The 144,179-nt window shown below is 42.7% G+C and overlaps 1 protein-coding gene across 1 annotated transcript; it reads right to left on the bottom strand.

The window, feature by feature from the left end:
• Positions 1-31,507: 31,507 nt before the first annotated feature.
• MEOX1 (mesenchyme homeobox 1) lies at positions 31,508-122,984 on the bottom strand. The gene is made up of 3 exons (XM_069751860.1): positions 122,312-122,984; positions 40,973-41,145; positions 31,508-32,209 (listed from the first exon to the last, which is right to left on the bottom strand). Exons 1-3 carry the CDS (start codon positions 122,757-122,759, stop codon positions 32,087-32,089), a joined length of 744 nt encoding a protein of 247 aa, XP_069607961.1. The 5' UTR covers positions 122,760-122,984; the 3' UTR covers positions 31,508-32,086.
• Between the last annotated feature and the right edge of the window lie 21,195 nt (positions 122,985-144,179).

The raw sequence follows: 144,179 nt of genomic DNA, 5'->3' as shown, positions 1-144,179 counted from the left end.
CAAAGTGTAGGCCGAAGCCTGCACTGGTGGCAGCTTTTGGTCGGTTGTGCCAGCGTGGCTTGTGCTGGACACGTTGCCGACTACACAGCAGGGGAACAGCTGGCGGTGCTGAACCCCACTAACACATTGGCTGGTGTTTTTCTCTGTGCAGCTAGCATTTCCGGGCAAAAACTAGCGGTGTTTGAGCCCAGGGTCAGCAGGAGGAGGAGAGGAGCAGAGTGTAGGCCGAAGCCTAGTTGAACCAATTTCAAAGGTTACCTTTAACCCCCCCCTCAGGTGTTGCAAGGTACAAGAGCCACACCTTGTGCAGCATTAATGCTGCACAAGTAAAAGGTTGCTCTATTTGTTTTGCTCCTTGCACACGCTGACTAAAACACGTACACTATTTAGCCCATTATACTGTCAAACAGTTGTGGAGGCGTGACTTGTCTTTTTAACGAGACGCAGCACAGGTGTCAAAATTTGCACCTAGGTACTGGGCGCAGATTCCTGAGCGTTGTTATTTGCTGTACAGGAGTCTGCGCTATTGTGATCCCTTGGCCATGCGCTGTGAGCGCTTCCTGTCTTCTGACCTCATTTCATGTCGGCCGTTGCGGTTAGCGATGGACATGAATCCCAGACCCACAGTGTGTTTTCAAAAAATCACACTGCGTGGCTGGGATTCGTGGCCTTGTGCAGTAAATAGGTTTGCCGCTTACACATGTCCTTACACCTGCTCCAGACTGGGCGGCCTCAGCTGATCCCTTATCGCCTACCACGGCCAGGAGGCCGCACAGTCTGAAGAAGGCGGAAGGAGATGAGTTAAGACAGGCGAACATATGCACTGCTCGTGCCCATAAACCACACCCTCGCTGACAAAATAAATATGACAACGAGGGGCGTTGTTTCTAGCAGGGCGGATGCACAGGCGCAGCCAGCTAACCATGATGACAAAAGACGGGAAACGCTACCAAGGGGGGTGCTGCGTATCATTACAAAGGAAAGTCACACCTCAGGGACAGTGGAATGGTCTCAATGAGACACATTTTGTACGTGTTGAGTTCCACGTGGGCAAGGAGAAAAAGTCAGCCACCTTGTACAAATGCAGCAGTACTGCTGTACTAGGTGGCTGTTATACATAGAAACACCTGGGGGGGTGGGGCCAGGTTCCCTTTTAATTTCAGTTCCTGTGCCTGCATGGCGTTTGCAGGTCACGTTGCCGGCTACACAGCAGGGGAACAGCTGGCGTTGCTGAACCCCACTAACACATTGGCTGGTGTTTTTCTCTGTGCAGCTAGCACTTCCGGGCAAAAACTAGCGGTGTTTGAGCCCAGGGTCAGCAGGAGGAGGAGAGGAGCAGAGTGTAGGCCGAAGCCTGCACTGGTGGCAGCTTTTGTTCTGTTGTGCCAGCGTGGCTTGTGCTGGACACGTTGCCGACTACACAGCAGGGGAACAGCTGGCGGTGCTGAACCCCACTGACACATCACCTAGTGTTTTTTTCTGTGTAGACAACACTTCCAGGTGGCAACTGACAGTGTTGAAACCCAGGGAATCAAAGAGGAGCAGAGTGTAGGCCGAAGCCTGCAGTGGAGCAAGTTGAAAGGGAACCTTTAACCCCCCCCCCCAGGCATTTGTTGCTGAAAGAGCCATCTTGTACAGCAGTAATACTGCACATGGAAAATGGTGGCTCCGAAAATTATGCTCCTTGCAAACGCTGAAGTACACACTCATATAATGTGTCCCCTCACACCGTCAAACCATCCCGGAAGTGGGACTTTCCTTTGTAATGTGACACAGCACAGCCGTCATTCCAACCCCCTTGGTGCCGGGCACCACCTCCTCAACGTTGTTTGGTTCTGTCACGGAGCCCGCACTGTAATGTTATCCCTTGGCCATGCACAGTTAGCGGTGCCCGTCTTCTGACATCATGTAGGTGTCAGGCTGGCAGTGCCTGTGCGTCCAAGCTGCCCGAGATCCAACCTTGCAGTGTCATCTAATGTAGTCCCACTGCGGGCCAGGGATCCATGGGCATGCGCAGTGCATATCATCGCCTCTCACTCACCTCCTTCCTGCTTCTTCAGACTGTGCGGCGTCACGGCCGTGGCATGCTATTAGGGATCAGCTGACGCCGCCTAGTCTGAAGAAGCGTGAAGAAGGGGAGTGAGAGGCTAGTATATGCACTGCGCATGGCCATGGATACCAGGCCCACTGTGGGATCACATTAGACGACACTGCGAGGTGTGATTTCGGGCAGCGTGGACGCACAGGCGCAGCCAGGACGACAACAAATGATGTCAGAGGACGGGCAGCGCAAACTGTGCATGGCCAAGGGATAACATAACAGCGCAGGGTCCATGACGGAATCAAACAACGCTAAGGAGGCAGCGCACGGTGCCAAGGGGGTAGCAATGACGGCTGTGCTGCGTCACATTACAAAGGAAAGTCCCACCTCCAGGACGGTTGGACGGTGTGAGGGGACACATTACATGAGTGTGTAGTTCAGCGTTTGCAAGGAGCATAATTTCAAGAGCGACCTTTCCCTTGTGCAGTATTAGTGCTGCACATGGTGGCTCTTTCAGTAACAAACGCCTAGGGGGGGGGGGGGACAGGTCCCCTTACATTTTAGTTGTGCCAGCGTGGCGGTCGCATGACACGTTGCCGGATACACAGCTGGGGATCAGCTGACGTTACTGAACCCCAATAACAGAGGAGCGACTGTTGACTGTGCACACAGCACTTCCAGGCACCAACTGGCGGTGTTAGAGCCCAGGGACAGCAGGAGGAGCAGATTGGAGGTATTGCCGCACACACAGCTGGGGATCAGCTGACGTTACTGAACCCCAATAACAGAGGAGCGACTGTTGACTGTGCACACAGCACTTCCAGGCACCAACTGGCGGTGTTAGAGCCCAGGGACAGCAGGAGGAGCAGAGGAACAGAGTGTAGGCCGAAGCCTGATTGGAGCAAGTTGAAAGGAAACCTTTAACCCCCCCCCCCAAGACGTTTGTAGCTGAAAGAGCCATGTTGTGCAGCACTAAGGATGCAAAAGGAAAAGGTTGCTCTTTTAATTATGCTCCTTGCAAACACCGAAGTAAACACTAAAAATGTGTCCCTTTATACCGTTAAACCGTTCCGGAGGTGCGAATTTCCTTCGTAATGGGACACAGCACAGCTGTCATTCCTATCCCCTTGATGCCGTGCGCTGCCTCCTCAGCGTTGTTTTAAGCTGCCACGGAGCCTGCGCTGTTCTGTTAGCCCTTGGCCATGCCCAATTAGCGCTGCCTGTCTTCTGACATAATTTGGTGTCAGGCTGTCAGTGCCTGTGCGTCCACGCTGCTCCAGATCCCACCTCGCAGTCTCATCTAACGTAATCCCACTGCGGGCCTTGGAACCATGGGCATGCACAGTGCATAACCTCGACTCTCACTCCCCTCCTTCCCTCTTCTTCAGACTGTGCGGTGTCACGGCCGTGGCATGCTAGGGATCAGCTGACGGCGCACAGTCTAAAGAAGGCGGAGGGAAATGAGCGAGAGCCCGAGGGGAAGATATGCACTGCGCATGCCCATGGATCCCAGGCCCGCAGTGTGACTCAATCAGAAGACACTGCGAGGCGGGATCTCGGGCACCGCGGCCGCACAGGCGCAGCCAGCCTGACACCAAATTATGTCAGAAGACAGGCAGCGCAAATAGGGCATGCCCAAGGGATAACAGAACAGCGCAGGCTCCGTGACAGCTTAAAACAACGCTGAGGAGGCAGCGCATGGCACCAAGGGGGTAGGAATGACGGCTGTGCTGCGTCACATTACGAAGGAAAGTCCCAGCTCCGGGACGGTATAACGGTATCAGTGAACACATTTTATAAGTGTTAAGTTCTGCGTGTGCAAAGAGCTAAAAAAAAAGAGCTACCTTTTCCTTGTGCAGCATTACTGCTGCACAAGATGGCTCTTTCAGTAACAAACGACGGGGGGGGGGGGGGACAGGTTCCCTTACATTTAGGTTGTTGTGCCAGCGTGGCGGTCGCAGGACACATTGCCGGCTACACAGCTGGGGATCAGCTGACGTTACTGAAACCCAATAACACTGGGTCGTATGTTTTTACTGTGCAGCCTGCACTTCTGAGCCGCAACTGGCGGTGTTGGAGCCCAGGAATAGCAGTTCAGGTGGTAGAAAGATGAACACAGCAGGAGACCTGGATGACACCCAATTACTTAATCAGGCAGAGGAGTGGCAAATTCCTGCGAGATCCAGGCCTGGTTCATTTTCAGGAAAGTAAGCCGGTCAACGTTATCGGAGGATAGTCGCATGCGACGGTCTGTTAGTACACCACCTGCGGCACTAAAGACACGTTCCGATAAGACACTAGCCGCAGGGCAAGCCAGCACCTCCAATGCATACTGGCTTAGCTCTGGCCATGTATCCAGCTTAGAGACCCAAAACTTGAACGGGGAAGAGCCGTCTGGGAGTACAGTAAGAGGGCAAGCCATGTAGTCTGTCACCATCTGACGGAACCGTTGCCTCCTGCTGACTGGAGCCGCCGGTGATGGTGTAGACATTTGGGGCGGGCACACAAAAGTGTGCCAGAGTTGTGCCATACTGGGCTTGCCTTGGGCAGAGGCACTGCTTCTGCTCCCTCTTTGGGCAGAGCCTCCCCCACTGCCTCGACGCACTGAGCTGCTTTGTAAAGCACTAGCAGCACTCCTCTCAGTTGGACAGGAGAAGATGATGGAATTCACCAGTGTGTCGTGGTACTCCCGCAATTTACGCTCCCGGGTCAACGCAGGGATGAGGTTTTGGACGTTGTCCCGGTAGCGAGGATCGAGGAGGGTGAACACCCAATAATCAGGCATGTTGAGAATGTGGTCGATGCGGCGGTCGTTTCTCAGGCACTGCAGCATGAAATCCACCATGTGCTGCAGAGTGCCAACCGGCCCAGAAACGCTGTCCCCTGCTTGAGACATGATCTCTGCCCGCTCGTCATCACCCCACCCTCGCTGTACACACTGACCACTGGACAATTGTGTCGCTCCCTCCTCTGGACGGAGCTCTTCCTCCTCCATTGACTCCTCCTCATCCTCCTCACAAATTGGCCCCTGCGTACCCCTTTGTGAGGAACCACGTGGCGCTGACTCTCCAGAAGCTGATGGAAAAGGTGACTCCTCATCCTCCACCTCTTCCACCACATCATCCCTTAACCCTTGCAAAGTTTGCTGAAGCAGGCAGATAAGGGGGACAGTCATGCTGACTAGTGCATCATCTGCACTTGCCATCCGCGTGGAATAATCAAAAGGACGCAAAACCTGGCAGACGTCCTTCATAGTGGCCCACTCTGTGGTTGTGAAGTCTGATCGGCGCTGACTGCGACTTCTTTGCGCCTGATGCAGCTGGTACTCCATAACTGCTTGCTGCTGCTCACACAACCGCTCCAACATATGTAACGTGGAATTCCACCGGGTAGGTAGGTCACATATGATGCGGTGTTCCGGAAGGCGGAATCGGCGCTGCAGAGCAGCAATGCGGGATCTGGCCAAGCTGGAACGCCGCAAGTGAGCACACTCTAGGCGGACCTTGTGCAGCAGGGCATCAAGATCCGGATAGTCCCTCAGAAAACTCTGCACAACCAAATTGAGCACATGTGCCAGACATGGGATGTGAGTGAGGTTGCCAAGGGCCAAAGCTGCCACCAGATTTCGGCCATTGTCACACACTACCATGCCTGGCTGGAGATTCGCTGGCAGTAACCACACATCGCTCTCCTGCTTTATAGCATTCCAGAGCTCCTGCGCTGTGTGGCTTCGATGCCCCAATGAAACTAGTTTCAAGACGGCCTGCTGACGTTTGGCCACGGCTGTGCTCATGTCGGTCATAGGTAAACGTTCACGGGTCCATGTGGGGGTGGACTGTGACGGATCCTGCAGAGAGGAATCAGAGGAACTGGTGTAAGAGGAGGAGTCGATGCGTACAGACTGGATTCCTGCAATCCTTGGAGTGGGCAGGACACGTCCTGCGCCACTCGCACGATCTGTACCTGGCTCAACAACATTAACCCAATGGGCAGTGAGGGAAACATATCGCCCCTGTCCATGCTGACTGGTCCACGCATCGGTGGTGAGGTGGACCTTGCTACTGACGGCGTTCAGTAGCGCATGTTTTATGTTTGCCTCAACATGCCTGTGCAGGGCAGGGACAGCCTGCCTGCTGAAGTAAAAGCGGCTGGGCACCTTGTACTGTGGGACTGCCAATGCCATCAAGTCACGGAAGCTGTCAGTCTCCACCAGCCTGAACGAGAGCATTTCCAGGGACAACAGTTTGGCAATGCCTGCATTCAGAGCCTGTGCTCGGGGGTGGTTGGCCGAGAATGCCCGCCTTTTCTCCCATGCCTGTACTACCGATGGCTGTAGAGTAGACTGGGAGTGTGAGGATGACTGGGAAGGTGGTGCTGTGGGTGGAATTACACAAGGTCTCTGGGAGGAAGCCAAACCAGCTGTGCGTGAGCTGGAGGAAGAGGCAACACGAGCTGAAGAGGTGGTAGCTGCCGCTGTTGGTTGGCCTACATCTTCAGTGTGTTTCTGTAACTCCACCGCGTGCCTGGTCCGCACATGTTTCCACATATTTGTGGTATTGAGGTTGCTGACATTTTTCCCTCTTTTTACTTTATGATGACACAGCTTGCATTTGACAAAACAAATGTCATCTGCAACTGTGTCAAAAAAGGACCAGGCACTGCAAGTCTTGGGAGCGCCCTTTTTGGCTTTGGAAAGAGACAGGCTCCTAACGGGTGCCAAAGTGGAGGCTACAGGCTCCGCAGTCTTCCCCCTCCCTCTCCCTCTTTGGCCCGTAAGAGGAAGCTCTTCCTCTGAGCTGCTCCCACCACCTTCCTGTTCCTCACGCCACGATGGGTCAAGGACCTCATCATCTCCACTACCCTCTGCCACCAACTGCTCCTCCTGGGTAGTCTCAGCAGCACAGTACGCACGAGAAAGCGGCACCTGAGTTTCATCATCAGATGCGTACTGCGCTGTGGTCACCGGAGGCACTGGCCCACCTGCCTCTTCAGAGTCAGAGAGAAAAAGGTGTTGGGCATCACTGCACACTGCCTCTTCTTCCATTTCTCCAATGCTGCTTGGCTGGCCTCCTGTTTCCAAGCCAAGAGATTCAGAGAACAGAAGTAGAGACGGCTCCTGTCCTGGGCTCTCTGACTGCCTGGCCAATTTGGCAGGTGGTGAAGAGACAGATGGCTGCTCTCCAGTGCTCTGTGCCTGAGAGGATGTGGCACTAACTGAAGTCGATGCCGAGGCGTTAGCTGCCATCCACCCGACAACGGCTTCAATTTGGTCTTCACGCAGCAGCGGTGCACGGCGCTCTCCGACAAAGCTGCGCATGAAGGACTGTTCCCTGCTGAAACTGAGTGACGACGAGTCACCGGCGCCCGCAGCAGGCACAGAATCACCACGTCCTCTCCCTGCTCCTCTCCCTGCTCCGCGCCCACGCCCACGTGCCTTACTCCCTGCCCTCTTCATCTTGGTTGACAGATAAAGATAAGCAGAAAAGTACTAAGGCCTTAGTGTGCTTATTCCTGTAATGCTCCTCCTAACAGGTGTAAGAAACACTAATGTTGTAAATTGTGGACTAAACTTTATTATTTTGCAAATGTGGCCTACACAAGTGTAAGTTGTGTTTGGTGAACTTAACCTTTTTTTTGGTGCAGATCGGGCTACAGAGCTAGTTTAAATCACACGGAGACCGTGCAGACAGCCGTAAACGGCGCTGCAAGGCCAAGAAACCCTCCTCTCGGTTATCCTATATAGTGTTTTTCCACTATTTAGCTGGATACGAGTGGAAAGACACTAATAGGAATTTTTTTTTTCAAATTTTAAACTGGCTGCACTATTTGAAAAAAAGGAAATTGTTTTTCAAGGTATGAGGCAGTAACGCACCCTGAGCTGAATCCAACCGGCTATGGCTGCACACAGACTACAGGGCGAGCTGCGCTCACACAGAGACCGTGCAGACAGCCGTAAACGGCGCTGCAAGGCCAAAAAACCCTCCTCTAGGTTATCCTATATAGTGTTTTTCCACTATTTAGCTGGATACGAGTGGAAAGACACTAATAGGAATTTTTTTTTTCAAATTTTAAACAGGCTGCACTATTTGAAAAAAAGGAAAATTTTTCTCAAGGTATGAGCCAGTAACGAACCCTGAGCTGAATCCAACCGGCTATGGCTGCACACAGACTACAGGGCGAGCTGGGCTCACACGGAGACCGTGCAGACAGCCGTAAACGGCGCTGCAAGGCCAAAAAACCCTCCTCTCGGTTATCCTATATAGTGTTTTTCCACTATTTAGCTGGATACGAGTGGAAAGACACTAATAGGAATTTTTTTTTTCAGATTTTAAACAGGCTGCACTATTTGAAAAAAAGGGAAATTTTTCTCAAGGTATGAGCCAGTAACGAACCCTGAGCTGAATCCAACCGGCTATGGCTGCACACAGACTACAGGGCGAGCTGGGCTCACACGGAGACCGTGCAGACAGCCGTAAACGGCGCTGCAAGGCCAAAAAACCCTCCTCTAGGTTATCCTATATAGTGTTTTTCCACTATTTAGCTGGATACGAGTGGAAAGACACTAATAGGAATTTTTTTTTTCAAATTTTAAACAGGCTGCACTATTTGAAAAAAAGGAAAATTTTTCTCAAGGTATGAGCCAGTAACGAACCCTGAGCTGAATCCAACCGGCTATGGCTGCACACAGACTACAGGGCGAGCTGGGCTCACACGGAGACCGTGCAGACAGCCGTAAACGGCGCTGCAAGGCCCAAAAACCCCCCTCTAGGTTATCCTATGTAGTGTTTTTCCACAATAGAGCTGGAGACTGGTGGAAAAACACTAATAGGAAATTTGAGAAAAAATGTGCAGCAGGCTGCACTAAGAGCAAAAAAGAACAACTGTGTGAGGCAGTGTGAACCCCCCCTGAGCTGAATACAACCGGGTATATGGCTGCACACAGACTACAGAGTGAGCTGCACACACACACACACAGAGACCTTGCAGAACGCTGTTAAAACAGCGCTGCAAGGCAAGAGCAAGGTGAACAGTGAAGAACACACAGCGTTTTGCTAAATTAGCCTTTGGAAAGGAAAATAAAGCAATTAGCTAGCTCGACTGGCCCTCAGTTAGAACACAGCGTCCTGTCCCTAACTGAAATCACAGCAGAGTGAGCGCAAAATGGCGGCAGCGCTTTTTTATAGTGCAGAGTGACATCATTTCAGCAGCCAATCCCAGCCTTGCCAGTACTTACATGCCCACCATGCTAAACAGGATGTGCCCACACTTTCATTCATTCCTCATTGGCTGCTGCGTTCAATTTGAATTCTGGGAACTTCCGATTCCGGTATCCGATACGCGGGAAGTATCGGAATTCAGTATCGGAATTCCGATACCGCAAATATCGGCCGATACCCGATACTTGCGGTATCGGAATGCTCAACACTAGTCCTGACCGATCATAAGAATCTGATTTACCTCGAGTCTGCCAAACGGCTGAATCCTAGACAGGCTCGATGGTCCCTGTTTTTCTCCCGTTTTGATTTTGTGGTCTCGTACATTCCTGGTACTAAGAATGTTAAGGCGGATGCCCTCTCTAGGAGTTTTTTTCCTGATTCCCCTGGGGTTCTTAAGCCGGTCGGCATTTTGAAAGAAGGGGTGATTCTTTCTGCCATCTCCCCTGATTTGCGATGGGTTCTTCAGGAATTTCAGGCTGATAAGCCTGACCGCTGTCCTGTTCCTGATAGATGGACTAGTAAAGTGATTTCTGAGGTTCATTGTTCTGTGTTGGCTGGCCATCCTGGGATTTTTGGTACCAGAGATTTGGTTAGTAGGTCCTTTTGGTGGCCTTCTTTGTCACGGGATGTGCGTTCTTTTGTGCAGTCCTGTGGGATTTGTGCGCGGGCTAAGCCTTGCTGTTCCTGCGCTAGTGGGTTGCTTTTGCCATTGCCGGTCCCTGAGAGACCTTGGACGCATATATCTATGGATTTTATTTCCGATCTTCCTGTTTCCCAAAGAATGTCGGTTATCTGGGTTGTCTGTGACCGATTTTATAAGATGGTTCATTTGGTGCATTTGCCTAAATTGCCTTCTTCTTCTGATTTGGTTCCGTTGTTTTTTCAGCATGTGGTACGTTTGCATGGTATTCCGGAGAATATTGTGTCCGACAGAGGTTCCCAGTTTGTTTCTAGGTTTTGGCGGGCCTTTTGTGCCAAGCTGGGCATTGATTTGTCTTTTTCCTCTGCATTTCATCCTCAGACAAATGGCCAGACTGAGCGAACTAATCAGACCTTGGAGACCTATTTGAGATGCTTTGTGTCTGCAGAACAGGATGATTGGGTGGCTTTTTTGCCATTGGCCGAGTTTGCCCTTAATAATCGGGCTAGTTCGGCTGCTTTGGTTTCGCCTTTTTTTTGTAATTTTGGTTTTCATCCTCGTTTTTCTTCTGGGCAGGTGGAGCCTTCTGACCTTCCTGGTGTGGATTCTGTGGTCGACAGGTTGCAGCAGATTTGGGCTTATGTGGTGGACAATTTGGTGCTGTCTCAGGAGGAGGCTCAGCGTTTTGCTAACCGTAGTCGGTGTGTTGGTTCCCGGCTTCGGGTTGATGATCTGGTTTGGTTATCCTCCCGTCATGTTCCTATGAAGGTTTCTTCCCCTAAGTTTAAGCCTCGATTTATTGGTCCTTATAGGATTTCTGAGATTATTAATCCGGTGTCCTTTCGCCTGACGCTTCGGGCCTCTTTTGCTATTCATAATGTCTTCCATAGATCTTTGTTGCGGAAATATGTGGAGCCTGTTGTTCCCTCTGTTGATTCTCCGGCCCCTGTGTTGGTCGATGGGGAGTTGGAATATGTTGTTGAGAAGATTTTGGATTCCCGTTTTTCGAGGCGGAAGCTTCAGTACCTTGTCAAGTGGAAGGGTTATGGCCAGGAGGATAATTCTTGGGTTTCTGCCTCTGATGTCCATGCCGTTGATTTGGTTCGTGCCTTTCATCGGGCTCATCCTGATCGGCCTGGGGGCTCTGGTGAGGGTTCGGTGACCCCTCCTCAAGGGGGGGGGTACTGTTGTGAATTCAGCTTTTGGCCTCCCTCCGGTGGTAGTCAAGGGTAATGCAGTTGTGCCTGGACTGCAGGAGTGGACAGGTGTATCTACTAATTGCAAAACTGACTGGGGTATATAGCTTTGCAGGATCCTTTAGTCAGTGCCAGTTGTCCATTGTTCTTGAAGGATTCACTTCCCTGCTGGTCTCTCCAGTTTGCTGTGTTTTTCTACAAAGATAAGTCCTGGCTTCGTTTTTGCTGTCCACCTGCAGTGGACCTTATAGTTCTGTGCATTTTCATGTTTTTGTCTTGTCCACCTTAGTCTGTGAAGGATTTTTTGCAGCCTAGCTATTTCTCTGGAGATGCAGATATACCCCCCATGTCTTTAGTCAGATGTGGTGATTCGTATTTTCTGCGGTGGATATTTTCTAGTGTTTTTATACTGACCGCATAGTACTCTGTTCTATTCTTTCTTTTTAGCTAGTATGGCCTCCTATGCTAAAATCTGATTTCATATCTGCGTATGTTATTTCCCTCTCCTCTCACAGTCAATATTTGTGGGGGGCTATCTATCCTTTGGGGATTTTCTCTGAGGCAAGATAGGTTTCCTGTTTCTGTCTTTAGGGGTAGTTAGATCTTAGGCTGTGCCGAGGGGTCTAGGGAGTGTTAGGTACCCCCCACGGCTACTTCTAGTTGTGCTGCTAGGTTCAGGGTTTGCGGTCAGTACAGGGACCACCTTCTCCAGAGTCCGTCTCATGCTGCTCCTAGGCCACCAGATCATAACAGACAGCATGGGATACGGCAGGTACCACATTTTACAGCAGGAATTTTTTTTCTTTAACCTCTTTCTGACATATGACGTACTATCCCGTCGAGATGTTGTGGGCCCATATGACCACCGACGGGATAGTACGTCATCACTGATCAGCCGCGCTCATGGGGGGAGTGCGGCCGATTGGGGCCGGGTGTCAGCTATCACTGCTGACATCCAGCCCTATGTGTCAGGAGTGGTTACGGACCGCTCCTGGCACATTAACCCCCGGAACACTGCGATCAAACATGATTGCAGTGTTCCGGCGGCATAGGGAAGCATCATGCAGGGAGGGGACTCCCTGTGTGCTTCCCTGAGACCGCATGGAGCCACGCAATGTGATCGCGTTGCTCCGAGTGTCTCCTCCATCCCCCTCCCTGCAGGCCCCAGATTTAACATGGCCACGGGCTCCTTCCGGGTCTTGCAGGGAGGTGGCTTGCAAGCTCCTGTTCAGAGCAGGTGCCAGCAAGCCTCCTGCAGTTCATGGCAGATCGCTGATCTGACACAGTGCACTGCAAATTGTCAGATCAGCGATCTGACACTATATAGTTATGTCCCTTCTGGGACAAAGTAAACAAGTTAAAAAAATTTTTTACATGTGTAAAAAAAAAGTCATAAATAAAGAAAAAAAAGATATATTGTTCCAATAAATACATTTCTTTATCTAAATAAAAAAAAAACAATAAAAGTTCACGTATCAAAGTGACTTCAAATGTGATGTGGTCCCTTAAAAAGAATGGTGTTGTAAAAAATGAGAAATTGCTGGTCAACTTTTAACCCTTATAACTCCCTAACAAAAAAAAATGTGGGTTCCAAAATTGTGCTGATGTAAAGTAGATGTTAGGAGTCGAGTTCCCGCCGTTGCATAGGGGGAATCTCGAACCATGTCTGCTGCAGTCTCCCATTCTGCATCAGCTGTGGTAGAGCCTGCTCAACGGAGATGTCGGTCCCAGCGTCTTGCTCATTCTGATATTACTGCTCCCTTTCCAGGGTCTCCTATTGTACCCTTTACTGGTTTGCGGCAAGCAGGCTTTTCTGGGACTAAATCCTGCTTTGCACACACTGAGCATGCCCATGGGAGGACCTCTCAATGGAGGTCGAGGGTCACACGCTCAGGCCCTGTAGCAGCTCTCATTGGTCCTCCAGGAAGGTCCTGTAGAGCTGCAACAATAAAACATCCGCAAGTCCTCATGGCCATGCGCTAGTGTCAATTTATGTGTGAGCTCAGCACCAGTGTGGTCGTGTTTGTATGCAGTCAAAGACCCAGCTGAAATAAGCCCCTAGAATGCTGGCACCTCCAAAGAGGTGTTTCATGTGTGTGTATTCAGCGACCCGGCTGAAATAAGCCCCTAGAATGCTGGCACCTCCGGCGAGGAGTTTCATGTGAGTGGATTCAGGGCTGGCGTATAGCCATTAGAATTCTGGCTCCACCGGAGAGGAGCTGCGTGTTTGCATTTGACTGCACGACCACTATCTGCTCTACTAAGTAGCTGTGTTCCTCTGTGAGCTAAACAGGGCACAGCGATCTCTTTGCTAACAGACTCTGTGAAGTAACAGAGTCTGTTTATACTACTATACTGTACCGCCATATCTAGCAGCAGGTTCTTTCCTGCACGATGGATCCCGGGTTGCGAACGCACCTACTACTTGTTAGGACTGGCGGAACGCACCAAGACAGATGGTATAGATGCGTTCGCAGTCCGGGGTCCACCGTGCAGGTGAAAACCTGCTGCTAGCAATTAGCAGACTATATGGCGGTACACTAGAGTATACACGCGTGGGTTAACCTCACCCAGCGTGAAAGAAGCAATCCTGTTAAGGCACAGGACCGCGGTACCGCACCTAAAGCGCGAGCAAGTAGTCAGCGAATTCAACCCCAACTGGGATTGAAGTTCGATTAGACCCTTGCTGGCGCAACACCGCAACTGGGTGTGAAATGAAACAGAAGAGCATGCAGTGCCGCACTGACGAACGCCACTAACCACCCAGGCTTGGGTAAGGAAAGCACAGAGGAAGTGCACGGCGCCGTACTGGCGGTCACAGCAACTGGACGCTATAATGTGTGACTAGTGCTGTAGGATAAGTCGGGCGCTAGGTAGCAGCCATACACCTTCCACGAACAGTCATACTATAGGGTAGGGGTATCCAAGGACGACTTGCACTCACAACATACACACATTAGCAATTGTTTGACAATACTAGCGCATGGCCGTGCGGTCATGCGCAGTTTATATAGCAGCAGCACAGGAAGTGGCCACAGCACTTTTGCCCTTCTAGGACCTGCCAAGAGGACCAATGGAATGTGCTGCAGAGCCTGAGCACATGACCCTCGATCTCCAACGGGAGACCTTACGCTGGGCATGCTCAGTACGTGCAGACAAGGACTTAGTCCCAGAGAAGTCCGCTCGCTGCTGACCAGCACAGACTTTAATAGCAGAGACTGGAGAAGCAGCAGTAACTCTCAGAACAGAGTGAGAATGAGCAAGATGCTGGGACCGACGTCCTTGCTGAGCAGACTCCACTGCGGCTGGACAAGAATGGGAGACCGCAGCGGAGGTGGCTCGAGATTCCCCCTGTGCAGAAGCGGGAACTCGACCCCTAACACTACTTCTAATAAATATATATTTGGTGAGTTCCTCCAACCCTAACAATAGACATGTGGAAAATGTTACTTATTAAGTATTTTGTGTGATTTATCTCTGTGATTTAAGGGCAATAAAATTAAAAGTTGGAAAATTGCAACATTTTTGCCAAATTTCCATTTTTTTCACAAATAAATGCAGGTAATAGCAAATAAATTTTACCACTATCATGAAGTACAATATGTCACGAGAAAACAATGTCAGAATCATCAGGATCCGTTGAAGCATTCCAGAGTTATAACCTCATAAACGGACAGTGGTCAGAATTGTGAAAATTGGCCAGGTCATTAACGTGCAAACCACCCTTGGGGGTAAAGGGGTTAAATGTGCGTTATGTCTCCTGACAAGTTCATATCACTGCCACAAAATGACAAGGAGGTATACAGCAGGCTGTTTCACATTTAGTTATTGAAAACATATTATTAAGAATGCAATACACGTTCATGGAGCAAAATAGAAGCAGTATACAACACGCTTGTAGGACATGTGCCTTGCTGGCTTTGTCTGTGGGCCTCAGTAATGGGCAAAAAATGCTGGAAGGTAAATTTAACAGCCACCCTGGCACTAGCTAGCTACACTGACTGATATACAACCGCCTAGCTAACTAGCTAATATCTTGCTGCTAACTGTGCCAGCGCCAGGAACAGCCTCTCTGAGCTGTTACAATGTCAAAATGGCACTAAAAGAAGATGTCCGCTCTTTATAAGGAGAGGCACATGTGATTTCTGCAGCCAGTTACACAAGCCTAGGTGTCAGCAAATTGTGGAAATTTTCTGCACCCCCATTGGCTACCCATAATGTGCACACATAAAGTTAGGGGGGAAAAAAGTTTACAAGAATGCCATGCCTCTGAGCTCTGCAAACCCCCTCCCCTCATCAAACACATTCAAAATACTCTTGATATACCACCATTTTAATTGAAAAAGTGCTGAAAATACTTTTGTGGCAATGCAAATATTTTCCTGCACTTTTTACCTGATGTTACCGATTTTATAAAATTGTACTCGTTTTTCCGATTACGAATCCGAATGTGCCATATTCCTGCCGAATTTATGTTTGACGATCATTTTTCCTCACTAATCACGAGTTGGAGTCCGGTGAAGGGAATTTTTAGTTGAATGATGTTGTGAGTGTGAGGTAGGGCCAGCCAGGGCCATAGTCATGAGGGAGGACAACCGGGCATTTGTGCCCAGGCCTCCCATCACATGAAAATTATGTCCATTACTCTGCATACCTGTGGATCCACTTTCTACGCCGTCAGGGTCCCCTCTGCTCTGCTGCAGGCTCCCTATAGATGGTTCAACATAAATAGAGACACAGTCCCTTTCAATCTGTAATGAAGAATTTTACTTGGGTTCAATTGTAGCACATCCACATCAGTTACAATATCACTTAGTTTCAAATGCAACACATCTATATCAGTTACAGTATCAACACAGAGAACAGAATTCCTCACTTCTGTTACTTTCCCTGTTTCTTCACTAATTCCTTCCAGGGGTTCTCCGGGTCGCACCGAACCATTCGGTACGGCAGCATCCTCCCTGTTTAGCATAACTGCTCTTAGAGATTTCCTCGTCTGTTTTGCCCAGACAGCTTCAGCCCAGGAAAAGCCGAACAAGAGAATATAGTACAAAATATATATCTTTATTTAATAGCAACAGTTATACTTAAAATGAATCGTGTGCACATATCAGGACATTTTATACCAACATTGTATATAAAAAATATTAAAAACAAGTATAATAAATAGTGGATCCGTAGAGTAGGAATAGGGAATATTTAAACTATTGCTTTTTATTAAGTGTTTATTGTTTTTTTCACCTTAATTGTGGAGATCTTGAATATCTTTATTAGGAGGCCACCTATTCCCACTCTACGGGTCCACTATTTATTATACTTGTTTTTAATATTTTTTATATACAATGTTGGTATAAAATGTCCTGATATGTGCACACGATTCATTTTAATTATAACTGTTGCTATTAAATAAAGATATATATTTTGTACCATATTCTCTTGTTCGGATTTTCATGGCTTATCCTGAGTTCAGGTGGTTGGTTTTTCTCTGCAAACAAGTGGTTTCTACTCCTTTGGTCTAACACTGGGGATTGGATTGGTTATTTATTCATTTATTTAATTAATTGATTTTATTATAGAATTTAATTGATTTTTTATTATCTGTTACATCAATTCCTGAGGTGTTATCATACAGCTTCAGCCCATGCATCTTTATCCTGTTTTAATTCCTTAGCTGTACTTGCTGACCCACCAACATTGCACAGCTGGTTCCTTTCCTTTAAGCGTTGCGGTGCTGCTGCACTATCCTGGGCACTTAAGCCCTTCAGGATGCCTGGGGCTCCCTGGCCCCTCTTAGCTGTACAAGCTCCTGGTCTTCTCTCCTCTAAATTCAGGAAATGCTTCTGCTTTACCAACCTCTAGCTCCTCCCATAGTTAAATATAAACACTGTCTTAAGAGACCCCCATCTAGTGCCCAAACTCCAATACTACACAGTCCCTATCATACATAACAAACCACAGTGGATAGACATAGCAATATACCAGAACGCCACAGCAATTACAATCAAGTAACCTACATTGTGCATTCAGCAAATAAAGTGTCATCAAAATAGCAGCATACAGGGGCATAACAGCAAATGTAAAACATCAACATGTTTCTCTGAGAACCGGGTTCTTAAAAGGGTGGGGTGAACACTAATCCTTAAACCCCCTTACATAAACTTGAACACAATAGGGATTGATTTGTGGGCACTAGCTCTTCAAGAAAGAATTGAAAGTGTTTTGATGTTGTTGGGGTACTCAGGAGCCTGAGGTGTCAGGGCTGTTTTTGGTGGCGGGGAATGGGGTCCTTGGAGTTGAAGTATTGTGTTTCAGTGTTTTATTTGGTGGGAGTATATTATGTGTGGCTGGGGGAGGAAATTCAGTTGAGGTGAGATCTGAATCAGCCATACCCGGTCGTGATTTCTTAAAGATCCGTACAATGCCTAACCAGTCAAAACTACTGATTTATCACCATTTAACACACAGTATATTAAAATGTAATGATGTACAGAAAAGAAGGAAAACAGAGGAGGATGAGATAAGTGTCTGATAAGTACACATCACAGATTCAGTGAGGTCCCTAAGACATCGCAAGTGGATGACATAATTTCGGAATTGTTCAATCTATTTGTAAAAAATACTGTAAAATGCTGTAACTGCTGTCTAAATGTGAAAGAGCAGAACTTCTGCCCATTTTCTACCGTAGATGTAATAGTATACCTTTTTAAGGCCTCTGGTCCGCTTGTCTTGTGTTTGCCATCTGGATTTTTTGCATCTTTTAATCAGCATTTCAGCCAGTTTATCAGTCTCTAAACTGACACCACTTCACAAGTGATAACCATATGTATCTAGAGCTTATCTTTTATCTCCATTTAATGGGTTTTTCAAGTTGGGCAAAAATTAGGCTAAAGATAAATCCCCTGATGCCCCAATACCTCTTGTCAAGGGCCTTCTGATAATTTTTGTTTATGTGTTATCGCTTTGTTGTCTTCCAGATCTAAGGCTGTAGCATGCACATGGGTAGACAGCATGTGACTGCTGTAGGGAGGCAAACATATCAATGAGAAGCACAGGCAGCGCTGGAGAATGATGGCGCAAAATTCAACAGGTAAGTCATGGTTGTTTTGTTATTTTTTACTGTTTCCGACTTTTAGGAAGTGTGCACTATAGAGACACACTATGCATTTACTATCGGACCTAATGCATAGAAAGGGCCTTGGTGCAGAACTACAACTCCAAAGGTGTACTGCAAAAACCAGACAACTGACCAGCACCTCTAGGGTAAAGCAAGTGTGAACAGGTGCAAGCTGTCGTGACTGCATAATATACAAACAAAAGAATACAGCAGCCTCTGTAAGTGGTAAGATGTATGCAAACATTGAATATATGAAACTTGAACTGCATTAGTGCTATATAAAGTCTACTAATAAAAATAAAAGTACTTAGCACATATATTGGCCAATTCATGAGAACCCACCAGCCATGACAAGGTAACCTTTCTTTGAATGCCTCCTTTTCTGACTGACCACTCCTCCCATCAGCCTAAGGCTTTTTTCAGTGGTGTAACTTGAAGCGGGTGGACCTCAATGCAAAAGCTTTAACATGTACCCCAATTATCACAGGTATGTAGTAATAATAATAAGCATTTCACATGGGCAAAAGGGACTGTTTGAGCCACTTTAGGCTGCAGGGCCCAGATGCGATTGCAACCACTGAACCAGTTAATTCCCTGGCTGTTTTTAATTAGTGCTGGGTCCTACCTGCCCTTTAAATTTGTAGGCTTATATCTCGGAAAAAGCATGTTTGATAAATATTAGGTTTAGGGTCCCATCACTGAAAGGTCACTTGTAGTGGCCTATGGGCTCTCATTGGCCAATTTATGCAATAAGTACATTCATTTTTATACTTATAGCAGTAATGCAGGTCAAATTTCATATATTCATTGTTTGCATGCATCTTAGTGCTTACAAAGGCTGCTGTATTCTTTTGTTTGTACACCTCTAAGGATCTGCATAGTTAGCACGTGAAGGGTATTAAATTAGCCCAAGGGTCCTTAAAGGGGTGTGGAAGCATATACAAACAGCAGTCCCTTCTGTCCTTGATGGCAAAACCCAACACTTCTGTATTATGTAGACCCATGTTAGTTTTTACAATAGGATTACCTCTCTTCTGAGTTGTGAAAAGAAAAAAAAGTAAAATTGTGTGCTGGTGGCTCTGAATCTGCTCTGGTTTTGATTAGCAAACATTTCTTTTCTCCAGTTTACAGCTCTTACTACTCAATATAAATTGATATAATACGTCATTAAACGTGGATCATGTTCTAACATTCAAGGTTAAAAGATTATATGCAGAAAACACTTAATTTTCAGATTTATTTAGCCGCAAAGATTAAGCAAGATATTATATTGCAGACATAGTTTGTTTCTTAATTGCTGGAAGACCCTATATTATCATTTGTGTACCGATATGATTGTGTTATTGCAATGAACACGAAATCCCCTTTATACTATAAAAATTATTAATCAAAGGCAGAAGTAACATCATACCAGACAACGATTGTACCCAGGGGGACCACTATCTCCCAGCATCTGGTTTTGTCCTTAGCAGAAAATCCACTGACTAGATAATAAAATATAAATGTTTTGAACTTTGAAGTAGGATTTATCAGAACACAATAATGCAGCAGGTGGGTTAGGTTTCAGAAGACGCATTAGAACTAAACCCAAGACTGTCCAAACTTCCCATTACTCTGCCAAGGTCAATGACATATGGAGTAACTGAAATGTTCATAGACGTAACCTGGTTATTGTTGGGAGTACGCAAGGTAATGGAGTGTCAGTTTATTTAAAGGGCTGTACGTGATTAGAAAAACATGGCTACTTTCTTCCAAAAACAGTGCCATATATGTTCACAGGTTGCCTGATGTATTGCAGCTTAGCACTTTCGTAGAGCTCAGCTGAAATACCAGTTACAATGTGTAGCATTGTTTTTGGAAGAGAGTAGCTCTAATTCTGGACAATCCCTTTAATGTGGCTGAGAGAATTCTTAGCTTAGTCTAATTTATTCAGTATGAAAACAGGTGCATCATGGAAAGTAGATCTGTGATAGGATGGTATCATATTCACACATTGTTTTGTTTTTTTTAATTGACCTATATTCACCGTTGTTCTGGATCCATTTTTCCACTTTTTTTTGTACTTGTGCCCTTTTTTACCGTTTCCGTCATCTATTTTTCTCCAAAGAAGAAAAAACTGATGAAAATATTCCAAACTACTAGTAACCAATCAGTGAAAAGTGGACAGTACATGGATTCTCTATGGATGATATTCGCACGCTGTTCTTTTCTTAAATGAGCACATATTGTCTTCAAATTGGACTAAACTTGGACATGTCTCGTTACATGACACACTGCAGGGTGGGTTCTGGGGCCTCCGCTACACGCAGGCACCTGATGTAAGTTCACGGGCAGCGCGCACGGCGCATGCCTGAGAAATAATTGCAGAGCACAGGCGCCAGTGATGTCAGGAGAGGCGGCGCACGGAGGACAGAGCTGGATAATGGACGGCTGTGAGGAGGTTGAGTCAGGGGGAGAAAATATACCTCCCTGACTCAATAGAGGTATGGCGAGAAATTTATAAAAGTCATTATTTTAGCATTCCTAGGGATACTAAACATAAGAGCCACCTTCACCAAATGCAACCATAGTGCTGCTGAATGGGGCTATTTTACTTTCATAGGCCCTGGGGGGTTTGACAGGTTCCCTTTAAAGTGGTTAGATACAAAATGCAAAAAAAATTGATTAACTCCATGCCTATCATGTGTGTAATGGAATATATTATTATTTATTTATATAGCACCATTGATTCCATGGTGCTGTACATGAGAAGTGGTTACATACAAATTACAGATATCACTTACATTAAGCAAACTAACAATGACAGACTGATACAGAGAGCGAGGACCCTGCCCTTGCGGTCTTACATTCTACAGGATGGTGCGGAAGGAGACAATAGGTTGAAGATTGCAGGAGCTCCTGTCTTGGTGAGGCGGTAGCTTAGGGAGTGGTGAGGAGGCAAGAGGGTCAGTGCAGGCTGTAGGCTTTCCTGAAGAAGTGGGTTTTCAGGTTCCGTCTGAAGGATCCAAATGTGGTTGCTAGTCGGACGTGTTGGGACAAAGAATTCCAGGAGATGGGGGATATTTGGGAGAAGTCATGGAGGTGGTTGGGTGAGGAGAAAATAAGTGTGGAGGAGAGATGGAGGTCTTGGGAGGACCGGAGATTACGTGAGGGAAGATATCTGGAGATCAGTTCAGAGATATATGGAGGAGACAGGTTATGGATGGCTTTGTAGGTTAGTATAAGTAATTTGAACTGTATACGCTGAGGGAATGGGAGCCAGTGAAGAGACTTGCAGAGGGGGAAATGGAGGAGTAGCGAGGAGAGAGATGAACTAGTAGGGCAGCAGAGTTAAGGATGGACTGGAGAGGTGCAAGGGTGTTAGCAGGGAGGCCACAGGAAAGGATGTTGCAGTAGTCAAGGCGGGAGATGATGAAGGCATGCACAAGCATTTAATAGATTGATAGTTGAGGAAAGGATGGATTCTGGAGATATTTTTGAGCTGGAGGCGACAGGAGGTGGAAAAAGCTTGGATGTGCGGTTTGAAGGACAAGGCAGAGTCAAAGGGTTACTCTCAGGCAGCGGACTTCCGGTACGGGAGAAAGCGTGAGGCCGTTAATTGTGATAGATAGGTCAGAGAAGGAAGATCTATGGGATGGAGGAAAGATGATGAGTTCAGATTTTTCCACATTGAGTTTGAGGAGGCGAGAGGAGAAGAAGGAGGAAATGGCTGATAGACACTCCGGGATTCTGGACAGCAGAGAGGTGACGTCTGGGCCAGAAAAGTAGATCTGAGTGTCATCAGCATAAAGGTGGTTCTGGCATCCATGGGACTATATGAGTTGTCCCAGGCCAAGTGAATAGATTGAGAAGAGTAAGTGTCCTAGAACAGAGCCTTGGGGGACTCCAGCAGAGAGAGGGTGGGATGAGGAGGTAGAGTGTGAGTGGGAGATGCTGAATTTGCGGTTGGAAAGGTATGAGGAGATCCAGGATAGGGCAAGGTCTTTGATGCCAAAGTAGAAGAGGATCTGTAGTAGGAGACAGTGGTCAACTGTGTCGAAAGCAGAGGACAGGTCTAGAAGGAAGAGTGCAGAGTACTGTCTGTTAGCTTTGGCTGTAAGTAGGTCATTAACAATTTTGGCCAGGGCTGTCTCAGTTGAGTGATGGGGCGGAAACCAGATTGTAGATTGTCAAAGAGCAAAGTAGATGAGAGGTGGGAGGAAAGTTCAGCGTGGACGTGCTGCTCCAGGAGTTTGGAAGCGAATGGGAGCAGCGAGATTAGGCAATAGCTGAACATAGCAGTTGGATCGAGAGTTGGCTTTTTAAGGATAGGCATGATGGTGGCATGTTTGGAAGCAGAAGGGAAGGTGCCAGAAGTTAGTGATAGGTTGAAGAGGTGGGTTAGGGATGAGATAAGAGTGGTGGTAAGGTTGGGGAGGAGGTGGGATGGGGTCAAGCGCGCAGGTGGTGCGGTGCAATTTGGAGAGGCGACAGTTAAGCCCCCCTTCAGTGATGTTGGATAGGGAGGTTATGGGGTTTGGGCATTGGTCTGGTATACAAAGGGGTTGTGGAGGTTGATCAATGAAGACTTGTTTTGTCAATCTTATTTTTAAAGTGTGTTGCAAAGCCCTCAGCAGAGATGAGGGAGGTTGGAGGGGGCAGTGGGGGGTGGAGGAGGGAGTTAAAGGTTTTGAGTAACTGTTTGGGTTTGTAGGATAGGGAAGATACGAGGGTTGTGAAGTAGGCGTGCTTAGCAGAGGTGAGACCTGATTTAAAAGCGAGTGTTGCCTGTTTGAATGCAGTGAAGTCGTCTTGCGAATGTATTTTCTTCCAATGCCGCTCTGGAACCCTGGGCACTTGCTGGAGTTTTTCAGTGGTGTTATAGTGCCAGAGTTGTCTATTGATACGTCGCACTCTGCCATGAACGAGAGGGAAAACCGTGTCAATAGCTCATGCGAGAGTGGCATTGTAGAAAGCAGTGGCACTGTATGTGTCGTGGAGTGAGGATATGGATGCCAGTGGTAGGATAGAGTCAGAGTGCGTGTGGGTCTGCACAAAAAAGAAAAGAAGCCACTCAAACGAATGCACACCACAGAACCAATAAATGACAATATACAAAATATAACGACAGGAATTTTATTGACAAACAGCAACTTCAAACAACCACCTTTAGGGTGGACTATTGTAACTCTCTACTAATCGGCCTCCCTCTTACCAAACTCTCCCCGCTCCAATCTGTCCTGAATGCTGCTGCCAGGATCATATTCCTCACCAACCGTTACACCGATGCCTCTACCTTGTGCCAGTCATTACACTGGTTACCCATCCACTCAAGAATCCAGTACAAAACTACTACCCTCATCCACAAAGCACTCCATGGCTCAGCACCACCCTACATCTCCTCTCTGGTCTCAGTCTACCACCCTACCCGTGCCCTCCGCTCCGCTGATGACCTCAGGTTAGCATCCTCAATAATCAGAACCTCCCACTCCCGTCTCCAAGACTTTACACGTGCTGCGCCGATTCTTTGGAATGCACTACCTAGGATAATACGATTAATCCCCAATCCCCACAGTTTTAAGCGTGCCCTAAAAACTCATTTGTTCAGACTGGCCTACCGCCTCAATGCATTAACCTAACGATCCCTGTGTGGCCTATATTAAAAAAAAAAAAAAAAAATTAATTAACTGGTTCATGCAGCTTTACATGAACACCCAAGCCTTACACTATGGCTGGTCCGAATAACTATAGCAATTGTTACCATCCACCTCTCGTGTCTCCCCTTTTCCTCATAGTTTGTAAGCTTACGAGCAGGGCCCTCACTCCTCTTGGTATCTGTTTTGAACTGTATTTCTGTTATGCTGTAATGTCTATTGTATGTACAAGTCCCCTCTATAATTTGTAAAGCGCTGCGGAATATGTTGGCGCTATATAAATAAAAATTATTATTATTATTATTATTATTATTATTTATATTATATATGTGTATTGTACAGTTTATATGTGTATGTGGACCATGTTTTTCATGTACTATTGTTTTTAAGTATGTTTTATGGTTGTTTGAATTTGCTGTTTGTCAATAAAATTCCTGTCGTTATATTTTGTATATTGTCATTTATTGGTTCTGTGGTGTGCATTCGTTTGAGTGGCTTCTTTTCTTTTTTGTGCAGATTTACGACATTAGCCGCTTGTTTGCACCCCGTTTGGTGTTTTGCACCATTCAATATTGGTAGTGCGCTCCTTTTATCCTATTGTTCAGAGTGCGTGTGGGTGTCTAGGTGTGCAAGGTTTCTGCGGGGGTGCGCATGTTGCTGGACATGGGTGACTGGTGAGGAGGAAAGGGATGAGAAAGTGAGCAGATGGTGGTCATATAGAGGTAGAGGGGAGGTGGTGAAGTTAGATAGAGAGCAGAGCCGGGTGAAGACCAGGTCTAGTGTATATCAGTCTGTTTTGGTGGCTGTGGAGGACCACTGAGCAAGTCCAAAAGATGCAGTAAGGGACAGAAGTTTGGAGGCTGTTGACTGAAGGGTATCAGTGGGGATGTTGAAGTCACCCATGATGATGGTGGGAGTGTCAGCAGAGAGAAAGTGAAGAAGCCAGGTGGAGAATTGGTCAATAAAGGCAGTGGCCGGGCCCGGAGGTTGGTATATGATGGCCACTTGGAGGTTGGAGGGGGAGTAGATGCGGACAGAGTGGACTTCAAAAGAGGGGAGGATAAGGGAGGGTAGAGGTGGGATTGGGTTAAAGGAGAAGTTTTAAGAAAGGAGAAGACCCACTCCTCCACCATGTTTGTTGCTGGGGCGAGGGGTGTGGGTGAAGTGGAGGCCGCTGTAACACAGCGCAGCAGTGGAGGCCGTGTCAGAGGGTGTTAGCCACGTTTCTGTGAGGTCGAGGAAGGCAAGATTGCAAGAGAGAAAAAGGTCATGAATCACATGAAGCTTATTGCAGATTGAGCGGGCATTTCAGAGTGCTCCAGAGGGAGCAAGGGGGGTGGGCGTCAGGGGCACGGGTTTTATGTTGGAAAGATTGCGGTAGTTCATTTAGATAGGGAGCGGTAGGAAAGGGTAGTAATGGGAGGTATGAGCTGTGGGGGTCCAGGGTTGGGAGGTATGTCTCCAGCAGTGAGGAAAAGCAGCGAAAGGGAGAGCATGTGGGAGAAGGAGAGTGGCCGGCTTGTTTTGTGTTTTATTAGGACAGATTTGAGGTTGATGAGCAGGTCAGCAGAGGAGGACAAGTGGGTAGGTAAGAAGGAAGGGAAAATTATTATTTTGTTAGAGAGTGCTGGGGTTTGTGGATATCGAAGGAGAGAGAGGATTAGTGGAGCAAACACTTTAAGGGCATATGTAAACATGGGGAAGGAGTAAGATGGGTTAATAGAAAAGCTAGATCCAAGTAATAGGAAGTGCTTATTCAGCAGACACACCCAAAAGAGACAGATACATAGAATTTGTTTTACCTAACAGTCTATAGACTGATCAGTGTGCTATCTGATCTTATTAGGGATATGACACGTTCATACAATAAACACTCGTTTGCACACACTCTGATAGATATTAATCATTTACATTTCATTGCTTATATGTATCGCTTTTTAAATAAAGAATATTATTTTACATGAGACGCAAACTGAATACTAGCCCAATTTTCAGATTTCCATTGGGCTACTCTATCCCTTGTAAGAACTTTGCGTACAAAGAATGTGACAAACACGAGGTCCTGATGCAAGTGCATCTGCACATTCACTGCAGTGTTTTATTTACTGTACTCCTTAAAGGTACCATCACATTAAGCGACGCTGCAGCGATCTAGACAACGATGCCGATCGCTGCAGCGTCGCTGTTTGGTCGCTGGAGAGCTGTCACACAGACAGCTCTCCAGCGACCAACGATCCCGAAGTCCCCGGGTAACCAGGGTAAACATCGGGTTACTAAGCGCAGGGCCGCGCTTAGAAACCCGATGTTTACCCTAGTTACCATTGTAAAAGTAAAAAAAAACCTCTACATACTTACATTCCTGTCGCGTCCCCCAGCGTCAGCTTCCCTGCACTGTGTAAGCTCGCTGGCCGGAAAGCAGAGCGGTGACGTCACCGCTGTGCTTTGCTTTACGGCTGGCCGGCGCTGACACTGGGGGACGTAGGGAAGCTGACGCTGAGGAACGTGACAAAAATGTAAGTATGTAGTGTTTTTTTTTTTTACTTTTACAATGTTAACCTGGGTAAACATCGGGTTACTAAGCGCGGCCCTGCGCTTAGTAACCCGATGTTTACCCTGGTTACCAGAGAAGACATCGCTGAATCGGCGTCACACACGCTGTTTCAGCGATGTCAGCGGGTGATCCAGCCATGAAATAAAGTCCTGGACTTTCCCCAGCGACCAACGATCTCCCAGCAGGGGCCTGATCGTTGGTCGCTGTCACGCATAACGATTTTGTTAACGATATCGTTGCTACGTCACAAAAATCAACAATATCGTTAATGATATCGTTATGTGTGACGGTACCTTAAGGGTATGTGCACACGATCAGGAATTAGCAGCGCTATGGATGCAGCACATGGCCGCTGCATTCAAAGCTCTGCTGGCTATTGAACGCAGGTGATTCCGCATGTGTTCATTGAACTGTGCTGAATCACCGCATCCAATACATTGTATGGGTGAAATTTATATTGTGGAGACTGAGCATCTCCGCAAGATAAATAGACATGCTGCGGTCTGGAGAGGCACGCCACATGTCCGTCTCCCCAGGTGAGCCGCAGTCATCTCTAGACGCATGGTGGGCATGGAATTTCTAGAGATCCCATCCACTTTGCTGTAACATCTGGACACTGGGGGTTTGACGCTGCACAAGTACAGAGCATCCAACCCACCGTGTTTACTGATCATGTGCACTTACCCTTAGTGTTGGCCCTGCCTCCATCTATTGCCAGCATTTTCAGTGTTCTATCACTAAGAAGCTTTGCGTAGTCCTCGATGTCACCTCTACACATACAAGAAGAGAAATTTCAGGAAAATAAAATCACTGTTAATGATGTCCTTCAGTAGACAGTTGATTGAGTAGTGTATGAGATTGTGCAGAATTGAGGCTAAGGGGTGTATACTGCTAGAAGAACAATGGGATTTGTGTGTTTGGCAAGTTCTACATCACCCAGTTATAAATCTGCGACACCCTACAATGTGGGAGAAGGAGGAACAGAGAGTGGAGTATTATAAAGGTGATCATACTGTGAGGAATGTGAAGATTGTTCCAGCTCCTTTTTTGATTAAAAGTCCTTTATTGATCCATATCCTTAAAAATCATCCCTGCACAAAAGGGAATGTGAACAGCAACATAAACCTGCTAATAGCAACGTGTTTCGATCTAAAAGATCTTCATCATGAAAAATTGGGAAAACTTTGAAAGTGTTCCCAAGTGCAGTGGCAAAACCCATCAAGCGCTACAAAGAAACTGGCTCACATGAGGACTGCCCCAGGAAAGGAAGACCAAGAGTCCCCTCTGCTTCTGAGGATAAGTTTATCCGAGTCACCAGCCTCAGAAATCGCAGGTTAACAGCAGCTCAGATTAGAGACCAGGTCAATGCCACACAAAGTTCTAGCAACAGACACATCTCTACAACAATTGTTAAGAGGAGACCTTGTGCAGCAGGCCTTCATGGTAAAATAGCTGCTAGGAAACCACTGCAAAGGACAGGCAACAAGCAGAAGAGACTTGTTTTGGCTAAAGAACACAAGGAATGGACATTAGACCAGTGGAAATCTGTGCTTTGGTCTGATGAGTCCAAATTTGAGATCTTTGGTTCCGACCACCGTGTCTTTGTGCAATGCAGAAAAAGTGAATGGATGGACTCTACATGCCTGGTTCCCACCGTGAAGCATGGAGGAGGAGGTGTGATGGTGAGGGGGTGCTTTGCTGGTGACACTGTTGGGGATTTATTCAAAATTGAAGGCATACTGAACCAGCATGGCTATCACATCATCTTGCAGCGGCATGCTACTCCATCTGGTTTGCATTTAGTTGGACCATTATTTATTTTTCAACAGGACAGTGACTCTATTATATATATAATGGGCAGATGCATTTGGTATCTTGGAAATTTATGTGCTCAGACAACTTTGACCAAGGTTTCAGACTTTAATTAGCAATTTCCCAGCTTTATAGAAACCCAGCCTCTTCTAACCTTGTGTCAAAAAACAGCATCCATGGATCCTTCTAAGCAACTGCCCAACACTCTGAAAATTAAAATGGTGGAGCCCTACAATGCAGGAGAAGGCTATAAGAAGATAGCAAAGCATTTCAAGTTGCCCTTTCTTCAGTTCGAAATGCAATTAACAAATGGCAGTTAACAGGAACAGTAAAGGTTAAGATAAGGCCTTGAAGACTTTGCAACTTATCAGTGAAAGCTACTCCTAGGATTGCAAGAGAGGCAAATCGGAATTCACTCTCAACTGCAAAAGACCTTCAGAAAGATTTAGCAGACTCTGGAGTTGTGGTACATTGTCCTACTTTTCAGAGACACTTGCACAAATATGGCCTTCATAGAAGAGTCATCAAAAGAAAACCTCTCCTGCATCCTCACCATAAACTTCAGTGTCAGAAGTAAAAGAACATCTAAACTAAAACAAGCCTGATACATTTTGGAAACAAGCTCAGTGGTCCAATGAAGTAAAAATAGAACTCTTTGGCCACAATGATCAAAGGTGCGTATGAATAAAAAAGGGCACAGAATTTCAGGAAAATAACATCTCGCCAACCATTAATCATGGGAGCGGATCAATCATTCTTTGGAGTTGTGTTCAACCAATGGTACAGGAAACATTTTATGGGTAGAGGGAAGAATAGATTCAATGAAATTTCAGGAAATTATTAATGCAAACATAACACAATCTGTAAAAAAGCTGAAGATGAAAAGAGGATGGCTTCTACAAATGGATAATGATCTTAAACACATGTCAAAATTTACAATAGACTACCTCAAAAGGTGCAAGCTGAAAGTTTTACAATGGCCCTCACACTCCCCTGATCTGAACATCATTGAAAATCTGTGGCTAGACCTCAGAATAGTCGTGCATGCTAGATGACCCTGGAATCTCACAGAACTGTAAGAATTTTCTGAAGAAGAATGGATGAAAATCCCTCAAGCAAAAAATCTTGTCCGGCTACAAAAAGCGTTTACAAGCAGTGATACTTTCAAAAGGGGTGCAACTAGGTACTAACCATATAAAACCTACAAGAAACAAAATATACAAAAAACCCTGCTGTACCTAAATAAGTAAAAAGCAAAAGTGCATCCAAATAACTCAGCGTTCTTAATAATGCTTTTTTTTTTTAATCAAAAATAGTATAAAAGCCATCCCACCATCGTCAATTTTGTGTTTTTTTTCTAGATACTAACCATGCAGGGTACCCAAAAATTTTCAAAAGATGAAAAAATATATATATTTTTTACCTAAAATGCATATATATCCTTACAGTTAGGGCCAGAAATATTTGGACAGTGACACAATTTTCGCGAGTTGGGCTCTGCATGCCACCACATTGGATTTGAAATGAAACCTCTACAACAGAATTCAAGTGCAGATTGTAATGTTTAATTTGTAGGGTTGAACAAAAATATCTGATAGAAAATGTAGGAATTGTACACATTTCTTTACAAACACTCCACATTTTAGGAGGTCAAAAGTAATTGGACAAATAAACATAACCCAAACAAAATATTTTTATTTTCAATATTTTGTTGCAAATCCTTTGGAGGCAATCACTGCCTTAAGTCTGGAACCCATGGACATCACCAAACGCTGGGTTTCCTCCTTCTTAATGCTTTGCCAGGCCTTTACAGCCGCAGCTTTCAGGTCTTGCTTGTTTGTGGGTCTTTCCGTCTTAAGTCTGGATTTGAACAAGTGAAATGCATGCTCAATTGGGTTTAGATCTGGAGATTGACTTGGCCATTGCAGAATGTTCCACTTTTTGGCACTCATGAACTCCTGGGTAGCTTTGGCTGTATGCTTGGGGTCATTGTCCATCTGTACTATGAAGCGCCGTCCAATCAACTTTGCAGCATTTCGCTGAATCTGGGCTGAAAGTATATCCCGGTACACTTCAGAATTCTTCCGGCTACTCTTGTCTGCTCTTATGTCATCAATAAACACAAGTGACCCAGTGCCATTGAAAGCCATGCATGCCCATGCCATCACGTTGCCTCCACCATGTTTTACAGAGGATGTGGTGTGCCTTGGATCATGTGCCGTTCCCTTTCTTCTCCAAACTTTTTTCTTCCCATCATTCTGGTACAGGTTGATCTTTGTCTCATCTGTCCATAGAATACTTTTCCAGAACTGAGCTGGCTTCTTGAGGTGTTTTTCTGCAAATTTAACTCTGGCCTGTCTATTTTTGGTATTGATGAATGGTTTGCATCTAGATGTGAACCCTTTGTATTTACTGTCATGGAGTTTTCTCTTTACTGTTGACTTAGAGACAGATACACCTACTTCACTGAGAGTGTTCTGGACTTCAGTTGATGTTGTGAACGGGTTCTTCTTCACCAAATTAAGTATGCGGCGATCATCCACCACTGTTGTCATCCGTGGACACCCAGGCCTTTTTGAGTTCCCAAGCTCACCAGTCAATTCCTTTTTTCTCAGAATGTACCCAACTGTTGATTTTGCTACTCCAAGCATGTCTGCTATCTCTCTGATGGATTTTTTCTTTTTTTTCAGCCTCAGGATGTTCTGCTTCACCTCAATTGAGAGTTCCTTTGACCGCATGTTGTCTGCTCACAGCAACAGCTTCCAAATGCAAAACCACACACCTGGAATCCACCCCTGACCTTTTAACTACTTCATTGATTACAGGTTAACGAGGGAGACGCCTTCAGAGTTAATTGCAGCCCTTAGAGTCCATTGTCCAATTACTTTTGGTCCCTTGAAAAAGAGGACGCTATGCATTACAGAGCTATGATTCCTAAACCCTTTCTCCGATTTGGATGTGGAAACTATCATATTGCAGCTGGGAGTGTGCACTTTCAGCCCATATTACATATATAATTTTATTTCTGAACATGTTTTTGTAAACAGCTAAAATAACAAAACTTGTGTCACTGTCCAAATATTTCTGGCCCTAACTGTATTTACCAACTTTTTGGGTATCATGTATCACACTTACCGTGTTGTGTGAATTAGAAATAGGGGATAGGATATTGTGTAAAGCAATGAATACAAGAAGCTGTTTTTGAGATAGCCCAGCAGAGAACAGAGACCTTTCAGTGGAAAGGTCAGCAATAGATTTTTTTGTTACAATATTTACGGTATATAAAAAAATTCTTACTACTACTTTGCAAACAGCACATTTTATTAATAAAAAAAACTTGTAATAAAAGCTTGGCACAGTATTTTTGCAATTTAATACAGTTAAAAAACAATGTAAAAAACACAAACATTCAAATTTTGTAAAACAAAAAAGGAATTATTTTGGCATCTTATTCAGTTGAATACTTATAAAATCTGAGATGAATACTTTATACATGAAAAATATGATATGGGTTTTCGTGCACCTTCATCCTCAGGATAAAGGAACCTTGTGGAAAACTAGTAAACAAAATATTATTACAATACGAATTACAATATACCTTTTCCGTATAACAAAGATGTTCAAGATACCTTAATATCTTACAACTACAACGTGGGAAAATTATGAAAATTTGATAGTCAAAGAACTGATTAGTCTGATGCTGCATTATATGAGGTCCAATATCCTACCCATTATGTCCTTGAATGAGAAACATATAATAAATGTGTCTACAAAGGAAAAAATATACTAGCTAGTAACCAGTATGATCAATGTTGGAAGACTTGGAGTATTTTCTTGTAAAAATGTGAGATAGTAAAGTTCATGGAATATGTTGGAACCATGCTATTCAGAGCTGGGAGATGCTGTAGAGTCTAAATCATCTGCATCTTGATCATTAGGAGACACTGGTTGTCCACCTTTGACACGTTTCCACTTCATTCTTCGGTTTTGGAACCAAACTTTAACCTGCAAAAGCAAAATAAATATGTCAACATAGACACAATATTAGGCTATTTAAGACCATCTCCAACATTCAGGTGTCCTTGGGTGACAGGTAGTCATAGGCAGTGTCGTAGCATGGGTTTTCAGCACTGGTGGCAAGGCAAATGTTATGTGCCCTCTAACTCATGGACCAAAAGCACTAGAATATTTTCTACAAATAAGTATTGAAACGCTTATCGCTCAAGCACATGTATTGAATTTATGAAATACTGATGCTTTTTTTGCATACAATTTAAAAAATGTACATATTGTTAGAAAAAATTGATTAAACTTTCATTTTTCATTTCACTTCTTATGTGAGTATTTTATTACACTATCCCTAGCCCTGTCAATAACAAAAAACCTAACCTCAACACTAGCTATAACCGTAGCCCTAAACCTTACCCAAACCCTAGCCCTAAACCAAAATGTATTTATTTATTGTTTGTAGTACGCTATCATATACATTCAGTCTGTATGTATCTATATATATAATTGTCTAAGGGGTACTTCCGTCTGTCTGTCTGTCTGTAACGGAAATCCCGCGTTGCCGATCGCTGGGAATGAAAGCTGGTGGCTTCAGCGCGCACATCGGAACAGCTTCACTGGACGCCGGCGGGTGAGTATATAGCTATTTTTTATTATTTATTTTTTTTTAAAAGGGTATGGTGCCCACACTGCTATATACTACGTGGGCTGTGTCATATACTGCGTGGCTGCTATATACTACGTGGCAAGTGTTATATACAGCATGGGCTGTGTTATATACTGCATGGGCTGTGTCATATACTATGTGGGCTGTGTTATATACTGCTTGGGCTGTGCTATATATTACGTGGGCTGTGTTATATACTGCGTGGCTGCTATATACTACGTGGCAAGTGTTATGTTGTGGATTCTGTTTTTGGGCTCCCTCTGGTGGTTACAGATGGTACTGGGTGACTTGTGTTCTCTGCGGTCTCTGGTGTCCACCTGTTCTATCAGGATATTGGAGTTCCCTATTTAACCTGGCTTTCTTGTCATTTCCTCGCCGGCTATCAATGTAATCAGTGTGTCTTGTTACCTCTGCTTCCCGCTTCTGTATTCTTCAGAACAAGCTAAGTTTTTGATTTTCCTGTTCCACGTTTTGCTTAATTTTTGTCTTAGTCCAGCTTGCAGATATGTGATTCCTTTTTGCTGGTTGCTCTAGTGGGCTGATATTACTCCTCATGTTCCATGAGTTGGAACATGAGTTCAAGTAATTTCAGGATGGTTTTTTGTAGGGTTTTTCGCTGACCGCGCAGTTCACTTTTGTATCCTCTGCTATCTAGCTTTAGCGGGCCTCATTTTGCTGAATCTGTTTTCATAACTACGTATGTGCTTTCCTCTCATTTCACCGTCATTACATGTGGGGGGCTGCTATTTCTGTGGGGTGTTTCTCTGGAGGCAAGAGAGGTCTGTGTTTCTTCTAATAGGGAAAGTTAGTTCTTCGGCTGGCGCGAGACGTCTAGAATCATCGTAGGCACGTTCCCCGGCTACAGCTAGTTGTGTGTTGAGGTTCAGGATCGCGGTCAGCTCAGTTTCCATCACTCTAGAGCTTGTTTTGTTTTTTGTGCTTGTCCTTTTGTGATCCCCTGCCATTGGGATCATGACAGTATAGCCGGCCAAAAAGTGGTAATCGTATTGGCTGAAGTAGGAGGAAAAGTAGTCTGAGGAAGTTTTTTTTTTTTTTTTTTTTCCCTCAGAGTTTGCTGCATAGCCTTAATTGCAGCCTGGCTGCGTCTTACCTCCTCTTAATCCTTGAATGGCTCTGACCTCAGCTGTTTATCATGGACGTCCAGAGTTTGGCTTCCAGCCTGAATAATCTTGCTGCTAAGGTTCAAAATATACAAGATTTTGTTGTACATGCTCCTATGTCTGAACCTAGAATTCCTATCCCAGAGTTTTTTTCTGGAGATAGATCTAGTTTTCTGAATTTTAGGAACAATTGCAAGTTGTTTCTTTCTTTGAAATCTCGCTCTTCTGGAGAACCTGCTCAGCAAGTCAAGATTGTTATATCTTTCCTGCAGGGTGACCCTCAGAATTGGGCATTTGCATTGGCACCAGGGGATCCTGCGTTGCTCAATGTGGATGCGTTTTTTCTGGCATTGGGTTTGCTCTATGAGGAACCTAACCTAGAGATTCAGGCTGAAAAAGCTTTATTGGCTCTCTCTCAGGGGCAAGATGAAGCAGAAATATATTGTCAGAAATTTCGGAAATGGTCGGTGCTTACTCAGTGGAATGAGTGCGCCCTGGCTGCAAGATTCAGAGATGGCCTTTCTGAGGCCATTAAAGATGTCATGGTGGGGTTCCCTGCGCCTACAGGTCTGAATGAGTCTATGACTATGGCTATTCAGATTGATCGGCGTTTACGGGAGCGCAAACCTGTGCACCATTTGGCGGTGTCTTCTGAACAGGCACCTGAGACAATGCAATGTGATAGAATTCAGTCCAGAAGTGAACGGCAAAACTATAGGCGGAAAAATGGGTTGTGTTTTTATTGTGGTGATTCAGCTCATGTTATATCAGCATGCTCTAAACGCACAAAAAAGGTTGATAAGTCTGTTGCCATTAGTACTTTACAGTCTAAGTTCATTCTGTCTGTGACTCTGATTTGTTCATTATCAGCCATTTCCGTCGATGCCTATGTGGATTCAGGCGCTGCCCTGAGTCTTATGGATTGGTCATTTGCCAACCGCTGTGGGTTTAGTCTGGAGCCTCTGGAAGTCCCTATTCCTTTGAAAGGAATTGACTCTACACCTTTGGCTATGAATAAACCTCAGTACTGGACACAAGTGACCATGCGTATGACTCCCGTTCATCAGGAGGTGATTCGCTTCCTGGTACTGTATAATTTACATGATGTCTTAGTGCTTGGTCTGCCATGGTTACAAACTCATAACCCAGTCTTGGACTGGAAAACGATGTCTGTGTTAAGCTCGGGATGTCAGGGGGTTCATGATGATGCACCTCCGATTTCTATCGCTTCGTCTACTCCTTCTGAGGTTCCGGTATTTTTGTCTGATTATCGGGATGTTTTTGAGGAGCCTAAGCTCAATTCGCTTCCTCCTCACAGGGATTGCGATTGTGCTATAGATTTGATTCCTGGCAGTAAATTTCCTAAAGGTCGTTTGTTCAATCTGTCAGTGCCAGAGCATACTGCTATGCGGGATTATGTTAAGGAGTCCTTGGAAAAGGGACATATCCGTCCATCTTCGTCCCCTTTGGGAGCAGGTTTTTTTTTTGTGGCCAAAAAAGATGGTTCCTTGAGGCCTTGTATAGATTACCGTCTTTTGAATAAGATTACAGTTAAATATCAGTATCCTTTGCCATTGTTGACTGATTTGTTCGCTCGCATTAAGGGAGCTAAATGGTTCACTAAGATTGATCTTCGGGGTGCGTATAATCTTGTGCGGATAAAGCAGGGTGATGAGTGGAAAACCGCATTTAATATGCCTGAGGGCCATTTTGAGTATTTGGTGATGCCTTTTGGACTTTCTAATGCTCCTTCTGTCTTCCAGTCCTTTATGCACGATATTTTCCGTGAATATCTGGATAAATTTATGATTGTGTATTTGGATGATGTTTTGGTTTTTTCGGATGACTGGGAGTCCCATGTTCAGCAGGTCAGGAAGGTGTTTCAGCTCCTGCGGGCCAATTCTTTGTTTGTAAAAGGTTCAAAGTGTCTCTTTGGAGTCCAGAAGATTTCTTTTTTGGGGTATATTTTTTCCCCTTCTACTATTGAGATGGATCCCGTCAAGGTTCAGGCTATTTGTGACTGGACGCAGCCTACATCTCTTAAGAGTCTACAGAAGTTCTTGGGCTTTGCTAATTTTTATCGTCGTTTCATAACTAATTTTTCTAGTGTTGTTAAGCCTTTGACGGATTTGACTAAGAAGGGTGCTGATGTTGCTGATTGGTCTCCTGCGGCTGTGGAGGCCTTTCAGGAACTTAAGCGCCGGTTTTCTTCTGCTCCTGTGTTGCGTCAGCCAGATGTTTCGCTTCCTTTTCAGGTTGAGGTTGATGCTTCCGAGATTGGAGCGGGGGCGGTTTTGTCACAGAGAAGCTCCGATTGCTCAGTGATGAAGCCATGTGCGTTCTTTTCTAGAAAGTTTTCGCCCACTGAGCGGAATTATGATGTTGGTAATCGGGAGCTTTTGGCCATGAAGTGGGCATTTGAGGAGTGGCGTCATTGGCTTGAGGGTGCTAGACATCGTGTGGTGGTCTTGACTGATCACAAAAATCTGATTTACCTTGAGTCTGCCAAGCGTCTGAATCCTAGACAGGCTCATTGGTCACTGTTTTTCTCCCGTTTCGATTTTGTGGTTTCATGCCTGCCAGGTTCAAAGAATGTGAAGGCGGATGCTCTTTCTAGGAGTTTTGTGCCTGACTCCCCTGGAAATTCTGAGCCTACTGGTATCCTTAGGGATGGGGTGATTTTGTCGGCTGTCTCCCCAGACTTGCGACGTGCTTTGCAGGAGTTTCAGGCGGATAAACCTGATCGTTTTCCGCCTGAAAGACTGTTTGTTCCGGATAATTGGACCAGTAGAGTCATCTCCGAGGTCCATTCTTCTGCGTTGGCAGGTCATCCTGGAATATTTGGTACTAGAGACTTGGTGGCCAGGTCTTTTTGGTGGCCTTCCTTGTCGAGGGATGTGCGTTCTTTTGTGCAGTCTTGTGAAGTTTGCGCTCGGGCTAAGCCTTGCTGTTCTCGGGCCAGTGGATTGTTGTCACCTTTGCCTATTCCGAAGAGGCCTTGGACGCACATTTCCATGGACTTTATTTCGGATCTCCCTGTCTCTCAAAAAATGTCCGTCATCTGGGTTGTGTGTGACCGCTTTTGTAAGATGGTTCATCTGGTACCCTTGCCTAAGTTGCCTTCCTCCTCTGATTTGGTCCCTCTGTTTTTTCAGAACATGGTTCGTTTGCATGGGATTCCGGAGAACATCGTTTCTGACAGGGGATCCCAGTTTGTGTCTAGATTTTGGCGGACGTTCTGTGCTAAGATGGGCATTGATTTGTCCTTTTCGTCTGCATTCCATCCTCAGACGAATGGCCAGACGGAACGAACTAATCAGACCTTGGAAACTTATTTAAGGTGTTTTGTTTCTGCTGATCAAGATGACTGGGTTACCTTTTTGCCGCTTGCCGAATTTGTCACTTAATAATCGGGCTAGTTCTGCTACCTTGGTTTCTCCTTTCTCTTGTAATTCGGGGTTTCATCCTCGTTTTTCCTCTGGTCAGGTGGAGCCTTCTGATTGTCCTGGAGTGGACATGGTGGTGGATAGGTTGCATCAGATTTGGAGTCATGTGGTGGACAATTTGAAGTTGTCCCAGGAGAGGGCTCAGCAGTTTGCTAATCGCCATCGCCGCGTGGGTCCTCGACTTCGTGTTGGGGACTTGGTGTGGTTGTCTTCTCGTTTTGTTCCTATGAAGGTCTCTTCTCCTAAATTCAAGCCTCGGTTCATCGGTCCCTATAGGATCTTGGAAATTCTTAACCCTGTGTCGTTTCGTTTGGATCTCCCGGCATCGTTTGCTATTCATAATGTGTTCCATCGGTCGTTGTTGCGGAAGTATGAGGTACCTGTTGTTCCTTCGCTTGAGCCTCCTGCTCCGGTGCTGGTGGAGGGAGAATTGGAGTATGTTGTGGAGAAGATCTTGGATTCTCGTGTTTCCAGACGGAAACTCCAATATTTGGTCAAGTGGAAGGGTTATGGTCAGGAGGATAATTCTTGGGTGGTTGCCTCTGATGTTCATGCTGCTGATTTGGTCCGTGCATTTCATAGGGCTCATCCTGGTCGCCCTGGTGGTTCTCGTGAGGGTTCGGTGACCCCTCCTCAAGGGGGGGGTACTGTTGTGGATTCTGTTTTTAGGCTCCCTCTGGTGGTTACAGATGGTACTGGGTGACTTGTGTTCTCTGCGGTCTCTGGTGTCCACCTGTTCTATCAGGATATCGGAGTTTCCTATTTAACCTGGCTTTCTTGTCATTTCCTCGCCGGCTATCAATGTAATCAGTGTGTTTTGTTACCTCTGCTTCCCGCTTCTGTATTCTTCAGGACAAGCTAAGTTTTTGATTTTCCTGTTCCACGTTTTGCTTAATTTTTGTCTTAGTCCAGCTTGCAGATATGTGATTCCTTTTTGCTGGTTGCTCTAGTGGGCTGATATTACTCCTCATGTTCCATGAGTTGGAACATGAGTTCAAGTAATTTCAGGATGGTTTTTTGTAGGGTTTTTCGCTGACCGCGCAGTTCACTTTTGTATCCTCTGCTATCTAGCTTTAGCGGGCCTCATTTTGCTGAATCTGTTTTCATAACTACGTATGTGCTTTCCTCTCATTTCACCATCATTACATGTGGGGGGCTGCTATTTCTGTGGGGTGTTTCTCTGGAGGCAAGAGAGGTCTGTGTTTCTTCTAATAGGGAAAGTTAGTTCTTCGGCTGGCGCGAGACGTCTAGAATCATCGTAGGCACGTTCCCCGGCTACAGCTAGTTGTGTGTTGAGGTTCAGGATCGCGGTCAGCTCAGTTTCCATCACTCTAGAGCTTGTTTTGTTTTTTGTGCTTGTCCTTTTGTGATCCTCTGCCATTGGGATCATGACAGTGTTATATACGGCATGGGCTGTGTTATATACTGTGTGGGCTGTGTTATATACTATGTGGGCTGTGTTATATACTGCGTGGGCTGTGCTATATATTACGTGGGCTATGTTATATACTGCGTGGCTGCTATATACTATGTGGGCAGTGTTATATACTGCGTGGGCTGTGTTATATACTGAGTGGGCTGTGTTATATATTGCGTGGGCTGTGTTATATACTGCATGGCAACTGTTATATACTGCGTGGCCTGTATTATATACTGCATGGCCTGTGTTATATACTGCGTGTCCTGTGTTATATACTGCGTGGCCTGTGTTATATACTGCTTGGGCTGTGTTATATACTGTGTGGGCTGTGTTATATACTGCGTGGGCTGTTATATACTGCATGGGCTGTGCTATATATTACATGGGCTGTGTTATATACTATTTGGCTGCATTTTATACTGTGTGTCTGCTATATACTGCATGGCTCCTATATACTACGTGGCCTGTGCTATATACTATGTGGCTGCTATATGCATACATACAGTACATACATATTCTAGAATACCCGATGCGTTAGAATCGAGCCACCATCTAGTCTTTTATAAGTAGATAGTTACTGAAGCATAAGTAGGTATGCCCTACCAATGGCTACAGTATTAAATAGTACAAGGGTCTTTCAATGGACCAATAGCTTTCTGTCCATACATTGTATGGATAAAACATTTCACAAGGAATTTCTATGATGCTCATAATGGGATACCCCCCCCTCCATGATCTGCTTTTCCATGAGCACAGCATAAAAGAGATTAAACATGTAAACTAAGACCAAAAGCGTGGAAATTCAGCTATGACTATTATCCCACTGCCAGCTCCTGAAAGTTTGAAATAAATTAAGTGCTGTGAGGGCACTTACTCCCACCAGTACTATAATATTACAGTTCTGTACAGCAACAGGTTAAATAGGATCTAAAATAGGATTTAAATAATATTAATGAAGATATTTAAGCTTGAAAAGCTGATCAGTTACACTATTCATAGTAATGGATAATGATGTGAGCAAGAAACCAATCAGAGACAATGAGGTTTTGATATATTCAGTGCCGGAAACCTTTAGCTTAAAGAGAACCTGTTAGTTAGTCAGTGTAAGCCAGTTTTTGCTTTTATTTTATTTCCACTACTCCCGTTTATTCAGATTTGTCTTTTTTTTTTATTACGCAACACGGATTTCAGGGATATGGGCTTTTTATTTAGTGCTAAATGTCATGTTTTTTTTATAAGGGGGTGTGGTTCACAGGATTCTCTAGGGGCGTGACTTTATCCTGCTCTGCAATATCACCCTGGGAGCACCACCGTCCTTTATAAAGGCCATAAAATGTAGGACTAAATAAAAAGGTCCTTATCTCCAGAACCAGATAGTGGAATTTAAAGAAACAACTGTGACACTAGTCACTACTCACAGACAAATTTTTGATCAGATATCAAGGGAGCACATAGGAAACTAAAGTGGAAAGACAAAGAAGAAGTCAGGTCACGGTCGGAGGTCAGAAAACCAAGAAAATAGAGGATCAGAGCAAAGGGGCTAGGCAAATGAATGGTCAGAATGAGGTCCAAGGATAGGCAGCAACAGATGAATAAACAGAGAACAGAAATACAAGGCAACCCACTGCCCAGATGCTGTGTCTGGCAAAGATCTGGAACTGACCGCACAGCTATGTATCTGGGTAATCACCTGGAACAGGGAACAATTGTAACAAGCTCACCACCACCCATATTCAGATTAGACAGCAAAGCTGTCCATCAAAACATTAAGTAATCATGACAACAACAGCTTGAATACTCAGGGGAGCAGTAGGAATAAAATAAAAACATAAACTGGCCACTTTTGCCCTGGTGACAGGTCCTATTTAAAGGGTACCTATTGTTTAAAGTTCCGTATTTAGCATATTCCACAAAAATGTGCCCATAACCACAGCTAGAGGTCTAATCTGTACAGAGCTTTGTACAGCTCCTATTGACCTATAGTAAGTTTATTTGGAACCAATCAGAATGTATTGAAAGGTGATTTAAGTGTTTTAAGAGAGTGTTTAAACCGTTGCTATGGACAACAGTTTTACACCATCTAAAAAGATATCAGATAAGACTTACCTGTCTTTCAGTGAGGTCAAGGTTCACAGCTATCTCGTATCTTCGAAGCCGGGTCAGGTAGTTGTGATGAGCAAATTCAGCTTCTAGTTCCCTCAGTTGTTCTTTAGTAAAGGCCGTTCTCTCTTTTCTGGCTTTGCTGTTTGTTTCTGGTTTGGTGACAGTATCTCCATTTTCTGTGTAGGCGAAAACAGTAAGACATATAAGAAACTAATATACAGTAGACTGATTAGTTTACACTAATAAACCATTGCATTAATAAACCAATCTAAGGTCAAGGGGTCAAATATTTAAAGGGAAACTGTCATATTCCCAAAAGTTATTAACCTTTAGATATTGGGTTAGGGTATGTGTCCACGGGCCGTATTACATCCGGAATAGCTGCAGATTGAACGCTGCGTAGAGCCGCAGCGTACAACCCACAGCGTCCAGATGTTACAGCATAGTGGAGGGGATTTTATGATAACTCGCTCCACCCAAAGCGCCGGCCATCCTGAACATGGACACATACCCTCAATCTGCAAGTTAACAGTGTTCCAATGCAGTCTGACCACCTTACGAAAAGCCTGGAGTGGCTACAGTCACAGCTCACAACATTATGAGCAGCAGCTGTAAACATGCCCTCTCACTTTGATTGATAAATTTCTCTTACAGATGCAATGAAGAGCAATCCTGTCACAACGTTCACTTTCTCCTGGTAGCTGCACTTTCAGTAAAAACCTGTAAATTAACCTTCTATTGCAAGTTAATAGCATTTGAGAACATGATAGTTTCTTTTCAAATCTGCTGTTAGATGATAATGGGGGTCTGTCATTACAAAATATAGTATAATCTAGAGATATAACTTTGTAGGAGATATAGCCCCTAATAAAATAACATATTTAGTGTTCTAATTGCTACCTCTGTTCTGCAGAAAGAAAATGTAATCCAAAATGCTAATTAGACGATTGGGTGCACCCTTGTGTGGTCAAGAGGCTCAGTGCACCATTTCGACCACTGGTTTTGTATAATCTGGTAATTGCCAGCACTGCCTTGCCTGAATAGCAATGTGTGCAGAGAAAGCTCAGGAAAGCCAGTGAAATCAATCACCAGTGAGAGAGGTAGAGGCATGAAAACCAGAAGGGAGAATGGTGCCTGGAGCGTCTTGGCCACACTATAAAGTCAAAGTAATCACTGCACTCGTATAGTTTCAAGTTGCATATATCAAAAGTTTATTTGGCTTGGGTCAGTAGATAAATGCTTGGCGAATTTAACGTTTCGGCCAGCCCGTGGCCTTGCTCACAAAATCGCCTAATGGAAATCTGTTGTTTAAAGTAAGGATACCGTATGGCTGATGAGTCAGATAGGAGGACCCAAATGTGTAACCAAACTGATGTGGTATAAACGCTTGCCCGTGCACTACAGCTGTAATTCCAGCCGGAGGGTAAACAATTGCTATCGTATATATACACTCAGGAGTACAGATCAGGCTGTGTAGATCATGTGCCTTCTGGACTATCCCAGGATAAGCCGGGGAAGATAGTGCTGTCTCACATATGGAATCAGGGGCACAGATCAGGTGGTATAATCCCTGTATGGTTTGGTATGTCCCAGATGAAGTCAATGGTAATATCAATCTGTTCTCCTCGTTCCTGTGTGCAGAGCAAGCGTTGGTGGCCAGGTGGAGGGTGCCGACACAGACCTGTGTCAAGGCAGTGGGTAGGCTGCCTTGAAATGAATTGGTTATAGCATAGATTTCTATAAGTTGCCTTTCTTGAATGGCAGTACTGTGGCTCAGTGGTTAGCACTGCAGCCTTGCAGCACTGGAGTCCTGGGTTCAAACCCCACCAGTTTCCTCCCACATTCCAAAGACATACTGATAGGGATTCTAGATTGTGAGCCCCAATGGCGACAGTGCCAATAATGCCTGTAAAGCGCTGTGGAATTAATGGTGCTATATAAATGAGTAGGTGTTCCTGGGCACAAGCTCCAGTTACACCCTTCACCTGACCCCCATGGACAGTGTGAACCAAAGCAGACATCCTGTCTCCTCAACTATCAGAATTAGAGATAATAATAATAATAATAATTTTTATTTATATAGCGCCAACATATTCCGCAGCGCTTTACAAATTATAGAGGGGACTTGTACAGACAATAGACATTACAGCATAACAGAAATACAGTTCAAAACAGATACCAGGAGGAATGAGGGCCCTGCTCCTAAGCTTACAAACTATGAGGAAAAGGGGAGACACGAGAGGTGGATGGTAACAATTGCTTTAGTTATTCGGACCGGCCATAGTGTAAGGCTCGGGTGTTCATGTAAAGCTGCATGAACCAGTTAACTGCCTAAGTATGTAGCAGTACAGACACAGAGGGCTATTAACTGCATAAAGTGAATGAGAACATGATGCGAGGAACCTGATTGTTTTTATTTATTTTTTTTTTTTAAATAGGCAATAGGTTTTTTTTTTTTTTAAATAGGCCACACAGGGATCGTTAGGTTAATACATTGAGGCGGTAGGCCAGTCTGAAAAATTAGTTTTTAGGGTACGCTTAAAACTGTGGGGATTGGGGATTAATCGTATTAGCCTAGGTAGTGCATTCCAAAGAATCGGCGCAGCACGTGTAAAGTCTTGGAGACGGGAGTGGGAGGTTCTGATTATTGAGGATGCTAACCTGAGGTCATTAGCGGAGCGGAGGGCACGGGTAGGGTGGTAGACTGAGACCAGAGAGGAGATGTAGGGTAGTGCCGAGCCATGGAGTGCTTTGTGGATGAGGGTAGTCGTTTTGTACTGGATTCTGGAGTGGATGGGTAGCCAGTGTAATGACTGGCACAGGGTAGAGGCATCGGTGTAACGGTTGGTGAGGAATATGATCCTGGCAGCAGCATTCAGGACAGATTGGAGCGGGGAAAGTTTGGTAAGAGGGAGGCCGATTAGTAGAGAGTTACAATAGTCCAGACGAGAATGAATAAGTGAAACAGTAAGAGTTTTTGCAGAGTCGAAAGTAAGAAAAGGGCGAATTCTAGAAATGTTTTTGAGATGCAGGTAAGAAGAGCGAGCCAGTGATCGGATGTGGGGGGTGAATGAAAGGTCAGAATCAAGGATGACCCCAAGGCAGCGGGCATGTTGCTTTGGAGTAATGGTGGAACCTCACACGGAGATGGCAATGTCAGGCAAAGGTAGGTTAGTAGAGGGAGAGAACACGAGGAGTTCAGTTTTTGACAGGTTTAGTTTCAGATAGAGGGAGGACATGATGTTAGAGACAGCTGTAAGACAAATCCTGGTGTTTTCTAAAAAGGTCGGCGTGACAACAGGAGAAGAGGTGTATAATTGGGTGTCGTCAGCATAGAGATGGTACTGGAAACCAAATCTACTGATTGTTTGTCCAATAGGGGCACTATACAACGAGAAGAGGAGGGGGCCTAGGACTGATCCTTGAGGAACCCCAACAGTAAGGGGAAGGTGAGAAGAGGAGGAACCAGCAAAACATACAGTGAAGGATCGGTCAGAGAGATAGGAGGAGAACCAGGAGAGAACGGTGTCCTTGATGATGAGTGGATTGATCTACAAAAGATCTAAATCAAGTCAAATTTCCTGATGTTTGCAGTTTCTCGCAAATTTGAATACTTTGAGATTGGATTTGGATCTCTCCTCTCACCGGCGTATATTTTGCAAGCAATTACAGTATTGAGAATCACACAAATTTAAATTTCAAGAGATCCGTTCATCACAAGTCAGAACCAATCAAAATTCTCATTTCTCCTGCACAAGCAATTCATGAAGGGGACAAGTAAGACTGGAAACACAGTAGTGTATGGCATTGAATGCGAATGCATCGGATGTGATATGCTATTGACACTCAGCCCCAGCTCTGCTGGGAGCGTGATCATATGAGAGAGTCGCAGCATAGGTGTGGAAGAGACAGAAAAAGTAATTTCTCCATCTCCTCCCTGGCCTGTCTCGGTGTATATCGGTCTGCACTGGGATGACATCAGAGACATCAGAGTGCAGTACAATGTTTCACACACACCTATAGACTTGTATGGGCAAGAGTGAGCCAAGTCTCGCTGCCAGTCACAACGTGCTGTTATGGTTCTCTCAAGCAGGATCGACATGAGAAAATAATCACAGATCTGAGCTGCCCCATAGTATAACATTGGGCTGAGTGCTTTGTGATGATTTATTACATAGCACTCTGCCATGTTATAAGCTGGTGTGATCCCGACCTAACAAGTAAGTGCTTTTCTTACCCTAATCATTTTTTTTGCGGGTGCCCCTCTTTATATTATGCACCTTACTGAGTAGAATTGCAAGTTTATTAATGTAGGTTTATTTAAAAAAATACATGCAATGAAGTCAGGCACGTTTACTTCATTACTCTGATGCATGAAACGTAGAGCCGCCCCACATACAAATATGACATTGAAAGTTAGCAGATTTTGCAAATGTACTTAGACAGCCTCCCAGACGTTTGCCGTATGATATCATTACTACATTACTATCCTTGGAACTCCTTGACATACTGCAGCCATCCTAATGGAATATTTTCTCTCATCTGAAGTTTTTTCTTCGAAGACATTGTTTTAAGTGCAAGACTCTTTCCACTGTGTTTTCCTCATGCTCCACATGAAAAGACTCACACATTGGATCACAAATGAGGCAGCATCTGGATTCTGCACAGTAAAGCCTAGCAGAGATCACACCTCAAGCTGCTTCTTGCTGCTCGTAAACCCTGTGATAGTCATGCACCAGCAATGAAATTGCACCTTCTGTCGAGGTGGAAAGAAAAATATTACTTTGAAGTGTGCAAAAATGAAGATCAACAAAATGTTGTAGTCAGGCCAAAGTACAGTTCAGACTAATGGACGTTATGGCTAGCAATATACGGGAAAGTCACTTTCATAGTATGCGAACATTCAGTTTTTTTCTTTTTCTAATATCCTTTTCTTATAAAATTGCAGACATTAAAATGTATTTTTTAAGGTTTTTTTTTTCAAAATATTACTATGGCTCACTATTTCATTAAAAATTACTCAAATTTTCTAGGTTCAGAAAATAATATTTTAGGGGGTCTACCACTCAGGCTCTTAGGAATTCACCATAATACTGCATTATTCCAAGAATAGGACATAGGAAGGTGAACCAAGACATAAGACAACTTTTTGGTGGTCTTTGAATCCTTGTGTCAAGCTGCACACCTCAGAACCTAATATTCGACTGACATACAACCTCTGGTTACAAAAATCAGATATTCAAAAAAGAAAACTAATATACTTACCTCACCAATGACCTCTCTAGCCGCCATCTTATTATTTCCGCCTTTGCATACAGCATCTCCATCCTCTCACTATAGTCCAGAATTCCCAGCCATGTCCATACAGGAGCTCACTGTGCTTCATAAGGTCACGTCTTCATCGCAACCTTATGACATGCAGAAAGCTCCAGCTTGGATGCAGTCTTGGCCTATACAGAAGAGGTTAGAGATATGTCTTGATCTGATGACAAAAAGAAGGGGACCGGTCAGCGAACTGAGCATTGGTTAAAAAAAACCTGATACCTCTACGACTGCCCCAGTGTTTGCCATCCAGTCCTCTTATGTCCACCTTTGCATGTCACATTTCCAAGACTTCCATCTTTCCATGCCCATGACATTGCGACCTTTTGAAGCGCAGTAATCTCCAAGGCCTGTACGTGGCCTAAAATGAAGGAGACAGAGATATGATGTGCCCAAAGAAGACGAGAAGAGGACCAGATGGTGGTCGGCTAACAGCGGGGCAGCCGGAGCAGTCAGTGTTGAGATGTTAGTTGTTTTTTTTCTCCACCCTGTTCCAACTTCCATACATATCCAGGATACAAGCAAGATTACTAAACACATCAAGTATGGAAACTGGAGACCCTTTGGGATCTAATCATTTGGTCCTATTGGCTTTATGTTTTCCCATACCACCCACATCCTCAATCATCATATTAAAGCTACTACCATACACAGTTGTCAAAATTACTGATATTGTGAACAGTAATTTGAAGCAAGTTGAACATGAAATGATGTCTAAAAGGTTGTCTAAAGTTAAAGATGACATTACTTTTGTATTTTAGGTAAAAAAAAAAAAAAAATAAATATATATATATATATATATATATATATATATATACTTTATATTGTACTTTTTTGCATTTTAAAAATTACAAAAAGGAAAATGGGCCTATGCAAAAGTTTGGGCTCCCTTGGAGATTTGTGTGCTCAGATAACCTTGACCAAGGTTTCGGACCCTAATTAGTCTGTTAGGGTTATGGCTTCTTCACTATCTGCTTTAACAAAGGCCACGTGATGCATATTTCACAGTTTTATAAAAACCAAGCATCCTCTAACCTTGTGCCAAAAAACAGCAGCTATGGGTTCTTCTAAGCAGCTACCCAGGTCTCTGATAATGAAAATAGTGGCCCACAAATCAGGAAAAGGCTATAAGAAGATATCAAATCATTTTCAAGTTGCCCTTTCTTTAGTTCATAATGTATTTAGCAAAAGGGAAGTTAACAGGAACAGTGGATGTCAAGATAAGGTCTGGAAGACCAAGCAACATTTTAGTGAGAGCTGCTCATAGGATTGCTAGAGAGTAGGGTTGAGCGAAACGGGTCGTTCATTTTCAAAAGTCGCCGACTTTTGGCAAAGTCGGGTTTCATGAAACCCGATCCGACCCCTGTGCGGGGTCGGCCATGCGGTACGCGACTTTCGCGCCAAAGTCGCGTTTCAATGGCGCGAAAAGCGCCATTTCTCAGCCAATGAAGGTAAACGCAGAGTGTGGGCAGCGTGATGACATAGGTCCTGGTCCCCACCATCTTAGAGAAGGGCATTGCAGTGATTGGCTTGCTGTCTGCGGCGTCACAGGGGCTATAAAGGGGCGTTCCCGCCGACCGCCATGTTACTGCTGCTGATCTGAGCTTAGGGAGAGGTTGCTGCCGCTTTGTCAGAAGCAGGAATAGCGTTAGGCAGGGTCCATTAGCCACCAAACCGCTTGTGCTGTAGCGATTTCCACTGCCCAACACCACCTTCGGTGTGCAGGGACAGTAGAAGCTACATTTTTTTTTTTTCCCCTCAGCGCTGTAGCTCATTGGGCTGCCCTAGAAGGCTCCCTGATAGCTGCATTGCTGTTTGTATGCCACTGTGCAAACCAACTGCTTTTTTCAAAGCACAAATCCTCTTGTTCCTTCCTTTCTGCACAGCTATCTTTTTTGTTTGTCCACACTTTTTATTTAATTTGTACATCAGTCCACTCCTTATTGCTGCCTGCCATACCTGGCTGAGATTACTGCAGGGAGATAGTAATTGTTGGACACTCCCTGTTTTTTTTTTTTTTTTTGTGGGAGATTAAGATTGGCATTTCTGCTAGAGTGCCATCCCTGTGTGTGCCATCTCTCACTCAGTGGGCCATAGAAAGCCTATTTATTTTTTTGCTTGATTTGGGTTATAAAATCTACCTGAAAAAATCACTACATCAATCAGTGGGAGAAAAATATTGGCCTCAGGGCTTGTGTGCCACTCTTGACTCCTGTGTGTGCCATCTCTCAGTCAGTGGGCCATAGAAAGCCTATTTATTTTTTTGCTTGATTTGGGTTCTAAAATCTACCTGAAAAAATCACTACATCAATCAGTGGGAGAAAAATATTGGCCTCAGGGCTTGTGTGCCACTCCTGACTCCTGTGTGCATCATCACTCACTCAGTGGGCCATAGAAAGCCTATTTTTTTTTTTTTTTGCTTTATTTCGGTACTAAATTCTACCTGAAAAAATCAATAAATCAATCAGTGGGAGATTAATATTGGCCTTTGGGCTTGTGTGCCAGTCCTGTGCCATCTCTCTCACAAATAGTGGGCCATAGAAAGCCTATTTATTTATATTTTTTTGGTTTTATAAATTCTCCCTGAAAAAAAAAAGGGAGATTAATATTGGCCTTTGGGCTTGTGTGCCAGTCCTAAGCGTGCCATCTCTCTCTCTCTCAGATAGTGGGCCATAGAAAGCCTATTTATTATTTTTTTTATTGGGTTTATAAATTTTCCCTGGAAAAAAAAAAAAGTGGGAGATTAATATTGGCCTCTGGGCTTGTGTGCCAGTCCTGAGCGTGCCATCTCTCTCACAAATAGTGGGCCATAGAAAGCCTATTTATTTATTTTTTTTTTGTTTTATAAATTCTCCCTGAAAAAAAAAGGGAGATTAATATTGGCCTTTGGGCTTGTGTGCCAGTCCTAAGCGTGCCATCTCTCTCTTTCAAATAGTGGGCCATAGAAAGCCTATTTATTATTTTTTTTATTGGGTTTATAAATTTTCCCTGAAAAAAAAAAAAAGGGGGAGATTAATATTGGCCTCTGGGCTTGTGTGCCAGTCCTGAGCGTGCCATCTCTCTCACAAATAGTGGGCCATAGAAAGCCTATTTATTTTTTTGGTTGATTTGGGTTCTAAATTCTACCTGAAAAAATCAATAAATCAATCAGTGGGAGATAAATATTGGCCTCTGGGCTTGTGTGCCACTCCTGACTCCTGTGTGCGTCATCTCTCACTCAGTGGGCCATAGAAAGCCTATTTTTTGTTTTATTTGTTTTCTAAATTCTCCCTGAAAAAAATCATTTTATTTTATTTGGTTTCTAAATTCTTCCTGAAAAAATCATTTTATTCTATTATTTTTTTTTTTCTAAAGTCTCCCTGAAAAAAAAAAAAAAATCAAATCAGTGGGAGATTAATATTGCCCTTTCTGCTTGTGTGCCAGTCTTGACTCCTGGGTGTGCCATCTCTCTCTCTCTCTCTCTCTCTACAATTGTGGGCCATAGAAAGCCTATTTATTCTTTTGCTTGATTTGGGTTCCAAAATCTACCTGAAAAAATCACTAAATCAATCAGTGGGAGAAAAATATTGGCCTCTGGGCTTGTGTGCCACTCCTGACTCCTGTGTGCGTCATCTCTCACTCAGTGGGCCATAGAATGCCTATTTTTTGTTTTATTTGTTTTCTAAATTCTCCCTGAAAAAATAATTTTATTTTATTTGGTTTCTAAATTCTTCCTGAAAAAATCATTTTTTTTTATTATTTTTTTTTTCTAAAGTCTCCCTGAAAAAAAAAAAAAAATCAAATCAGTGGGAGATTAATATTGCCCTTTCTGCTTGTGTGCCAGTCTTGACTCCTGGGTGTGCCATCTCTCTCTCTCTCTCTCTCTCCAATTGTGGGCCATAGAAAGCCTATTTATTTTTTTGCTTGATTTGGGTTCCAAAATCTACTTGAAAAAATCACTAAATCAATCAGTGGGAGAAAAATATTGGCCTCTGGGCTTGTGTGCCACTCCTGACTCCTGTGTGCGTCATCTCTCACTCAGTGGGCCATAGAAAGCCTATTTTTTGTTTTATGTGTTTTCTAAATTCTCCCTGAAAAAATCATTTTATTTTATTTGGTTTCTAAATTCTTCCTGAAAAAATCATTTTTTTAATTATTTTTTTTTTCTAAAGTCTCCCTGAAAAAAAAAAAAAAAATCAAATCAGTGGGAGATTAACCCCTTCAAGACCCAGCCTATTTTGACCTTAAAGACCTTGCCGTTTTTTGCAATTCTGACCAGTGTCCCTTTATGAGGTAATAACTCAGGAACGCTTCAACGGATCCTAGCGGTTCTGAGATTGTTTTTTCGTGACATATTGGGCTTCATGTTAGTGGTAAATTTAGGTCAATAAATTCTGCATTTATTTGTGATAAACACGGAAATTTGGCGAAAATTTTGAAAATTTCGCAATTTTCACATTTTGAATTTTTATTCTGTTAAACCAGAGAGATATGTGACACAAAATAGTTAATAAATAACATTTCCCACATGTTTACTTTACATCAGCACAATTTTGGAAACAAAATTTTTTTTTGTTAGGAAGTTATAAGGGTTAAAATTCGACCAGCGATTTGTCATTTTTACAACGAAATTTACAAAACCATTTTTTTAGGGACCACCTCACATTTGAAGTCAGTTTGAGGGGTCTATATGGCTGAAAATACCCAAAAGTGACACCATTCTAAAAACTGCACCCCTCAAGGTACTCAAAACCACATTCAAGAAGTTTATTAACCCTTCAGGTGCTTCACAGAAGCAGAAGCAACATGGAAGGAAAAAATGAACATTTAACTTTTTAGTCACAAAAATTATCTTTTAGCAACAATTTTTTTATTTTCCCAATGGTAAAAGGAGAAACTGAACCACGAAAGTTGTTGTCCAATTTGTCCTGAGTACGCTGATACCTCATATGTGGGGGTAAACCACTGTTTTGGCGCATGGCAGGGCTTGGAAGGGAAGGAGCGCCATTTGACTTTTTGAATCAAAAATTGGCTCCACTCTTTAGCGGACACCATGTCACGTTTGGAGAGCCCCCGTGTGCCTAAAAATTGGAGCTCCCCCACAAGTGACCCCATTTTGGAAACTAGACGCCCCAAGGAACTTATCTAGATGCATAGTGAGCACTTTGAACCCCCAGGTGCTTCACAAATTGATCCGTAAAAATGAAAAAGTACTTTTTTTTCGCAAAAAAATTCTTTTAGCCTCAATTTTTTCATTTTCACATGGGCAACAGGATAAAATGGATCCTAAAATGTGTTGGGCAATTTCTCCTGAGTACACCAATACCTCACATGTGGAGGTAAACCACTGTTTGGGCACATGGTAAGGCTCGGAAGGGAAGGAGCGCCATTTGACTTTTTGAATGAAAAATTATTTCCATCGTTAGCGGACACCATGTCGCGTTTGGATAGCTCCTGTGTGTCTAAACATTGGCGCTCCCCCACAAGTGACCCCATTTTGGAAACTAGACCCCCCAAGGAACTAATTTAGATGCCTAGTGAGCACTTTAAACCCTCAGGTGCTTCACAAATTGATCTGTAAAAATGAAAAAGTAATTTTTTTTCACAAAAAAATTCTTTTCGCCTCAATTTTTTCATTTTCACATGGGCAGTAGGATAAAATGGATCATAAAATTTGTTGGGCAATTTCTCCCGAGTACGCCGATACCTCATATGTGGGGGTAAACCACTGTTTGGGCACTCGGCAGGGCTCGGAAGAGATGGCGCGCCATTTGACTTTTTGAATGGAAAATTAGCTCCAATTGTTAGCGGACACCATGTCGCGTTTGGAGAGCCCCTGTGTGCCTAAACATTGGAGCTCCCCCACAAGTGACCCCATTTTGGAAACTAGACCCCCCAAGGAACTTATCTAGATGCATATTGAGCACTTTAAATCCCCAGGTGCTTCACAGAAGTTTATAACGCAGAGCCATGAAAATAAAAAATAATTTTTCTTTCCTCAAAAATGATTTTTTAGCCTGGAATTTCCTATTTTGCCAAGGATAATAGGAGAAATTGGACCCCAAATATTGTTGTCCAGTTTGTCCTGAGTACGCTGATACCCCATATGTGGGGGTAAACCACTGTTTGGGCGCACGGCAGGGCTCGGAAGGGATGGCACGCCATTTGGCTTTTTAAATGGAAAATTAGCTCCAATCATTAGCGGACACCATGTCACGTTTGGAGAGCCCCTGTGTGCCTAAACATTGGAGATCCCCCAGAAATGACACCATTTTAGAAACTAGACCCCCAAAGGAACTAATCTAGATGTGTGGTGAGGACTTTGAACCCCCAAGTGCTTCACAGAAGTTTATAACGCAGAGCCATGAAAATAAAAAAAAAAATTATTTTCTCAAAAATGATCTTTTAGCCTGCAATTTTTTATTTTCCCAAGGGTAACAGGAGAAATTTGACCCCAAAAGTTGTTGTCCAGTTTCTCCTGAGTACGCTGATACCCCATATGTGGGGGATAAATCACTGTTTGGGCACATGCCGGGGCTCGGAAGTGAAGTAGTGACGTTTTGAAATGCAGACTTTGATGGAATGCTCTGTGGGCGTCACGTTGCATTTGCAGAGCCCCTGATGTGGCTTAACAGTAGAAACCCCCCACAAGTGACCCCATTTTGGAAACTAGACCCCCAAAGGAACTTATCTAGATGTGTGGTGAGCACTTTGAACCCCCAAGTGCTTCATAGAAGTTTATAATGCAGAGCCGTGAAAATAATAAATACGTTTTCTTTCCTCAAAAATAATTATTTAGCCCAGAATTTTTTAATTTTCCCAAGGGTAACAGGAGAAATTTGACCCCAATATTTGTTGTCCAGTTTCTCCTGAGTACGGTGATACCCCATATGTGGGGGTAAACTACTGTTTGGGCACATGCCGGGGCTTGGAATTGAAGTAGTGACGTTTTGAAATGCAGACTTTGATGGAATGCTCTGCGGGCGTCACGTTGCGTTTGCAGAGCCCCTGATGTGCCTAAACAGTAGAAACCCCCCACAAGTGACCCCATTTTGGAAACTAGACCCTGAAAGGAACTTATGTAGATGTGTGGTGAGCACTTTGAACCCCCAAGTGCTTCATAGAAGTTTATAATGCAGAGCCGTGAAAATAATAAATACGTTTTCTTTCCTCAAAAATAATTATTTAGCCCAGAATTTTTTATTTTCCCAAGGGTTACAGGAGAAATTGGACCCCAAAAGTTGTTGTCCAGTTTCTCCTGAGTACGCTGATACCCCATATGTGGGGGTAAACCACTGTTTGGGCACACGTCGGGGCTCAGAAGGGAAGTAGTGACTTTTGAAATGCAGACTTTGATGGAATGGTCTGCGGGTGTCACGTTGCGTTTGCAGAGCCCCTGGTGTGCCTAAACAGTAGAAACCCCCCACAAGTGACCCCATTTTAGAAACTAGACCCCCCAAGGAACTTATCTAGATATGTGGTGAGCACTTTGAACCCCCAAGTGCTTCACAGACGTTTACAACGCAGAGCCGTGAAAATAAAAAATCATTTTTCTTTCCTCAAAAATTATGTTTTAGCAAGCATTTTTTTAGATTCACAAGGGTAACAGGAGAAATTGGACCCCAGTAATTGTTGCGCAGTTTGTCCTGAGTATGCTGGTACCCCATATGTGGGGGTAAACCACTGTTTGGGCACACGTCAGGGCTCGGAAGTGAGGGAGCACCATTTGACTTTTTGAATACGAGATTGGCTGGAATCAATGGTGGCGCCATGTTGCGTTTGGAGACCCCTGATGTGCCTAAACAGTGGAAACCCCTCAATTCTAACTCCAACACTAACCCCAACACACCCCTAACCCTAATCCCAACTGTAGCCATAATCCTAATCACAACCCTAACCCCAACACACCCCTAACCACAACACTAACCCCAACACACCCCTAACCCTAACCACAACCCTAATTCCAACCCTAACCCTAAGGCTATGTGCCCAGGTTGCGGATTCGTGTGAGATATTTCCGCACCATTTTTGAAAAATCTGCGGGTAAAAGGCACTGTGTTTTACCTGCGGATTTTCCGCGGATTTCCAGTGTTTTTTGTGCAGATTTCACCTGCGGATTCCTATTGAGGAACAGGTGTAAAACGCTGCGGAATCCGCACAAAGAATTGACATGCTGTGGAAAATACAACGCAGCGTTTCCGCGCGGTATTTTCCGCACCATGGGCACAGCGGATTTGGTTTTTCATATGTTTACATGGTACTGTAAACCTGATGGAACACTGCTGCGAATCCGCAGCCAAATCCGCACCGTGTGCACATGGCCTAATTCTAAAGGTATGTGCACACGCTGCGGAAAACGCTGCGGATCCGCAGCAGTTTCCCATGAGTGTACAGTTCAATGTAAACCTATGGGAAACAAAAATCGCTGTGCACATGCTGCGGAAAAACTGCACGGAAACGCAGCGGTTTACATTCCGCAGCATGTCACTTCTTTGTGCGGATTCCGCAGCGGTTTTACAACTGCTCCAATAGAAAATCGCAATTGTAAAACCGCAGTGAAATGCGCAGAAAAAAACGCGGTAAATCCGCCATAAATCCGCAGCGGTTTAGCACTGCGGATTTATCAAATCCGCAGCGGAAAAATCCGCAGAGGACCAGAATACGTGTGCACATTCCTAACCCTAACCCTAGCCCTAACCCTAGCCCTAACCCTACCCCTACCCCTAACCCTACCCCTAACCCTACCCCTAGCCCTACCCCTAACCCTACCCCTACCCCTAACCCTAACCCTACCCCTACCCCTACCCCTAGCCCTAACCTTAACCCTAACCCTACCCCTAACCCTAACCCCACCCCTAACCCTAACCCTATTCTAACATTAGTGGAAAAAAAAAATTTCTTTATTTTTTTATTGTCCCTACCTATGGGGGTGACAAAGGGGGGGGTCATTTATTATTTTTTTTATTTTGATCACTGAGATAGATTATATCTCAGTGATCAAAATGCACTTTGGAACGAATCTGCCGGCCGGCAGATTCGGCGGGCGCACTGCGTATGCGCCCGCCATTTTGGAAGATGGCGGCGCCCGGGAGAAGACGGACGGGACCACGGCTGGATCGGTAAGTATGATAGGGTGGGGTGGGACCACGGGGGGGGGATCGGAGCACGGGGGGGGGGAATCGGAGCGCGGGAGGGGTGGAACGGAGCGCGGGGGGCGTGGAACGGAGCACGGGGGGGCTGGAATGGAGCACGGGGGGGTGGAACGGAGCACGGGGGGGGTGGATCGGAGTGCAGGGGGGGTGATTGGAGCACGGGGGGGTGATTGGAGCACGGGGGGAGCGGACACGAGCACGGGGGGGAGCGGAGCACAGGGCGGAGGGGAGCCGGAGCAGTGTACCGGCCAGATCGGGGGGGTGGGGGGGCGATCGGAGGGGTGGGGTGGGGGCACACTAGTATTTCCAGCCATGGCCGATGATATTTCAGCATCGGCCATGGCTGGATTGTAATATTTCACCCGTTATAATGGGTGAAATATTACAAATCGCTCTGATTGGCAGTTTCACTTTCAACAGCCAATCAGAGCGATCGTAGCCACGAGGGGGTGAAGCCACCCCCCCTGGGCTAAACTACCACTCCCCCTGTCCCTGCAGATCGGGTGAAATGGGAGTTAACCCTTTCACCCGATCTGCAGGGACGCGATCTTTCCATGACGCCGCATAGGCGTCATGGGTCGGAATGGCACCGACTTTCATGACGCCTACGTGGCGTCATGGGTCGGGAAGGGGTTAATATTGCCCTTTCTGCTTGTGTGCCAGTCTTGACTCCTGGGTGTGCCATCTCTCTCTCTCTCTCTCTCTCTCTACAATTGTGGGCCATAGAAAGCCTATTTATTCTTTTGCTTGATTTGGGTTCCAAAATCTACCTGAAAAAATCACTAAATCAATCAGTGGGAGAAAAATATTGGCCTCTGGGCTTGTGTGCCACTCCTGACTCCTGTGTGCGTCATCTCTCACTCAGTGGGCCATAGAATGCCTATTTTTTGTTTTATTTGTTTTCTAAATTCTCCTTGAAAAAATAATTTTATTTTATTTGGTTTCTAAATTCTTCCTGAAAAAATCATTTTTTTTTATTATTTTTTTTTTCTAAAGTCTCCCTGAAAAAAAAAAAAAATCAAATCAGTGGGAGATTAATATTGCCCTTTCTGCTTGTGTGCCAGTCTTGACTCCTGGGTGTGCCATCTCTCTCTCTCTCTCTCTCTCCAATTGTGGGCCATAGAAAGCCTATTTATTTTTTTGCTTGATTTGGGTTCCAAAATCTACCTGAAAAAATCACTAAATCAATCAGTGGGAGAAAAATATTGGCCTCTGGGCTTGTGTGCCACTCCTGACTCCTGTGTGCGTCATCTCTCACTCAGTGGGCCATAGAAAGCCTATTTTTTGTTTTATGTGTTTTCTAAATTCTCCCTGAAAAAATCATTTTATTTTATTTGGTTTCTAAATTCTTCCTGAAAAAATCATTTTATTCTATTATTTTTTTTTCAAAAAGTCTCCCTGAAAAAAAAAAAAAAATCAAATCAGTGGGAGATTAATATTTACATTTGTGCTTCAGTGACAGTCCTGCGTGTGTGGCATCTCTCTCATTTGTTGCCACCAACAACAGAGTGTGTAACATTGTGCCTGATTTTCGTTGTGGTCTCACTCACCTGTAAAGGGGTAGCTAAATCATACTGAAGTTATAGCTCACCGTGTAAGTTGTGTGACAGCAACAAATACCGTTAGTTTGGTTACGTTTTTAAAACAATGAGGAAGTCTGGTGGAAGAGGTCGTGGCCGGGGGCGTTCATTGTCAGCTGGTAATGAGGGTAGTGGTAGTGGTGGAGCATCAGCTGGTCGTGGGAAAAAAAATATTGCACCTAAGTCTGGAGCTGTGGAGCCAGGTTCGTCGTCTGGCTATACAAGGCCTCGAACGCTCCCTTTTCTGGGAGTAGGAAAACCGCTTTTAAAGCCGGAGCAGCAAGAGCAAGTTTTGGCTTATCTTGCTGACTCAGCCTCTAGCTCTTTTGCCTCCTCTCGTGAAACTGGTAAATGTCAAAGCAGCGCGTCGTTAGTGGATGTTCACGGTCAGGGACAAGTCGCTTCCTTGTCCTCTTCAGCAAAAACAACAACAGAGAAGAATGCAGCAGGCGACACAACGGGTTACTCCATGGAGCTCTTTACACATACCATCCCTGGCTTAGAAAGTGAAGCAGTTAACAGTCCATGCCCATTACAAGTTGAATCTGACATGGAGTGCACTGATGCACAGCCACAGCCAGACTACTATGCTGGTCCTTTGACTCAGACCACAACATTGCCCTCGCAGGGTAATGATCAAGAATCAGACCCTGATGAGACTATGTTGCCCCATCACGAACGCTATACCACCGACCGACACGGTGACACAGACGAAGTTGCACACGAGCTACAAGAAGAGGTAATAGATGACCCAGTTCTTGACCCCGATTGGCAGCCATTGGGGGAACAGGGTGCAGGCGGCAGCAGTTCTGAAGCGGAGGAGGAGGGGCCGCAGCAGGCATCAACATCGCAACAGGTTCCATCTGCCGGGCCCGTATCTTGCCCAAAACGCGTGGCAAAGCCAAAACCTGTTGGAGGACAGCGTGGCCATCCGGTTAAAGCTCAGTCTGCAATGCCTGAAAAGGTATCCGATGCTAGAAAGAGTGCAGTCTGGCATTTTTTTAAACAACATCCAATTGATCAGCGCAAAGTCATCTGTCAAAAATGTTCAACTACCTTAAGCAGAGGACAGAATCTGAAAAGTCTCAATACAAGTTGCATGCATAGACATTTAACCACAATGCATGGACTAACTACCAAACGTCCCTTAAGGTTGTAGCACCCTCGGCCAATGAAGCTAGTCAGCAACGCAACATCCCTTCCGGCAGTGTAGGGCCACCATTTTCCGCACCACCTGCAGTATCTGTGCAGGTTTCTTTGCCAGGCCAAAGCAGTCAGGGTCAGGGAATCACCAGTTTCGTAGTAGGAAACACTGCATCTAGGGCACCGGCGGCAACAATACCATCTCCCACCGTCTCTCAGTCTGCCATGTCCACCGGCACCCCCGCTAGTTCCACGATCTCCAGCTCTCCAGTCCAGCTCACCCTACATGAGACTATGGTTAGAAAAAGGAAGTACTTAGCCTCGCATCTGCGTACACAGGGTTTGAACGCCCACATAGCTAGACTAATCTCGTTAGAGATGATGCCCTACCGGTTAGTTGAAAGCGAAGCTTTCAAAGCCCTGATGGACTACGCTGTACCACGCTACGAGCTACCCAGTCGACACTTTTTTTCCAGAAAAGCCATCCCAGCCCTCCACCAGCATGTTAAAGAGTGCATCGTCCATGCACTCAGGCAATCTGTGAGCACAAAGGTGCACCTGACAACAGATGCATGGACCAGTAGGCATGGCCAGGGACGTTACGTGTCCATCACGGCACACTGGGTGAATGTTGTGGATGCAGGGTCCACAGGGGACAGCAAGTTTGGGACAGTTCTGCCTAGCCCACGGTCTAGGAAACAGTTGGCTGTAGCCGTTCGCACCCCCTCCTCCTCCTCTTCGTCCTCCTGCAGAAGCGAGAGCTCGTCCACAGACCGCAGTCGCACAACCACTCCATCCGCAGCTGCCACTGTTGCACACCAGGTCTCCCATTATGGGGCAGCTACTGGCAAACGTCAGCAGGCTGTATTGGCTATGAAGTGTTTGGGCGACAACAGACACATCGCGGAAGTTCTGTCCGAGTTCTTGCAGAAAGAAACGCAGTCGTGGCTGGGCACTGTAGATCTTGAGGCAGGCAAGGTAGTGAGTGATAACGGAAGGAATTTCATGGCTGCCATCTCCCTTTCCCAACTGAAACACATTCCTTGCCTGGCTCACACCTTAAACCTGGTGGTGCAGTGCTTCCTGAAAAGTTATCCGGGGTTATCCGACCTGCTCCTCAAAGTGCGTGGACTTTGCTCACATATCCGCCGTTCGCCCGTACACTCCAGCCGTATGCAGACCTATCAGCGTTCTTTGAACCTTCCCCAGCATCGCCTAATCATAGACGTTGCAACAAGATGGAACTCAACACTGCACATGCTTCAGAGACTGTGCGAACAGAGGCGGGCTGTTATGTTTTTGTGGGAGGATACACATACACGGGCAGGCAGTAGGATGGCAGACATGGAGTTGTCAGGTGTGCAGTGGTCGAAGATTCAAGACATGTGTCAAGTCCTTCAGTGTTTTGAGGAATGCACACGGCTGGTTAGTGCAGACAACGCCATAATAAGCATGAGCATCCCCCTAATGCGTCTGCTGATGCAAAGTTTGACGCACATAAAGGATCAGGCGTCTGCAGCTGAGGAAGAGGAAAGCCTTGATGACAGTCAGCCATTGTCTGGCCAGGGCAGTGTACAGGACGAGGTAGCGGGCGAAGAGGAGGAGGAGGATGAGGAGGATGATGGGGATGATTATATTTTTAATGAGGAAGCTTTTCCGGGGCCACTGGAAATTGGTGGCGCGGCAAGGCCGGGTTCTAGTTTTTGGAGGGACACAAGTGACGTGGATTTGCCTGAAACTGCCCCTCAACCAAGCACAACCGCAGGTTTGAGAACTGGAACTTTGGCCCACATGGCGGATTATGCCTTACGTATCCTCAAAAGGGACACACGCATAACTAAAATGATGAACGATGACGATTACTGGTTGGCCTGCCTCCTTGATCCTCGCTATAAAGGCAAATTGCAAAATATAATGCCACATGAGAACTTGGAACTAATATTAGCAACCAAACAATCAACTCTTGTTGACCGTTTGCTTCTGGCATTCCCTGCACACAGCGCCCGTGATCGTTCTCACACGAGCTGCAGGGGCCAGCAGACCAGAGGTGTTAGAGGGGCAGAAATCAGAAGTGGCGTTGGCCAGAGGGGTTTTCTGACCAGGTTGTGGAGTGATTTTGCTATGACCGCAGACAGGACAGGTACTGCAGCATCAATTCAAAGTGACAGGAGACAACATTTGTCCAGTATGGTTACAAACTATTTTTCATCCCTTATCGACGTTATCCCTCAACCGTCATTCCCATTTGATTACTGGGCTTCCAAATTAGACACCTGGCCAGAATTGGCAGAATATGCATTGCAGGAGCTTGCTTGCCCGGCAGCTAGTGTCCTATCAGAAAGAGTATTCAGTGCTGCAGGTTCAATACTAACAGAAAAAAGGACTCGTCTGGCTACCCAAAATGTAGATGATCTAACCTTCATTAAAATGAACCACAACTGGATTTTGAAATCTTTTGCCCCACCTTGCCCGGCTCACACCTAGCTTTCCTATGAAAAGGTCTTGCCTGTGGACTATTCTGAATGACTTTTCCAATCTCGTAATTTTCTGCACCTGATTGTCCAGCATACGACATGTTTACACCTCACTAAATGGCCAAACTCCCCACACGGGGCCATGGTATCGACACTTGGCGCCAGCACCCATGAGAGTGCTGTTTGTCTGAAGAGGTGGGTGTGCCCGCTTTTGGTCGACGGCACTGCCACTGGGTCGCTCCTAGTACAATAAAGTGTCTCTGGCGGTGGTGGTGCGCACCCAACGTCAGACACACCGTTGTAATATGAGGGGCCCTGGGCCTGTACCGCCAGCCACAAGACAGCTCCCCCCCCCAGCTCAAACAGTGCTCTACCACTTGCAAAATTATCTCACAGCTCCACCAATGTTGAGTCTATGCGCTGACATCCTTCAATGCCTGCCACTGACAATACCATTGTATTGACATTTTTGTTATGTTAGGCCTTCGAAGCCTGTCTGCGGTCACTCCTTCCACTATGCCTCCACTGACCACACCACTGCTGCCCGTGTACCCCTGTAACCAATTTAAAATTGCCTACAGCCATGTGTTATTATTTTAGGCCTTCGATGCCTGTCTGCGGTCACTCCTTCCACTAGGCCTCCACTGACCACACCACTGCTGCCCGTGTACCCCAGGAACCAATTTAAAATTGCCTACAGCCATGTGTTATTATTTTAGGCCTTCGATGCCTGTCTGCGGTCACTCCTTACAATATGCCTCCACTGACCACACCACTGCTGCCCGTGTACCCCTGGAACCAATTTAAAATTGCCTACAGCCATGTGTTATTATTTTAGGCCTTCGATGCCTTTCTGCGGTCACTCCTTACAATATGCCTCCACTGACCACACCACTGCTGCCCGTGTACCCCTGGAACCAATTTAAAATTGCCTACAGCCAGCCCAATTTTTTTATTTTAGGCCTTCGATGCCTGTCTGCAGTCCGTTCTTTCTACTACTACTACACTGACCAGGCCACTGCTGCCCGTGTTCCCCTGGAACCAATTTAAAATTGCCTACAGCCATGTGTTATTATTTTAGGCCTTCGATGCCTGTCTGCGGTCACTCCTTCCACTAGGCCTCCACTGACCACACCACTGCTGCCCGTGTACCCCTGGAACCAATTTAAAATTGCCTACAGCCATGTGTTATTATTTTAGGCCTTCGATGCCTGTCTGCAGTCACTCCTTACAATATGCCTCCACTGACCACACCACTGCTGCCCGTGTACCCCTGGAACCAATTTAAAATTGCCTACAGCCAGCCCAATTTTTTTATTTTAGGCCTTCGATGCCTGTCTGCGGTCCGTTCTTTCTACTACTACTACACTGACCAGGCCACTGCTGCCCGTGTTCCCCTGGAACCAATTTAAAATTGCCTACAGCCATGTGTTATTATTTTAGGCCTTCGATGCCTGTCTGCGGTCACTCCTTCCACTAGGCCTCCACTGACCACACCACTGCTGCCCGTGTACCCCTGGAACCAATTTAAAATTGCCTACAGCCATGTGTTATTATTTTAGGCCTTCGATGCCTGTCTGCGGTCACTCCTTACAATATGCCTCCACTGACCACACCACTGCAGCCCGTGTACCCCTGGAACCAATTTAAAATTGCCTACAGCCAGCCCAATTTTTTTATTTTAGGCCTTCGATGCCTGTCTGCGGTCCGTTCTTTCTACTACTACTACACTGACCAGGCCACTGCTGCCCGTGTTCCCCTGGAACCAATTTAAAATTGCCTACAGCCATGTGTTATTATTTTAGGCCTTCGATGCCTGTCTGCGGTCACTCCTTACAATATGCCTCCACTGACCACACCACTGCTGCCCGTGTACCCCTGGAACCAATTTAAAATTGCCTACAGCCATGTGTTATTATTTTAGGCCTTCGATGCCTGTCTGCGGTCACTCCTTCCACTAGGCCTCCACTGACCACACCACTGCTGCCCGTGTACCCTTGGAACCAATTTAAAATTGCCTACAGCCATGTGTTATTATTTTAGGCCTTCGATGCCTGTCTGCGGTCACTCCTTACAATATGCCTCCACTGACCACACCACTGCTGCCCGTGTACCCCTGGAACCAATTTAAAATTGCCTACAGCCAGCCCAATTTTTTTATTTTAGGCCTTCGATGCCTGTCTGCGGTCCGTTCTTTCTACTACTACTACACTGACCAGGCCACTGCTGCCCGTGTTCCCCTGGAACCAATTTAAAATTGCCTACAGCCATGTGTTATTATTTTAGGCCTTCGATGCCTGTCTGCGGTCACTCCTTACAATATGCCTCCACTGACCACACCACTGCTGCCCGTGTACCCCTGGAACCAATTTAAAATTGCCTACAGCCATGTGTTATTATTTTAGGCCTTCGATGCCTGTCTGCGGTCACTCCTTCCACTAGGCCTCCACTGACCACACCACTGCTGCCTGTGTTCCCCTGGAACCAATTTAAAATTGCCTACAGCCATCTGTTATTATGTTAGGCCTTCGAAGCGTGTCTGCGGTCCTTCCTTCCAATAGTTCTCCACTGACCAGACCAATGCTGGCCGTGTACCCCTGGAACCCAGCTGAAAGTGCATGTAGCCTCCTTTTTTTCTTTGTTTTATATTTAGAAAGCCCAGATGAACTACGCTGTGCACCGGTCAAGCTACCCAGTCGACATTTCTTTTGCGAGAAAAGCCATCCCAGCCCTCCACCGGCATGAAAAAGTCTGCATTGTCATAGCACTCAGGCAATCACACAGTAGAAAGGTGCACCTGACAAGAGACGCATGGACCAGTAGGCATGTCCACAAAAAGTTACGTGTCCATTACTGCGCACTGGGTTAATGTGTTGGATGCATGGTCCACAGGGGAAAGCCTACAAAGTCTGTCTGCAGTCCCTAATTCCAATTTTCCTCCGCTGACCACAACACTGCTGCCCGTGTACCCCTGGAACCAATTTTACAGTGTCTACAGCCTAATTTTGTTATGTTAGGCCTACTACGCCTGTCTGCGGTCCCTCCTTCAAATACTCGTCCACTGACCACACCACTGCTGCCCGTGGACCCCTGGAACCTATTTATAATTGCATAGAGCATCCTTTTTTTAATAGTAGGCGTACAAAGTCTGTCTGCGGTTCACTATTGAAATTGTCCTCCACTGCCCAGAGCACTGCAGCTTGTGTACCCCTGTAACTTTTTTCTGCTGCAGTGAGCCACATTTTTGGTTTGAGTCCTACTACCTGTGTCTGTCTGCGCCACTCAATTCAGCTGTGTTCCTTTGAAAAAAGCTGAGCGTCAATAGTCTTGTTTTCAGCCTCTAGGAATTTTAAAACTGCATTGGGTGTACAACTTTGGTAGGGCCTACTAACGGTGTCTGCCTCCCAAGGTGTGCACCAGGTTTCCTCGCAATTGCTTCGATCTTAATGCTCTCGTTTAGTAGTTGTTGGAAACTACACTGCATTAGGCCTACAAATTGGGTATGGGGTGTAGAGAGATGGTGTGTTCCACTCCAAGGTGTTCCCCAGGTTTCCTCTCCATTGCTTCAATCTTCATGCTCTCGTTTAGTAGTTGTTGGAAACTACGCTGCATTAGGCCTACAAATTGGGTATGGGGTGTAGAGAGATGGTGTGTTCCACTCCAAGGTGTTCCCCAGGTTTCCTCTCCATTGCTTCAATCTTCATGCTCTCGTTTAGTAGTTGTTGGAAACTACGCTGCATTAGGCCTACAAATTGGGTATAGGGTGTAGAGAGATGGTGTGTTCCACTCCAAGGTGTTCCCCAGGTTTCCTCTGCATTGCTTCAATCTTCATGCTCTCGTTTAGTAGTTGTTGGAAACTACGCTGCATTAGGCCTACAAATTGGGTATGGGGTGTAGAGAGATGGTGTGTTCCACTCCAAGGTGTTCCCCAGGTTTCCTCTCCATTGCTTCAATCTTCATGCTCTCGTTTAGTAGTTGTTGGAAACTACGCTGCATTAGGCCTACAAATTGGGTATGGGGTGTAGAGAGATGGTGTGTTCCACTCCAAGGTGTTCTCCAGGTTGCCTTTCCTGAGCTTCAATCTTCATGCTCTCGTTTAGTAGTTGTTGGAAACTACGCTGCATTAGGCCTACAAATTGGGTATGGGGTGTAGAGAGATGGTGTGTTCCACTCCAAGGTGTTCCCCAGGTTTCCTCTCCATTGCTTCAATCTTCATGCTCGCGTTTAGTAGTTGTTGGAAACTACGCTGCATTAGGTCTACAAATTGGGTATGGGGTGTAGAGAGATGGTGTGTTCCACTCCAAGGTGTTCTCCAGGTTGCCTTTCCTGAGCTTCAATCTTCATGCTCTCGTTTAGTAGTTGTTGGAAACTACGCTGCATTAGGCCTACAAATTGGGTATGGGGTGTAGAGAGATGGTGTGTTCCACTCCAAGGTGTTCTCCAGGTTGCCTTTCCTGAGCTTCAATCTTCATGCTCTCGTTTAGTAGTTGTTGGAAACTACGCTGCATTAGGCCTACAAATTGGGTATGGGGTGTAGAGAGATGGTGTGTTCCACTCCAAGGTGTTCCCCAGGTTTCCTCTCCATTGCTTCAATCTTCATGCTCGCGTTTAGTAGTTGTTGGAAACTACGCTGCATTAGGTCTACAAATTGGGTATGGGGTGTAGAGAGATGGTGTGTTCCACTCCAAGGTGTTCTCCAGGTTGCCTTTCCTGAGCTTCAATCTTCATGCTCTTGTTTAGTAGTTGTTGGAAACTACGCTGCATTAGGCCTACAAATTGGGTATGAGGTGTAGAGAGATGGTGTGTTCCACTCCAAGGTGTTCCCCAGGTTTCCTCTCCATTGCTTCAATCTTCATGCTCTCGTTTAGTAGTTGTTGGAAACTACGCTGCATTAGGCCTACAAATTGGGTATGGGGTGTAGAGAGATGGTGTGTTCCACTCCAAGGTGTTCCCCAGGTTTCCTCTCCATTGCTTCAATCTTCATGCTCTCGTTTAGTAGTTGTTGGAAACTACGCTGCATTAGGCCTACATATTGGGTATGGGGTGTATAGAGATGGTGTGTTCCACTCCAAGGTGTTCCCCAGGTTTCCTCTCCATTGCTTCAATCTTCATGCTCTCGTTTAGTAGTTGTTGGAAACTACGCTGCATTAGGCCTACAAATTGGGTATGGGGTGTAGAGAGATGGTGTGTTCCACTCCAAGGTGTTCCCCAGGTTTCCTCTCCATTGCTTCAATCTTCATGCTCTCGTTTAGTAGTTGTTGGAAACTACGCTGCATTAGGCCTACAAATTGGGTATGGGGTGTAGAGAGATGGTGTGTTCCATTCCAAGGTGTTCTCCAGGTTGCCTTTCCTTAGCTTCAATCTTCATGCTCTCGTTTAGTAGTTGTTGGAAACTACGCTGCATTAGGCCTACAAATTGGGTATGGGGTGTAGAGAGATGGTGTGTTCCACTCCAAGGTGTTCTCCAGGTTGCCTTTCCTGAGCTTCAATCTTCATGCTCTCGTTTAGTAGTTGTTGGAAACTACGCTGCATTAGGCCTACAAATTGGGTATGGGGTGTAGAGAGATGGTGTGTTCCACTCCAAGGTGTTCCCCAGGTTTCCTCTCCATTGCTTCAATCTTCATGCTCGCGTTTAGTAGTTGTTGGAAACTACGCTGCATTAGGCCTACAAATTGGGTATGGGGTGTAGAGAGATGGTGTGTTCCACTCCAAGGTGTTCTCCAGGTTGCCTTTCCTGAGCTTCAATCTTCATGCTCTCGTTTAGTAGTTGTTGGAAACTACGCTGCATTAGGCCTACAAATTGGGTATGGGGTGTAGAGAGATGGTGTGTTCCACTCCAAGGTGTTCCCCAGGTTTCCTCTCCATTGCTTCAATCTTCATGCTCTCGTTTAGTAGTTGTTGGAAACTATGCTGCATTAGGCCTACAAATTGGGTATGGGGTGTAGAGAGATGGTGTGTTCCACTCCAAGGTGTTCCCCAGGTTTCCTCTCCATTGCTTCAATCTTCATGCTCTCGTTTAGTAGTTGTTGGAAACTACGCTGCATTAGGCCTACAAATTGGGTATGGGGTGTAGAGAGATGGTGTGTTACACTCCAAGGTGTTCCCCAGGTTTCCTCTCCATTGCTTCAATCTTCATGCTCGCGTTTAGTAGTTGTTGGAAACTACGCTGCATTAGGCCTACAAATTGGGTATGGGGTGTAGAGAGATGGTGTGTTCCACTCCAAGGTGTTCCCCAGGTTTCCTCTCCATTGCTTCAATCTTCATGCTCGCGTTTAGTAGTTGTTGGAAACTACGCTGCATTAGGCCTACAAATTGGGTTTGGGGTGTAGAGAGATGGTGTGTTACACTCCAAGGTGTTCCCCAGGTTTCCTCTCCATTGCTTCAATCTTCATGCTCGCGTTTAGTAGTTGTTGGAAACTACGCTGCATTAGGCCTACAAATTGGGTATGGGGTGTAGAGAGATGGTGTGTTACACTCCAAGGTGTTCCCCAGGTTTCCTCTCCATTGCTTCGATCTTCATGCTCTCGTTTAGTAGTTGTTGGAAACTACACTGCATTAGGCCTACAAATTGGGTATGGGGTGTAGAGAGATGGTGTGTTACACTCCAAGGTGTTCTCCAGGTTGCCTTTCCTGAACTTCTATCTTCAGGCTCTCATTAAATTGTAGTTAAATGGAACAACTGCATTTGGCGTACTAGTTGGTTTGGGGCCTACTATCGGTGTCTGCCACTCCTTGCTGTTCTCCTGGTTTCCTGTCCTGAAATTCCATTTTCAGGCTCTCGTTAAGTAGTTGTTAATGTTAGACTGCATTTTGCCTACTAGTTGGGTTGGGGTCTACTATCGGTGTCTGCCACTCCTTGCTGTTCTCCTCCACTGAACAAAGCTGTGCCGCTTGTTTACTACGGTTGCCAATTTTGAACTGCATTTCGACTACTTACTGATTTGGGCCTACTCTCTGTGTCAGCCTCTCATTCCAGTTGTCCTCCACTGCAATGCCCCCTGGTTAGTCCTGTGTTACCAATTTTGAACTGCATTTAGCCCACTTTATTCTTTGGGCCTATATCTGTGTTTCCTCCTCATCCTGCCCATTGCCCAGCCAGTGATAGATGAGTCTGCTGGTACTTTGACCCATAACGCAAAATTCCCCGTGCACGCTACACAGCAAGATTGTGACCCTGCTGAAAGTCAGGTTCCTCTTCCCGCATACCATACCACCTTACACGGGGACAAAGAGGAAGGTGCAGATGAAAGTGCAGGTTCCTTCATCAGGTGGGGGGAGGAATACTAGTTGGCGACGTCACTGGCACAGGGCCTCTCATAGTACGCAAAAGTGTTGCTGCCGGTGGGAGGCGCCCCCGCCGTGCAAACACACCGCTGTACTTTGAGGGGCCCTGTGCCAGTGCCAATGCCAACGAGTGGGCCCCCCCTGCTTGCTCAGGATCACAGCACTTGCAAAGTTGAAATACTTACCTCTCCCTGCTCCACTGCCGTGACATGGTCCAGATTTACTGGGCCCACTAATTACTTGAACCAGCCCTACCCCCCACAACTTTAGCCAAATGACCCCCAATTTCAAATGCCTTCCAATTATTATAAGGTAAATTACGATTGACAAGCTTCTTTAACAAGAATGGATGTTTTTGCCATTAAAATGGGCAGTGTAGGTGTTTTCCTGGCCTCCACTCACTGCCGACTATGCTCCCCCATTGACTTGCATTGGGTTTCGTGTTTCGGGCGATACCCGACTTTTCGCGATAATCGGCCGATTCCACTCGACTCGACTTCTAAGATAGTCGGGTTTCGCGAAACACGGCTCGACTCTAAAAAGGTCAAGGTCGCTCAACCCTACTAGAGAGGTAAATCAGAACCCCCGCTTGACTGCAAAAGACTTTTAGAAAGATTAACAGACTCTGGTGTTGTGGTACATTGTTCTATTGTTCAGAGACACTTGCACAAATATGGCCTTCATGGTAGAGTCATCGGAAGAAAACTTGTGCTGCTTCCTCACCATAAAATTCAGTGTCAGAAGAATGGAAAAGAACATCTAAACAAGTCTGATGCATTTTGCAAACAATTCTTGTGGACTGATGAGGTTAAAATATAACTCTTTGGCCACAATGATCAAAGGTACGTGTGCAGAAAAAGGGCACAGCATTTCAGGAAAAAGATATCTTGCCAACCATTAACCCCTTAACCCCCAAGGGTGGTTTGCACGTCAATGACCAGGCCAATTTTTACAATTCTGACCACTGTCCCTTTATGAGGTTATAACTCCGAAACGCTTCAACGGATCCTGGTGATTCTGACATTGTTTTCTCGTGACATATTGTACTTCATGATAGTGGTAAAATTTCTTTGATAGTACCTGCGTTTATTTGTGAAAAAAACGGAAATTTGGCGAAAATTTTGAAAATATCGCAATTTTCAAACTTTGAATTTTTATGCAATTAAATCACAGAGATATGTCACACAAAATACTTAATAAGTAACATTTCCCACATGTCTCCTTTACATCAGCATAATTTTGGAACCAAATTTTTTTTTGTTAGGGAGTTATAAGGGTTAAAAGTTGACCAGCAATTTCTCATGTTTACAACACCATTTTTTTTAGGGACCACGTCTCATTTGAAGTCATTTTGAGGGGTCTATATGATAGAAAATGCCCAAGTGTGACACCATTCTAAAAACTGCACCCCTCAAGGTGCTCAAAACCACATTCAAGAAGTTTATTAACCCTTCAGGTGTTTAATAGGAATTTTTGGAATGTTTAAATAAAAATGAACATTTAACTTTTTTACACAAAAAATTTACTTCAGCTCCAATTTGTTTTTTTTTTACCAAGGGTAACAGGAGAAAATGGACCCCAAAAGTTGTTGTCCAATTTGTCCTGAGTACGCTGATACCCCATATGTGGCAGTAAACCACTGTTTGGGCGCATGGGAGAGCTCGGAAGGGAAGGAGCGCCGTTTGACTTTTCAATGCAAAATTGACAGGAATTGAGATAGGACGCCATGTTGCGTTTGGAGAGCCACTGATGTGCCTAAACATTGAAACCCCCCACAAGTGACACCCTTTTGGAAAGTAGACCCCCTAAGGAACTTATCTGGATGTGTGGTGAGCACTTTGACCCACCAAGGGCTTCACAGAAGTTTATAATGCAGAGCCATAAAAATAAAACAAAATTTTTTTCCCACAAAAATTATTTTTTAGCCCCCAGTTTTGTATTTTCCCTAGGGTAACAGGAGAAATTGGACCCCAAAAGTTGTTGTCCAATTTGTCCTGAGTACGCTGATACCCCATATGTGGGGGGGAACCACCGTTTGGGCGCATGGGAGGGCTCGGAAGGGAAGGAGCGCCATTTGGAATGCAGACTTAGATGGAATGGTCTGCAGGCGTCACATTGCGTTTGCAGAGCCCCTAATGTACCTAAACAGTAGAAACCCCCCACAAGTGACACCATTTTGGAAAGTAGACCCCCTAAGGAACTCATCTTGATGTGTTGTGAGAGCTTTGAACCCCCAAGTATTTCACTACAGTTTATAACGCAGAGCCGTGCAAATAAAAAATATTTTTTTTTCCACAAAAATTATATTTTAGCCCCCAGTTTTGTATTTTTCCAAGGTTAGCAGGAGAAATTGGACCCTAAATGTTGTTGTCCAATTTGTCCTGAGTACGCTGATACCCGATATGTGGGGGGGAACCACCGTTTGGGCGCATGGGAGGGCTCGGAAGGGAAGGAGCATAATTTGGAATGCAGACTTAGATGGATTGGTCTGCAGGCGTCACATTGCGTTTGCAGAGCCCCTAATGTACCTAAACAGTAGAAACCCCCCACAAGTGACCCCATATTGGAAACTAGACCCCTCAATGAACTTATCTAGATGTGTTGTGAGAACTTTGAACCCCCAAGTGTTTCACTACAGTTTATAACGCAGAGCCGTGAAAATAAAAAATCTTTTTGTTTTCCCACAAAAATTATTTTTTAGCCCCCAGTTTTGTATTTTCCCAAGGGTAACAGGAGAAATTGGTCCACAAAAGTTGTTGTCAATTTGTCCTGAGTACGCTGATACCCCATATGTGAGGGTAAACCCCTGTTTGGGCACACAGGAGAGCTCGGAACGGAAGGAGCACTGTTTTACTTTTTCAACGCAGAATTGGCTGGAATTGAGATCGGACGCCATGTCGTGTTTGGAGAGACCCTGATGTGCCGAAACAGTGGAAACCCCCCAATTATAACTGAAACCCTAATCTAAACACACCCCTAACCCTAATTCCAACGGTAACCCTAACCACACCTCTAACCCTGACACACCCCTAACCCTAATCCCAACCCTATTCCCAACTGTAAATGTAATCTAAACCCTAACCCTAACTTTAGCCCCAACCCTAACTGTAGCCCCAACCCTAACCCTAGCCCTAACCCTAGCCCTAACCCTAGCCCTAACCCTAGCCCTAATCCTAGCCCTAACCCTAACCCTAGCCCTAACCCTAGCCCTAACCCTAACCCTAACCCTAGCCCTAACCCTAACCCTAGCCCTAACCCTAACACTAGCCCTAACCCTAGCCCTAGCCCTAACCCTAGCCCTAACCCTAATCCTAGCCCTAACCCTAACCCTAGCCCTAACCCTAACCCTAGCCCTAACCCTAACCCTAGCCCTAACCCTAGCCCTAATGGGAAAATGGAAATAAATACATTTTTTTTTATTTTTCCCTAACTAAGGGGGTGATGAAGGGGGGTTTGATTTACTTTTATAGCGAGTTTTTTAGCGGATTTTTATGATTGGCAGCTGTCACACACTGAAAGACCCTTTTTATTGCAAAAAATATTTTTTGCAATACCACATTTTGAGAGCTATAATTTTTCCATATTTTGGTCCACAGAGTCATGTGAGGTCTTGTTTTTTGTGGGACGAGTTGACGTTTTTATTGAAATCATTTTCGGGCACGTGACATTTTTTGATCGCTTTTTATTCTGATTTTTGTGAGGAAGAATGACCAAAAACCAGCTATTCATGAATTTCTATTGGGGGAGGCGTTTATACCGTTCTGCGTTTGGTAAAATTGATAAATCAGTTTTATTCTTCGGGTCAGTACGATTACAGCGATACCTCATTTATATCATTTTTTTATATTTTGACGCTTTTATACGATAAAAACTATTTTACAGAAAAAATAATTATTTTTGCATCGCTTTATTCTCAGGACTATAACTTTGTTATTTTTTTGCTGATGATGCTGTATGGTGGCTCGTTTTTTGCGGGACAATATGACGCTTTCAGCGGTACCATGGTTATTTATATCTGTCCTTTTGATCGCGTGCTATTCCACTTTTTGTTCGGCGGTATGATAATAAAGCGTTGTTTTTTGCCTCGTTTTTTTTTTTTTTTCTTACGGTGTTTACTGAAGGGGTTAACTAGTGGGACAGTTTTATAGGTCGGGCCGTTACGGACGCGGCGATACTAAATATGTGTACTTTTATTGGTTTTTTTTTTATTTAGATGAAGAAATGTATTTATGGGAATAATATTTTTTTTTTTTCTTCATTATTTTGGAATATTTTTTTTTATTTTTTTTTACACATTTGGAAATTTTTTTTTTTACTTTTTTACTTTGTCCCAGGGGGGGACATCACAGATCAGTGATCTGACAGTTTGCACAGCACTCTGTCAGATCACTGATCTGACATGCAGCGCTGCAGCCTTCACAGTGCCTGCTCTGAGCAGGCTCTGTGAAGCCACCTCCCTCCCTGCAGGACCCGGATCCGCGGCCATCTTGGATCCGGGGCTGGAGGAAGCAGGGAGGGAGGTGAGACCCTCGCAGCAACGCGATCACATCGCGTTGCTCCGGGGGTCTCAGGGAAGCCCGCAGGGAGCCCCCTCCCTGCGCGGTGCTTCCCTGCACCGCCGGCACATCGCGATCATCTTTGATCGCGGTGTGCCAGGGGTTAATGTGCCGGGGGCGGTCCGTGACCGCTCCTGGCACATAGTGCCGGATGTCAGCTGCGATAAGCAGCTGACACCCGGCCGCGATCGGCCGCGCTCCCCCCGTGAGCGCGGGCGATCGGCTATGACGTACTATCCCGTCCAGGGTCAGATAAGCCCAGGGCACCTCGACGGGATAGTACGTCTAAGGTCACAGAGGGGTTAAGCATGGGTGTGGATCAATCATGCTTTGGGGTTGTGTTGTAGCCAATGGCATGGAGAACATTTCATTGGTAGAATGAAGAATGGATTCAATGAAATTTCAACAAATTCTTGATTCAAAACATAACACCATCTGTTAAAAAGCTGAAGTTAACAAGAGGATGGCGTCTACAAATGGATAATGTGACAGATAGAAGCTGCACTTTTGATTTAGAATCAGTCAGCAACTGTAGGGGTCACAATTGTTATGGCAGACCAAAGTGGTTAGCTCATCCCCGGGGACACTGGGAAGGTTGTTATTGTGTCCTGGACATCCAAAAGTAAGATGAGTGCTAGAAAGTCTCCTGTCAGACTGAAATCAAACAAGCTGTTTAGACCAGTTCTTCCACACAAGCTATTTTTGTAATCATAGAAGCAGTCAGGACAACCAGGAGCATCTTTATTACCTCAAGATAGAAGTGAGAGAGCTACAGCACCAGACTCATTCTCCTCCCCTCACCTCACTGCATGAGCAAGGTACAGTTCCACTTAGGTTAAGACACTGTGTGTGAAACTAAGTTATCTGTGAAGAGAAGTTATCTGTAAGGATATTTTCATATACTGTATGTTGATGAAGCATTGCATGAGGAAAATTGATTCTGCATGATCAAAAGTTTGAATAAAACCCTTGTGATCTGCTTCAGCTCAGAACTATGTCATAGCTGTGTGGCGGTAAACCGTTACCTCCCCTCTACTGTGAAGAATTAAAATTAATGATCACCCTGAGTAAGATTTCCCCAGGATTCCAAAAAGATCTCACGTTGCCTTTGTATCGCCCTCATATACTGAGAGGAGTACATGCAACAATAATGATCCTAAACACGAGTAAAAATCCACAATAGACAATCTCAAAAGGTACAAGCTGATAGTTTTACAATGTCCCTCACAGTCCCCTGATCTGAACATCATTGAAAATCTGTGGCTAGAAGTCAACATAGCAGTGAATGCAAGTCATTCCAGGAATCTCATAGAACTGGAATTATTTTCTAGGGAAGAATTGAAAGACTCTTGTCTGGTTACAAAAAAACATTTACAAGCTGTGATACTTACAAAAGGGGGTGCTACTAGGGGCTAAATATGCAGGGTGCCAAAACGTTTGCATTTGCCCATTTTCCTTTATGTAATTTTCAAAATGTAAAAGATGAAAATATATTCAACTTACTTAATTGTTCACAATAACAGTTATTTTAACCAGGGGTGCCCAAACTTTTATATGCCGCTAAATGCTGAAACAAGAAAACCCCTTTCAAAGCATTTTAGAATAAAAAAAATATTTTTTCCAAATTTTTAAATCTATCTAAAAAAAAATCAAGGCAAGCACCAGAAAAAAGGGTGGGTGGAGAAGTGCATAGAATCCCAGGCATAAACCAATCCTCCAATACACATACAAAAATGAAGGCAGCCTACCATGATAGAAAATTAGAAAAATGCAACAGTCCATAGTGACGGCATACTGCACATGATCAAAGTAAACCAGCACTAGCGGGAAAATGGAAGGGGTCTAGCATGTCTGCACATGTGTTTTGGCCATATTGAAGACCAGCAATGTACAAATGGTAGAGAAAATATAAGACTGAGACATTTCTGCACATGCGTGTCGGCCATATTGGAGACCAGCAGCCATCTTGTTCCAATCCGTAATGCATGACTGTGTATACATCATCAGCATCTGGATTTTGCACATGCTTCATATGCATTTGAGGGTCACATCTTTGAAAAGTTTCTGTATTCATAAAACTTAAGGACTTATGAAGCACATATGGAATAAAAAGCAATGCATTCAGCATATATGAGGTAATCACATATTAGACCAGGTCATAAAGTAATGGGATAGGAACCACATTTCTGGAGAACCACCCCCACTATGGGTAAAAGGGGATGTACCTTCCCATATTAAGTCCATCCCTCAACCCAAACCCAATCCGACCTTTAGTGTTGAAATATAATGAAATCTCAATGCTTACAATGCTTAACTCGCTCATATATTACATTTTTGCAAAACATGTAATGATAATGCTTACAACATCCTGAAATAAAAAAAAATGAAAAAAAAATGTGCAGAGCAAATTATGAATAAATCATAATAAACATCAAAGATTGTGCAGTGGGATGAGTTGTTTCCATCAATATGTGTTCCTCAGTGTATCTATCTACCTGTCTTCTATCTATCTATCTATCTATCTATCTATCTATCTATCTACCTACCAATACACCAACACAATATATATATGTATTCATATATATATAAAGGCAAGGCACTGTATATGTATATATATATATATATATATATATATATATATATATATATATATATATATATATATATATATATATATATATATATATATACACAGTGCCTTGCAAAAGTATTCGGCCCCCTGGAACTTTTCAACCTTTTCCCACATATGATGCTTCAAGCATAAAGATGCCAAATGTAAATTTGTTGTTGATCTTTGGTGAAGAAAGAACAAGTGGAACACAATTGTGAAGATGAACAAAATGTATTGGTTATTTTAAATTTTGGGGAAATTCAAAAACTGAAAAGTGGGGCGTGCAATATTATTCGGCCCCTTTAACTTAATACTTTGTTGCGCCACCTTTTGCTGCGATTACAGCTGCAAGTCACTTGTCAGTTTTGTACATTGAGAGACTGAAATTTTTGCCCATTTCTCCTTGGCAAACAGCTGGAGCTCAGTAAGATTTTATGGAGATCGTTTGTGAACAACAGTTTTCAGCTCTTTCCACAAATTCTTGATTGGATTGAGGTCTGGACTTTGACTTGGCCATTCTAACACCTGGATACATTTATTTGTGAACCATTCCATTGTAGATTTTGCTTTATATTTGGGATCATTGTCTTGTTGGAAGACAAATCTCCATCCCAGTCTCAGGTCTTTTGCAGACTCCAACAGGTTTTCTTCAAGAATGGTCCTGTATTTGGCTCCATCCATCTTTCCATCAATTTTAACCATCTTCCCTGTCCCTGCTGAAGAAAAGCAGGCCCAAACCATGATGCTGCCACCACCATGTTTGACAGTGGGGATGGTGTGTTCAGGGTGATGAGCTATGTTGCCTTTGTGCCAAACATATCGTTAGGCATTGTTGCCAAAAAATTAGATTTTGGTTTCATCTGACCAGAGCACCTTCTTCCACATGTTTGGTGTGTCTCCCAGGTGGCTTGTTGCAAACTTTAAACAACACTTTGTATAGATATCTTTGAGAAATGGCTTTCTTCTTGCCACTCTTCCATAAAGGCCAGATTTGTGCAGTGTATGACTGATTGTTGTCCTATGGACAGACTGTCCCATTTCAGCTGTAGATCTCTGCAGTTCATCCAGAGTGATCTTGGCTGCATCTCTGTTCAGTCTTCTCCTTGTTTGAGATGAAAGTTTAGAGGGACAACTGGGTCTTGGTAGACTTGCAGTGGTATGATACTCCTTCCATTTCAATATGATCGCTTGCACAGTGCTCCTTGCGATGTTTAAAGTTTTAGAAATCATTTTGTATCCAAATCCTGCTTTAAACTTCTCCACAACAGTATCACAGACCTGCCTGTTGTGTTCCTTGGTCTTCATGATGCTCTCTGTGCTTCAAACAGAACCCTGAGACTATCACAGAGCAGGTGCACTTATACGGAGACTTGATTACACACAGGTGGATTATATTTATCATCATTAGGCATTTAGGACAACATTGGATCATTCAGAGATCGACAATGAACTTCTGGAGTGAGTTTGCTGCACTGAAAGTAAAAGGGCCGAATAATATTGCACGCCCTACTTTTCAGTTTTTGAATTTGAACAAAAATGTAAAATAACCAATAAATTTTGTTCAACGTCACAATTGTGTTCCACTTGTTGTTGATTCTTCACCAAAAATTTATGTTTGGTATCTTTATGTTTGAAGCATGATATGTGGGAAAAGGTTGAAACGTTCCAGGGGGCCGAATACTTTCGCAAGGCACTGTATATGAAATTAACTGTTAGGCTTTATATGTACGGCAATGCTTCAATGGAGAATATCTCTGCGCAGCCTTAGAGCATACTATGATTATTTTAGTTTGAGCAGCTTGAATTTTTTGGGAAACCTCAGTATGTCTCATTATGGAATAGGAGGTGACGAGGGCAGACTAGGCAGACTAGGCCCATGGACTTGTATTGCTGGTGTTTTATGGCGTGGAGATGGTATGGAGTTGTACTGCTCATGTGTGTCTGAACCATAGAGCTGATATAACTGTAAAATGCATCACCTTGTGAGAAATGTATTCGGAATCTATTTCACAAAATGGATTTTAATCTTTTCTTTTTTAGCACTCAGCTGAGTTTATATAAAACAGTATGTGATATATTTGATACTTTACCACTGGCACACATTGCATAAAATGTGAGGACATTGTGCCCCTCTTTTGGCACCTGTATCAAGTTAGTACCTTGGCTTGCAATGATTATGACTCTTAAGCACAGCATCTTAATGTAGAACACATGTTCGTGCGATTCAAGATGTTGAGTATATCATTAGCAGCAGAGGAGATGCCAACAATCTGATATGTCATGCAAGACCCTTCAGAAGGATAAGCCAGGTGGTTCTCTCTGAAGGTGTCAAATTCTAGTAGGTAGCCGACTTCTCTCCACAGTGACCCTCAGCAGTTCACAGGCAGTGTAGCAGACAGGAAAAGATTTTAGCAAAACCTATGAATATGACCTTATGTAACAGACCATGAAAAGTAATAATTCAAGTCAAGTTATAAACTGAACACTACTAATACTTTACATTAAAAAATGAAGCAGTAACGTTTAGGAAAAAACGTTTTAGCTAAATTTTTATTATTAATTGCAAGTATCTTTTATTTCAAGTTTTGATTTGGGCCACAGTCATACGTTGAGTATTTGGTGAGGTTTTTCACATCATATTTGTAAGCCAAAACCAGGAGCAGAACAGTCAGAGATATAGTGTATAACAAACATGTCACCAATTCTGTATTTATCACTCACTCCTGGTTTTGGCTTACAGATACTGAGGTAAAAAAATCACCAAAAACTCTATATGTGCACGTGGCCTTAATGTGCCTATTCTTTTTATTTGGGGCAGGATATCAAGGATACAAGCACTGAATATGGAGGCACTATATCCACTGCTCAGTCCTCCTTATGGCACTGTATTAGGCAACAGGAGAACATCACCACAATATCTCCTTATTAAATCATAAGGACTGATGCCATGGACCTCTACTGGTGCTATATTGTGACTCCATACAACTCTTGTATAAGGCCTTGAAGATAGACTTTATAGCTACAAAGAAAGTTTTCCGATTTGTATTTGCTACAAATTTTTCTGAAAGAAATTCAAGACAAGTATTTTATTAAATCCATATGGCTAATCAGAATGATGGTTTCTGCCATAATTTTTGGGTGGAATCCACCCGGAAACCTCTAAGTGACATGTAACTTACAAAACTAATTTTGAAAAAAATGTGACTTAATGAACAGAAATGTTGTTTTCCCATGAAGACTATGGGGCATAATTTTTAGGCATTTTGCCTCATGGATTTTGGTGGGGAAAGTAAGCATTTACTGCAATAAAATCTACACAAAAACACTTTCTATATGAACACCATTAATAATCTGCAATAAAGAACAAGAGACCTCAGAATATTGTACAAATGTTAAGACAACTTCTATTGTCTCAAGTTTTGCATGGTGGCTCGGTGATTTGCACTGTAGCCTTGCAGTGCTGGGGTTCTGGGTTCAAATCCCACCAAGAACATCATCTGCAAGGAGTTTGTATGTTCTCCCCTTGTTTGCATGGGTTTTCTTTGGGTTTTCCTATTTCCTCCCATAATTTATATTGTGAGACCCAATGGGGACAGTGATGATGTCTGTAAAGTCCAGTGGAATTAATAGTGCTATATAAGTAAATGAAATAAATATTATATCATAATACTAATATATGCCTTCTTTTCCTAGGATAGTAAGTCATGTTCATATGAGACTTGGGCTACTTAAAAACTCCTACTTTTTACATGTTGATGGTAGGGAGGGACCATTGTGTGAACTTCCAAGCCTTTCAGACTCATGAACCATTTATTAACATTAGGATATGTGGCTAAACATTGTCTATTTTAGAACATCTAGAACAAAAATTAAAGGGTGCAATGTTCTATACATATCATGATGCTGCCATCAGTACAGCACTTGTACTTCTCCCTTCAGCATAAGTCATAGTCAACCTTCAATTCGTGAGGTTTTTGCATACTGCCATAATATGTCCTTGTAAACCCTGAATGGACATGTGAAATAGCACCCAGTGTACAGCCCCTTATACCTCCATATATTCCAGAATCCATATGGAAGCAATGGGAGATTTTTCTGCTGCCTTTCTTTCGTACATATGGTAAGATGTATATAGCTACGAGCAGCAATATATCTAAAATCCTATTATTTCCCCAAAACACACATATACGTTACTTACTGCAGTTCTATTTTGGTACGTTACATCACAAGCTGCCTTTGTAGTCGAGGGCTGGTGAGAAAGACACTTGAGAATTAAGTGGAATTTCCTGCATATAGATGGAGCTTGGATTGTCTTTCCTCGCATTTTTCCTTTTCGTGGTTACGTAACAAATGCAGGAAAGCTTAAATCATTTCCCGTATATATTAATATGAGGGATGTTTATTATGAAGAAGAAAGAGCAGCTATTTCTGATTAGGGTTTACTAGCACGGTGTCGCTAGCTTCAGAGATGGTGCATCAGTAATAAGGGAATAGGGGGTCTTCTCAACGTGAGCTTCTCCTGGGCCCATTTGGAAAAGCCCAAACCATATTTAATCCTCGGCCTTGGTTTATAATTGTAATGCATGTATCTTTGTGTTATACTAGTCCCAGCAGAGTGTCAGGTAACCTAACTGTGTCTGCTCCATTGGCTCCATAACATTATACGAGACCTGGGATCTAAGGAATTAATGTCTTTAATGAGCCAATCAAGAATAATAAATGAATCCGAACCAGCACAGTATGCCTCCCTCGCAAGATATAATAAGTAAGCAATAAACGTGGAACGCAGCTTAGCTGATGCATCTATTAGTACACTGCATTCCAAATTATTATAGAAATTGAATTTAAGTCTAATAAAGATGTAATTATTTGTTTTTCAATAAACTCATGAATGGCATTGTATCTCAGGGCTCTTTGGATCACTGAAATAATTCTCAAACACCTGCAATAATTAGTTTGCCAGGTGAGCCTAATTAAAGGAAAACTATTTAAGAAGGCCATTCCACATTATTAAGCAGGTCACAGGTTTCAAGCAATATGGCAGAAATAAGGATCTCTCTGCTGCCGAAAAGCATCAAATAGTGCAATGCCATAGACAAGGTATGAAAACATTAGATATTTCACAAAATCTTAAGCACAATTACCATACAGTGAAGGGATTTGTGACGGATGCAGAGCACAGATTGGTTTGTACAGATAAAGGCATAATGAGGAAGGTTTCTGCCAGATAAATTCATCAGATTAAGAGAGCTTCTGCTAAAATAGTATTACAAAGCAGCAATCACGTATTTGAAGATGCTTGTGCCTCTGGAGTCCAGCAAATATCAAGGTGTACTGTCCTCTAGAAGCTTGCAGTTGTGCACAAACCTACTTTTCTGCCACCTCTAAACAGTGCTCACAAGCAGAAATAGTTACAATGGGACCAGATATATACGAAGACTAATTTTAAAACAGTCTTGTTTATTGTTTAGTGCAATGCAACCCATGATGGTCCACATGGAGTAGTGGATGGTTGATGGATTGCCACCTTGTCCCCACAAGGCTGTGATGTCAGCAAGTAGATGGCAGAGTCATTTTTTGCACCAGGGCTGGTAGGCCACTTTAGGGAGTTCACCTCAAAGCAGCAGCTCTGGAAGGCTATTCTGACAGCCTGCATAGAAATTAAATCAGAAATTATCGAAAAGCTTACGAGTTCAATGGATGCTAGAATTGTGAAGGTGACATCAAAGAAGGGGTCCTATGTTAACATGTAACTTGGCCTGTTAAGAAGTTGTTGAAGAAAAAAGCTTTTGATTTCAGTAACTGTGACCTGTTAATACTGCACATTCAACAAATGACCATTTTCAGTTCTTTACAACCTACAAAATGTTTGAAAACTCTATTGTATAAAATATCTTGGAACAGCGAATTTTGAGTTATTTTATTATTGTAAAAAATATTGCTATTATTGGGAGATTTGTCCAATACAATTTTACTTATACTCTAATGCAGTAATTCCCAACCTTCCTGACCTTGAGAGTCACATTCAGTTCTGAGAGTTGGTTGTGAGCCACATTCAGCTCTGAGAGTGTATCGCAAGCCACATCCAGCTCCCTCCCCTCCTTACAGTAGTGGCAACCAAAACCCCCTTTATGGGTATAATGATAACCAATGTTTTTCCACAAAAATCACACCAAAGCTGTATACCAAGATCAAGAGATTCTCACAATACCCCAATTTGGTATTCTCTCATCAAGCACTCCCACCACACTATTGCAACCAGCTTCAAGCACCTCCTCTGACAGGTAGCATCATCCTTTTTCGGCATGCGTCAGCGATGTGCCTTTTTTTCGGATGGACCTCGAATGCTGCTTGCAGCGTTCAGGGTCCGTTCTTCGCTAGCGCAGATCGGGCATCTGTGCTAGCGGGATTGCCAAACGCAATCCTTTTTGGACATTGCGTTAGCGCAATCCGTTAGCATATCCGCTAAACGGATTGCACTAATGCAATGTGAACCTAGCCTTAGGAAAATCAGTGAAAAATAGCATCTGCATAATAATTTTGAACACGGTGTAGTTTAATTGTTAATTGAGCATTTCTATTTTTGGGGAAAAATACTAAAATTTGAGAGTCCTCAGTGGTTGATATCTCTTAATGGCTAACTGAAAAGATGGTAACAAATTGCAAGCTTTTGATACTACTCAGATCTCTTCATCAGGCATAGAATAACGTGAGATCCGAACAGTCAAATATTTATTAACAAGAGGACACACGAATAATGCAATACATAAGACAAGTATAAATCATTGAGGATTCTCACATTTTAATATTTTTCCATCCACTGGCCAACACGGTACCAAGACATATATTTTTCCAGTATTTTTGGAGACCAATTTTATATTTAGTTTTTAGATGTTAAGAATCCTGAAAACATATGAAAACTATGAAATATGAATATATAAAATATTAAAAAAGTTAATAAAGAATTTTTTTTTGTGTGCTGGGTGATGTAATTTGTCCTTTTGAGTCTCAATGCAAAATGTATAACCCCTCCAGCCTCCATCTTCATGTTCAATATGCCAATTATTACATTTGTGTTCTCTTTTGTGGAACAAATGCCTTCAAACAATTCAGGCATCAGCACGAGGTATTACTGCTATCACTATGCTGCCTATAAACTACACCCGATATTGATGCTGACAATATTGTAAGTAAATTCAGAAAAAAATCTAACACAGCATTGACATCTGCTATACAATCAAGGTCACATATACACCATTTGGTTACTGGGATGCAGTCCACACCAGCACAGCCAACTACCATGGAAGCAAGTGCATTCACAAACTGGGAGATATGCTGAAATATAAAAAAATCTGCATAAATCTCATGCCTTTTTTTCCAACATCTTCTTCTGAAATGTAAAAACAGATACCAAGCTACAGAAAAAAAAGATTTTTTTAGCTGGATGTGTGTTAGGGCTGGCGGAACGCACCAAATAATTATAAGGATGATATAAGGTGCTTTCGCAGCCCGGGGTCCACCATGCAGAGATGGAACCTGCTGCTGAGTAATGAAGGACTATATGGCGGTATAATGTGGATACACACACGAGTTAGCTTCACCCGGTATGAAGGAAGTGAACCCTGTTGCGTCACAGGGCCGCGGTACTGCACAAAGAGCACACGCAAAAAGTCACAGAACGCTGCCCCAAGACTCAGGGAAAGCGTTCCTCTAGACCTCTTGCGCTCGACACTGCTACTGGGGTGTCAGAGATTAATAGAACTAAAAGTTTACTGCACAAGAGTGCGTGCAGTGCCGCTCTGGCGGGCGCCACTAAGCACCCAGACTTGGGCCAGGAAAGTGCTCTATTAGCGCACGGCCCCGCACTGCCAGTCACTGCTATCAGACGCTGTATCGTGTGCTAGCTGTGCTGGATAGCACTCTCAGGTGCTAGGTAGCTTCCACCATTTGCAAACAGTTAGCAACACTAGGGATGGGAATGATTCGGAGCTTCCATCCATCAACAGACATACATCCACACATGCACAATAATAAGTTTACACTAGCGCATGGCCGTGCGGCCATGCAAACTTTTTATAGCGTAAGCTCTCCGGGACCTTCCTAGTGGTCCAATAGAAGCTGCTACAGGACCTGAGCATGTAACCCCCGACCTCCAATGAGAGGTCGTCCCTTGGGCATGCTCAGAAGAAGAAATGCAGGACTTCGTCCCAGGGACACCCGCTCGCCACTGATCAGTACTGGTTACAATGGCTGAACCTGGAAGGACAGCAGTAACCAGCTGCACAGTATCAGCTTGAGCCAGACGCTGGGACCGACATCTCTGCTGAGCAGGCTCCACTGTGGCTGGAGGAGAATAGGAGATCGCAGCGGAGATGGTTTGAGATTCCCCCTGTGCAGTGGCGGGAACTCGACACTTAACAATATGTTATCATATTATGCTGTTCCCTATTAGTAAAAAAAAAACAAATCCTAAGTTAAAGGGACTCTGTCACCTGAATTTGGCGGGACTGGTTTTGGGTCATATGGGCGGAGTTTTCGGGTGTTTGATTCACCCTTTCCTAACCCGCTGGCTGCAATATTGGATTGAAGTTCATTCTCTGTCCTCCATAGTACACGCCTGCGCAAAGCAATCTTGCCTTGCGCAGGCGTGTACTATGGAGGACAGAGAATGAACTTCAATCCAATATTGCAGCCAGCGGGTTAGGAAAGGGTGAATCAAACACCCGAAAACTCCGCCCATATGACCCAAAACCAGTCCCGCCAAATTCAGGTGACAGGTTCCCTTTAACACTGGGTGACAAAAGTAGTGAGAAAGAGATGATATGTTTATAAAATAAATTTTTTTTATATAATGTCTTAAAATCACACAGCACAAAAAAGAGGGGACAAGCAAGGATCAAAGAGGTGTGACAGCAGACACTTCTAAATAAAAAACAGTGATATCATATATAGAACTAAAGTATATTGATTGAGAGCTAGTGTCATAAATATTATCAAACCCCAAATATATATTCTGAGCTAAGAGAAAACAACAATTTCCAAATAATGAAAGATGTCAGTAAATCTGTGAGAAAGGCTCCAAGCTGAAAAAGTAACATATTTGTCTATTCCTGCCTGGATCCTGCATTCCCAAGCCCCAATCTGTGTTTCGCCCTGCTTCATCAGGAAGTGTCGCCATCTCATTTTCACACCTCTTTTTTTTTTACCTGGGATTGTTTTTAATTTGCATTTGAAGTGTGGCCCCTGTTAATTAACAGGGATCTAACATATGGAGTACATTTTAATTAAATTGCTTTCTATTATGTTAGACAAATACTCTACTATTAGCCCCAATGACACAAATAATATTGCGCAATTTGGCCAATAGACTCTAAGGGTATTTGCGCACATTAAGTACGTGCTGCAATTATGTCACGTTTTTTCAGTGCAGTTTTGTCACAGAAACTGAAGTATTTCCTAGTACCAGCAAAGCGAATGAGATCTCTAAAGTCTCATGCACATGGTACTTATTTTTTCATTGCAGACTTGAAGCCATTTCAAATTCACAGCATGTCAATTATTTCAGCAATTTTGCAGTGTTTTGTGTTCATTGTAATGCGTAGGAAAAACCAGAAGTAAAAAACCAATGGAAAAATACACCAAAAATATGCTTATTTTGAACTGCATTTTGATCATGTGTTGAACTAGCTATGGCATGTCACCTCTGTTCATTTCAGCAGAACTGACCTGCAGTACCAGGCACAGCTCCTGGGCAAAAGTGGCGCTGTTTGTTGAAAAAAAAATATACTTTTTTTCAGTCCTTTACAACTTTAAGCAACTGACGGCAAGATTATTTATTACGTATGATATATATATATATATATATATTTTTTTTTTTATTGTTTTAACCACTGTTCTACTGTTAATATTAAAGCACTCAACTAGTGCCATTCTTTGGTCCAAAAACAAAATAAAACGCTCTTTATGAAAAGTAACAAATTATTCCAAATTATTTTGTGGCCTTGGCTGACTGCAGATCCAGAGCAGGGCTGATGGAAACAGATAAATGAAGCGTTACTTGCAATATGTGTCTTTCCTGCCAAAACTACTATGTAAAAAAATAAAAGCATGTGTAAATGGAAGATGTTTTCTAAGTAAGTGAGTTCCAGTTATTTATGTTTTGTTGACATTTTAAAAGATGAAATTGGCAATGAGCCATTTAGGATCAGGGCCATAAAATGCGGACAATTCATCCACAATAAATTACATTCAATTTGTTTGCCTAACTCTTGCAGTGTGGAGCACTGGTAGCTAAAATGATGAGACAGATGTGTTGGTTGACTGCAGGCGCATATTCCTTCTACTGGATTAACATATGGTATATTACTAGAACCTAGCTAAAGTAACAGTCTCTCTCGATCTCTCTATTTATATGTATAAACATTGATGGCACCAAGAAATGGGTAATATTGAGAACCATAGACACAGTGGTCAGCCAAGAGAACTTAGTGCAGCTGATGAAAGACACTACATGCTTCCATTCAAAATTGGAAAAATGTCCAGCAGTGCCATCAGGTCAGAACTGACAGCAACCAGAGGGACTAAGCTATACCCATCTACTGTTAGAAGTAAAATGGCTAGAAGTGGATGTCATTGAAGAATTAAGGACAAATAAACACACCTTTGGCATGGAAACAAGGCCAAGTGATCCAACTTTACACGAAAACATAGGAACTGGAGGGCAGAAAAAAGTCATCAGGTGCTGATGAGTCAAAATGTGAAATATTTGACCAAAATAGAAGCCATTTGGCCGATGGGCTGGAAAGAGGTATAATGAGTGTCTGCACGCAACAATAATGTATGGTGGCAATGCCTTGAAAGTCTGGGGCTGCATTTCAGCAAATAAATTAGAGATTTTGGGCAGGATTAATGACGTCCTCAATTATGAGAAATACAGGCAGATACTTATTCATAATGCCATAACATCAGGGTTATATACAAATGTTGGGGAGCAGAAAAACACAATAGGATCTTATCCGGAATAAAAAAAAAGAAATTATTTAATAGGCTAGGCTAGCCTGATAGAGTTGTGATCACACAACAAAGTAAAGATATAAAACTGAAGCTGCTGCCGATCCACAGATCATCCAACAAATGCAATGGACTTACGAGAGAAAATGTGGATATTTCCATGTTGCAGATAAATAAGTTGAAAATCCAAATCCAAGAGTTGTATACATTTTGAATCTACGTGTTTCAAAGTACACACAGGCTATAATCACATATCTACTATATAATTGTCTAAGGGTCACTTCCGTCTGTCTGTCTGTCTATCTGTCTTTCTGTCTGTCTGTCACATATATTCATTGGTCGCGGCTAGGGTTGAGCGAAACATGTCAATTTTCAGAAGTCGCCGACTTTTGGCAAAGTCGGGTTTCATGAAACCCGACCCGACCCCTATGTGGGGTCGGCCATGAAGTCGGCGATCTTCTGAATCTGGAATCGGAATTCCGATACCGATTCCCGATATGTTTAAGATATCGGGAATTGGTATCGGAATTCAGATTTAAGTGTAAAATAAAGGATTAAAATAAAAAATATCGCCATACTTACCCTCTGACGCGCCCTGGTACTAACCGGGAACCTTCCTTTCCTAGAATCAGCCTTCCAGGACCTTACGGTGACGTCCCGGTGATGTCGCGGCTTGTGATTGGTCGCGCGGCCGCCCATGTGACCGCTCGCGCGACCAATCACAGGCCGCGACGTCACCGCGACGTCACCGAAGGTCCTGGAAGGGCTGATTCTTAGGAAGGAAGGCTGCCGGAAAGAAGCAGGGCGCGTCCGAGGGTGAGTATATTCCTATTGTAATTGGTCGCGCAAGCGGTCACATTGGCGGCCGCGCGACCAATCACAAGCCGCGACGTCACCGCGACGTCACCGCAAGGTCCTGGAAGGCTGATTCTAAGGAAGGAAGGTTCCCGGTTAGTACCAGGGCGCGTCAGAGGGTAAGTATGGCGATATTTTTTATTTTAATTCTTTATTTTACACTTAAATATGGATCCCAAGGCCTGAAGGAGAGTTTCTGCTCCTTCAGACCCTGGGAACCATTGGAAACCCAATGCACTGCATTGGGTTTCGAGTTTCGGCCGACCCCGACTTTTTTATAGGATCGGCCGATTTCACTCGACCCGACTTTTGAAAAAGTCGGGTTTCGTGAAACCCGACCCGATCCTATAAAAGTAAAGGTCGCTCAACCCTAGTCGCGGCCTCTGTCTGTCATGGAAATCCAAGTCGCTGATTGGTTGTGGCAAAACGCCCACGACCATTGCCACGACCAATCAGCGATGGTCTACTATGCGGGCTGTGCAATATACTACGCGGGCTGTGCAATATACTATGTGGCTGTGCAATATACTGCGCAGGCTGTGCAATATACTGCATGGGCTGTGCAATATACTGTGTGGGCTGTGCAATATACTGCGTGGGCTGTGCAATATACTGCTTGGGCTGTGCAATATACTGCGTGGGCTGTGCAATATACTGCATGGGCGGTGCAATATACTGTGTGGGCTGTCGAATATACTGCATGGGCTGTGCAATATACTGCATGGGCTGTGCAATATACTGCGTGGGCTGTGCTATATGCTGCGTGGGCTGTGTAATGTAATACACAGGCTGTGCAATATACTATGTGGCTGTGCAATATATTGTGCGGGCTGTGCAATATACTGCGTGGGCTGTGCAATATACTGTGTGGGCTGTGCAATATACTGTGTGGGCTGTGCAATATACTGCAAGGGCTGTGCAATATACTGCATGGGCTGTGCAATATTCTGCGTGGGCTGTGCTATATACTGCGTGGGATGTGCAATGTACTACATGGGCTGTGCAATGTACTACTTGGGCTGTGCAATATACTACGTGGGCTGTGCTATACACTACGTGGGCTGTGCTATACATTATGTAGCCTGTGTTATACACTACGTGGCCTGTGTTTTACACTACATGGCCTTTGTTATATACTGCATGCGTGGGCTGTTATATACTACGTGAGCTGTGTTATATGCTATGTGGGCTGTTATACACTCCGTGGACTGTGCTCTATACTATGTGACTGTGCTATATACTCCGTGGGCTGTGTTATATACCACGTGACTGTGCTATATACTCCGTGGCTCTGCTATATACTCCGTGGGCTGTGCTATATACTCCATGGGCTGTGCAATATACTGGGTGGGCTGTGCAATATACTGTTTGGGCTGTGCAATATACTGTATACTGTGTGGGCTGTGCAATATAATGCGTGGGCTGTGCAATATACTGCATGGGCTGTGCAATATACTGCATGGGCTGTGCTATATATTGCATGGGCTGTGCAATGTACTACTTGGGCTGTGCAATGTACTACTTGGGCTGTGCAATATACTATGTGGGCTTTGCTATACATTATGTGGCCTGTGTTATACACTACGTGGCCTGTGTTATACACTACATGGCCTTTGTTATACACTACATGGCCTGTGTTATATACTGCATGCGTGGGCTGTTATATACTATGTGAGCTGTGTTATATGCTATGTGGGCTGTTATACACTCCGTGGACTGTGCTCTATACTATGTGGCTGTGCTATATACTCCGTGGGCTGTGTTATATACTACGTGGCTGTGCTATATACTACGTGGCTCTGCTATATACTCCGTGGGCTGTGCTATATACTCCGTGGGCTGTGCTATATACTACGTGGCTGTGCTATATAATACGTGGCTCTGCTATGTACTACGTGGCTGTGCAATATACTATGTGGCTGTGCTATTTACTACGTGGGCTGTTATATACTACGTGGCTTTGCTATATACTACGTGGCCGGCCGCGAACAATCAGCGACAGGCGCGGTGCGGCCGTGAATTGGCGCGGGAGTTGAACCACGCTTCGCTAATTGGTCGCGGCCAGCCAAATCCTGTGTATTCAATGTATCATTCTAAAATCTTCATAAATAAACTACATACATATTTTTGAATACCCGATGCGTTAGAATCGGGCTCCCATTTAGTACAATATATTTAGAATCTACTTATCCATAATGCAATAACTCCAGGGTGGCTTCTGGGGCTAAATTAATTCTACCATAGGATAGCAATCCCATGTTGGCAATGCCATGAAGAGGCCTTCACGAGGCACCATTCCACCATTCCTACTCCTGAGATTATGGTGCAGAACAGCATGATATATGGTAACCGGACCTCTTTAGTCTTCATGTCAGATACACTAACAGATTGGCCTTGCAAAGTTTTAGTGGGGGAACCAATAGTACAGGCATTTCACAAAAATATCCTTGGAGCCATTTTTTAACATGACAGTACCAGGCCACATGTTGCCCATGCTATTGTGAGCAGGCTGCATGGCTTAGATGTTCTTCCATGACTTGCAGGGTGTCCCAACTTGTCTGCCACATCTAGAATGTCATTACTTGGCAATTGCTAAGCAAGATTCCAGCAGCAGATCTTGATTATTTGGTTGCGCAAGTGCATTCAGTGAGGAAGAACATTTTTCACTGGCAGAATGCCAAGGTGTTTGTATTTCTGCATGTGTTTTTGATATTTTTTCCAATTTTTAATTTATATATCACTAACATGTCTCTGAATCCTGTGATTTCCAGAATTCTACAAATTTATTTTCCTAATATTGCAATTACCATAATATTTAAATTGCAACACAAAGATGTAAAAGTCATGCAATTATTGGAAATCACAGCAGGTCACCCCCACATCTCTAGCTTTGTTGAATCATTTTATGTTGCATGTGTTTTTGCTTAATTCAGAAAATATAAAATAGACTTTTAATTATAGAACCACAGTGGGGAAAATAAGTATTTGATATGCTGCAGATTTTGCAAGTTTTCCCACCTACAAAGAATGGAGAGGTCTGTAATTTTTATCGTAGGTACCCATTTCAACTGTGAGAGACAGAATCTAAAAATAAAAACCTGAAAATCAATTTTTTTCGGATTTTTAAGTAATTAAATTTCCTTTTATTGCATGAAAAAGTATTTGATCCTCTACCAACCAGCAAGAATTCTGTCTCTCACAAACCTGTTGATTTTTCTTTAAGAAACCCTCCTACTCTGCACATGTCATGGTGTCAACATGCATGTGCAGACATGTCCCAGACCTAGTCTCACACCCTAGGCTGTGACCGACCACGCCCGGGCCTAGATGGAGGCATAATCAGGGTCGTCCCAGAAAAAGTTGCAGCCATAAATCTTGACCTAGCGGGAAGATGCAGTACGTGATGATAGTAAGAAGATTCTCCAAGGACCACCATATAGGGGAGATAAAACAGTAGAGGTGTTGTGGAGGTGAAAGGTGAGGAATTAGGTTTTTTACCCTATGCTTGCCCTAATTTGGCAGGCTCCCAGCTGGCCCCAAATTTGCTGAATTTGTGCAAAGCACGATACAGAAAAAAAAAAGAATCAGAATTCTGGAGAACAGGGATTTTTCTAAATCTGTCAGGCTGTCAGTCAGTGCTATAAACACTGTTCTCAGTGCTGTGAGCAGTGACTGTAGCTGCTCTGGGCATGCCTACATGACTGAAAGCCAGCAACTTCCAGGAGAAATAAAGTTAATATTTTTCACCGGTTGCCGGACTTACAGTACATTGGCCAGTCCTTTCCATAACATCATTAATCTTCAGATTAACCCTATATCTGCAGGTTAATAGTGTTACTGGACGGGACATGTTCACTTCAAGACACACTGGAGGTGATGACATGCATTGAGAAACGAACATTTGTTTGTAGCCAATGGTGATTTCTGTTCATATTAATATTATTGCGCACAGTGTTATTTGATGATAACTAACTTACAAAAAGAGATTTTTCCATTTGCTACATGGCTATAGTACGCGCCAGCATTGAAAATGTTTTATATTTAAGGTTTTAGATTGTGCAGACAATGTTTGCGCTTCAATGATAATCATGTAATCTGTAAGATCTAAAAATTTGACAAACTTAAAAAAAAAGTCTTTCTTAAAATTATTTGACCATTGTGATGAAAAGAGTTTCTTCAAGTATCTCTTTATAGCCCATATGGCAAGGGAACACCTTGTAAATGGGGTGGCAAGGGTCAAAGGTTTGAGGCCATATACAGTTCCCTCTCACATGTGTTGGTGGCAGGATTTGCACATAGTCTGCAATTAGCCGCTTGTGCTTTCATGGGCTGGGGAGAGATTACACATGGCCTGCACAGCAATAAAACCCTGTGGGAGAGACTTGATTTCCAAGTGAACCAGCCTATTACCTAAAGCAAAAGGAGCATTGGCAAATATTTCAGAAACCAGGGTGCTGACAATGGATAACTTTCATTGTACACAATTTATGGTGGTGGATACATTAACTAGATGGTAGAACTTACAACTGGTGCAAAACTTCACTTTTTAACAATTCAAAAAATTCCATGTTATAAATATATTAAGTTACATATCATGTCTGATAGTGAAAATGAGATAATAAGAATGTTTCCAAAGGGTGAACACAATATTGAGGAAAAATTACATTTTTAATAGAGATTATGTTATATATTTCATTCTCTGATCATTGGGGTTTTCTTTGAAAGTATTCTTGTGTATTTGTTTAATGAGGGAAAAAGGAAAAACAAAGAGAGAGGGAGGAAAGAAGGAAGGAGAGAGAGAAAGAAAGATAGAGAAAAGGAGAAGGACAGAAAGAGAAAGACAGAAATAAAAGGGAGCAAGGAATGAAAAAAGGAGGCAGTAAGAAGGGAAATAATGAAATTGAGAAAGGAAGGAAGAAAATTATGAAGGGAAAGGATTGGAAGGAATAAAAAAGGGGCAGCTAAAACAGAGAGAAGGAAAGAAAGAAGGTGAGAAAGAAAAAGTAAGAAAGAGGAAGCAGGTAATGAAAAAAGGCAATAAGAAGGGAAATATTGAAATGAAGAAAGGAAGGTGAAAAGTTCTGCAGGTGATGGATTGGAAGGAATCAACAAAAGAATAAGATCCAAGGACCTTTGTATCATCTGTTCACACACCCTTTATATATTTAATAGCCCTCTGTGTCTGTACTTTTACAGATACTGGTTGGTGACCGGTTCATGTAGCATTACAAGAACACTCGATTTATTACAAAATGGCTCGACCGTACAATACAAGCAATTGTTACCATCCATGTTTCGCGTCTCCCCTATTTCCTCCATAGATTGTAAGCTTGCGAGCAGGGCCCTCACTCCTCTTGGTATCTGTTTTGATCTATGTGTTTATTGTTACGCTATAATGTCTATTGTCTGTACAAGTCCACTCTAAAATGTAAAGTGCTGCACAATATGTTGGCGTAATAAAAATACAATTATTATTATTATTGGGCAGTGAAAAACAGAGGGAGAAAGAAAGAGAGATGAAAGAAAGAAAAAGAAAGAAAAAAGAAAGCAAGAAAGAGAAAGAAGAATGAAAGAACATGAAGAAAGGAATGAAAAAGGAGGCAACAAGAATGGAAATAATGAAATATAAAAAGGAAATAAAGAAGTTATGAATGGATTGGAAGGAATAAAAAATGAGAAGTAAAAAACAACAAAAATGAAGTACGAGAATGTTAGGGCTAGCGGAACGCACCAAATAATAATGGAGTAAGGTGCGTTCGCAGCCCGGGGTCCACCGTGCAGAGATGGACCCTGCTGACAAGTAATGACGGACTATATGGCGGTACAATGTGAATACACACACGGGTTAACTTCACCCTGTGTGAAGGAAGCGAACCCTGTTGCGTCACAGGACCGTGGTACCGCACCAAAAGCGCATGCAAGGAGTCTCAGGACTCTATCCCAAGACACAGGATTTGAGTACATATAGACCTCATGCGCTACTGAGGTGTCAGAGTGACTGAAATAATTACAATAAAGAAGCACGAGAGTGCGTGCGGTGGCCAATAACCACCCAGGCTTGGACCAGGAAAGCACTGTGAAAGCGCACGGCGCCGCACTGGCGGTCACAGCAATTAGAGGCTGTAATGTGTGTAACGTGCTGATGGTTAAGTCGGGCGCTAGGTAGCAATCATCCACCTTTCATGAGCAGTCATACAGTATGGAGGGAATTTTAAAGAACGACTTTCATCCATCGACATACATCCATCAACACACACACATTATCAAGACTATACTAGCGCATGGCCGTGCGGCCATGCGAGCCTTAAATAGTTGCAGCACGTTTAGGACCTTCAGAGAAGGACCAATGGAGTTGCTGCAGTACCTGAGCATGTGACCCCAGATCTCCACTGAGAGATCTTGCCCTGGGCATGCTCAAAGTGCAAAACAGGACTTAGTCCTAGCACCTACAAGGACCTTCCAAGAAGGACCAATGAGCAAGCCGCAGTGTCTGATCATGTGACCCTCAATCTCCACTGAGACATCTCACTCTGAGCATGCTCAGAACGCGAAAAGCAGGACTTAGTCCCAAAAGCGTCTGCTCGCCGCTGCCCAGCACTGACTTCAATGGCAGAAGCAGGAAATGCAGCAGTAACTCTATTAACAGACTGAGACTGAGCAAGACGCTGGGACCGACGTCTCCATTGAGCAGGCTCCTCTGCGGCAGGAGAAGAATGGGAGACCGCAGCGGAGATGGTTTGAGATTCCCCCTGTGCAGAAGCGGGAACTTGACACCTAACAGAGGAGGCAAGTAATGAAAAAATAAGGGAAATAATGAAATGGAGATAAGAAAAAAGAAGGGCATTGAAAACAATGGGGCAGTAAGAAAGAAAGAAATGTACTTGTAAGTCTGCATGTTATTCGAATACCTATTAGGACTAAAATAGGCATCCGTTAACCTGACTGGTGGCTTTCCTATAGCTATGAATATAATATTGATAGATTCATATTTCCTCTATATGAAAACTGTTTACAATATTAATTTTTTAATTATTTTTACTTATTTTGTGAGGATTTCAAGTTTCACAAAATGAAGTATGAGGCATATTTAATATTGACCTAGTAAAATAAAAAATCTCCAATGAGTGACATCTCAGGGACTTTGCTTGTTTTAATACATATCACTTTCACTCCAGTGTACTCCCTATAGGCTGAGAAAGGGGAGAGGGAATATTTTGGATGCTGACACAGACTGGCAGACAGCCAGTAAGAGTGAAAACCTAGAATGCAGGTGTCCTGGGTGATTCCTGACCTCGGCTTCCCTTCTGCTACCCTATGGTCCCTAGGGGGAAGGTCAGCGGCACTGATATAGATACCTACTCTGAGCTTTCCTTTTTATTAATAAAGATCAAGTAAGTTATGTTGGATTTAGTAATACATTAAACGACATTTGGCAGAAGACAGGCGTAAGAAGACAGCAGGCAATGTAATACAAAATGGAGGATGAAAAATGATAAATCCTGGTATTATCCACATACAGTTTCCATTTCCTAGGCTTAATTGACATCCCTCAGAGTACATCTAAATGGAAGCTAAAAGTTTCTTTATATGTTGAACACGTTTCCTAAAATTCCTCTGGAGCTTTTAGTGGAAAAATTCAAGTTTTGGAAAACAATCAGATCCGTAAAATTCAATCTTTCATTTTAATAACTGCTGTATAAATTCCTCTAAACACAGCATCAGATGTGGGACAGGAATTAAATGGTCCATGCCGAACAAGGGAATAACTTTAAAATCCTTTGTGGCTATGGGATCTTTCCACTAGACTTAAATACATGATCTCAGCTCCATGTTAATAAACTACTTTTTGAGTAAAATAAAGTTAATATTTGTGAAGAGTAAATGGGGAGCAAAGAGTGTCTAGGATAATTTGACTCCTCAACCAGATTATCTGTCTCCTGGTCTATTTATTAATTTTCTAGATTTTTTTTTCATTATCTATAAAATGCACAACAGTTTAAAAGGATTTAAGTCAGGGAATCTAATAGAAGTAAGTAAATATGTAAATATGCCATTCTTAATATTAAAAAAATACATTAAATGGGACAATCAATATAACCTATTACCTTGCTTTCTATTTTTTATGGAAAAAAAAAGCAGATGAGCAGAAGCGTTACTAGAGTCCAATGGGCACTGATGTAAAACTTGGACCTGGGCCCCCACCTGAATGTTGGTCAGAGGTATGGCCCTTGTAGCATTCTAGATTCTATAATGACATGTGTGCTCATCCCCATGTAATAATCTCCCCCATAGTGGCCCCAATCCTGTAATAATCTCCCCCATAGTGGCCCCAATCCTGTAATAATGTGTCTCATCCTGGGCCACTTCCTAGTATAAATTCTTCCTTCATTGAATAGTATCCTCCATCGTGGGCCCCTTACTGGTATAATGACCCCCTTAATGCGCCACCTTCTGGTATAATGACTCCCATCTTGAGCCCCTTCCTGGTGTAATGTCATCCATCCTGGTATAATGATCCTAATCTTGGGCCTCATTCTGGTATAATGTCCCCCATCATGAGCCGCTTCCTTGCATAATGGTCCTTGATCCTTGATTTGATCACTGTCACCATTTGATGGGTGGAGGAATACCCATAGTACTTTCAGCAGCCGATATAGTAAGGCCATTCTGTAAATAGTCATACTTACATCTGAAAATGTTGTAAATATATCAATATTTAGAAACTTGTTAGAGCAGCAAAATATAATTTCTACTATTACATTTGTTACTTTTTCTATGAATAAAAACCTATATGAGATACAGCTGCTTGTCACTTGAGGTATTAATAACTTCACCAGGCTCTCATGCCTCACAGTGTGGACTGTGACATCATCTGTCTAGAATAAAAACTCCATCAGAGTCAGTAGTGTGCCGGGTTTATTAACTTCAGGTTGCACAGATTTGTTAAGGGATTTCCTTAGACTTAAATAAAAATATGTTTAGGATATAAATCATTACACCGGGGAAACAGAATTCAGTAATATTTTCAGGAATTTGGAAAAAGGCAACACTCTTGACTATGTTTTGCAAATTGGTCTAAATTCCAGATTGTTGGCTATAACCATTAATTTGAGATTTTTAAAAAATCACTCGGTAATCCATGGCCGGTGTCCAAAGCCATGTGAAATTCCTCATATCTGCCGTAATCCTCTTTGCCTCTTCTGACTTGTAGGCCTGATGCGGCATTGCTGTTGTGACGAGTGCATGATGTAACACTGTACCTACTGATCAGAAGCGGTGTAGAAGGTGTTGCTGGTAGGAGGAGGTTCTCAGAGTTCTTATTGGGGGCTGTAGACGACTGATGTGGCCACTGGACCAAGGTCATGTGAATCTTTTTGCTCAACTCTTCCATTAACATCACTACTACTAGTGCTAATACTACTAAAATTGATAATGATCATGATCATAGCTTTTAATATACCCAGTCTGAATTTTGTTATTTAAAATTCAACATTATATAATAAAATGGGCAGCCCATGTATAATTTGATAAGAGCCATCTTTCTGGATTTTTCTATGGTCCTTTTACATTTAATTGTTGAAATATAAATGTTTGGTAAATTCTAAGAATTCTACTACGAAAACATCACTGACAAGTCACAAATGTGCAGACCAGGCTTTAGGAGGATGAAAATTTTATGATCTAGATAATATTTACTATCCACAGTTTGTCATAATTTACACTTTGACTATTGCATTACAAACGCAAGGGGCGGAAGACCCTGTTCTGCTTCTAGCTTAAGTACATCTGATATCACTATTAGCTGTGGGTTAAAGTCATAATGCAGAACATATGCGGTGGTTGTGGTCCAGGACTCGTCGGGCTGGATTTGTGTGGTGGAGCGGTTTTAGATGCAATGCATTTTATTCTATTAAGAAATTATATCTCTCTCCAGTGCAAGGAAATTGTTCAAATAAATAAAATCTTGTATGGTTAATAGACCAATAAAACAAGGGGAAATAATAATAGTATGTGTCTGAGTTAATCTGCCAAAAGCCTGATGTCACTTTTTGAGCCATTTCCAAGAGGACAAATTGCCACAGATGGACATGATCCTTTCCCTTACTTTCCAATTCAGTACTTTGGAAATGGGTGCTTGCCTAACTGAACAAGAGGCATGTATTTTAATGAACAGATATCTTAAAGGTGAGTTTATTGGATCCAATGAGCTTTGGCCACAGGTATCAATGCTTAGAGCTCGTATGCACAATATATATATGTATACTAGATGGTGGCCCGATTCTAACGCATCGGGTATTCTAGAATATGCATGTCCTCGTAGTATATTGCACAGCCCATGTAGTATATTGCCCAGCCACGTAGTACATTGCCCAGCCACGTAGTATATTGCCCAGCCACATAGTATATAGCCCAGACACGTAGTATATTGCCCAGACACATAGTATATTGCCCAGCCGCGAAGTATATTGCCCAGCCACGTAGTATATTGCCCAGACACGTAGTATATTGCCCAGACACGTAGTATATTGCCCAGTGATGTAGTATATTGCCCAGCCACGTAGTATATTGCCCAGCCACGTTGTATATTGCCCAGTCACGTAGTATATTGCCCAGCCACGTAGTATATTGCCCAGTTACGTAGTATCTTGCCTAGTGACGTAGTATATTGCTCAGCCACATAGTATATTGCCCAGTTGTGTAGTATATTGCCCAGTGCCATAGGATATTGCACAGTGATGTAGTATACAGCACAGAGCCACATAGAATATTGCCCAGTGACATAGTATACAGCAAAGAGCCATGTAGTATATTGCACAGCGAAGTAGTATACAGCACAGAGCCACGTAGTATATTGGACAGTCACGTAGTATATTGCCCAGCTACGTAGTATATTGCCCAGCTACGTAGTATATTGCCCAGCCAGGTTTGTCACAGGTGAAAAAATAAAAAATAAACATATACTCACCTTTCCGAGGTAGCCCTTGTAGTCCACGGCAGATTCCGGTCCCAGGGTTGGTATTAGCGCAAGACCTGTGATGACATTGCGGTCACATGACCATGATGTCATGGCAGGTCTTTGTAGCGCAGGCGCGCAGGGCCTGTGATGACGTCGCGGTCACATGACTGTGACGTCATGGCAGGTCCTTCTCGCGCAGGCGCGCAGGGCCTGTGATGATGTAGCGGTCACATGACCGTGACGTCATGGCAGGTCCTTCTGCCACCGGAACCTGCGACGGAAGATGGCGGCCGGCGCGAGCTGCTACGGAGGGTGAATATAGCAGGTTTTTTTTAATTATTATTATTTTTAACATTACATTTTTTACTATTGATGCCGCATAGGCAGCGTCAATAGTAAAAAGTTGGGGACACACAGGGTTAATAGCGGCAGTAACGGAGTGCGTTACCCACAGCATAACGCGGTCCGTTACCGCCGGTATTAACCCTGTGTGAGCGGTGACCGGAGGGGAGTATGCGGGCGACAGGCACTGAGTAAGGAGCGGCCATTTTCTTCCGGACTGTGCCTGTCACTGATTGGTCGCGGCAGCCATGACAGGCAGCTGGCGAGACCAATCAGCAAATGAATAACTGTGACAGAAGGACAGACAGACAGACAGATGGAAGTGACGCTTTATTCTATGGCACTTTACATGTGGAAGGGGCAATTATAGACAAGTACAATAGACATGAGCAAAACAAGGCACACACAAGTACAGAGGGAGAGAGGACACTGCCCGAGAGGGCTCACAGTCAACAGCTCTATAGATATATATATATATATATATATATATATATATATATATATATATATATATATATATATATATATATATACAGCTCAAGACGGAGTAAGAAATTCCAGACTTTACTGAAGTGCATTAAAATAGTGATAATAACAAAAATAAAATGCACTGATCAGCAAGTAGCACCTACATGAAATAAGTAAGTGCCGCTTGCTGATCAGTGCATTTTTCTGATGTAATCACTATTGTCATACACTTCAATAAAGTCTGGAGTTTTTTACTTCATCTTTTGCTGAGCTCTGAAGTGGTGACTAGAGCTCACAACGTTGCGTCATGTAACTGGACATTGACGGGCTACTCATCTTATGACTGAACTGTATTTGAGAAAGACTAATAAAAATAAGTAGTGACCCGTGGAAGCGCTTGGTATTAGCGCGAAACGATCGTCGTCGTCTTGCCTGTCGCACTCCTACTTTCACTCCCTCCCTTGAACCGTGAAGATGATTTGCTGCATGTTCTAATAAAGGACGTTTGAATTGCCACTGATTGGTGAGTGCTATTGCGTTTTTTCTATTTTTTTTTTTTTTTTTTTATAAAAATAAGTAGACTTATCAGTAGTGATTTGGATATCTCTTTTTTAGCCTAGTGCACCAAGTAAAAAGTGTTAACAGTTAAAGGAAATAATTTGTTTTCCTTCATATATCATAGCGAGTCAAGTAATGCTGGTAGAATTATTTGTTACTGTTAGAGCAGACCTTATATGACAAAAGTGATACTTCTGAAGTCATTCTGTCATGGAATGGTGCCGTATGTATGTTGATACCATTCTAAAGACAACCTTTTTAAGAAGAGTACCCCCTTTCTAGGCCAGAATTCTTTGTGTTACACTTTTAATACCTTTACATATTGTATACATTTTTTAATTTGAAGGACCATTTAAGAAAAAACAAAAAAGGCAATTTGCTGTGTTTTCAGAGAAGTTTTACTGTAAGATGATGGATTTCACAGATGTCTCCTCACTACATACAACAGCTGCCCAGTTAAAGCTGGGGCTACATAGCAACTCGTATCACAAGGCAGCGATTATCAGACAAGTCGCGCTGCCAAAAACATCTGTGCAACTTTTCTGTGACTTGCTGTCTTGCCATAAAAAATGGCCAAATCACAGATAAGCCGGGCGCAAGTCGCAGATGCATATGGCTTGCGTGGAACCTTATTGAGTCTGGGGTGACATGAGACTAGCGACTGGAAATCCAACACTTTTGGAAATGTTTGTGACTGTTTCATAGTCACTGGAAGTTCCAGTGGGACATCATAGGAAATCATAGGCCTAAAGAACACAAAAAGATTGATGAATATTAATATGCCACTCTAGCTCTAAATTCTCATATTGTCTATTTTCCCAGTTATGGTCCTGTAAAATCCAAATTTTTATTGAATTAAGTACTGAAAGCATAACAGATTTTCAGATCGCAGATTAAAGAGAAAATTAAATATTGTTATTTTACTATGAAAATTGTTATTTTAAAGAATCCCCCAAATTCTGCCATTTTAATTTTTTTTAGACAGCATTTAAAAAAATAAAAATCATTGTGATCCATTGTAAATTCTAGCATCTGAATATAATCAACTTTAATGCGATTTTGTAAATTTCTGCATTTTTTACATTTTTCATTTGATATTTTCTCATTTTCATTTGGAAAGATTCCATGCATAATTTATGTTAGAATGTTTCACATGTTTCTTAGAATAATTATGAAAAAATTAATCTTCAATTTTCTAGACAAAACTTCACTGCAAAAAAAAGCCTAAAACAGAGAAAGCAACTTACCGTACTAAAATATTATAGTGTTACATAAAACCCATCACACTTGTGGCATAATGAGGGTACAACGAAACTAAAGTGTTACACATTTCTAATAGACCAGGCTATATACTATGCTCCAGCCAATAAGATTTGTAAATGTCTGTAATATTAAAGCCTTGGACACTTGGCTTCCATTAGATTTTTTTTCTTTTTTAATTAACGTGCCGTCTGTCAAAAAAAAATTCAGACAGTTTTTGTCGCACACAGTTTTAGTACTGTTGGCTCGTAGGCTTTTGAGATGGATAGGGGAATGGGAAATGAGCACAGTGCAAACAGTTGGAACTCCGTCAGGAGGGTTTGCCAACTATATAATGTGCTCTATATCCTCCGCCAGGTTAAACCAGGGAGTTTAAATGAGGGTATTTTAACATAGCTTTGGTATGTCATTCTTCCTTTAATAAAACCACTTCTCACATTGAATTGCCTTTGGAAAAATATTCAAAATCTAATTGAAGGAAGAAAGTTTCACCCAAAATCAATCGGATAAGAGATTGAAGTCAACATTGTAGCATTATATGGCACCTTAAGTGTTAATTGGGTATTCCCATCTTAAGCGTTTATGGCATATCTGTGGGTTATGCCATAAATGCCTGATAAGCTTGGATCCACCTTTGCTACTCTCAGTTACCTAGAGGTTTCGGTCCTGCCACAGTCAACATATAGGTCAATGGAAGTTTGGATGAGAGTGTCTCTATCTATTGTAATAAGTGGAAGCTATGTAAAAATTAGAGGGCTGCTTGCTGTGGACATGTAATAAATGCTAAAAATAAGATTATCCCTTGAACTTTATACACAGCTTTGCTGGTCTACAAGAAAAAATAGAATACACAGTCAAAATCATAAAAACTGCTCCAAAATTAGTAACAATAAGCATAAGGGGAGTTTAGTTGTAGTCGTTGGTGCAATTTGTTGACTTGGGTATTCATAGGTAAAAAATGTTCTGCATGCTGTATTGAGTAAAATCAAAGAGCCAAAAATTAATTAACACCACAATTAAAATCACATAAACCTGATGTACTGTAAACATATTGTCAAAATTCACTCTTAAAGAGGATATCAAACCATTATGTATGACTATTAATGCTAATAAATATTGAATAGGACCCACTCCCCAACACTGCAGCCCCATGAGAAGGCTTCAAGTACATGACCTTACTCCACAGTGAACCTGCAAACAGGCAGGAGCTTGGCATCTTCCAAATTATTCAAACCACTATTCAACTTTTCATCCATTTTCTCTAGACTTTTGGGTTGTTGTTAACAGCAGTGGTAGCAACTGCTTCAATAGGGCTCTCCAGCTATTTAGTGTTCTATGCCAATTATTCCACTACCTGTCAACTCATTTATAAACCTCTTGAAGAAACATGGAGACCAAATTCATAGAAGGCACGCTCATGAATTTTTGAGATGTTTGCTTTGTAAATTCAATGAGGGCCGTTTAAAAGTCATAGTTTATGTGTCATAGAAACCATCATATATCTGCTTTATTTTTCAGAAAAAGTTTGCATAGGAATTATGAATTAGGGCAGCACAGTGGCTCAGTGGATAGCACTGTAGCCTTGCAGCGCTGCAGTCCTGGGTTCTAATCCCACCTTTGACAACATCTGCAAGGAGTTTGTATGTTTTCTCCATATTTGTGTGGGTTTCCTCCCACATTCCAAAGAAATACTGATAGGGAATTTAGATTGTGAGCCCCATCGAGGACAGCGATGATAATGTGTGCAAACTGTAAAGCGCTGCGGAATATGTTAGCGCTATATAAAAATAAAGATTATTATAATTATTACTCTCTCGGCACATTTTGCATGAAGCCCAATATATTTTCAACGCTACCAAGTGATTTTAAAGGGAGTCTGTTATCAGATTCATACTGCCTAAGCTATAAGCAGCGTGAATCTGAGCCAATTCCAAAGCAAACTGGTATGTTTTAACCTGCAACATTTTAGAGAAAACATACTTTGCAAAACCGGTCTGGAGCTATATGATTCACATGACTATGCCAAGGCAGGTCCCCAACTGCTTTTTCCCACCTCAATCCCTTTGACTAACAGTTCCCTTCCTATACTCATACATAGGAAGAGACTTGCAAGTCAACTGGAGTCTGGTGAGGAGAAGCTTGAGACAGAATATGGCTAGTCAGCTATGACAAATATTTATTTGCAGGCTTCACACACTGTGCAGCATTTCAGAGTAAGATATATGGACTGCATTTGCACAACCAGCGTCTGAGTCACACTGCTTCTGTTTCGGGCAGCTTGAATCTAATAACAGGTTCCCTTTAAGCTCCACTTTTATGTCTTCTACCTCAGTGTGTATGATAGAACCGCATTAGAGAATGAGATCATGGGTGTAACTACCAAAATAGCAACTGCTATATGACCCAACAAGTTAGGGAGGGAACCCCATCTCGACTCATACATAAGGTGCAGTTAATAATCATTATGAACTTTAGAAAGGGGGCATACAGTATCATCCTTGTGCTGTAACTTTACTGAAAGGGGGCATACAGTATCGTCCTTGTGCTGTAACTTCATCTTGAGGCAGCACAGAGGCTCAGTGGATAGCACTGCAGCCTTGCAGCGCTGGGGTCCTGGGTTCTAATCCCACCTTGAACAACATCTGCAAGGAGTTTGTATGTTCTCTCTGTGTTTGCGTGGGTTTCCTCCGGGTACTCCGGTTTCCTCCCACATAGCAAAGACATACTGATAGGGAATTTAGATTGTGAGCCCCATCGGGAACAGTGATGATAAAGTGTGTAAACTGTAAAGCGCTACGGGATATGTTAGCGCTATATAAAGATGATGATACTGTCTGCACTATCAAACTCTTGGGACAACCCAGGGTTTTAGCCCACTATTGTGGCATCACAATAATCATAAAGTTTATGTATTCATTTTTGCTGCTAAAGATAATCACAGTGGAATGATGCCCACTTTATTTTTGCAATGGCTACTTGTTAATCCCTTGGATGAAGTATAGTAATATAAAGGCACTGAGGCTTGAAGAATGCTCGTATCTCTTCTTGCAATTTACTCTAATCCTTTCAATAATAATGGGTCTGTTAAAGATCACACAACCTTCTACTGATTATTCATATAATGTGGAACATTAAAGGAAGTCTGTGAACCCCCAAATCAATATTAACGATCTATAAACTGATATAAGGGACTTAGTTCTTGCAAAAATCATACTAACAGTGTAACTGTTAGTGGTGCAGTACCCGAGAAAACACTTTTTATTCACTTGCAAATGAGGGTTCTTTGGTGCATCATAAGCATGGCCAAGAGTTTGGTGCACTGTTTTACCACCTTCATTTTGCATGTTAAGGATCTTACGATGCTTCTGATTCACATTGCTGACTTCCCAGGTCAAGTACTGTTTGAAGTCAGTCATCATACAGTCTAACACTCCCTGCCATGTGGGCACCTTTTTAGTGCTGGGCTGGCATGCACACACAGTGAGGGAATGCACATTCTGCTCCCTATCTCCTTTCTGTGGACACCACTGCCAAAATTAAGGCACCTGGAAGTGCAGGAACAATATCTGTAGAGAGGAGCCAGGGAGGAGACCGCGAGAACAGTGAGATGGCAATATTATTTGGACAAGGATCACAATGCAATGCTCAGATTTGTCATTGACTCTCCCAGCCTGACAGTGACAGCAGGTATTTCTATGCAGCTGTCATGCTTGGGTCAAGAAATCGGACGCCCAGTCTAATAATTGGGTTGCAATCCTTGTCCCAGTTACACGGCTGTCTGACTTTTTCCCTATTGATGCAATATTAATATTGATTTTAAGGGCTGACAGACTCTATTTAGCGAATAAATATGGCCCTTTTTTTTACTCCAGCCTTGGATAAATACTATACTATTTCCATCTAACCACTACCAAAGTTAAGTACTTAGGTAATATGATGTGCTTATAAACTGTTCATGCACTGCCCCCATTATGTTTTTACATAGGGGGATGTTGGTTTAAGGACAGAGATAATATAACAACCTTGGATGGTATGTGAATGGCTACGGTACATGCCTAACAGTAATACTCTGTGACCCTATTAATCATCATGTGTATGAATGTGGCTTAAACTTTGCCCATATCGGTGTGTTGGTGTGTATAGTGTAATATAAAATTACTATACACAACATATGTCAGTAAACCACAGTCTGCTGCCTATATCGCATCAAGCCACCAGTAATTCACTTTTGCCCATTATTTGTACAATGCCATTATGTGAAACGTAATTTTTTAGTAGAAAGATTAGAGCAATACATGGAAAAAGTGAAAAAGATATACAGCTCCGGAAAAATTAAGAGACCACTGCACAGTTTTCTAAAAATCACCAACCATCTCTACATGTCTGACAGCCATACCATTCTAGCATCAGTTGAATTCCAACCAAAGTACTGTACACCTCATTCTGTGCTTCTGATTAGATGATCACCTAAACCATATCTTATTTAACGAGGGAAAGTATAAAAAACACTGCTGTGGTCTTCACAATCCTCTTACAATAGGGCAAGCTAGATGGCAAAACAAGTTCTAGGAATATCCCTAAAGTAATTTGAATGAAAAAATAACTTTTAACCATGCCAAAATTGTTGAAAAGAGAAGACTTGAGTGAGGAAAAGAAGGGCTAAATTCTGGCTTTACTAGCAGAGGGATACAGTGAGCATCATGTTGCCTCCATCCTTAAAATTTCTAAGACGGCAGTCCATTACAACAAGGTCAAGCAGCAGACATTCGGGACAACAAACCTACAGACCGGTAGAGAGTGAAAACGACTCTTCAGTGACTGGGATGACAGTCATCTTATTCGAATGTCATTCAGCAACCGCAGGATGACATCAAGTGACCTACAAAAGGAATGGCAAATAGCAGCTGGGGTGAAGTGCATGACAATAACAGTTCGCAACAGGCTCCTAGAGGCAGGACTCAAGTCATGTAAAGCTAGAAAAAAGCCTTTAATTAATGAGAAGCAAAGGAGAGCCAGGCTGAAGTTTGCCAAATACCATAATGATTAGACCATAGAGGACTGGAATAAGGTAATATTCTCTAAAGAGTCTAATTTTCAGCTTTGCCCAACACCTGGTTGTCTAATGGTTACATGGAGACCTGGAGAGGTGTACAAGCCACGGTGTCTTGCACCCACTGGGAAATGTGGTGGAGGATCGGTGATGATCTGGGTCTGGGGATGCTTCAGCAAGGCTTGAATTTGGGCAGGTTAATCTTTGCGAAGGATGTAAGAATCAAGCCACATAAAGGTTATCCTTGAAAAGCACTTGCTTCCTTCTGCTCAGGCAATGTTCCCCAACTCTGAGGACCGGTTTATCCAGCAGGACAATGCCCTATGCCACACAGCTAGGTCAATCAATGTGTGGATGAAGGAGCACCATATCAAGACCCTGTCATGGCCAGCCCAATCTCCAGACCTGAACTCCATTGAAAACCTCTGGAATGTAATCAAGAGGAAGATGGATAGTCACAAGCTATCAAACAAAGAAAAATTGCTTACATTTTTGTGCCAGGAGTGGCATAATGTCACCCAAAAGCAGTGTGAAAGACTGGTGGAAAGTATGCCAAGATGCATGAAAGCTGTGATTAAAAATCATGGTTATTCCACCAAATATTGATTTCTGAACTCTTCCTGAGTTAAAACATGAATATTGTTGTTTCTAAATGAATAAGAACTTGTTTTCTTTGCATTATTTGAGGTCTGAAAGCACTCTTTCTTCTGTATTATTTTGACAAATTCTCATTTACTGCAAATAAATACAAACTTTTTAGCTTTGAATTTTGGAGACATGTTGTCAGTAGTTTATAGAATAAAACAACAATATACATTTTACTCAAAAATATACCGATAAAGAGAAAAATCAGAGAAACTGAAAATTTTGCAGCGGTCTCTTAATTTTTGCCAGAGCTGTATATAATGTAATATATATACTTTTTCCCAAGAAGAGTGGGCAGCTTTACCATCTGAGAAAATAAAGAACCTCATCCACAACTACCACAAAAGACTTCAAGCTGTCATTGATGTTAGAGGGGGCAATACACAGTATTAAGAAATGGGGTATGTGAACTTTTGATCAGGATCATTTTGATGTTTTGGGTTGTCATATGAAAGAGAAAAAACAGTAGTTTGACAATAAATGGCTTCACCCAACCACTATTCATAAGTGGAGAAAAAGTTTTGCAGTGATCATTCATATTCTCTGAAAAAATATGCCGGGGCATGCAAACTTTTGAGCACAACTATATATATATATATATATATATATATATATATATATATATATATATATATATATATATATATATATATATATATATATATATATATATATAAATATATACAGTTAGGGCCAGAAATATTTGGACAGTGACACAAGTTTTGTTATTGTAGCTGTTTACAAAAACATGTTCAGAAATACAATTATATACATAATATGGGCTGAAAGTGCACACTTCCAGCTGCAATATGATAGTTTCCACATCCAAATCGGAGAAAGGGTTTAGGAATCATAGCTCTGTAATGCATAGCGTCCTCTTTTTCAAGGGACCAAAAGTAATTGGACAATGGACTCTAAGGGCTGCAATTAACTCTGAAGGCGTCTCCCTCGTTAACCTGTAATCAATGAAGTATTTAAAAGGTCAGGGGTGGATTCCAGGTGTGTGGTTTTGCATTTGGAAGCTGTTGCTGTGAGCAGACAACATGCGGTCAAAGGAACTCTCAATTGAGGTGAAGCAGAACATCCTGAGGCTGAAAAAAAAGAAAAAATCCATCAGAGAGATAGCAGACATGCTTGGAGTAGCAAAATCAACAGTTGGGTACATTCTGAGAAAAAAGGAATTGACTGGTGAGCTTGGGAACTCAAAAAGGCCTGGGCGTCCACGGATGACAACAGTGGTGGATGATCGCTGCATACTTAATTTGGTGAAGAAGAACCCGTTCACAACATCAACTGAAGTCCAGAACACTCTCAGTGAAGTAGGTGTATCTGTCTCTAAGTCAACAGTAAAGAGAAGACTCCATGACAGTAAATACAAAGGGTTCACATCTAGATGCAAACCATTCATCAATACCAAAAATTGACAGGCCAGAGTTAAATTTGCAGAAAAACACCTCAAGAAGCCAGCTCAGTTCTGGAAAAGTATTCTATGGACAGATGAGACAAAGATCAACCTGTACCAGAATGATGGGAAGAAAAAGTTTGGAGAAGAAAGGGAACGGCACATGATCCAAGGCACACCACATCCTCTGTAAAACATGGTGGAGGCAACGTGATGGCATGGGCATGCATGGCTTTCAATGGCACTGGGTCACTTGTGTTTATTGATGACATAAGAGCAGACAAGAGTAGCCGGATGAATTCTGAAGTGTACCGGGATATACTTTCAGCCCAGATTCAGCCAAATGCTGCAAAGTTGATTGGACGGCGCTTCATAGTACAGATGGACAATGACCCCAAGCATACATCCAAAGCTACCCAGGAGTTCATGAGTGCCAAAAAGTGGAACATTCTGCAATGGCCAAGTCAATCTCCAGATCTAAACCCAATTGAGCATGCATTTCACTTGCTCAAATCCAGACTTAAGACGGAAAGACCCACAAACAAGCAAGACCTGAAGGCTGCGGCTGTAAAGGCCTGGCAAAGCATTAAGAAGGAGGAAACCCAGCGTTTGGTGATGTCCATGGGTTCCAGACTTAAGGCAGTGATTGCCTCCAAAGGATTTGCAACAAAATATTGAAAATAAAAATATTTTGTTTGGATTATGTTTATTTGTCCAATTACTTTTGACCTCCTAAAATGTGGAGTGTTTGTAAAGAAATGTGTACAATTCCTACATTTTCTATCAGATATTTTTGTTCAACCCTTCAAATTAAACGTTACAATCTGCACTTGAATTCTGTTGTAGAGGTTTCATTTCAAATCCAATGTGGTGGCATGCAGAGCCCAACTCGCGAAAATTGTGTCACTGTCCAAATATTTCTGGCCCTAACTGTATATATATATATATATATATATATATATATATGTTTGACCCTATTGTGCTTTCCGTAAACGTAAAATGTTCCAGTCACACTGACTACTTCTTCTAGACAACCATATATAAAAAGATGGTTTGTGCATGGTTGTCCTGAAAAGAGAATGGGTGTGACTGGTGACAATAAAAGAGCATATTATACTCGATAGTGGGTCATTTGTCCAGTAAGCGCAGAATACTTCTAATACTCTGCCAAAGTTTTTTGGTCCTGACACTAACATACCGAAGCTGCAGCATATGGACTTCAAGTCTTTTTAGAGGTTGTGTCACCCAAAACCCTATAAGTAAGCACATTATCTCTTCCCTTCCTTTGTGTTACTTAGAAAAAAAAAAAAATGCACTTTTGCATCTTATTTAGATTGTGTTTTCCGTGATTTTGAAGTAGTACTCCGTAAAATCCAGCTGCCGATCTCAAGTCGTTATCATGGTGCACAAGCAGTTAAATGCCAAATTCATCTCTGCTTCATTTGTGACTCTGACAAATATTTTTCCATATGTTGTATGTACAGATTTTACGGGATTTTTCACAATTATATACACAAAGGCCTCAAAGACAACACAACCATTTGGTGTGAAATTAGGTGCAAATCATGTATGTCAGAAATCACTGCAAACACCTTTCCTTGAGCAGAGAATTCTGTCTTCTTCCATTATCTAACCTCCTGTTTTTCCACCACCTTGTAAGCTGTGAAAACAACAGTTTATCACCTCCTCCCATCTTGCCACCTATCAATTCTCAGTCCCCCTAGAGTTTTTCACTCACTATCCCAACAAGCACTCAGCCTTTTGGCTGTTTTGGATAAAAGCTGTGATTCTACATCTTCTGAATTGCAAATGTCAACTCCCATTGGGGTTCAGTCATAAGTTAACGCTGTCTTTGCAACCTAAATGGATTAATCAATATAAAGAAATGTGAGCTGGACCCAAGAGCCTGCAGGAGGAATGTCATGAACTTTTCATTTATATTAGCAATGAAAGTGTTAAGCATAAGGGCATATCAATTTAATGTGATAGGGGCAAAATATAAAAAATAATATAAAAAACAATTCTGGTAAAAAAATATGTGCTTTAAAGATAGCAGTACATAGTAATGGAATACTAATAGAAAATAAATAAAATAATAATCGCTATACATTATTTTATACCATTCATAGTTTACACGTATAGCATCATGGAGTCAATGGTGCTATATAAATAAATAATTATTATAATAATAATAGTTGCATAGTTTTAAGCTTGAAAGAAAATAAAATTTAATCGATTTCAACCTATAATCCTAATGTGTAGTTCAGTAGGAAGGCGCAAAACCTCATATAGCAGATGCTAATCGCCCCATATTACAGGAAATTCTCTTTCTGACTCCAGATATGGCAAATAGGCTAAATTAATATGCAAGTCTTATTATTCTAAAGATTTTCACTTTTTGAAAAAACTTATAACAAAGATAATAACATTTTAAAAAAATAAAGAATCCGGTATATATAATTAATACGTTATATTAAAGCCAATAATTTCGTGTTTATAGAGAGAATATATGGCAACTTTATGTGCCCCAAATATTGGGGTACCAGGACCGCCAGGAGAAGTGGCTCTTGTACAGCTGCCTTAGGATGGTACATGATTATGGTAAGGCTGAGATGATATCACAAAATTATATATTTTTTTAATATTCACTGCATAAAATTTAATCAATAAACTTTTTCATCTAGTACCATATAAATCTAGAGTAAGGCACATGGTGAAATGTATATGGTAACGTTCCTAAACATTTATGCTGCACGCTGCATTTTCATGTGATGAACTTTTCAACATATTGATAATATTAACAATGATAAGTACAATCATTAATTATTAGTAGTAACATATTTTGCATGTAATTATAGAAGTTCATATCGCTATTATTAAAATTATTATTACAGTTGATTAATATAATACGAAACTGTGTAAGGGTATATTCACATTTTACATTTTTCCAGCATTTTTCCCCTGAAAAATGCAGCATTTCACCGTCCAAGAAAAGTGAATGCGATTTCTGAAATCTCACTCACAGTTCTCTTATTTTTTCCTTGCAGGCTTGAAGCAGTTTCAGGTCTGCAGCAAGTCGATCCTTTTAGTGTTCTTCACCTATTCTAATAAATGATACACATTGAAAACTCAACTCAAAAACAAACACAAAAAATCAGGCAAAAACGCACATTTGTTCTGCAGCGTTTTTTTCTGCCAAAAGAAACATTTTTGATGCAGAAATGTCTGCAGCAAATACTTAACGTGTGCACATACCTTAAGGCAGTGTTCCCCAACTCCGGTCCTCAAGAGCCACCAACAGGTCATGTTTTCAGGATTTCCTTAGTATTACCCAGGTGATGGAATTATTGCCTGTGCAGGTGATGCAATTATCACCTGTGCAATACTAAGGAAATCCTGAAAACATGACCTGTTGGTGGGTCTTGAGGACCGGACTTGGGGAACACTGCCTTAAGGCCTCATTCAGACATTTGTGACATTTCTCATATGTAAAAACACCGACTGTTGTTCATCAGTGTTTGGTTGAAAATTTCATCAGTGCTTGGTCCATATGTCAGTTTTTACCATCAGTTTCATCAATGATTTTTCACTGTTTAAAAAAAAAAAAAAAAAAACTACAAAGCTTCTCCTATCTGTTACAGTCTTAATCTGAGAGTTTGATCAGAATGTAATCCGATTTTTTGGGATGTGGAGAATGAAAAAATAATCTCCATCTTCTCCCTTCACTGTGTCCATGAAAATCAAACCGCTCTCTGATGTCATCTGTGCCGTCAGATGTATTCAACTGACCCATAGACTTGACTGGCTGAGGCTGCAATATTTTCCTCCAACCAACTCAGTGCACAGCCCCATAGAATAACATGGGGACAACTGGTATCCATCAAAACAATGGACAGCACTCGTCCGATTTTTGTTGTGTGCACGAGCCCTTAAAATTTGAAAAATGGGTGCCTCAATAAGGCCTAAGTTTAGAAAGATAAAGATAAGAAGAGACGTCACTCTATAAATAAGTAAAACAGTGTGGCGTTTACTAGCCCATGTGGCGACATTTCTGTCCTACCACAGGACTTTTCTTGAGCAAACATTGCCACATGGGCTAATAAATGCCAAACTTTTTGATTATTAATGGAGTGCTGCCTCTTCTTATCTTTATCTATCTGACAATTTATGGAATTGTTGGTCCTGGAGTCATGTACCGTGAGTTTTAAAAAAAAATGTTTGCAATTTTTTGCATGTTGTGCTGCTTCATTTTTCAATAGATAGATGGTTAGATTGATAGAAAATAGATGATAGATAATAGATAGATATAATAGATAGATGATAGATAGATTGATGATAGATAGATAGATAGATATAATAGATAGATAGATAGATAGATAGATAGATAGATAGATAGATAGATAGATAGATAGATAGATAGATAGATAGATAGAACGATAGATAGATAGATAGATAGATAGATAGATAGATAGATAGGTAAATGACTGAAAGATGGATGATAGATAGATATTAGATAGATAAATGAAAGATAGAAGAAAGATATATATTGATAAATGATAGATAAAAAAGATAGCTTTAAAAAGGGCAAATACAATTAAAACATCTTATTAATCAATTTAAAATGTTAACAAAAGTTTTGAAATATTGAAAATTATGCTGTCAGAGGAGGGAAGCAGTTACCGTAGCTCTGATCATTAAGAATCATAAAAAAACAAAGTGATCATACTGATATTAAGTGTTTTATGGTCATTTTTCAATAGTGAGGATAGTGCAAGGGGGGATAAAAAGCATCAAACATTTTTTGTTTACTCAGGCAACTTAAAACACTGTGAAACCTGCTAAAACCAGAATATATTTTTGTGCTCCATTCCATGGCATATCCTTATAATAAAGGATATTAGGAGGGGACGGGCATATTTTTTCTTTGTAGATAAGCTGTAAAGTTTTAAGTTTTAGACCTGCACATACATTTTGTCTCCATGTCACATACTGAGTACTGACAGTGCCTGAGAAGTGGAAATACACGCTACCCCACTAATGGAGCTTTAGTCACTAAGTCCCATTAAGACACATATGTGACTCAGGGCTCACACAGCCTGTTAATGGTAATCTGTGATTTACCAAGTGTAATAAAGCAAATCCAGAGAAACTTATGTCTGTTCTTGGTTAAACCAATGTCATGTCACTTTCTCTGCTGTGAGAAGTTTATTGGACCAAGTGCAGAGGGGGTTGGGGAGTGAGTCTAGAACTAATAGGTAGCCGATAATATGGCGACATGTGCAAAATGCAGGATATTGTTAACTTTACTGATTAAAATGGCAGAAAGAATATTAGTACAAGCAATATCAGATATGTGTATAGGGGGTGGACATTATACTGTGAAAAGATCAGAAATAAATGGAAAAAAATACAAAAAAGTGACCATATTGGAGTGGGTGACCCCATACATACTATAACCTTGCAGTAGAAAAATGGTGTAAGCTGGCCACTTGTGTTGTGTGGCCTCTATTATCACATCTTTATCTCACATATCTCCATTTATAAGAAATTCCACAATTATTTACAGACATTTATTACCAACAATACAGTCATGGACAAAAGGGTTGGTACCCTTGAAATTGTTCCAAAAAAAGAAGTATTTTTCCCGAATATTATTGCAGTTGCACATGCTTTCTTATGCACATGTTTATTTCCTTTTGTGTGTATTGGAACAACACAAAAAAATTTCACACAAAACCCCCAAAATGGGATGGTCAAAATTGATAGCACTCAACTTAATATTTGGTTGCACATCCTTTGGAATAAATAACTTTAATCAATCAATCAAGTAATCAATCAATCAATCGCTTCCTATAACCATCAACAGACTTCTTACACCTCTCAACTGGAATTTTGAACCACTCTTCCTTTGCAAACTGCTCCGAGTTTCTCATATTTGAAGCCTGCACCCTTTCATTAGTTTTTTGGCATTGCTCCATGTTCCCTGATGAACTCCCAGGATTCCCACGGGGGGGAAACGCGTCGGGCATAATAGGGAGGATATCCAGGCAGGAGACTGACACAGCTGTAGGATTGCATGACTACCCACAACGCTTCTGGGACGCAGATGAGTAGAAGCGCTTACTATATTATTAGATTGAATTATGGGGTGGTATCTGTATAGTTGTTAATATGCTCTGGGGGTCCCCTGTTTTATGTTGGGATGTTTTTTGTGCTGTTGTGGGCTACTGTCCTATTGAGAACATTTATATATCTGGAATTCATTTGACCACTTTAAACTTTGGACATACACAACCACATGTTTATTTATAACATTATAGGTATGAGATGGAGTGGCCCATTTTTATTTTACATCTTGGATAAACGAGACATTGGTACTGTGTGTCTACCCAATGAGTTTTGATTTTTGTACTACTCCCTACTATGGACTCTCTTGTTTGGGGGCAAATAACAATTTTGTGTTTTTTTGCTATGTTCATTTTTCTGATTTTTTCTATTTTAATTTTTATATTTTTTTGATTTTTTATATTTTTTTCATTTTTCTGGGTATCACTGTCACTATTTACTACGTCTTTTTTTAGGGAACACAGGGTCTGTATAGGGCTATCAGGGCCAGTCGTCGAGGAGCGGGGGCACCTACCGCAGAAACTTAGGGTGCCAACCTCCGTTGTCAGGTAGGGACCAGCATTAGAGCACTTGACAGGGTCTGTTAGTCTGGATTGGGTTTTTGAGCTGTGTTCATATTTCCTTGTATTTAAATACCAATGTTTCTAAATTTGGAACAAACAGATTTTAGCTTTAATTAATAAAAGTTATATTTTAGGGATCCTTGTTGTTTTTTGTTTTTTGGTCATATTTGAAGGGTTTCATCTCCCAACAACAATTTTAAGATCTCTCCACAGGTGTTCAATGGGATGCTTCTTGAAGTCTGTTCTAAAGCATTGTCCTGCTGGAAGACCCATGACCTAAGACACAAACCCAGCTTTCTGATACTGGGCATTACTTTGTGAAACAAAATCCTTTGGTGATCTTCAGATTGCATGATGCCTTGCACACAGTCAAGGCACCAAAGTGCCATAGGTAGCAAAACAACCCCAAAATATATTTGAGTCTCCATAATATTTAACTGTAGGTACTGTGTCTTTTTCTTTGTAGGCCTCATTCCATTTTTGGCAAACAGTAGAATGATGTGCTTTGCTTAAAAGCTCTATCTTGTTCTTACCTATCCACAAGATGCTTTCCCAGAAGGATTTTGGCTCACTCATGTACATTTTGGCAAACTTCAGTCTAGCTTTTTTTATGTCTCTGTGTCAGCAGAGGGGTCCCCCTGGGTCTCCTGCCATAGCATTTCATTTAATTCAAATGTAGACAGATAGTTTGAGCTGATAATGTTGCATCCTGAGCCTGCAGAACAGCTTGATTGGGGCTGCTTATCCACCATCTGTACTATCCTGTGTTGCAACCTTTCATTAATTTTTCTCTGCCTTCCACATACAGGGAGTTTAGCCACAGTGCCATGTTTTGTAAACTTTTTGATTATGCTACACACTATGGACGAAGGAACATCAGGATCTCTGGAGATGGACTTGTAACCTTGAGATTGTTGATGTTTTCAACTATTTTGATTCTCAAGTCTTCAGACAGTTCTCTTCTCCTCTTTCTGTTCTCCATGCTTAGTGTGGCACACACGATATCACAATGCAAAAAGTGAGTTAACTACTCCCCTTTTCATCTGGTTTCCGGTGTGATTTTTATATTGCCCACACCTTTTACTTTTTAACTCCAGGTTAGTTTGAATAAGCATCACATGCTTGAAACAAAGTTTATTACTAATGTATTATCTGAGCATGCTTGGGTGTTATCCGAGTATCTTGGGTGTGCTCAGATAATATATTCGAGTCCCTTCAGCTGCATATTTTGCGGCAGTAGACAGCCACAACACATGTAGGGATTACCTGTTTGTTTGGCAATCCCATCATGTGTTTCGGCTGTCTACAGCCGCAAAATATAGAACCACAGGGACACAAATATATTATTTGAACACATCTAAGATATTGGGATAACACCCGACCATGCTTGGATAACACGTTATCTGAGCATGTTTGCTCATCACTATTGGTTACCTACAATTTTGGAACAGTTTTGAACGAACCAATTTTGGATTTTTTTTGTGAAATTATGTCTAATCTGCTTTTTGTTCTCTGTTTTTTGTCTTGTTCCAATATACACAAAGGAAATAAACATGCCTATAACAAAGCATGTGAAATAGCAATAATTTTCTGGGAGAGATACTTCATTTTCTGGAAAAAGTTCAAGGGTGTCAACACTTTCGACCATGGCTGTAATAGCAGTTCTTTTTATTAGCTTAGATCTTTTGTGCAATTTATAGTCTACCAACTATAGTCTCTGACAAACAGCAATATGGAGTCAGCCACATAAACACAGACTGTTGTCTGCTTAGTAAGATTTGTAGTTACCAATCTCATGTTGGGTATATGATAATGTTTTTGCAAATTGCTAAATTAGAATTGTATATAAATGCTTCTTGCATTTCCAAAGATAGAGTATGGTAAAAAGTTGTTTCATATAAAACCCCCTCAAAAGACAAGGGGCACTCCCTCTGTCTGTTGAAAGTCAGGTTTAATCTCCAAAGGAGACAAGTCTTCTTCACCATAAGAACTATTCATCTATGGAATAGTTTACCTGAGGAAATGGTCATAGTGGGAACGATTGATGGTTTAAAAAAAAAGCTTACATGCTTTTTTTTTTTAGAAGAAAATAACATAAAAGTATATGTAAATGTGTCAAACTCATTTCTGAATGTTTAGTATAATGGATTGACAAGTAGGATCGGGGAGAAATTAGTTCTTCTGGGGAAGAACAGACTATCCATTGAGATTTTGCATATAACCCTTCCCATCCCTCGGTTAAACTTTTTGGACATGTCATTGTTCAATCTCATAAACTATGTAAGAGCTGGAACAAGTAAAATATTTAGCGGGAATTGCAGTAAATAGTGGAATAATAGTAATTATACTTGTCAAAAAAAGACTGAAATCCACATTCTAGTCTTCATATGATCCAATACCATAATGGAGTGAGATATGAATAAGAAATTTGATTCTGATATTATTGTAGATTAGATACATTTATAGCAATCTTCATTTGATGGTGTGGCTGCTAAACTACAGCCATTCCTCTTGGAACTTGTAAAATTAAATCTTGAGACAAAATTATATTAGAGACTAGTGGTTCCTCACAATTAAATACTATAATATTAAATACTTTATATTAGCGGTCTCCAACCTGTTCTCCATCATCTTCAGAGCTACAACTCCAGCATATTGGTAGTTGTAGCCCTGTAACAGTTGGAGATCACCAAATTAAGACATTTTTCAATGTCTGTTACCAAAATCAGAGTCATTCTTGGACAGGACATAATTCTTCCCCAGAGGTGAACACATAGCATATATTAACAGTAGACATCTCATACAGTGGAAGGAAGACATTTCCTAGAATGCATCAGTATGGAAACAGTTGCCTTCCTGAAGCATCTGTATCAGTAGATATAGGGTCAGCTTTGATGTGTCCAGACTAGTGATTTAATGGCTTCACAGATTTGTCTAACAGCTTTTTGCCAACTTGAATGTAATTGACTGTGAAGAGAAAATGTTTTTTTAAGGGTCGGCTTATTTCCTATGAACCTCTGCACAGATGACACCATTTACACTAATACATACAATGGAACATACATTATACTGTAATTCCCGGGATGTAGAATACAGCTTAATTCATGGATTTTATGATCGCATTCATTGATATTGGAGACAAAGCTGATAGTAAATGGACACGAGGGCCTCGTCACCCGCCATGTGCCATGTCCATGTACATTGTGGTCTACATATGAACCCGACATGCCATACATGAGATTACCAATTTCTAGTATCACTCGCGCTACTATATCTTTTTTTTCATAAGCATTTAACACTTTAGAATCCTTTTAAGAAGAAGTAATTGTAGATGTGACATTGGTGTAATACTAAGATAATCAAGGAAAATATGAACCAATATGGAATATAGATATAGACAGACATAGATTTGTGTGTAATACAACAATAGGCAAAAGGTAACCAAGTAAATAGAGTTAGTTTTGGCATTTTTGTATTTTTTAACTAGAAAGCTTTTGATAATGTCTTCTTATTATTGTAAAACAAGAGGGTTAAATTATTGGGGTGTAGTTGTGCATAGATCCAAGAGTCTGTAGGGCCCAAAGTGTCCGTCTACCACCATTTAACGAGACTGGTATTAACAATGATGTGTTGTAGATGGCGGGAGATGTTACAGCTTCTGCATTGGCGTCCATTGGAGTGACATCGACAAGATATCATATAGTTGATACTACAAGATTTGCTATGGAGGTTATCAAAGACACATCAATTGTACGGGGAACATATTAATTATAATTCTGACCGTGATATATCTATGTTCAGAATATCATTAAGAGTTTTTATTATACAGATGCTTAGACAACAGACAACGTTGTGTAATACCATTCCTTTATTCTCATTGATTTCTCAATAATTTGCTGACTTTTATGTACAATTGATCATACTGAATCCTGATACATTAGTGATATATTCATTCAATAGTATTATATATTGATGCACTTATATAATAATGGAGTATAAATAAATGCTAATTCAGGGGGATATATACTCAATACTCATGCAAAAATATTTTATCCTGACACAGATTTGCTAAATAATAATGCAGTAGTAACCTATACTCAAACAGTAGTATTATATATTCGCATAGTAGTGACATAGACTTATACAATAGCATTGTATACCCATGTAATAGTGATATATAGTGATATACTGTATACTCATACAATAGTGTTACATACTCTTAGTAGTGATAGTGATATACTCAGACAATAGCATTTTATACTCATAGTAGTGATATATAACCAGAGCAGTGTCATTTGGTAGAGACATATGCTAATACAGTAGTTACTTTAGTTACTTTATCATAGAGTAGTGATATATACTTACACAGTACCATATACTAATACAGTAGTAATATATCGTTATATAGAAGTCTTATACACTCAAATAGAACTGACATATATTTGCGTAGTAGTATTATTTTATCATATATTAGTGATATATACAGTACCATTGTATACTAATACAGTAGTAATATAAACTGATACAGTAGTATATAATCATATAGAAGTGATATAAACTTGTACAGAAGTCTTATATACTCATATTGTAGTGATATAAATGCGTACAGTAGTATTGTAAATTCATATAGTAGTGATAAATACTAGTACAGTAGTATTGTATACTCATATAGTAGTGATAACTACTAGTACAGTAGTATTATATACTTATATAGTAGTAATATATACTCGAACATTAGTATTGTATACTCATATAGTAGTGATATATACTAGTACAGTAGCATAGTATACTCACAGTAGTGATATATACTAGTACAGCAGCATTGTATACTCATATAGTAGTGATATATACTAGCACAGTATTAATGTATACTCATAGTAGTGATATATACTAGTGCAATAGCATTTTATACTCATATAGTTGTGATATATGCTTTTACAGAAGTCTTATATACTAGCACTGTATTATTGTATACTCATAGTAGTGATATATACTAATACAGTAGTATTGTATACTCATATAGCTGTGATATATGCTTTTACAGAAGTCTTATATACTCATACAGTAGTGAAATATTCTTGCACAGTAGTATTGCATACTCATATGGCAGTAATATTTCATGTGTTTTGTAAAATTGTTCTATAAATCACCATATCATTTCTCCATTGTTCCACGTAACTGATGCTTGTGAAACACCACATATGTGCCAATAACAGCTAATTATGATAATTATATCACAATCTAAGTTCTCGGTGAAATAAAAGTGTAGTGTTATCAAGGACACAAAATGAAGAGTGAGATTGAAAAAATGAAGGCCAGAATAATGTCATCTATTCTCGATCATATATGAAATGTATTTACTCATTGTATGGGAAGTCAGCATTCTATAATGTGATGTATGTGATGTGACGTATGACATCATAATATCACATGATATTAGTACATTATTATATCCAACTGTATGAGTGTATACTTCTACTTTATGATATAACTAGTCTGTATAATTGAATAATGCTAGAGTATATATCACTATTATATGGGTATATAATATTACTGTACTATATTAGTATACATCTCTACTATGAGTATATAATACTACTACATGAATAAAAATTACTACTATATAGTATATCACATCACTGTACTAGTATATATCACTACTATATGAGTATACAAGACTACTATATTAGAATATATCACCACTATGAGTATATAATACTACAGTACGAGTAAATATCACCACTGTGAGTATATAAAACTGCTATATGACTAAATATCACTACTATATGAGTATACAAGACTACTATATTAGTATATATCACTAGTATGAGTATACATCACTACTATGAGTATTTAATACTACTGTATGACTATATATCACTACTATATGAGTATACAAGACTACTATATTAGTATTTAACACCATTATGATTATATAATACTACTGTATGAGTATATATCACCACTATGAGTATTTAATAATACTCTATGACTATATATCACTACTATATGAGTATACAAGACTACTATATTAGTATATTTCACAAGTATGAGTATATATCACTAGTATATGAGTATATAATACTACTGTTCTAGTACACATCACTACTGAATGGGCATATTACATTACTGTACTAGTATATATCACTACTATATGGGTATATAATATTAAAGTCCTAGTATACATTATATCACTACTATATGAGTATATATCACTACTATATGGGTACATAATATTACTGTACTAGTGTATATCACTACTAAATGGGTATATATTATTACTGTACTAGTATACAGTATATCACTACTATATTAGTATATATTACTACTATGGGGGTATATAATATTACTGCACTACTAGTATATATCACTACAATATGAGTATACAATACTACTATACTAGTATATATCTCTACTATGAGTATACAATATTACCTTATAAGTATATATCACTATTATACTTGTATATAATTCTACTGTACTTGTATATATCACTACTATACGGGTATAAACTACTGTACTAGTATATATCACTACTATACGGGTATAAACTACTGTACTAGTAAACATTAGTACTATATGGGTATATAATACTACTCTATTAATATATTTCCCTAGCATATGAGTATATAATACTATTGTCCTAGTATATAGAACTACTCTATGGGTATATATAACTACTATACGAGTAAATATCAATACTATATGGGTATAAAATACTAGTATTAACTTGTATGGCGTACGCAGGTAAAATATGGCATTATAGGGCTATTATATATCGTATACAATAAAACATTATATATAATAAATATTCCAAGCCTTATCCATAAAAATCTGATTAGAATATTTCCATTGCGTTCCAAGACATAAAAATTAAAGTACCATTATTAGCATAAGCGATTACATCAGTTACAAGAAGATAATGCGTCACACAGGTATGAAGTCTGCTGTTCCTCCTGGCGCTGAGACAACAGGTGCTTAGATAATGCTGCTTGGATATTCATTATGAGGAAGCCTCAATATTATTCTGTGTATTTGTAGATTTTACCAGTGTAATCTAACCACTGCAAGCAGGTTACCTTTGGTGACCTTAAACTTGTGTATGAAACCGATAGATGATTTTTGCACGAAAGCATCTACTTCTTTTTCAGTAAAATAATATTTCCTGAAAATTCTTCCAACCACTCACAGATTGTGTCTTCGTTTCCCTGCTGAAACTTGATTAAACTTTTGACATATTTTAATCCTGTCCCACCTTTCTCTTGTTCCATCAGCTACACAGCCTAAGTTTTCTGCTTGAGTCCTATCACAATTTTTCAAGCTCGGCATCTCAGAACAAATTCTATTATATGATTGTCTTTTTGTAGGTGAGATCTCCAGAACTGAGGGAATTGTACTACACGCAGTTTTCTGAAATATACGTTGCCAGCTGAAATTATTGAGTTGCTCAAAATGCCGTTCCCTAAAGTTAAAACGTCTCATGAGTGGAAATGTCACTTTCTATAAGCAACAAGTCTGCAGCTGTATAACCCAGACTTATGGTAAAGTATATCACTACGTGACACTGCTGTCACTTATGTCATTAGAACATGAGTTTTAGTTGTCAGATTTTTATAATTTCAAATTTTTCAAAAAATTAGAGTATTACGGTAAAAAATGCATAAAATCATGAAATAATAAACAAGACAAAGTCTGATATCCAAGAAGGAACCAGATATTTGTAAATTATGTCATCAGGAATATGAGTATCCACTTTTTGGGCCTTCTCTCCCCATAATATGTGGTACATTAATACTTGACCCCAGGATCAGACACACGCAGAAGAGGCGCTTTGTGCAAGAACAATATATGGGCCCTCTGAAGTCCAATATCTCATCATCATGCAGAATTCCACCTGCTTTGGAGGTGATAGGTGGACCCTTTACTTCTTGGGCTACTAGGCAAAGGTTGCATCAATGTATGCCCACCTCTGGTTTACCCCCTTAGTATAAGTCTATGCTCTTACCTGCAATGTCTTTTTTCCGCTTTTGAGTCTTTTTCTCTGCCTCTTGAGACTCTCCACCTGACACCCCGTAATCTTCATTGATGCACTCCGAGCCGTCAACCAAATTCGGACTGCTGCTTTCTATTTCTCCAGAGCTTAAGCCCAGTTCGGGGTTCAGTCGCCTCCGGGCTTCTGCAGCTGGAAAGTGCCAATCTGAGTGATGAAATGTATGATGCTGTTCTGCATACAACCTTTCTTCTCGGGGAAAGCTGTGTGGTGTCGTCGCTAGGCATGACGCTGAGAAATCTGAGTATGCCGCATAGTCCGGCTTCTGATGAAAGAATGATACTTGTTGGTAGGGGTGCAAGGGAGATGCTGAATTTAGATCTCCCTGCGGATTTCGCATACAGCCCCATAGGGGAGCGCCGGAGTGACTGCTTCTCATACAGCTACTTGCTGATGGATCCATTCGTAAAATTGTTGGGTCAGTCACTTGCGCCAGGTCACCAATAATTGTCCAGCTTCTCCGAGAAGTTTCTTTTTCAGAAACTTTAAATTTCTTGCCTCCCGATGCTGAAATCTACAGAGAGCAGTTCTTCATTCACAAGACACAAGCATCTTCTCTGTACACGTGTGCTGGCCAGACTGACAGGCTGTATAGTATTGTGCCTAAAAACTGTGTTGTACTGTATATCCAAAGGGGGGCAGATCCACTGTTTAAATACTATGCAGGGAGAGAGAGTGACAAGTTTGTGAAGTGAAATATGAGAGAGGCGAGGGAGGGGTTAACGACACACATTGCATCCCTCCAACCAAAGCAAACCAGGGCTACTATTAATCACCAGTAACCTTATATCCGCATCTAATGGGATTTGCAGATGCAGACTTTTTTTTTTTAAAGATACATTGTCCTTGCTATGAAATGGTCAAAACTGCACACACTGAAAGGGGGTCTCTTTTATCTATCCTGTAATTCTGCATGGTAATGCTTATTGCAATGTTAATAAAATTCTTTGAATTTAGGAGAAGAAAAAAAAAAGTTGTGCAGTTTCATTCCCTGGATAGACACTTGGCAAGTAGCCCCCACATATTGTACCCACCAGTATGGTATTCACTGTATAGCGACAAGCATGCTTGAAAACTATATCTATATGGTGAATATGTGTGTATATATATATATATATATATATATATATATATATATATATATACAGTGTATATGTATTTGATCCCTTGCTTATTTTGTATGTTTGCCCACTGACCAGACATGAACAGTCTATAATTTAAGGGTAGGCTAATTTTAACATTGAGAGATAAAATATCAAAAACAAATTCCAGAAAATCATATTGTATAAATTATATAAATTTATTTGCATTTTGCAGTGAGAAATAAGTATTTGATCCCTCTGGCAAATAAGACTTAATACTTCTGGTTAGCCAATAAAGGTATCACTCCTAGAATACTTCTGTCATCATTGGGCAGAAAAGCATTCACATCGAATACTTGGTGGCAAAACTCTTGTTGGCAAGCACAGCAGTCAGACATTTTTTGTAGCTGATGATGAGGTTTGCGCACATGTCAGGAAGAATTTTGATCCACTCCTCTTTGCAGATCATCTCTAAATCATTAAGATTTTGAGGTTCTTACTTGGCAACTCGGAGCCTCAACTCCCTCCATAAGTTTTCTATGAGATTAAGGTCTGGAAACTGGCCAGGCCACTCCATGACCTTAATATGCTTCTTTTTGAGCCACTCCTATGTTGCCTTGGCTGAATATTTTGGGTCATTGTCTTTCTGGTAGACGCAGCCACGACCCATTTTTAATGTCCTAGCCGAGGGAAGGCGATTGCCACTCAGGATTTTACGGTACATGGCTCCATCCATTCTCCCATTGATGCAGTGAAGTAGTCCTGTTCCCTTAGCAGAGAGACACCCCCCAAACAAAAATTTTCCATCTTCATGCTTGACAATGGGGGCGGTATTCTTTTGGGTCATTTCTCTTCCTCCAAACACGGCGAGTTGAATTAATGTCAAAGACTTCAATTTTTGTCTCATCTGACAACAACACCATCTCCCAATCACTCACACAATTATCCAGGTATTCATTGGCAAACTTCACATGGGCCTGCACATGTGCATACTTGAGCAGGGAGACCTTAGGGGCACTGCAGGAAAATTAACAAGCTTCCCCCCCGTGCAGTTTTAGTCTGATCTCTCATCTTCCTAAAGATGAAGAATACCCACGAGATGAGATTTAGCATGGTGCCCCAGGTCTATGTCGATTGACAATCATTTTTGTATTTCTTCCATTTTCTTACTCTGTCAGTGGGCAAACTCACAAAATCAGCAAGGGATCAAATAGTTATTTCCATATATATATATATATATATATATATATATATATATATATATATACCGTATATACTCGAGTATAAGCCGAGATTTTCAGCCCACTTTTTTGGGCTGAAAGTCCCCCTCTCGGCTTATACTCGAGTCATACGCAGGGGTCGGCAGGGGAGGGGGAGCAGGGGCTGTGAAATTATACTTAGCTACTCCTGGCGCAGTCCCTGCACGTCCCTGGCTTCCCCGGCACCGGCAGCAGCAGATTCTTCCAGTACTGAGCGGTCACATGGTACCGCTCATTATAGTAATGAATATGCGGCTCCACCTCCCAATGAGGTGGAGCCACATATTCATTACTGTAATGAGCGGTAACGGTGACCGCTCAGTACAGGATGAAGCTGCGGTGTCAGGGAAGCAAGGACTGCACCGCTCCAGGACCAGGTGAGTATGCGGGGAGGGGGAATGCTGCGCGATAGTCACCTTTCCTCATTCCGGGCATCGCTCTGTCCTCAGCAGTGACGCTCAGGTCAGAGGGCGTGGTGACATAATTAGTGCGCTCCCTCTGCTGAGCGTCAGTGCGGAAGATGGAGCTGCACCGGAACAAGGAGCAGGTAACTATTGAAAGCGCTGGGGGCCTGAGCGACGGAGAGGTGAGTATGTGATTTATTTTTATTTTATCGCAGCAACAGCTAATGGGGCAAGTGTCTGTATGGAGCATCTATGGTGCCATAACATTTGTGCAGCACGATATGGGGCCATAATATTTGTGCAGCACTATGTGGGGCCATAACATTTGTGCAGCACTATATGGGGCCATAACATTTGTGCAGCACTATATGGGGCCATAACATTTGTGCAGCACTATATGGGGCCATAACGTTTGTGCAGCACTATATGGGGCCATAACGTTTGTGCAGCACAATATAGGGGCCATAACATTTGTGCAGCACTATATGGGGCCATAACATTTGTGTAGCACTATGTGGGGCCATAACATTTGTGCAGCACTCTATGGGGCCATAACATTTGTGCAGCACTATATGGGGTCATAATATTTGTGCAGCACTATATGGGGCCATAACATTTGTGCAGCACTATATGGGGCCATAACGTTTGTGCAGCACTATAAGGGGCCATTACGTTTGTGCAGCACTATATGGGGCCACAATGTTTGTGCAGCACTATATGGGGCAAGTGTCTGTATGGGGCCATAATTAACGTTTGTGGAGCATTACGGTATATGGGGCAAGTGTCTGTATGGAGCATCTTATGGGGCCATAATCAGCATTTGTGCAGCATTATATGGGGCAAGTGTTTGTATGGAGCATCTTATGGGGCCATAATCAGCATTTGTGCAGCATTATATTGGGCAAATGTGTCTATGGAGCATCTTATGGGGCCATTATCAACCTTTATGCAGGATTATATGGGGCATATTTTAATATGAAGCATCTTATGGGGCCCATCAAAAACTGTATGGAGCATTATATGGGGCTCCTAATTCAATATGGATATATATATATATATATATATATATATATATATTATATAAACACTTAACCTACTGATGTCTCAATTAATTTTACTTTTATTGGTATCTATTTTTACTTTTGACATTTACCGGTAGCTGCTGCATTTCCCACCCTAGGCTTATACTCGAGTCATTAAGTTTTCCCAGTTTTTTGCGGCAAAAATACTCGGGTCGGCTTATACTCGAGTATATATGATATATATATATATATATGTATATATATATATATATATACAGGTGCTTCTCACAAAATTATAACATCATCAAAAAGTTAATTTATTTCCATTCTTCAATACAAAAAGTGAAACTCATATATTATATACAGTCATTACAAACAGAGTGATCTATTTCAAATATTTATTTTTGTTAATGTTGATGATTATTGCTTACAGTTACATAAGTCACTATCACAGTAAATTGGAATCATTAACAAAAAAATACCTGCAAAAGCTTCATAAATGTTTAAAAAGGTCCCTTAGTCTGTTTCAGTAGGCTCCACAATCATGTGGAAGACTGCTGACTTGACAGATGCCCAGAAGGCAAACATTGACACACTCAACAAGGAGGGTAAACCACAAAAGGTCATTGCTAAAGAAGGTGGCTGTTCACAGAGTGCTGTATAAAAAGCATATTAATGGATGTTCAGTGGAAGCAAAAAGTGTGGTAGACAAAGGTGCAGAACCAACCAGGAAATCTTCAGCCTTGGTAGAATTGTTAAGAAAAGGCCATTCAAAAATTGGGGGGAGATTCACAAGGAGCCGAGTGTTGCTGGAGTCATTGCTTCAAGAGCCACCACACACAGACGTATCCAGGACATGGGCTACAAGTGTTGCATTCCCTGTGTCAAGCCACTCATGCCAAAAGTCAATGTCAGAAGCGTCTTACCTGGGCCAAGGAAAAAAAGAACTGGACTGTTGCTCAGTGGTCCAAGGTATCGTTTTAATATGAAAGAAGATTTTGCATTTCATTTGGAAATCAAGGTCCCAGAATCTGAAGGAAGAGTGGAAAGGCGCAAAATCCAATCTACTTGAGGTCTAGTGTGAAGTTTCCACAATCAGTGATGGTTTGGGGAGCCTTGTCATCTGCTGTTGTGGGTCCACTGTGTTTTATCAAGACCAAACTCAGCGCAGTCATCTACCAGGACATTTTAGAGCACTTCATACTTCTCTCTAATGACAAGCTTTTTGGAGATGGAAATTTCATTGTCCAGCAGGACTTGGCACTAGAGATGACTGAATATTACAATGTTCGGTTCGGAGTACAATCGCCTAATTTGCAATATTCGCCAAACATAACCGAATGTCATTCATGTCAATAGGAGGCAAAAACAAACGCATGCACTTAATAAGAGCCCCAAATGCTGCCAAAACACATCAAATGAGGGACGGACACCAGGATAATGGCCTCAATTCACCCAAGGTACAAATTGCAGCATGGCACTGCAGCAATCAGCCAAGTATGAGGTATCAGGGTCTAGGACAACATTTACAGTGTTCAATTGAATGTCACAGTAAGAAGAGGCGGGTGAGGGATCAGTGTAGGCCTCCTTTGCTGGGAGCCCTGATATCACAACACTTCTACCTGCTTTCATACGGAGCCCCACTCAGGTGGCACAAATGTCAATTTTGTATACTACCATTATCATAAAAATTTAAGGATAGTAAAATGGGTAGTTGAGTCCAAGGAAGTGGAGGCCTGACGATCTCGGAGGACTACTGCTACAGGCAACACGCATGAAGCAGACCCAACCAGGAGAGTTTACATTTCCAGAAATTATTGGCAGACACCACAAATGTGGCATCAATTTCACCACAGAAGAAATAGTATAATAGAGACAGACAGGTCTTCCACTACATCCAATCAAGAAGATGGACACCCAACCAGGAGTGTTCACATGTAAACAAATGAGGGCTTTACACCACAGAAGTGGCATAAATTCCACAACAGTAGAAATAGTATAACAGGTACCGACAGGTCTTCCACTACACCTAGTACAGCAGATGGACACCCAACCAGGAGTGTTCACATTTCCAAAAAATATTGGCAGACAATACCAAAGTGGCATCAATTTCACCGAAGTAGAAATAGTGTAATAGGGACTGACAGGTCCTCCACTATACCCAATCCAGCAGATGGACACCCAAAGAGAAGTGGCATAAATTTCACGAGAATAGAAATAGTCTAGCATGGATCGATAAGTCTTCCACTATACCCAATCCAGCAGATGGACACCCAACCTGGAATTTTCACATTTTAAAAAATGAGGGCATGACACTACTGAAGTGGAATAAATGTTATGAGAATAGAAATATGTAGACCAAATATGAAGATGTACACCAACCCATCAGCAGACGCAGCCACAGCAAGCCACACTAAAGATATCTCAGAGTGCAGTTATGTGATATTAATGCATCACACTAAAAAATGCAATATAACCTAGTCTGTACAGTCTGCGAATGTGGTGCAGAAGTCCTTGGAGATCCATGGCTTGTTCATCTTGATGAAAGTTAGGTGGCCTACACTTTCAGGGGACAGTCGGCTGTGCTTATCTACCAGGACATCACAGGCTGCTCTGAAGACATGTTCTGAGAGAATGCTGGCTGCCGGACATGATAAAACTTTCAAGGCGTGTGAGGCAAGCTTGGGCTACTCATCCATTTTGGAAGACAAAAATGTGAAAGGGTCCAAACCCTCCCTGATGGTATTGATATTCAGGTCTAGATACTCCTGCATCATCCACTCCATTCGTTCACCACGTTGAAGACTTGGACTCCGTTGTGCTGGTGAATGAGCTGGTCAAAAAAAGTGTCAAAGGACTCACAGAAATTGCTTCTTCCACTTATACCACTGCTGATGCTACTCCTGGTAATGTTTTGGCGTTGATAAATTGACGTGTTGGAGGTTGACAGGCTAGAGCTGCAATGCAAACTGCGTGCTTCACTGTTGTCTTGGGGAAAAGCTCTCTAAAGGTTGTGTAAAAGTGTGGTTTGATACTCCAGCATTCGTGGGTCCCTTTCCAGGGTGGGAAGCATCTGGCAAAATTTGGTTTTATAACGTGAATCTAACAGAGTGGCAGCCCAATATTCAGCAGTATTCCTAATCACAAATATGCGGGGATGATGTTGCACCAAGAAGGCACTCATATGTCGTGGTCTACCATGAGGTCCAAGCCCATGCTGTGTTGGTGGCTGGGTAACATTTATGCTTGTTTCCTCCATTCCCTCCCGCCAACCATGAACAACAGAGAGGGAAGGATTATCCTCTTCATCTGACAGCTGCATGAACATCACCTCTTCATCCTCCATTTCTTCCTCGGATCTTGTACCTTCGATAATTAGTTTGTCTATTATCACCAGCAACCCTCGATCGCAGTAATCTACCCTCCCTTGGTACCCACTTGTGTGATGACAGACAGGAGCTTAGAGACAATGTTTTCCCTTCCACATCCTTCTCTGCCTCCTCCTCTTTTTCTGGGACCAACATCTCCTCGCACAGGCTACTCAAAGTCTGCTCCAGCATATATATGACCAGAATAGTGGCTATTAAAAAAGGGGACCCTAAAAAAAATTACATAGCGTCCCCTTATAATTAATAACCAGCAAAGGTTATGCAGACATCTACTGGCTGATATTAATAGCCTAGGAAAGGGGCCATGGATACTGCCCGCCTGCTAAAAACATCAGCTCTCAGCAGCCCCAAGAAAGGCACATGTCTAAGTTGTGCCAATTCTGGCATTTAGCCTGACTTTTCCCACTTACCCTGTAGTGGTGGCAAGTGGGGTGATGGTTGGGGCATTGATGTCACCTTTGTATTGTCAGGTGACATAAAGCCCCAAGGTTAGTAATGGAGAGACATCAATAATACGCCCCCATTACTAACCCCATAGTCATATCGTATAACAACATACATTCAGAGAAAAGTCCTTTAATTGAAAGATTGACACAGACTCCTTTAATAAATCTTAATTAAACCATACTTCGCCCATTCGACCAATGCCATTGTCATCTGCAAAAGAGTTTAAAAAACAAACAACAATCTTCCTCATTTTTCACAGAAATGATGATAATTCATTTGTCTCACAACGGGTCTAGCTCTGATACATCTAGATGGCAGGCTGCATGATTGCCTGATACAGTCTGCCATCCATCCGAGACACTGAGCAGCGTGTGCTCAGTGTCTTCCGGTGAACTCCTACTCTCTGTCTGACAGCTCCGCAAGCGTGAGAAAGTTCTCCTGCTCGCGGTGCCGTCAGACAGGTCCTGTGAGTTCACAGCCAATTAACTCACTTTACCTTTCTGATGTCAGCACGAGCGCGGTGGGAAATTTTTATCTATCTATCTATCTATCTATCTATCTATCTATCTATCTATCTATCTATCTATCTATCTATCTATATGTCTATTATATATATATGTGTGTGTTTTCATGAATATTTCATTTGAAAACGATGTGTAAATGGCTTAGAGAATTGTTCTATGTAAAAGCTAATGTTAAAATCACATTACAATCGGATGGCAATTGCACTGCATTCGGATGTAAATCAGATGCTAAGTGTGAAAAATCATATTGTACTCGCATGACACACGCATGACACTTGCATTACACTTGTGCGACTGTCGGCAGGGAGACTCGGACCGATTTTTCATTCGTTTAGTGTAACTTCGGCCTTACAAAGGTCTTATTTACAAATTCACTGTATCTACAGGTGCTTCCCACAAATTTGGAATATCATCAAAAAGTTAATTTATTTCAGTTCTTCAATACAAAAAGTGAAACTCATATATTACATACAGACATTACAAGCAGAGGGATCTATTTCAAATGTTTATTTCTGTTAATGTTGATGATTATGGCGTACAGCTAATGAGAACCCAAAAGTCATTATCTCAGTAAAAAAGAATAATTAACAAAAAATATCTGTGAAGGCTTCCTAAGCATTTAAAAAGGTCCAATATTCTGTTTCAGTAGGCTCCACATGGCAAGACTGCTGACTTGACAGATGTCCAGAAAGCAGTCATTAATAGGGTTGAGCGAAACGGGTCGAACATTTTCAAAAGTCGCCGACTTTTGGCGAAGTCGAGTTTCATGAAACCCGATCCGACCCAAAGTCGCATTTCAATGACGCGAAAAGCGCCATTTCTCAGCCAATGAAGGTAAACGCAGAGTGTGGGCAGCGTGATGACATAGGTCCTGGTCCCCACCATCTTAGAGAAGGGCATTGCAGTGATTGGCTTGCTGTCTGCGGCGTCACAGGGGCTATAAAGGGGAGTTCCCGCCGACCGCCATGTTACTGCTGCTGATCTGAGCTTAGGGAGAGGTTGCTGCCGCTTCGTCAGAAGCAGGGATAGCGTTAGGCAGGGTCGATTAACCACCAAACCGCTTGTGCTGTAGCGATTTCCACTGCCCAACACCACCTTCGGTGTGCAGGGACAGTGGAAGCTCCTTTTTTTTTTTTTTTCCTCAGCACTGTAGCTCATTGGGCTGCCCTAGAAGGCTCCCTGATAGCTGCATTGCTGTGTGTACGCCGCTGTGCAAACCAACTGCTTTTTTCAAAGCACAAATCCTCTTGTTCCTTCCTTTCTGCACAGCTATCTTTTTGGTTTGTACACACTTTTTATTTAATTTGTGCATCAGTCCACTCCTTATTGCTGCCTGCCATACCTGGCTGAGATTACTGCAGGGAGATAGTAATTGAAGGACAGTTCCTTTTTTTTTTTTTTTTTTTTTGTGGGAGATTAAGATTGACATTTCTGCTAGAGTGCCATCCCTGTCTGTGTCATCTCTCACTCAGTGGGCCATAGAAAGCCTATTTATTTTTTTGCTTGATTTGGGTTCCGAAGTCTACCAGAAAAAATCACAACATCAATCAGTGGGAGAAAAATATTGGCCTCAGGGCTTGTGTGCCACTCCTTACTCCTGTGTGTGCCATCTCTCACTCAGTGGGCCATAGAAAGCCTATTAATTTTTTTGCTTGATTTGGGTTCCAAAATCTACCAAAAATAATCACTAAATCAATCAGTAGGAGATTAATATTGGCCTCTGGGCTTGTCTGCCACTCCTGACTCCTGTGTGCGTCATCTGTCACTCAGTGGGCCCTAGAAAGCCTATTTTTTGTTTTATTTGTTTTCTAAATTCTCCCTGAAAAAATCATTTTATTTTCTTTGGTTTCTAAATTATTCCTGAAAAAAATCATTTTTTTTGTATTTTTTTTTCTCTAAAGTCTCCCTGAAAAAAATAAAAATCTGTGGGAGATTCATATTGCCCCTTCTGCTTGTGTGCCAGTCTTGACTCCTGGGTGTGCCATCTCTCTCTCTCTCCCCAATTGTGGGCCATAGAAAGCCTATTAATTTTTTTGCTTGATTTGGGTTCCAAAATCTACCAAAAAAAATAACTAAATCAATCAGTGGGAGATTAATATTGGCCTCTGGGCTTGTGTGCCACTCCTGACTCCTGTGTGCGTCATCTGTCACTCAGTGGGCCCTAGAAAGCCTATTTTTTGTTTTATTTGTTTTCTAAATTCTCCCTGAAACAATCATTTTATTTTCTTTGGTTTCTAAATTATTCCTGAAAAAAATCATTTTTTTTGTATTTTTTTTTCTCTCAAGTCTCCCTGAAAAAAAAAAAAAAAAAAAAAAATCTGTGGGAGATTCATATTGCCCCTTCTGCTTGTGTGCCAGTCTTGACTCCTGGGTGTGCCATCTCTCTCTCTCTCCCCAATTGTGGGCCATAGAAAGCCTATTAATTTTTTTGCTTGATTTGGGTTCCAAAATCTACCAAAAAAAATAACTAAATCAATCGGTGGGAGATTAATATTGGCCTCTGGGCTTGTGTGCCACTCCTGACTCCTGTGTGCGTCCTCTCTCACTCAGTGGGCCCTACAAAGCCTTTTTTTTTTTTTTCCTAAATTCTCCCTGAAACAATCATTTCATTTTATTTGTTTTATAAATTCTTCTGTAAAAAATAATTTTTTTTTAATTTTTTTTTTTTCTGAAGTCTCCCTTTTAAAAAAAACAAACACAAATCAGTGGGAGATAAATATTTACATTTGCGCTTCAGTGACAGTCCTGCGTGTGTGCCATCTCATTTGTTGCCAACAACAACAGAGTGTGTAACATTGTGGCTGATTTTCGTTGTGGTCTCACCCACCTGTAAAGGGGTAGCTAAATCATACTGAAGTTATAGCTCACCGTGTAAGTTGTGTGACAGCAACAAATACCGTTCGTTTGGTAACGTTTTTAAAACAATGAGGAAGTCTGGTGGAAGAGGTCGTGGCCGGGGGCGTTCATTGTCAGCTGGTAATGAGGGTAGTGGTAGTGGTGGAGCATCAGGTGGTCGTGGGAAAAAAAATATTGCACCTAAGTCTGGAGCTGTGGAGCCAGGTTCGTCGTCTGGCTACACAAGGCCTCGAACCCTCCCTTTTCTGGGAGTAGGAAAATCGCTTTTAAAGCCGGAGCATCAAGAGCAAGTTTTGGCTTATCTTGCTGACTCAGCCTCTAGCTCTTTTGCCTCCTCTCGTGAAACTGGTAAAAGTAAAAGCAGCGCGTCGTTAGTGGATGTTCACGGTCAGGGACAAGTCGCTTCCTTGTCCTCTTCAGCAAAAACAACAACAGAGAAGAATGCAGCAGGCGACACAACGGGTTACTCCATGGAGCTCTTTACACATACCGTCCCTGGCTTAGAAAGTGAAGCAGTTAACAGTCCATGCCCATTACAAGTTGAATCTGACATGGAGTGCACTGATGCACAGCCACAGCCAGACTACTATGCTGGTCCTTTGACTCAGACCACAACATTGCCCTCGCAGGGTGCTGATCAAGAATCAGACCCTGATGAGACTATGTTGCCCCATCACGAACGCTATACCACCGACCGACACGGTGACACAGACGAAGTTGCACACGAGCTACAAGAAGAGGTAATAGATGACCCAGTTCTTGACCCCGATTGGCAGCCATTGGGGGAACAGGGTGCAGGCGGCAGCAGTTCTGAAGCGGAGGAGGAGGGGCCGCAGCAGGCATCAACATCGCAACAGGTTCCATCTGCCGGGCCCGTATCTTGGCCAAAACGCGTGGCAAAGTCAAAACCTGTTGGAGGACAGCGTGGCCATCCGGTTAAAGCTTAGTCTGCAATGCCTGAAAAGGTATCCGATGCTAGAAAGAGTGCAGTCTGGCATTTTTTTAAACAACATCCAATTGATCAGCACAAAGTAATCTGTCAAAAATGTTCAACTACCTTAAGCAGAGGGCAGAATCTGAAAAGTCTCAATACAAGTTGCATGCATAGACATTTAACCACCATGCATTTGCAAGCTTGGACTAACTACCAAACGTCCCTTAAGGTTGTAGCACCCTCGGCCAATGAAGCTACTCATCAACGCAACATCCCTTCCGACAGTGTAGGGCCACCATTTTCTGCACCACCTGCAGTATCTGTGCAGGTTTCTTTGCCAGGCCAAAGCAGTCAGGGTCAGGGAATCTCCAGTTTCGTAGTAGGAAACACTGCATCTAGGGCACCGGCGGCAACAATACCATCTCCCACCGTCTCTCAGTCTGCCATGTCCACCGGCACCCCCGCTAGTTCCACGATCTCCAGCTCTCCAGTCCAGCTCACCCTACATGAGACTATGGTTAGAAAAAGGAAGTACTTAGCCTCGCATCCGCGTACACAGGGTTTGAACGCCCACATAGCTAGACTAATCTCGTTAGAGATGATGCCCTACCGGTTAGTTGAAAGCGAAGCTTTCAAAGACCTGATGGACTACGCTGTACCACGCTACGAGCTACCCAGTCGACACTTTTTTTCCAGAAAAGCCATCCCAGCCCTCCACCAGCATGTTAAAGAGCGCATCGTCCATGCACTCAGGCAATCTGTGAGCACAAAGGTGCACCTGACAACAGATGCATGGACCAGTAGGCATGGCCAGGGACGTTACGCGTCCATCACGGCACACTGGGTAAATGTGGTGGATTCAGGGTCCACAGGGGACAGCAAGTTTGGGACAGTTCTGCCTAGCCCACGGTCTAGGAAACAGTTGGCTGTAGCCGTTCGCACCCCCTCCTCCTCCTCCTCGTCCTCCTGCAGAAGCGAGAGCTCGTCCACAGACCGCAGTCGCACAACCACTCCATCCGCAGCTGCCACTGTTGCACACCAGGTCTCCCATTATGGGGCAGCTACTGGCAAACGTCAGCAGGCTGTATTGGCTATGAAGTGTTTGGGCGACAACAGACACACCGCGGAAGTTCTGTCCGAGTTCTTGCAGCAAGAAACGCAGTCGTGGCTGGGCACTGTAGATCTTGAGGCAGGCAAGGTAGTGAGTGATAACGGAAGGAATTTCATGGCTGCCATCTCCCTTTCCCAACTGAAACACATTCCTTGCCTGGCTCACACCTTAAACCTGGTGGTGCAGTGCTTCCTGAAAAGTTATCCGGGGTTATCCGACCTGCTCCTCAAAGTGCGTGGACTTTGCGCACATATCCGCCGTTCGCCTGTACACTCCAGCCGTATGCAGACCTATCAGCGTTCTTTGAACCTTCCCCAGCATCGCCTAATCATAGATGTTGTTACAAGGTGGAACTCAACACTGCACATGCTTCAGAGACTGTGCGAACAGAGGCGGGCTGTTATGTTTTTGTGGGAGGATACACATACACGGGCAGGCAGTAGGATGGCAGACATGGAGTTGTCAGGTGTGCAGTGGTCGAAGATTCAAGACATGTGTCAAGTCCTTCAGTGTTTTGAGGAATGCACACAGCTGGTTAGTGCAGACAATGCCATAATAAGCATGAGCATCCCCCTAATGTGTCTGCTGATGCAAAGTTTGACGCACATAAAGGATCAGGCGTCTGCACCAGAGGAAGAGGAAAGCCTTGATGACAGTCAGCCATTGTCTGGTCAGGGCAGTGTACAGGACGAGATAGCGGGCGAAGAGGAGGTGGAGGATGAGGAGGATGATGGGGATGAGTATATTTTTAATGAGGAAGCTTTCCCGGGGTCATTGGAAATTGGTGGCGTGGCAAGGGCGGGTTCTGGTTTTTTGAGGGACACAAGTGACGTAGATTTGCCTGCAACTGCCCCTCAACCAAGCACAACCGCAGATTTGACAACTGGAACTTTGGCCCACATGGCGGATTATGCCTTGCGTATCCTCAAAAGGGACACACGCATTACAAAAATGATGAACGATGACGATTACTGGTTGGCCTGCCTCCTTGATCCTCGCTATAAAGGCAAATTGCAAAATATTATGCCACATGAGAACTTGGAACTAATATTAGCAACAAAACAATCAACTCTTGTTGACCGTTTGCTTCTGGCATTCCCTGCACACAGCGCCCGTGATCGTTCTCACACGAGCTCAAGGGACCAGCAGACCAGAGGTGTTAGAGGGGCAGAAATCAGAAGTGGCGTTGGCCAGAGGGGTTTTCTGACCAGGTTGTGGAGTGATTTTGCTATGACCGCAGACAGGACAGGTACTGCAGCATCAATTCAAAGTGACAGGAGACAACATTTGTCCAGTATGGTTACAAACTATTTTTCATCCCTTATCGACGTTCTCCCTCAACCGTCATTCCCATTTGATTACTGGGCATCCAAATTAGACACCTGGCCAGAATTGGCAGAATATGCATTGCAGGAGCTTGCTTGCCCGGCAGCTAGTGTCCTATCAGAAAGAGTATTCAGTGCTGCAGGTTCAATACTAACTGAAAAAAGGACTCGTCTGGCTACCCAAAATGTAGATGATCTAACCTTCATTAAAATGAACCACAACTGGATTTCGAAATCTTTTGCCCCACCTTGCCCGGCTGACACCTAACTTTCCTATGAAAAGGTCTTGCCTGTGGACTCTTCTGAATGACTTTTCCAATCTCGTAATTTTCTGCACCTGATTGTCCAGCATACAACATGTTTACTCCTAACAAAATGGCCAAACTCCCCACACGGGGCCGTGGTATCGCCACTTTGCGCCAGCACCCGTGAGAGTGCTGTTTGTCTGAAGAGGTGGGTGTGCCCGCTTTTGGTCGACGGCACTGCCACTGGGTCCCTCCTAGTACAATAAAGTGTCTCTGGCGGTGGTGGTGCGCACCCAACGTCAGACACACCATTGTAATATGAGGGGCCCTGGGCCTGTACCGCCGGCCACAAGACAGTTCCCCCCCCAGCTCAAACAGTGCTCTACCACTAGCAAAATTATCTCTCACAGCTTCACCAATGTTTAGTCTATGCGCTGACATCCTTCAATGCCTGGCACTGACAATACCATTGTTTTGACATTTTTGTTATGTTAGGCCTTCGAAGCCTGTCTGCGGTCCGTTCTTTCTACAACTACTACACTGACCAGGCCACTGCTGGCCGTGTTCCCCTGGAACCAATTTAAACTTGCCTACAGCCAGCCCAATTTTGTTATGTTAGGCCTTCTTAGCCTGTCTGCCGTCACTCCTTCCACTAGACTTCCACTGACCAGACCACTGTTGCCCGTGTACCCCTGGAACCAATTTTAAATTGCCAACAGCCCAATGTTATGATGTTAGGCCTTTGATGCCTGTCTGCCGTCACTCCTTCCACTAGGCCTCCACTGACCTGTCTACTGCTGCCCGTGTTCCCATGGAACCAATTGTAAATTGCCTACAGCCAGCCCATTTTATTACGTTAGGCCTTCGAAGCCTGTCTGCGGTCCCTCCTTCCACTAGGCCTCCACTTACCTGTCTACTGCTGCCCGTGTTCCCCTGGAACCAATTTTAAATTGCCTACAGGCAGCCCAATTTATTATGTTAGGCCTTCGAAGCCTGTCTGCGGTCCCTCCTTCCACTAGGCCTCCACTTACCTGTCTACTGCTGCCCGTGTTCCCCTGGAACCAATTTTAAATTGCCTACAGCCAGCCCATTTTATTATGTTAGGCCTTCGAAGCCTGTCTGCGGTCCCTCCTTCCACTAGGCCTCCACTGACCTGTCTACTGCTGCCCGTGTTCCCCTGGAACCAATTTTAAATTGCCTACAGCCAGCCCATTTTATTATGTTAGGCCTTCGAAGCCTGTCTGCGGTCCCTCCTTCCACTAGGCCTCCACTTACCTGTCTACTGCTGCTCGTGTTCCCCTGGAACCAATTTTAAATTGCCTACAGGCAGCCCAATTTATTATGTTAGGCCTTCGAAGCCTGTCTGCGGTCCCTCCTTCCACTAGGCCTCCACTTACCTGTCTACTGCTGCCCGTGTTTCCCTGGAACCAATTTTAAATTGCCTACAGGCAGCCCAATTTATTATGTTAGGGCTTCGAAGCCTGTCTGCGGTCCCTCCTTCCACTAGGCCTACACTGACCTGTCTACTGCTGCCCGTGTACCCCTTGAACCAACATCATAAAATAAAAAAAAAAGTATTTTGCTTTTAAAAAAGAAAATACTGGTGAGATATCTAATGCAGACATTTTAACATTAAAAACAAACACACAACTAAAATCTGGTACAGTACTAAAAATGGCCACCAGCTACAATTACTTTATCCTGCAAGTATTTAACTGAAAGGTTTTTTAAATTGAAAACACAGATATGGCATCCACCGAGTGTTGTCCTGTCGCGTCTTCTTTATATTATTGCCGAGAAGATGCAAAACAATGAAAATAATAAAATCATTAATTACCAAAATAATAGAGAAAGTCAACACCACATTGCAAATAAACATTCATTCCAAATAAAGAAGCAGGGCGCGTCCGAGGGTGAGTATATACCTAATAAGAATATAATCACCCTCGGACGCGCAATGCTTATTTCCAACAGCCTTCCTTCCTAAGAATCAGCCCTTCCGTGGTGTAGAGAGACGTTGTGTTACACTTCAAGGTGTTCCCCAGGTTGTCTTTCCTGAGCTTCGATCTTCCGGCTCTCGTTTAGTAGTTCTTGGAAACTACACTGCATTAGGCCTTCAAATTGGGTATGGGGTGTAGAGAGAGGGTGTGTTACACTCCAAGGTGTTCCCCAGGTTGCCTTTCCTGAGCTTCGATCTTCCGGCTCTCGTTTAGTAGTTCTTGGAAACTACACTGCATTAGGCCTACAAATTGGGTATGGGGTGGAGAGAGATGGTGTGTTACACTCTAAGGTGTTCCCCAGGTTTCCTTGCCATTGCTTCGGTCTTCCGACTCTCGTTTAGTAGTTGTAGAAAAGTACACTGCATTAGGCCTACAAAATGGGTATGGGGTGGAGAGAGATGGTGTGTTACACTCCAAGGTGTTCCCCAGGTTGCCTTTCCTGAGCTTCTATCTTCAGGCTCTCATTAAATTGTGGTTAAATGGAACAACTGCATTTGGCGTACTAGTTGGTTTGGGGCCTACTATCGGTGTCTGCCACTCCTTGCTGTTCTCCTGGTTTCCTGTCCTGAAATTCCATTTTCAGGCTCTCGTTAAGTAGTTGTTAATGTTAGACTGCATTTGGCCTACTAGTTGGGTTGGGGCCTACTATCGGTGTCTGCCACTCCTTGCTGTTCTCCTCCACTGAACAAAGCTGTGCCGCCTGTTTACTACGGTTGCCAATTTTGAACTGCATTTCGACTACTTACTGATTTGGCCCTACTCTCTGTGTCAGCCTCTCATTCCAGTTGTCCTCCACTGCAATGCCCCCTGGTTATTCCTGTGTTACCAATTTTGAACTGCATTTAGCCCACTTTATTCTTTGGGCCTATATCGGTGTTTCCACTTCATCGTGCCCATTGCCCAGCCAGTGATAGATGAGTCTGCTGGTACATTGACCCATAACGCAACATTCCCCGTACATGCTACACAACAACATTGTGACCCTGCTGAAAGTCAGGTTGCTCTTCCCGCATACCATACCACCTTACACGGGGACAAAGAGGAAGGTGCAGATTAAAGTGCAGGTTCCTTCATCAGGTGGGGGGAGGAATACTAGTTGGCGACGTCACTGGCACAGGGCCTCTCATAGTACGCAAAAGTGTTGCTGCCGGTGGGAGGCGCCCCCGCCGTGCAAACACACCGCTGTACTTTGAGGGGCCCTGTGCCAGTGCCAATGCCAACAAGTGGGCCCCCCCTGCTTGCTCAGGATCACAGCACTTGCAAAGTTGAAATACTTACCTCTCCCTGCTCCACTGCCGTGACGTGGTCCAGATTTCCTGGGCCCACTAATTACTTGAACCAGCCCTACCCCACACAACTTTAGCGAAATGACCCCCAATTTCAAATGCCTTCCAATTATTATAAGGTAAATTACGCTTGACAAGCTTCATTAAGAAGAATGGATGGTTTTGACATTAAAATGGGCACTCTAGGTGTTTTCCTGGCCCCCACTCACTGCCGACTATGCTGCCCCATTGACTTGCATTGGGTTTCGTGTTTCGGTCGATCCCGACTTTTCGCCATAATCGGCCGATTTCACTCGACCCGACTTTTGAGATAGTCGGGTTTCGCGAAACCCGGCTCGACTCTAAAAAGGTCAAGGTCGCTCAACTCTAGTCATTAACACACTCCACAGGAGGGTAAGCCACAAAAGTTCATTGCTAAAGAAGCTGGCTATTCACAGAGTGCTGTATCCAAGCATATTATTGGAAAGTTGAGAGGAAGGAAAAAGTGGGGTAGAAAAAGGTGCACAAGAAACCGGGATAACTGCAGCCTTGAAAGGATTGTTAGGAAAATGCCATTCAAAAATTTGGGGGAGATTCACAAGGAATGGACTGTTGCTGGAGTCATTGCTTCACACACAGATGTATCCAGGACATGAGATATAAATGTCGCATTCCTTGTGTCATGCCACTCATGACCAATAGACAATGCCAGAAGCGTCATACATGGGCCAAGGAGAAAAAGAACTGGACCAAGGTTCAGTGGTCCAAGGTTTTGTTTTCAGCTGAAAGTAAGTTTTGCATTTCATTTGGAAATCAAGGTCGCAGAGTCTGGAGGAAGAGTGGAGAGGCACACAATCCAAGCTGCTTTAGGTCTAGTGTGAAGTTTCCACAATCAATGATGGTTTGGGGAGCCATGTCATCTGCTGGTGCAGGTCCACTATGTTTTTCCAAGACCAAAGTCAGCGCAGCCATCTTCCAGGAAATTTTAGAGCACTTTATGCTTCCCTCTGCCGACAAGCTTTTTGGAAATGTAAATTTCATTCTCCAGCAGGAATTGGCACCTGTCCACAAAGCCAAAAGTACCAATACCTTTTTTAAAACAACAGTATCACTGTGCTTTATTGGCACGCAAACTCACTTGACCTTATCTCCATAGAAAATCTATGGGTATTGTCAAGAGGAAGATGAGAGACACCAGATCCAACAATGCAGACGAGCTGAATGCTGCTATCAAAGTAACCTCAGCTTCCATAAAGGTACTGTCACACTAGACGATACCGCTAGCGATCCGTGACGTTGCAGCGTCCTCGCTAGCGATATCGTCCAGTGTGACAGGCAGCAGCGATCAGGCCCCTGCTGGGAGATCGCTGGTCGGGGAAGAAAGTCCAGAACTTTATTTTGTCGCTGGACTCCCCGTAGACATCGCTGAATCGGCGTGTGTGACACCGATTCAGCGATGTCTTTGCTGGTAACCAGGGTAAACATCGGGTAACTAAGCGCAGGGCCGCGCTTAGTAACCCGATGTTTACCCTGGTTACCATCCTAAAAGTAAAAAAACAAACACTACATACTTACCTACAGCCGTCTGTCCTCCAGCGCTGTGCTCTGCTCTCCTCCTGCTCTGGCTGTGAGCGTCGGTCAGCCGGAAAGCAGAGCGGTGGCGTCACCGCTCTGCTTTCTGGCTGCCCGGCGCTCACAGCCAGACCAGAGAAGCAGAGCGCCGAGGACAGACAGCAGAAGGTAAGTATGTAGCGTTTGTTTTTTTACTTTTTAGGATGGTAACCAGGGTAAACATCGGGTTACTAAGCGCGGCGCTGCGCTTAGTTACCCGATGTTTACCCTGGTTACCGGGGACCTCGGGATCGTTGGTCGCTGGAGAGCTGTCTGTGTGACAGCTCTCCAGCGACCAAACAGCGACGCTGCAGCGATCCGGATCGTTGTCGGTATCGCTGCAGCATCGCTATGTGTGACGGTACCTTAACACCTCAGCAGTGTCACAGGCTGATTGCCTCCATTCCACGCCGCATTGATCCAGTAATTGATGCAAAAAGAGCTCTGACGAAGTATTGAGTGCATTTACTGAACATACATTTCAGTAGGCCAACATTTTGGATTTTAAAATCATTTTTCAAGCTGGTGTTATAAAGTATTCTAATTTCCTGAGATAATGACTTTTGGGTTTTAATTGGCTGTAAGCCATATCATCAACATTAACAGAAATAAACACTTGAAATCAATCACTCTGTAATGGCTCTATATGTGAGTTTCACATTTGGTATTGAAGAACTGAAATAAATTAACTTTTTGATGATATTCTAATTTTGTGAGAAGCACCTGTATGTATGAACAAATTCCTTGCCTAGCCAGCACCGTATAACATAATTGAGTGCAAATAGGGCATAAAAAAAGTAGTTGTAATCTCCCCGTTTCCTAGGCCTATGAGGGCTTTGACTAGTAAATGGGTGTTTAGTTGCCCCAGACTAGTCAGCCCTCTTTCCATGTTATCACGTCCCTTTGGGAAGGTTAGAGCAAAGCTTCTGGACATACGCAGTGCGCACATCTGAAATCGGGAAGCGTACACCTGGCAACTAACGCCCCATCAAAGTCAAAGCACTCATTAGCATAGCAAACGGGGACATTATAAATGATTTAAGACTGGATTTCTCAGGAAACCATTGAGCTCTTTCAACTGTGATCAACTGATGCCTGGTACCCCACCAACACCCATTAATTACTCTGAAATATCACATCAAAACTTTGGTTCTATATCAAATTTAAAAGATTATGTATAAGTTCCTATGTATACGGTACATCAATTTACAACTCAAACTGGATTCTTCTAGTTACTTTACATCAGTAGTTCATGTCACTTAATTGTGTACCCTAATTGTCAGTTCAGAAATATTTTTTTTCAAATTCTTCTTTGTGTCTATTAGAGACCATTGGCTATAATACAGCATTTAATAATTATGACATTACCTAAATGATCAGAACGCTATTATTATTAAATCTGACTTGTTATTTTGTTTCCAAGCCTTGCATAAGCAGAAAGCTCTAATGTCCTTTAATAATTGGTGACATCACTGCTCCCATTAGAGCAATATAACTTTTTAAATTCAGAACCAGACACAAGAGCCTCAATAAAAACAACCTAGGATTTCTAACATGAGCTATTAAAGCTCAGAACCTGGTGGATCTACAGTATATATGTATCATCATGTTCATTGCCCATGGGGGAAATCTAAATATATACAGTATATATTTTGTGGACTTGAGGTCTTGAGCATTCTGGCTTGTAGCTATTAAAAGACATTACTACAGAGAACAAAGTAAATACTCCAATGCCATCTCTGAACAAGACCTCGTTATTTCTTTGTCTAATTACATTCATGTTAAGCGACCAGTTAATGCCATTATTAGAGCATTAAAGCAAAGGTGGGGAACTGTTATGATGCGGTGGTCTAGGAGCAACATGGAACAAGCTCTGAAGGAAGTGGTAACTGTACTGACCGCAGTCCCTAAGCTCAAAACAACACTAGAAGTAGCCGTGGGATGCTCCCAACTCTCCCTATGCACCTCGTCACAGCCTAAGAGTTAACTACCCCTAAAGATAGAAGCAGGAAAGCTATCTTGCCTCAGAGAAAATCCCCAAAGGATAGATTAGCCCCCACAAATAATGACTGTGAGTGGAGAGGGAAAAGACATACACAGAATGAAACCAGGATGAGCACAGGAGGCCAGTCTAGCTAAATAGATAGGACAGGATGGAAAACTGTGCGGTCAGTATAAAACACTACAAAAAATCCACGCAGAGTTTACAAAAATCTCCACACCTGACTAAAAGTGTGGAGGGTAAATCTGCTTCCCAGAGCTTCCAGCAAGACAGAATTAATTCATACTGATAAGCTGGACAAACATAGAAAGCACAGAACGGATAAGTCCACAATCTGTGGACAGAAA

The sequence above is a fragment of the Ranitomeya imitator genome, chromosome 2, assembly GCF_032444005.1.
Source record: "Ranitomeya imitator isolate aRanImi1 chromosome 2, aRanImi1.pri, whole genome shotgun sequence".
Taxonomy (NCBI): Eukaryota; Metazoa; Chordata; class Amphibia; order Anura; family Dendrobatidae; genus Ranitomeya; species Ranitomeya imitator.
Note: the sequence above shows the minus strand (reverse complement) of the source record. Positions and strands in the feature narration are given on the sequence as shown.

Coding starts and splice junctions, on each gene's coding strand:
- MEOX1 (XM_069751860.1), bottom strand. CDS start 122,759: ATGGATCCATCAGCAAGTAGCTGTATGAGAAGCAGTCACTCCGGCGCT. Junction 41,146..122,311: donor GCGGAAAAAAGACATTGCAG/GTAAGAGCATAG, acceptor TCGCCTACACAG/AAAATGGAGATACTGTCACC. Junction 32,210..40,972: donor TTGACCTCACTGAAAGACAG/GTAAGTCTTATC, acceptor TTGCTTTTGCAG/GTTAAAGTTTGGTTCCAAAA.